We start from the raw sequence: 144,179 nt of genomic DNA on the forward strand, positions 1-144,179 counted from the left end.
AAAGGCAAAATTGTATTATTAATATAAGGTCTGAAATCGAATAACCCCTTCTATGACGGCTGCCTCTGCCCCAGGCGTATTACCACGATCATCATGGGCCTGTCTCAATAAGTCCCATTGGACCCCTATGTTGCGTTGTACAACTGGGGTGATGATTAGCGAATTTGATGTAACAATAAGAGATGATTCTAATTCGCTGCACCGTCTCTGTAGCTGACGAATAACCGCGCCGATCGACAAGTCACTTTTCATTTGCTTGACTAACGGGTCTCTGGTTGTTCTGGATCCGCCGAGGTACTTTTTGAGGTCCGCTTGCTGACGCCATATTGTCATTGAATACTTGCTGATATTTAACTACCAGCTTAACTCCAGTGGGTAATGCTGATTGCTGGAATTCTTCATCTAGGTCACAAAACTGCTACCAGAGATCTAGAATAGTTTACTAGAATAATAACCGCCTCTGTGGCATCGTTTGGCAGAATCCTTGCCATAGTTCTGTATGAGCTGTTTGATCTGTCCTTGTAGCTCGTTTTGGTTGTCTAGTATTTGATTGTGTAAGTCGATTATTGTGAGACTTGTTTCCCCAAGGAATGAAGTTGACTTAGTGCGTGAAGCTAACACTCGTGGGTGTGAATCGAAAAATCCTGTGAAGCCGGATGACACTGTGAGTCCTGAAAAACTGGACGAAGCTTGGAATCCTGTTGGATAAAACTGCGTATCCTGTGAAGCTGGATCAAGCTGCGTATCCTGTGAGCTGGATTAAGCTGTCTATCCTGTGAAGCTGGAGTAAGCTGCGTATCCAGTGGAGGTGGATTACGCTTGAGTTCCAGGGAGGGTGGATATAGTGTGAACTTACCGGTATTTTCCACCAGTTAGAGGTCCTTTGTTGGTAAAGAATCACGTCACCAATGTTTATGCCTAACCGAGGTATGCACTTCTAGGTCACGCCGCGGGACAAGGGCGTTATAGTGAGAGCCTTGTCGCTGGCACGGGTTGATGGCAGGACGATCGCGTCACGACGATTGACGGAGAGGCGATGCGTGCACTGCGTTGAGGGTTAGGCTAACGGGGGTAAGCTGCGAGGCCCATTACTACGAGGCTACTGCCTGATTTATTGGGTTCTGGTCATGTTAAGCGCCCTGAGTACGAACGTTAATTATAACAAAAAAGTTCCAAGAATATCCAAGAGAACGGGAGCAAAGAGTTATATATATTGCTAGCTAAATAATTAAAATGCGGGGGAAGAGAGATTGGAGAGTAAGACGAAAGAGAGTGTGGTTAGAAGAAGCAGAGAGACATAAGAGATAATGGTAGATGGACGCACTTTGGACCCTAGTGTGGGGCCGTGGGCAGAGGGCGTGGTGCGTACGCAGAGAGGGAGAAACGGAGGATTAACGGTACCGTGAGAAGGGGGTCCGGCGCTGGAAGCTGGATGAGTCAATCAGTCAATGTACCAGTGTACCTTTTGGTTGATAAATTTGTAGTTTAAAGTGCTTTGTTATGGAGAGCCCTGCGATTAGCGGCGAAGTCCCGAAACGGCAACTTCACGAAGCCCCGAGTGTTAAGTTAACTTCGGCAAGCCGATGTATGTATACCCTTGCATTTATAAGAAATAATCAACTTTTGTAAATTGAAATTGAAATTTTTAAGGATTGTTGCTGACCTTAGTGATATTAAAAAGAAAATATTTAATCTTATTTTCAAACCGTGTTTTGACATCGATATGTTAGAGTAGTCCGATTTTTATTAAATTGAATTCGAAATTCTTGAATAATTTGCCCAATAATATAAGACAAGATGTCAAAAAGCACCAAACCTATAATTTGTTTCACATTTTTTTCCCACCACTTTTCCGATCGTTCGTATGGCAGCTATGTGATATAGTCGTCCGACTTTGACAAAATTAAAATACAAAATTAAGAACTAATAAAAAAATGCTATTTCCAAAAGTAGGAGGTTATATGTCAAAAAACACCATTGCTGTACTTTGTTTCATATTATTTTCCGACCAATTTTCTGATCGTTCCTATGGCAGCTTTATGATATAGTCGTCCGATTTTGATCAAATTGTATTCAAAATTCAGAACTAATTCAAAAATTTTATTTCCAAAAGTAGAAGGTTACATGTTAAAATATTTTAAATTTTTTTCCCCGATAGTTCCTATGGGAGCTATAAGATATAGTTGTCCGATCCGGCTGGCTCCGACTTATATACTACCTGCAATAGAAATAAGACTTTTTAGAAAGTTTCAGCCCGATAGCTGTAAAACTGAGGGACTAGTTTGCGTAGAAACGGACAGACAGACGGACAGATGGACATGGCTAGATCGACTCGTCTAGTGACGCTGATCAAGAATATATATACTTTATGGGGCTGGAAACGTCTCCTTCATTGCGTTGCAAAGTTCTGACTGAAATCATTGCCACATAGCCGCAGTGATATCTTGCCACCACAACATCGCCCGCCTAGCCGCAGGGAAAAGTTGCTAAAGACAACCTCTCCCTATAGCCATAAAAAACTAGCCAACTAAACTAGCAATAATTACCACGGAATTTTTCCCATCAAGGCCTTCCCTATATTTTTAATTTCCACATTCGAACAATATTTCTGTTTATTATTGTTTTCCTGACCACTCGCACTTCTTTTCCCAATGCCCTTTATTCATCTCCTTCTGTATCTTCCAGCCAGGTTGCTAAATGGAATCGTTCGTGTGTTAATCCTTATGATCCTTTGGCTGGTGCAGATCGATGTCCCTTACGTTCCCCTCTTCCAATATGACCGTCTTCCTAGTTCCTGAAATTCCTCCATTTAAGATCGTGGTGAGTTTCTTGCTGCGATCGAGCTGTGTCTTGGCTAGATTTTCATCGATTGGGTAGTATGGTTGAGCGGTTTCCGTACCTAGGATTTGGCAAAGCTTTATCTAGCTGATTGTTTTCTTAGGAAGCTATTAAAAAATAAGTTTTCGGCTAATTTATAAGTTGTGAGGCAAAAATTTAAAATCTAATCAATGTCGGCGTTACCCTTTCCTTTCCCGTTACTTGGACTCCGAATTCCTCTACGATGACTACGGCTGCACCTCAGCGGACTTTATCTTGTCATCGTCGGATGGCTGTGGCCTTTGTTTGTGGGTTTGGGTACGGACCGGTTCCAAACACCGACTCGTAGCTTGAAGGTGGCGTTCTGAGCAGTTTCGTCCTAGTTTCAGAGCCATTTAATTCAGTATCGGAGATGGGCTCGTAGATAGAAGAGCGTCTCCTCCTGCCGCCGATCTTTAAATCTTAGTGGGTTGTGCCCGAACCGGTAGTCACAGGGCTCCTCGATCACATGTCCCTGGTTGCTACGACGGGTGGTGAGCTCGAGTGGCTCCTGTGGGTTATCGTCTTGTTTCACTCCATGGCAGGGCTCAGAATAGACCTCGAGACTCTGCGGACTTCCCACAGCTCGACTATATCCTGATTTTCCAGATCGTCATGAATCGAGGAGTTGGGTTCGTCCCACGGGTCAACCGGGAGCCCATACGTGGAGGGTTCCGAAAGGTTGACGGAAGCGGCGTCGGTCGTTGCCTGATCTGGGAAGGGCTGCTGGTGCATATTGTTTTTCGTGGTGTTGTAAACAAATGAGACTTAGAATATTCTTAAATACTCTACAAGTGCGGCCATTTTGTTCCCTATCCTTTCGAGCGAGTGGCTTATAGGATAGTCTAAGGTTAACAATGTTCTTCTGAATTCCATTACTTAAAATATTTTAGATCGTTAGTTTACGTGTAGTCTCGTCTCCGGAGGGTAGGGTCATGTTTTTGAGGGTCGGAGGTCTGATATGCCCGTTCCTTTGAAAGGATGTGCCGGCGCTATAGTACCCGGCGGCGGTAGTTATAATAGCAGCTTTGTTCGACCGCTCGCGCAGTGTTATTCGTTCTGCTTTCCTCTACGGGGTCGAGTAATTTGTGGCTTGACCCCGAGTGAACTGATCAATTAAGGTATTTGTCAGTCTAGGTTTTCAACACGAACAGTTTAGGTATCCCGAAGCGGATGATGATTCTATTCATAAATGCTCTCTCCAGAAGTGCTGTGATGACTGTTCGAATTGGGACCAGTTCCACCCATTTCGTGAAAGCGTCCAGAAACACGAAAAGGACGCTGTTCCCATTACAGCTGCCTCTGTAAGTCTGGATTTTAAATTGTCGAAAGCCTGATCCTGTTCCTCATCCCAACTTAACCTACTGCCTTTCCTGAGAAGCGTGGACATAAGTTCCACGATGGTCGAGAAGTTTGGCACGAATCGCCTACACAATGACGCGACGCCGAGGCAATAATCCACGCTCATTCGGATATCGCCAGTATTTTTTTCCCAACGAGCACTCTTGGAAGGCTCGATACGATCATCGCGCAGCAGCTCGTCGACTTGTTCATAAATGACGGCTTTTGCAATGCGGGGTTTTAAAGGAAGTACCGCTGTTTTATAGGCTTATCGTCTCCCATGACGATGTGGTGCCCCGCGATACTGGATACCCCTTTGAGGTTGTCAAATGTACTCAACTCAAACTCGATGAATCTCGTGGATCTCGTGTTCCCGCACTACTTCCAATCTGTCTTGTTTTTCCTGCCTCGGTGTATCCGGTCAATGTCGTCGGCTGAAGGAGTTTCGTTCCACGGCCTGTTCTTCGTTGTGGAGCAGCACGGTGCTGTAACTTGCATGGGGCTCCTCCCTTGGAATTCTGCCCAAGCTTCTGGCCCTTGTTTGTTGTGTAAGGAAAACTGTCCAGGACTACTACGCCCACGTAGCCGTAGGAAAAACTAGCTATGTATAACAACATCGCCCGAGTAGCCACAGGAAAAACTAACCGGAATAGAAAATTAACTAAAATAAAAAACAATATCGCCCGCGTAGCGTGTTAATCCTCTTGATCCTTTGGCTGGTAGAGACCAATTTACCTTTACCTCGTAGAAATGCGAGACACTTGATACCGGCGCGAACTCCGAACGTCGTCGTTACTGGTTTCTCAGCAAAAGCCACATATCTTCGTCGCGGGGAGATTCGTTCCTCTCTTCCAGTGTGATCGCCTCCCTATTTTCCAAAAGTCCTCCATTTTTAATAGTGGTTAGTTTCTTGCTGCGATCGAGCTGTGGTTTGGCTAGATTTTCATCGGTTGGGTAGCATGGTTGTGCGGTTGCCGTACCTAGGATTCGGCAAAGCTTTTTTTTTTAGCTTTTTACTGGATTTTTTGCTCTGAATATTTTCATAGTAAGCTATTTACAGATAAGTTCGCGGTTATTTTATAAGTTGTAAGGCAAAAATTTAAAATCTATTTTGTTCCCTTCAGTGGGTTCTTACATAAGTTATAATATTATTGTCAAAAATGTCATTCTTACTTCGGGCGGGGGCGCAAAGTAATGGTAACGATTTCGCCTCCGATTTCCTCCAACCGGCGAAGGTCTCGTTATCGGGGCTGATTCAGCCAAGGCAACACATGAGCCCGTAGTTTCTGTGGAACAAATCCTGTCGGGGTCCTGGGTAGGCTGTTCACTACGGTCTGGGAGGTTTGGTTGGAAACCTGGTTCTGGCGGACCCTTGCGACGTGTCGGATGATTCGTCGGCTACGTAGTCGCATCGGCTAGAGCTGCTTAGCGGCAACGGCCTGCCGGGAGGTGCTGGGGCACGACGCGCCGTTGGGGTTGATGACTACGTCTGCACCTCAGCGGACTTCATCTTGACATCGTCGGACGGCGGCGCCCATTCTTCGTGGGCTCAGGTACCGACAGGGTCCGAACACCGACTCGTAGCTCGGAGTTGGCGCTCTGAGCAGTGTCGTCCTGGTCTCAGAGCCGTTCGGTACAGTATCCCAAATGGGCTATTAGATCGCTTGTAAGCAGCCTCCTCCTGCCGACTCTCTTAGTGGTTTGGGGTTTCGGTAGTGCCCGTACTGGTAGTCACAGGGCTCCTCGATCACATGTCCCTGGCGCGTGTCCCTTCTTTGCGGCCCCGTGATCATTCAATGAGCGTGTCCCTCGGACTTGCGGTCCCTTTTATTGCGGTCATGCAATAGACAAGGGCCCTTGTTCGGGTCTCTGACTCTGGCTGATATCTTTATGACCCTCAATAACTTGTGAGATTCATTTTAGGATACATGAGGATACATGATCAATATTGTCCCATGGGGATGTGGTGGCAATCAAGTATACTCTTTATGTATATTGTGACATTTTTATGACCTCGAAACCCATTAATATAAGTTAATTTATCGATTATGGTAATTGTACTACAACCCGCATATGCTAATGAGTGGGGACGGGGGACATTAATATGCTTAATTCGCCAAAATCCGCGTTGTCTAGCTACTTGTATCCCTGCTACGCTTCTAACATGTCCCAGATATATTATGCTCTGCTGGAAAAATACTGCATTTCTCTCTGTTGAGTCTTAGATTAGCCCAATAGAGTCGTTGAAAAAGATTCTCTAAGATTCTCGAAGTGTTGCTCGAGAGTAGTACCGATGAGTATGATATCATTTAAATACGCTAACGCATGTGGTTCCATGTCGGGACCGGTGACGCTGTCGAGATCCCTTTGAAACGTAGGGACGACTAGATTTTTCAATATTCCCTTTTGAGATCGAGGGTTAAGATAAACCGTGCACAATCGCTCCAAAATTTGGTGAATTCTTGGTAAAGGAAAGGCGTCGGCTTTTGAACGCGCATTATGTTGGCGATAATCCACGCACACTGGGATATCGCCAGTTTTTTCCTAACGATACTATAAAAGCACTATGTGAACCCGTGGAAAGCATCACACGGCGATTAATGACGGCTTGCAAAGTTTTTGGGGTAGTACCGACGTTTTTTAGGTTTATCGTCTCGCATGACGATGTGGTGCTCTGCGATACTGGATACCCCTTTGATGTTGTCAAATCTGCTGTTCCCACACTACTTCCAGAATCCTTCGTGGTACTACGGTGGGCTGGGCCTCTTTAGAATGGGTTTAGAAATCTAACTTGTTCTTCCTGCGTCGATGTATCCGGTCGATGTAGTCGGTGGAAAGTGTTTTGGTCCACGGCCAGTTCTTCGATGTGGGGAAGCTCGGTGCTGTGACTTGAATGGGGCTCCTCACTTGGATTTTACCCCAAGCTCCTGGCCATTTGTTGTGGGCACCGTCGTCGTCTAGATCTTCCTGGGGAGGGCCGAATCCGAGTTCGGTGCGCCGTGCCTTGCTGGGAAACCTAGGATAGGGTAGGCGGTCTGATTGCTCTACCTCCTAATATTAAATTATCGACGCCTACTTGAGCCCCAAGGCCTTTCCGTAGCTCGTCGTCGATCATCGTTATAGATGATTACTCATTCAGGAGTGCGTACGTATCATAAGGGTGGACGTGAAAATAAGTACTTAAGGATGGTGCCTATTTTATAAGGCTTATTATAAGTGTTATATTATCACTTTTTATTTATTTTATTATTTTTGTTAACTATTGTTATCACTTATTATTTGTTGTATTATTTTTGTTAGATATTGTTAACTCCGCCCTCTTAAAAATGAAGGACGCCCTCGGACTCCTTGAGCATGATTTTCTTGCCAAGATGACCCGCTGACGTGTGAGCAAGATGCAAGTCAACGCGCAGAATACTACTATAATGGATAGCACTATCTGTTGTATTAGAGTGCGATTAACTTCCTTTCAAGTTTTCCGGATGAGCCTCCGGCTACGTTCATTCAAGCGGTGAAGATAATGGAGACTCAAAACTTCGGGGCTGATGGTTATATTCAGCAATGGTGAACCCGCCACACCTTTTTTTTATTTTGATTGACATATTTGATTTATTGATTACAGCACGCTCGTTGAATGTTATGAGGTACGTTCAGTAAATCAGGACTTCTGAGCCGTTGTCAAAATGACTCTAAATCTGAGTGATCTAATATATTTGGGCTGACGATATTGATTTTAGCTAAGGCTAAGTCAAATAGTTTAAATTGGCTAAGTTTAGAATCTGATTGACTTTAGTTCTTAGTAAGTTGTATTTATTTTTGTCTATTGTTTGAATTTATTAGCTTAGCTTCTTTGAACCTTGTTTTCTCAAAATTTTCTGCATCTGGACAACTTTTAAAACAGAACCCAGGAAGTCTAAACATCTGCCTTTCTGGTAGTGCCCTTTCCATCGAATCCAGCAGGTCTCAAAGGTGGTCAGTGTATACCCTCAGAAGCTTTCTTATGTAAGACTGCAGAAATTTGTCACCCATACCGACTTGCCTGTATTCCCAATAGGTTCGCCGTGTGTGTTACATGAGCAAACTCTTCCCATACTAGGATGCGGCTATCAGTTCGAACCTGTAAACTTAAAATCTATTTAAACTGTGCTTATGCTGAGACTTCCTACCACCAGAATGAAATATTTCAAATAACTTGACATTATAACTAATGCCAAGTGGCTAAAAACTTTAACTATTTAAAACAAAACTATAATGCTATGTACCATAAACGGTGTACAGCCTAATGGTGTTACTTAAGCTGGTCTTGGTGTACCACCATTCCATTAAAGAGGGTCATGGTCTCCCTTAGCACCGCTTCAAAGGTTATTTGCATACCCAACGGCGAGAACTTCTTACCGATTCTTCGGTTTAATTTTACCAGGACTTTGTCGCCTACTTCAAAAACCCTGTTTTAGCGAGAGGCATTTTTCCTGGCGCTGAGTGCAGCCTGGGCGCTCCTGATCCGGTATGGGATGTCTGTATGTTTTTCTACATCTGGCTATTTGTAAAAGAGTGCTATTTAAGCGATTGACTTGACCACTCAAGTAACTGTGCAGGGGTGGCGCATTTGAAATGCCAACACAAAATATGGTCGATATTTTATGCGAGTTTAAAAAGGGTTCGTTGTCGCAATGTTTTTGGTTAACTCCCTTGAGGACGACTGTTTCTCATCGAGCTAGTCAAGTAATGTCTCTTTGCAGATAAAGTTAATTATACATCGCCTTATGTACGAAGTTTCCGCAAAAAGCACAAATCTTCTAGAATGATTTGATTCTGGAAGCAATTAGGTGGCTTGTCGGTTATTTCAATAGTTTCAGTTAGCGAACGCTCTCTGTGCGTTGTGGCAGAGCAGGAATTTGCTACTTGATCCCCTACTGCATTGAGCTGTTGTCTGGAAAGGGCATCAGTAACTTAATTCTCTTACACGCTTGTGTCTTCCACTCGCTGCCCTACCAGTTGCGAAACAATAATTATTTGCTTCACAACAGGATGAATTATTTCCCCAAGCTTAAAAAAACAAATATATAATTGGGGAATTTAGCAAGGAGAAAACAAATTTAAGAAAAGAAACATCACTGAAACAATTATTTAACAATAACTGTAAGCCATTTCACATTTTATTAGCACAAAAAATATGTCTGAAAGTAATATAGCTCAAAATATAATTTAACGTTAAAAAGTTTTAAATTGTACTACTTACTTCCGCAAATTGTCTCTTGACTTCGCAACAACTTGTTCACACTAACGGCTGTTAAAGAGGATTGTCTGAAATGGAAAACATATGTGCTTTACGTAACAAAGAAACATCTGTGAAAGCTGCGAAGCTGCGCTCCGAAATTTTTGACCAACCATGTCGGGAAGTATGACCTCCTAATAAATGCCCTGGCAGGAGCATCGCATACAATTGCCCTAATTTTCACATTTATATAATTCTTCAATCAGCGGACTTAAATAATCGTCACAGTTGTACAGTTTTGTGTATCTCAGAAAAACTCCTACACAAATAACTGCTTTATTTACAAAATTATTATATCTTATCAAAATGGCCCAGAGCTGAGCTGACAGTCGTTCTTTATTAATGTCTAACACTAACTGATTTTCACTCTGTTAGTAGTCTATTAACTTCAAAGTTAATTTTTATCTCATACATGTAAATATTGGCCACCTGATACCCGCAAAATAATTGGCTTGGAGAGACAAGAAGACTTAGAAGACTTCTTAGTTCAAAATTTTAATTAAGTCTATGGCGCATTCGCGGCTAATTGTGTTATTGGCAAAGCTTGTTATTTAAAATACCACTATTTTGCAAAACTGGGGGTTCGTCATTAGTTCATACACCTAACTCCTTTGAATTAAAAAATCCAAAACTTGTATATCATTATTAAAATCTGCAGTATTGAATGCCCAACAATTAGACACTAATAATTTCCTAAATTTTGTTTGTAATCTCTTTTTGCCCTTTTAACTAATCGACGTAGCCGGCACTGCTGTTCATGGCCTAATATCTCGAGCGTTGGATACTGGTGGCAAACTGTTACTATTGACATTGCGCCCATCAATATCGAATATTCGATTGCAATAAAACCTTTCGCTAATAATATTTTATTTTATTTAAATTTATATGTAATTAGATACTTATATATTTTTTTAAAAATTTAAGCACCAAAAAAATTCGCTTGTTATGAAATGAAAGAAAACTTTTTGCTGCTGAACCGCAGCTGAATTGCACATTATAAACAAAACTGCTATAAAAAATAATACATTTCTTTCCTTTATTATTTTATTTTATCGGAACATTACTCTTTAATATTTTAACTTTTGTTTTACATGAATTTATATTTCACTTTATTAATTTGTTCCCTCTCCTATAACTCTTTTTCACTTGTAAAAAATACAAAAGCCGCTTATTGACCCTTAAGGGACCACTCGGTGGTCGATCCTTTTTCTACCCTGAAATGGTCACCGGCCCCGTGGAGAACTACAGTGCGGCGTAAAGCGATATCGCTAGTTGGTCCAGTCCCACCAAACTACAGGGTAAATAAATTAAGTGCAAGAAATGACTGGCTACGTATTTTATTTTCCCCCCTACTTTAACTCTCTCTTCCCCATTCTTCCTCAGGTAACTATTTTATGCGTTCAATAATATATTGATTTTTTACTCATTAGTCCACACTTTCTGGAATTATGAATTCGGGTGACATAAACTCTCTGAATAACTCAACCGTAGTCTTCCGTAGTCTTTAGTACAACTCAAAAAAAAAAAACAAGAAAGGAAGTTAACTTCGGCAAGCCGAAGTTTGTATACCCTTGCAGCTATAAAAAATATTCAATAATTTTATTAAATTAATTTGTTTCACATTATTTCCCACCAATTATCCGATCGTCACTGTGACAGCTATATGATATAGTCCGATTTTAATAAAAAGACTTATTAAAAAATGTTATTTTCAAGCTCAAAAGGTTATATGATAAAAAACACGAAAGATATCATTTTTAGTTCATGTTTTCCTATTTATTTTCCGATCGTTCCTGTGGCAGCTATATGATATAGTCGTCCGATTTTGATAAAATTTAATACGAAATTCAAAGCCAAATAAAAAATGTTATTTCCAAGCATAGGAGGTTAAAAGTTGAAAAACACCGAAGATATAATTTTTCAATATTATTTTACCACGAATTTTTCGAATGTTCCTATGGGAGCTATATGATATAGTCGTCTGATTTTATACAAGCTTAGAAAGGTATATGTTAGAAAACACAAAAGATATAATTTTTTTTAATTTTTTTTCCCGATAGTTCCTATGGGAGCTATAAGATATAGTTTTCCGATCCGGCTGGCTCCGACTTATATACTACCTGAAATAGAAATAAGACTTTTGGGAAAGTTTCAGCCCGATAGCTATAAAACTGAGAGACTAGTTTGCGTAGAAACGGACGGACAGACGGACGGACGGACGGACGGACAGACGGACGGACAGACGGACGGACAAACGGATATGGCAAGATCGACTCGTCTAGTGACGCTGATCAAGAATATATATACTTTATGGGGTCGGAAAAATCTCCTTCCCTGCGTTGCAAACTTCTGACTGAAATCAATATACCCTCTGCAAGGGTATAAAATGTCCGGTATATTATCTCTCTGCGGCTATGATTGCGCATTTCCCGCCTTCTGGCAGCATTCGACGCTCCTGACACCTACTTTCCCGCACACCCAGCACAATAACAGCCTGGACCTCTTTAGAATGGATTTAGAATTCTGACTTGCTCTTCCTGCGTCGATGTATCCGGTCGATGTCGTCGGTAGAAAGCGTTTCGTTCCACGGCCTGTTCCCCGATGTGGGGCAGCACGGTGCTGTGACTTGAATGGTTTGTTATGAGCGCCGTCGTCGTCTAAATCTTCCTGGGGAAGGCCGAATCCGAGTTCTGTGGGCCGTGCCTTGCTGGGAAACCGTCTGTTCCGGGTGGACCAGGAGGAACTGCCGCGCACAACTCGTTCAGTGTGCCGTGCCTTGCTGGGAAACCTAGGATAGGGTAGGCGGTCTGGTTGCTCTACCTCCTAAGCACTGAATATTAAATTATCGACGCTCACCTTCAGCCCCAAGGTCTCTCCGTAGCTCGTCGTCGATCATCGTTATGGATGATCACTCATCCAGAAGTCCGTACGTATTATAAGGGTGGACTTGAAAATAAGTACTTTAAAATGGTGCCTATTTTATAAGGCTTATTATAGGTGTTATAGTATCACTTATTATTTATTTTATTATTTTTGTTAACTATTGTTATTACTTATTATTTGTTGTATTATTTTTGTTAGATATTGTTAACTCCGCCCTCTTAAAAATGAAGGCCGTCCTCGGACTCCTTGAGCTTGATTTTCTTGCCAAGATGACCCGCTGACATGTGAGCAAGATGCAAGTCAACGCGCAGAATACTAATATAATGGATAGCACTATCGGTCGCTGAATGTTATGAGGTACGTTCAGTAAATCAGGACTTCCGAGCCGTTGTCAACTCAAACGCGCGCCGAACAGTCATTAATAATAATGGTACTCTCATCTACGTGGATGATCGGAAGCCAGTTACATGGCTTCGCAGTGTGCAATCCCTTCTGCGTGTAGATCACTGGCGCAAGAACTAATTGCTGCATGCCATCATAACGTGGCACCGGGTGATGTGGCGCAATCCCTGTTTTGACGACGTCGTCCTTTAACTGAAGGATTACAATATCTTGGGCGACTGGGAAGCTTTTTAACATGCATATTTTTAACTAAGAAACTTGATTAAAAAGTATAAAACGTTAGCGAACTGAAATATTTTTAAGCACAAGACGTTGTCAACTCAAACGCGCGCCGAACAGTCATTAATAATAATGGTACTCTCATCTACGTGGATGATCGGAAGCCAGTTACATGGCTTCGCAGTGTGCAATCCCTTCTGCGTGTAGATCACTGGCGCAAGAACTAATTGCTGCATGCCATCATAACGTGGCACCGGGTGATGTGGCGCAATCCCTGTTTTGACGACGTCGTCCTTTAACTGAAGGATTACATTATCTTGGGCGACTGGGAAGCTTTTTAACATGCATATTTTTAACTAAGAAACTTGATTAAAAAGTATAAAACGTTAGCGAACTGAAATATTTTTACGCACAAGACGGCCGAAAGATCCTTTATGGGAGTGCTGGTAGGCTCCTCCAGCCAAAATGACTCTAAATCTGTGTGATCTAATATATTTGGGCTGACGATATTGATTTTAGATAAGGCTAAGTCGAATAGTTTAATTTTGGCTACGTTTAGAATCTGATTGACTTTAGTTCTTAGTAAGTTGATTTTATTTTTGTCTATTGCTTGAATTTATTAGCTGAGCTTCCTTGAACCTTGTTTTCTCAAAATGTCTGCATCTGGACAACTTTTAAAACAGAACCCAGGAAGTCTAAACATCTGACTTTCCTGTAGTGCCCTTTCCAACGAATCCAGCAGGTCTCAAAGGTGGTCAGTGTATACCCTCAGAAGCTCTCTCATGTAAAACTGCAGAAATTTGTCACCCATACCGACTTGCCTGTAGCTCTTCTCATACTAGGATGCAGCTATCAGTTCGAACCTGTAAATTTAAAATCTTTTTAGACTGTGCTTATGTTGAGACTTCCCACCACCAGAATGAAATACTTCAAATATCTTGACATTATAACTAATGCCAAGTGGCTAAAAACTATAACTATTCAAAACAAAACTATAATACTATATACTATAAACGGTGTACAGCCTAATGGTGTTACTTAAGGTGGTCTTGGTGTACCATCATTCCATTAAAGAGGGTCATGGTCCCCCTTAGCACCGCTTCAAAGGTTATTTGCATACCCAACGGCGAGAACTTCTTACCGATTCTTCGGTTTCATTTTACCAGGACTTTGTCGCCTACTTCAAAAACCCTGTTTTAGCGAGAGGCATTTTTCCTGGCGCTGAGTGCAGCCTGGGCGCTCCTGATCCAGTATGGGATGTCTGTATGTTTTTCTACATTTGGCTATTTTTAAAAAAGCGATCTACTTTACCACTCGAGTGACTGTGCACGGATGACGCATTTGAAATGCCAACACCAAAGTGATCGGTCAGGATGGTCGATATTGTATGAGAGTTAAAAAAGGGTTCGTTGTCGTAATGTGTTGGGTTTACTCCCTTGGGGACGACTGTTTCTCATCGAGCTCGTCAAGTCATGTCTCTTTGCAGATAAAGTTAAATATACATCGCCTTATGTTCCAAAAAAGTAAGAAGTTTCCGCAAAAAGCACGTTTCTTCCAGAATGATTTGATTCTGGAAGCAATTAGGTGGCTTGTCGGTTATTTCAATAGTCTAAGTTAGCGAACGCTCTCTGTGCGTTGTGGCAGAGCAGAAGAATTTGCTACTTGATCCCCTCCTGCATTGAGCAGTTGTCTGGAAAGGGCATCAGTTACTTAATTCTCTTTTACGCTTGTCTCTTCCACTCGCTGCCCTACGAGTTGCGAAACAATAATTTTTTGCTCCACAGGAGCATCACATACAATTGCCCTAATTTTCTCATTTATATAATTCTTCAAGCAACGGACTTAAATAATCATCACAGTTGTATAGTTTTGTGTATCTCAGAAAAACTCCTATACAAATAACTGTCTTATTTACAAAATTATTATATCTTATCAAAATGGCCCAGAGCTGAGCTGACAGTCGGTCTTTATTAATGTCTAACACTAATTGATTTCCACTCGAATAGCAGTCTATTAACTTCAAAGTTAAGTTTTATCTCATACATGTAAGTATTGGCCACCACTTAAGTCAAATTTTTCTTAGTTCGAAATTTTAAATAAATCTATGGCGCATTCGCGGCTAATTGTGTTATTGGCAAAGCTTGTCATTTAACATACCACTATTTCGCAAAACTGGGGGTTCGGCATTAGTTCATACACCTAACTCCTCTGAATTAAAAAATCCAAAACTTGTACATGATTATTAAAATCTGCGGTATTGAATGCCCAACAATTATACACTAATAATTTCCTAAATTTTGTTTGTAATCTCACTCTTCACTATTTAACTAATCGACGTAGCCGGCACTGCTGTTCATGGCCTCTCGAGCGTTGGATAGTAGTGGCAAACTGTTACTATTAACATTGCACCCATCGATATCGAATTTTCGATTGCAATAAAACCTTTTGCTAATAATATTTTAGTTTTTTTAAATTTATATGTAATTAGGTACTCACATTTTTTTTAAATATTTAAGCACCAACAAAATCCGCTTATTATGAAATGAAAGGAAACTTTTTGTTGCTGAACCGCAGCTAAATTGCACATTATAAACAAAAATACTATAAAAAATAATACATTTCTTTCTTTTATTATTTTATTTTATCGGAATATAAATTTTTTTTATTTTAACTTTTGTTTTACATAAATTTATGTCACTTTATGAATTTGTTTGATTAATATAGCTTTGCTCCCTCTCCTATAACTCTTTTTCACTTGTAAAAAATACACAAGCCACTCATTGACCCTTAAGGGACCACTCAGTGGTCGATCCCTTTCCTACACTGAAATGGTCACCGGCCCCGTGGAGAACTACAGTGCGGTGTAAGGCGATTTCGCTGGTTCAGTCCCACCAAACTTCAGGGTAAATAGATTAAGTGCAAGAAATGACCGGCTACGTATTTCATTTCCTCCCTACTTTAACTCTCTCTTTCCCATTCTTCCTCAGGTAACTATTTCATGCGTTCAATAATATATTGATTTTTTACACATTAGTCCACACTTTCATTATAAAATCGGGTGACATAAACTCTTTGAATAACTCAACAATGAGTGCTAGGCAAATTTTGTTGAAAATGTTCCGTAGTCTTTAGTACAACTCAAAAAAAAAGAAGTCCGGTATATTATCGCTCTGCGGCTATGATTGCGCATTTCCCGCCTTCTGGCAGCACTCGACGATCCTGACACCTACTCTCCCGCACACCCAGCAGAATAACAGGCGTTGGAGTCGACCGCCGTAGTACCGCTGTTTTATAGATTTATCGTCTCGCATGACAATGTGGTGCTCCGCGATACTGGATACCTCTCTAAGATTGTCAAATCTACTCAACTCAAACTCGAGATAGGCTTGCGCCCGTGGATCTGCTGTTCCCACACTACTTCCAGAATCCTTGGTGGTACTACGGTGGCCTGGACCTCTTTAGAATGGGTTTAGAAATCTAACTTATTCTTCCTGCGTCGATGTATCCGGTCGATGTCGTCGGTGGAAAGCGTTTCGTTCCACGGCCTGTTCCTCGATGTGGGGCAACACGGTGCTGTGACTTGAATGGGGCTTCTCACTTGCATTTCACCCAAAGCTCCTGGCCATCGTTTCTTGTGGGCGCCGTCGTCGTCTAAATCTTCCTGGGGAGGGCCGAATCTGAGTCCGGTGCGCCGTGCCTTGCTGGGAGGCCGTCTGTTGCGGGTGGACCAGGAGGAACTGCCGCGCACAACTTGTTCAGTGTGCCGTGCCTTGATGGGAACCTAGGATAGGGTAGGCGGTCTGGTTGCTCTACCTCCTAACCACTGAATATTAAATTATCGACGCTCACCTTGAGCCCCAAGGTCTCTCCGTAGCTCGTCGTCGATCATCGTGATGGATGATCACTCATCCAGGAGTGGGTACGTATCATAAGGGTGGACTTGAAAATAAGTACTTTAGGATGGTGCCTATTTTATAAGGCTTATTATAAGTCTTATATTATCTCTTATTATTTATTTTATTATTTTTTTTAACTATTGTTATCACTTATTATTGTTGTATTATTTTTGTTAACTATTGTAAACTACGACCTTTTAAAAATGAAGGCCGCTCTTGGCCTCCTTGAGCTTGATTTTCTTGCCAAGATGACCCGCTGACATAGGAGCAAGATGCAAGTCAACGCGCAGAATACTACTATAATGAATAGCACTATCTCTTGTATTAGAGTGTGATTAACTTACTTTCAAACTTTCCGGATGAGCCTCCGGCTACGTTCATTCAAGCGGTGAAGATAATGGAGACTCAAAACTTCGTGGCTGATGGGTATATTCAGCAAATATGATTGACATATTTGGTTTTATTGGTTACAGCCCGCTCGCTGAATGTTATAAGGTACGTTCAGTAAATCAGGACTTCTGAGCCGTTGTCAACTCAAAAATGCGCTAAACAGTCATTAATAATAATGGTACTCTTATCTACATGGATGATCGGAAGCCAGTTACTTGGCTTCGCAGTGTAGATCACTGGCGCATGAACTAATTGCTGCAAGCCATCATAACGTGGCACCGGGTGATGTGGCGCAATCCCTGTTTTGATGACGTCGACCTTTAACTGAAGGATTACATTATCTTGGGCAACTGGGTAGCTTTCTTACATGCAAATTTTGACTTAAGAATCTTTATTAAAAAGTATAAAACGTTTCCGGACTGAAATATTTTTACGGACCAGACGGCCGAAAGATCCCTTATGGGGGTGCTGGTGGGCTCCTCCATCCAAAATGACTCTAAATCTGAGTGATCTAATATATTTGGGCTGACGATATTGATTTTAGATAAGGCTAAGTCGAGTAGGTTAATTTTGGCTAAGTTTAGAATCTGATTGACTTTAGTTCTTAGTAAGTTGATTTTATTTTTGTCTATTGTTTGAATTTATTAGCTTAGCTTCTTTGAACCTTGTTTTCTCAAAATTTTCTGCATCTGGACAATTTTTAAAACAGAACCCAGGAAGTCTAAACATCTGACTTTCCTGTAGTGCCCTTTCCAACGAATCCAGCAGGTCTCAAAGATTGTCGGTTTCTCATGTAAGACTGCAGAAATTTGTCACCCATACCGACTTGCCTGTATTCCCAAAAGGTTCGCCGTGTGTGTTACATGAGCAAACTCTTCCCATACTACGATGCGGCTATCAGTTCGAACCTGTAAATTTAAAGTCTGTTTAGACTGTGCTTATGTTGAGACTCCCCACCACCAGAATGATATACTTCAAATAACTTGACATTATAACTAATGCCAAGTGGCTAAAAACTATAACTTTTAAATCAAAACTATAATACTATGTACTATAAAAGTTGTACAGCCTAATGGTGTTACTTAAGGTGGTTTTGGTGTACCACCATTCCATTAATGAGTGTTATGGTCACCCTCAGCACTGCTTCAATGGTTATCTGCATACCCAACAGAGTGAACTTCTTACCGATTTTCTACATCTGGCCATTTGTAAAAGAGTGCATTTAAGGGATTTACTTGACCACTCGAGTGACTTTGCAGGGGTGGCGCATTTGAAATGCCAACACCAAAGTTATCGGTCAGCATGGTCGATATTGTATGCGAGTTTAAAGAGGGTTCGTTGTCGCAATGTGTTGGGTTTACTCCCTTGGCGACGACTGTTTCTCATCGAGTTCGTCAAGTCATGTCTCTTTGCAGATAAAGTTAATTATACGTCGCCTTATGTTCCAAAAAAGTACGAAGTTTCCGCAAAAAGCACGTTTCTTCCAGAATGATATGATTCTGGTTCAATAGTTGAAGCTAGTGAACGCTCTCTGTGCGTTGTGGCAGAGCAAAAGAATTTGCTACTTGATGCCCTACTGCATTAAGCTGTTGTCTGGAAAAGGCATCAGTAACTTAATTCTCTTTCACGCTTGTGTCTTCCACTCGCTGCCCTACCAGTTGCGAAACAATAATTATTTGCTTCACAACAGGATGAATTATTTCCCAAATCTTTACGTAACAAATTCGACCGTACATACCAAAGGAAACATCTGTGAAGCTGTGAGGCTGCGCTCCGAGATTTTTGACCAACCATGTCGAGAAGTATGACCTGGTGTTCCTCTAATAAAAGCTCCGGCAGAAGCATCGCTTACAATGGCAATTATTTTCACATTTATATAATTCTAAAAACAACGGACTTAAATAATCAGCACAGTTCAATTTCTATCTAAATTATTATATCTTATCAAAATGGACCAGAGCTGAGCTGACAGTCGGTCTTTATTAATGTCTAACAATAAGTGATTTTCACTCTGATAGCAGTCTATTAACTTCAAAGTTAATTTTTATATCATACATGTAAATATTGGCCACCTGATACCTGCGAAATAATTATCTTGGCCCAACAATTAGACACTAATAATTTCCTAAATTTTGTTTGTAATCTCTCTTTTCACTATTTAACTAATCGACGTAGCCGACACTGCTGTTCATGGCCTAATATCTCGAGCGTTGGATAGTGGTGGCAAACCGTGACTATTAACATTGCACCCATCGATATCGAATATTCGATTGCAATAAAACCTTTCGCTAATAATATTTTATTTTATTTAAATTTATATGTTATAGGTACTTATATATTTTCTTTTAATATTTAAGCACCAAAAAAATCCCTTTGTTATGAAATGAAAGAAAACTTTTTGCTGCTGAACCGCAGCTAAATTGCACATTATAAACAAAAATACTATAAAAAATAATACATTTCTTTCTTTTATTATTTTATGTTATCGGAATATTAATTTTTTTTCTTTAACTTTTGTTTTACATGAATTTATATGTCAATTTATGAATTTGTTTGATTCATATAGCTTTGTTCCCTCTCCTATAACTGTTTTTCACTTGTAAAAAATACACAAGCCACTTATTGATCCTTAAGGGATCACTCAGTGGTCGATCCCTTTTCTACACTAAAATGGTCACCGGCCCCGTGGAGAACTACAGTGCGGTGTAGGTCGATTTTGCTAGTTGGTCCAGTCCCACCAAACTACAGGGTAAATAGTACAAGAATGACCGGCTACGTGCAAGAAATGACCGGCTACGTATTTCATTTTCCCCCCTTCTTTAACTCTCTCGTCCCCATTCTTCCTCAGGTAACTATTTCATGCGTTCAATAATATATTGATTTTTTACACATTAGTCCACACCTTCTGGAATTATAAAATAGGGTGACATAAACTCTCTGAATAACTCAACAATGAGTGCTCGGCAAATTTTGTTGAAAATGTTCCGTAGTCTTTAGTACAACTCAAAAAAATGTTGTCCGGTATATTATCTCTCTGCGGCTATGATAGCGCATTTCCTGCCTTCTGGCAGCATTTGACGCTCCTGACACCTACTCTCCCGCACACCCAGCAGAATAACAGGCGTTGGAGTCGACCGCCGTAGTACCGCTGTTTTATAGGTTTATCGTCTCGCATGACAATGTAATGCTCCGCGATACTGGATACCCCTCTAAGGTTGTCAAATCTACTCAACTCAAACTCGAGATAGGCTTGCGCCCGTGGATCTGCTGTTCCCACACTACTTCCAGAATCCTTGGTGGTACTACGGTGCCCTGCACCTCTTTAGAATGGGTTTAGAAATCTAACTTGTTCTTCCTGCATCGATGTATCCGGTCGATGTCGTCAGTGGAAAGTGTTTCGTTCCACCGCCTGTTCCTCCATGTGGGGCAACACGGTGCCAAGCTCCTGGCCCTCGTTTGTTGTGGGCGCCGTCGTCGTCTAAATCTTCCTGGGGAAGGCCGAATCCGAGTTCGTCGTCGATCATCGTTATGGATGATCACTCATCCAGGAGTGCGTACGTATCACAAGGGTGGACTTGAAAATAAGTACTTTAGGATGGTGCCTATTTTATAAGGCTTATTGTAAGTGTATCACTTATTAGTATCACTTATTATTTATTTTATTATTTTTGTTAACTATTGTTATCACTTATTAATTGTTTTATTATTTTTGTTAACTATTGTTAACTACGCCGTCTTAAAAATGAAGGCCGCCCTCGGCCTCCTTGAGCTTGATTTTCTTGCCAAGATGACCCGCTGACATGTGAGCAAGATGCAAGTCAACGCGCAGAATACTACTATAATGAATAGCACTATCTGTTGTATTAGAGTGTGATTAACTTCCTTTTAAACTTTCCGGATGAACTTCCTACGTTCTACGTTCACTCAAGGGGTGAAGATAATGGAGACTCAAAACTTCGTGGCTAATGTTTATATTCAGCAATGGTGAACCCGCCACACCTTTTTTTTTATTTTGATTGACATATTTGGTTTTATTGATTACAGCACGCTCGCTGAATGTTATGAGGTACGTTCAGTAAATCAGGACTTCGGAGCCGTTGACAACTAAGACGTGCGCTGAACAGTCATTAATAATAATGGTACTCTCATCTACGTGGATGATCGGAAGCCAGTTACTTGGCTTCGCAGTATGGCGCATGAACTAATTGCTGCAAGCCATCATAACGTGGCACCGGGTGATGTGGCGCAATCCCTGTTTTGATGACGTCGTCCTTTAAGTGAAGGATCACATTATCTTGGGCGACTGGGTAGCTTTCTTACACGCAAATTTCGACCTAAGAAACTTTATTAAAAATTATAAATCGTTAGCGGACTGAAATATTTTTATGGACAAGAAGGCCAAAATATCCCTTATAGGGGTGCTGGTGGGCTCCTCCAGCCAAAATGACTCTAAATCTGAGTGATCTAATATATTTGGGCTGACGATATTGATTTTAGATGAGGCTTAGTCGAGTAGGTTAATTTTGGCTAAGTTTAGAATCTGATTGACTTTAGTTCTTAGTAAGTTGATTTTATTTTTGTCTATTGTTTGAATTTATTAGATAAGCTTCTTTGAACCTTGTTTTCTCAAATTTTTCTGCATCTTGACAACTTTGAAAAAAGGGCCCAGGAAGTCTAAACATCTACCTTTCATGAAGTGCCCTTTCCAACGAATCCAGCAGGTCTCAGAGGTGGTCAAATTCTCATGTAAGACTGCAGAAATTTGTCACCCATACCGACTTGCCTGTATTCCCAAAAGGTTCGTCGTGTGTGTTACATGAGCAAACTCTTCCCATACTACGATGCGGCTATCAGTTCGAACCTGTAAATTTAAAATCTGTTTAGACTGTGCTTATGTTGGGACTCCCCACCACCAGAATGATATACTTCAAATAACTTGACATTATAACTAATGCCAAGGGGCTTTTTAGCCTATAACTGTTAAATCAAAACTATAATACTATGTACTATAAAAGTTGTACAGCCTAATGGTGTTACTTAAGGTGGTCTTGGTGTACCACCATTCCATTAATGAGTGTCATGGTCACCCTCAGCACCTCTTCAATGGTTATCTGCATACCCAACAGCGTGAACTTCTTACCGATTCTTCGGTTTAAATTTACTAGGACTTTGTCGCCTACTTCAAAAACCCTGTTTTGGCGAGAGGCATTTTTGGTGGCGCTGAGCGCAGCCTGGGCTGCCTGATTCAGTCTGGGATGTCTATATGTTTTTCTACATCTGGCTATTTGTAAAAGAGTGGTATTTAAGCGATTTACTTCACCACTCTAGTATCTGTGCAGGGATGGCGCATTTGAAATGCCAACACCAAAGTGATCGTTCAGCATGGTCGATATTTTAAAAGGTTTAAAAAGGGTTCGTTGTCGCAATGTTTTTGGTTAACTCCCTTGGGGACGACTGTTTCTCATCGAGCTCGTCAAGTAATGTCTTTTTGCAGATAAAGTTAATAATACATCGCCTTATGTACGAAGTTTCCGCAAAAAGCACGTTTCTTCCAGAATGATTTGATTCTGGAAGCAATTAGGTGGCTTTTCAGTTATTTCAATAGTTAAGTTAGCGAACGCTCTCTCTGCGTTGTGGCAGAGCAGGACTTTGCTACTTGATCCCCTACTGCATTGAGCTGTTGTCTGGAAAGGGCATCAGTAACTTAATTCTCTTTCACGCTTCTGTCTTCCCTTCGCTGCCCTACCAGTTGCGAAACAATAAATAGTTGCTCCACAATAGGATGAATTATTTCCCAAATCTTAAAAAAAAAATTAATTTTAAGGCATTTAGCAAGGAAAATAAATTTAAGAAAAGAAACATCACTGAAAAAAATGATTTAACAATTATGGTAAGCCATTTCACATTTTATTAACCCAAAAAACACGTCTGAAAGTAATATAACTCAATATACAATTTTACGTTAAAAAGTTTTAAATTGTACTACTTACTTCCGCATTTTGTCTCTGGACTTCGCAACAACTTGTTCACACTAACGGCTGTTGAAGAGGATTGTCTGAAATAGAAAACATACGAGTATGTGCTTTACGTAACAAATTCGACCGTACATACCAAAGGAAACATCTGTGAAGCTGCGCTCCGACATTATTGACCAACCATGTCGGGAAGTATGACCTGGTGTTCCACTATTAAAAGCCCTGGCAGGAGCATCGCATACAATTGCCCTAATTTTCACATTTATATAATTCTTCAAACAACGGACCTAAGTAATCAGCGCAGTTCTATGGTTTTGTGTAGCTCAGAAAAACTCCTACACAAATAACTGTTTTGTTTACAAAATTATTATACTTATCAAAATGGACCAGAGCTGAGCTGACAGTCGGTCTTTATTAATGTCTAACACTAACTGATTTTCACTCTGATAGCAGTCTATTAACTTCAAAGTTAATTTTTATCTCATACATGTAAATATTGGCCACCACTTAAGCCAAATTTTTTTTTAGTTCAAAATTTTAAATAAATCTATGGCGCATTCGCGGCTAATTGTGTTATTGGCAAAGCTTGTCTTTTAACATAACACTATTTTGCAAAACTGGGGGTTAGTTAGTTCATACACCTAACTCCTCTGAATTAAAATATCTAAAACTTCTATATGATTATTAAAATCTGCGGTATTGAATGCCCAACAATAAGACACTAATAATTTCCTAAATTTTGTTTGTAATCTCTCTTTTCACTATTTAACTAATCGACGTAGCCGGCACTGCTGTTCATGGCCTAATATCTCGAGCGTTGGATAGTGGTGGCAAACCGTGACTATTAACATTGCACCCATCGATATCGAATATTCGATTGCAATAAAACCTTTCGCTAATAATATTTTATTTTATTTAAATTTATATGTTATTAGGTACTTATATATTTTTTTTTAATATTTAAGCACCAAACAAATCCCTTTGTTATGAAATGAAAGAAAACTTTTTGCTGCTGAACCGCAGCTAAATTGCACATTATAAACAAAAATACTATAAAAAATAATACATTTCTTTCTTTTATTATTGTATGTTATCGGAATATTAATTTTTTTTCTTTAACTTTTGTTTGACATGAATTTATATATCAATTTATGAATTTGTTTGATTCATACAGCTTTGTTCCCTCTCCTATAACTGTTTTTCACTTGTAAAAAATACACAAGCCACTTATTGATCCTTAAGGGATCACTCAGAGGTCGATCCCTTTTCTACACTAAAATGGTCACCGGCCCCGTGGAGAACTACAGTGCGGTGTAGGTCGACTTTGCTAGTTGGTCCAGTCCCACCAAACTACAGGGTAAATAGTACAAGAATGACCGGCTACGTGCAAGAAATGACCGGCTACGTATTTCATTTTCCCCCCTTCTTTAACTCTCTCGTCCCCATTCTTCCTCAGGTAACTATTTCATGCGTTCAATAATATATTGATTTTTTACACATAAGTCCACACCTTCTGGAATTATAAAATAGGGTGACATAAACTCTCTAAATAACTCAACAATGAGTGCTCGGCAAATTTTGTTGAAAATGTTCCATGGTTCTTTAGTACAACTCAAAAAAATGTTGTCCGGTATATTATCTCTCTGCGGCTATGATTGCGCATTTCCTGCCTTCTGGCAGCATTCGACGCTCCTGACACCTACTCTCCCGCACACCCAGCAGAATAACAGGCGTTGAAGTCGACCGCCGTAGTACCGCTGTTTTATAGGTTTATCGTCTCGCATGACAATGTAATGCTCCGCGATACTGGATACCCCTCTAAGGTTGTCAAATCTACTCAACTCAAACTCGAGATAGGCTTGCGCCCGTGGATCTGCTGTTCCACACTACTTCCAGAATCCTTGGTGGTACTACGGTGCCCTGGACCTCTTTAGAATGGGTTTAGAAATCTAACTTGTTCTTCCTGCATCGATGTATCCGGTCGATGTCGTCAGTGGAAAGTGTTTCGTTCCACCGCCTGTTCCTCCATGTGGGGCAACACGGTGCCAAGCTCCTGGCCCTCGTTTGTTGTGGGCGCCGTCGTCGTCTAAATCTTCCTGGGGAAGGCCGAATCCGAGTTCGTCGTCGATCATCGTTATGGATGATCACTCATCCAGGAGTGCGTACGTATCACAAGGGTGGACTTGAAAATAAGTACTTTAGGATGGTGCCTATTTTATAAGGCTTATTGTAAGTGTATCACTTATTAGTATCACTTATTATTTATTTTATTATTTTTGTTAACTATTGTTATCACTTATTAATTGTTTTATTATTTTTGTTAACTATTGTTAACTACGCCGTCTTAAAAATGAAGGCCGCCCTCGGCCTCCTTGAGCTTGATTTTCTTGCCAAGATGACCCGCTGACATGTGAGCAAGATGCAAGTCAACGCGCAGAATACTACTATAATGAATAGCACTATCTGTTGTATTAGAGTGTGATTAACTTCCTTTTAAACTTTCCGGATGAACTTCCTACGTTCTACGTTCACTCAAGGGGTGAAGATAATGGAGACTCAAAACTTCGTGGCTAATGTTTATATTCAGCAATGGTGAACCCGCCACACCTTTTTTTTTATTTTGATTGACATATTTGGTTTTATTGATTACAGCACGCTCGCTGAATGTTATGAGGTACGTTCAGTAAATCAGGACTTCGGAGCCGTTGACAACTAAGACGTGCGCTGAACAGTCATTAATAATAATGGTACTCTCATCTACGTGGATGATCGGAAGCCAGTTACTTGGCTTCGCAGTATAGATCACTGGTGCATGAACTAATTGCTGCAAGCCATCATAACGTGGCACCGGGTGATGTGGCGCAATCCCTGTTTTGATGACGTCGTCCTTTAACTGAAGGATTACATTATCTTGGGCAACTGGGTAGCTTTCTTACATGCAAATTTTGACTTAAGAATCTTTATTAAAAAGTATAAAACGTTTCCGGACTGAAATATTTTTACGGACCAGACGGCCGAAAGATCCCTTATGGGGGTGCTGGTGGGCTCCTCCAGCCAAAATGACTCTAAATATGAGTGATCTAATATATTTGAGCTGACGATATTGATTTTAGCTAAGGATAAGTCGAGTAGGTTAATTTTGGCTAAGTTTAGAATCTGATTGACTTTAGTTCTTAGTAAGTTGATTTTATTTTTGTCTATTGTTTGAATTTATTAGATAAGCTTCTTTGAACCTTGTTTTCTCAAATTTTTCTGCATCTTGACAACTTTGAAAAAAGGGCCCAGGAAGTCTAAACATCTACCTTTCATGAAGTGCCCTTTTCCAACGAATCCAGCAGGTCTCAGAGGCGGTCAAATTCTCATGTAAGACTGCAGAAATTTGTCACCCATACAGACTTGCCTGTATTCCCAAAAGGTTCGCCGTGTGTGTTACATGAGCAAACTCTTCCCATACTACGATGCGGCTATCAGTTCGAACCTGTAAATTTAAAATCTGTTTAGACTGTGCTTATGTTGAGACTCCCCACCCATATACTTCAAATAACTTGACATTATAAATAATGCCAAGGGGCTTTTTAGCCGATAACTATTAAATCAAAACTATAATACTATGTACTATAAAAGTTGTACAGCCTAATGGTGTTACTTAAGGTGGTCTTGGTGTACCACCATTCCATTAATGAGTGTCATGGTCACCCTCAGCACCGCTTCAATGGTTATCTGCATACCCAACAGCGTGAACTTCTTACCGATTCTTCGGTTTAATTTTACTAGGACTTTGTCGCCTACTTCAAAAACCCTGTTTTGGCGAGAGGCATTTTTGCTGGCGCTGAGCGCAGCCTGGGCTGCCTGATTCAGTCTGGGATGTCTTTATGTTTTTCTACATCTGGCTATTTGTAAAAGAGTGGTATTTAAGCGATTTACTTCACCACTCTAGTATCTGTGCAGGGATGGCGCATTTGAAATGCCAACACCAAAGTGATCGGTCAGCATGGTCGATATTTTATGCGAGTTTAAAAAGGGTTCGTTGTCGCAATGTTTTTGGTTAACTCCCTTGGGGACGACTGTTTCTCATCGAGCTCGTCAAGTAATGTCTTTTTGCAGATAAAGTTAATAATACATCGCCTTATGTACGAAGTTTCCGCAAAAACCACGTTTCTTCCAGAATGATTTGATTTTGGAAGCAATTAGGTGGCTTTTCAGTTATTTCAATAGTTAAGTTAGCGAACGCTCTCTCTGCGTTGTGGCAGAGCAGGACTTTGCTACTTGATCCCCTACTGCATTGAGCTGTTGTCTGGAACTTAATTCTCTTTCACGCTTCTGTCTTCCCTTCGCTGCCCTACCAGTTGCGAAACAATAAATATTTGCTCCACAACAGGATGAATTATTTCCCAAATCTTAAAAAAAAAATTAATTTTAAGGCATTTAGCAAGGAAAATAAATTTAAGAAAAGAAACATCACTGAAAAAAATGATTTAACAATTATGGTAAGCCATTTCACATTTTATTAACACAAAAAACACGTCTGAAAGTAATATAGCTCAATATACAATTTTACGTTAAAAAGTTTTAAATTGTACTACTTACTTCCGCATTTTGTCTCTGGACTTCGCAAAAACTTGTTCACACTACAGCTGTTGAAGAGGATTGTCTGAAATAGAAAACATACGAGTATGTGCTTTACGTAACAAATTCGACCGTACATACCAAAGGAAACATCTGTGAAGCTGCGCTGCGACATTTTTGACCCACCATGTCGGGAAGCATGACCTGGTGTTCCACTAATAAAAGCCCTGGCAGGAGCATCGCATACAATTGCCCTAATTTTCACATTTATATAATTCTTCAAACAACGGACCTAAGTAATCAGCGCAGTTCTATGGTTTTGTGTAGCTCAGAAAAACTCCTACACAAATAACTGTTTTGTTTACATAATTATTATACTTATTAAAATGGACCAGAGCTGAGCTGACAGTCAGTCTTTATTAATGTCTAACACTAACTGATTTTCACTCTGATAGCAGTCTATTAACTTCAAAGCTAATTTTTATCTCATACATGTAAATATTGGCCACCACTTAAGCCAAATTTTTTTTTAGTTCAAAATTTTAAATAAATCTATGGCGCATTCGCGGCTAATTGTGTTATTGGCAAAGCTTGTCTTTTAACATAACACTATTTTGCAAAACTGGGGGTTAGTTAGTTCATACACCTAACTCCTCTGAATTAAAAAATCTAAAACTTCTATATGATTATTAAAATCTGCGGTATTGAATGCCCAACAACTAGACACTAATAATTTCCTAAATTTTGTTTGTAATCTCTCTTTTAACTAATGCACGGCACTGCTCTTCATATATCTAATATCTCGAGCGTTGGATAGTGGTGGCAAACTGTTACTATTAACATTGCGCACATCAATATCGAATATTCGATTGCTATTGCTTTTGCTAATAATATTTTAGTTTATTTAAATTTAAATGTAATTAGGTACTTACATTTTTCTTTAATATTTAAGCACCAACAAAATCCGCTTATTATGAAATGAAAGGAAACTTTTTGCTGCTGAACCGCAGCTTAATTGCACATTATAAACAAAAATACTATAAAAAATAATACATTTCTTTCTTTTATTATTGTATGTTATCGGAATATTACTTTTTTTTATTTTAACTTTTGTTTTACATGAATTTATATTTCATTTTATGAATTTGTTTTATTCATATAGCTTTGTTCCCTCTCCTATAACTCCTTTTCAATTGTAAAAAATACACAAGCCACTCATTGACCCTTAAGGGACCACTCAGTGGTCGATCCCTTTTCTACACTGAAATGGTCACCGGCCCCGTTGAGAAGTACTACTAGTCTTTAGTACAACTCAAAAAAATGTTGTCCGGTATATTATCTTTCTGCGGCTATGATTGCGCATTTCCCGCCTTCTTGCAGCATTCGACGCTCCCGACACCTACTCTCCCGCACACGCAGCAGAATAAGAATTAGTTTGTCAAATCTACTCAACTCAAACTCGAGTTAGGCTTGCACTCATGGATCTGCTGTTCCCACACTACTTCCAGAATCCTTGGTGGTACTACGGTGGCCTGGACCTCTTTAGAATGGGTTTAGAAATCTAACTTATTCTTCCTGCGTCGATGTATCCGGTTGATGTCGTCAGTGGAAAGCGTTTCGTTCCACGGCCTGTTTCTTCATGTGGGGCAACACGGTGCCAAGCTCCTGGCCCTCGTTTGTTGTGGGCGCCGTCGTCGTCTAAATCTTCCTGGGGAGGCCCGAATCCGAGTTCGGTGGGCCGTGCCTTGCTGGGAAACCTAGGATAGGGTAGGCGGTCTGGTTGCTCTACCTCCTAACCACTGAATATTAAATTATCGACGCTCACCTTCAGCCCCAAGGTCTTTCCGTAGCTCGTCGTCGATCACCGTTATGAATGATCACTCATCCAGGAGTGCGTACGTATCATAAGGGTGGACTTGAAAATAAGGACTTTAGGATGGTGCCTATTTTATACGGCTTATTATAAGTGTTATAGTATCACTTATTATTTATTTTATTATTTTTGTTAACTATTGTTCGCACCTATTATTTGTTTTATTATTTTTGTTAGCTCAGTATCATCTCAAACCTCGCAGAGAAAAGACGTGTTACTATTGAGCTCCTGTAGTGTACCTGCCAACAACCAAAAACAACAACTAACAACTGCTTATCAGAAAAAAACAAACAAGTGCGTAAAACAAAATAGTAAAAAACAAAAACAAAAACAACTAACTCAAAATCCATGTGCCGGGCGCCAGCCCGAAAACAACTACAACAATGGACAAACCACCGGACATTAGAAGTGGTACATCAATGTACAACAAAAACCCAGGTGAACCAAAATTCATGATCATTAAAGGAACAGACAACAAATCACTCGAGAATCTTAACCCTTTCATACTTAAAAAAACGATTGACTTTACATGCGATGGTGAGATGGAATCTTGCAAAAACACCCGTGCCGGATACATTTTGATAAAAGCTAAAAACACCTTACAAGCAAGCAAATTACTTAAATTAAACAAACATTGAAGTAACTTTCTCTAAACACAAAACAATTTTTCTAAAGGAGTCATATATTGCAACTTACTTCGTAACCGAAGCAGAAATCTTAGACGAACTAAAACCACAATAAGTCGCCGAAATGCGAAAAATATTGAAAAAAAAAAATCAATCCACGACTGAAATCGTCTAATCATCATTACATTTGCTTCGCTTACCCTCCCAGAATACCTTAACATTGAATACGAAAAAATACGCAAACGCCCATATATCTCGATGCCTCTGAGGTCTATGAGACGCTTAAGTTTTGGACCCCCCATCCTGTAAGAACCCTAAAGAACTTTGTAGGAACTGCTCTGATAAAGTTCACACAGAGACAAATGAGACATGCCACTACGAAAAAAACGGCATAAACTGCAAAAACATCCCCGATACCGACTCCAAACACAACCCACTAGACCGCAACTGTCCAACATTTAAGAACTAACAAACATTAAAATTACAGAAAAAGTCGATCACAAAACAGCACTTACAATATACCACACTCGCCACAACCATCCACTTCCCATAAGCTTCGCCTTAATTGTATCAAAAAATCTAACCAACACTACAACCTCAACAATCAACAACTCTAATAAAAACGCACTACAAACCCGCCAAAGCAAACCACCTACATCCTACGACGACATCTTATCCAACACAAGACCTTCACTACCTCTATTAACAACCCAATCACCACCCCAACACATGGACACAGACACATTCAACATGGATTTCGACACTCCTACCACCTCAAAACATATGACAAGCGTAAAAACACAGGACCTTAAACTCCGAATTTTTTCTAGCGACAAAAACAAAACACTATCTCCAAACCTAAAACCCACAAAAGCTAATCAAACAAAAATAAAAAAGTCAGATCCAGCAGTAGACAACAAATAGGCACAAAATCACCCACCTCCTCCACCAAATCCAATCAACCTTTAAAGTGACCATGAAATTTGTACAATGGAATATGAACGGATACCTTAACAATTACTGCGAACTTCAATTAATCATTAAAAAACACTTACCTCTTTTAATAGCATTACAAGAAACACATATAAAACACCCCAATATACCAATACCTGTTAATTACCTCATCGTCACACGGAGGCGTAGCCATCCTGGCTCATAAATCTCTGCAAACCAAAGAAATAACCCTAAACGATGACTTTGACGCAGTATGCTTAGAAGTAACCTCGAAAATCAAATTTAGACTCATCTCGGCATACATCGCTCCAAATAAAGCTTTCTCATTACAAAACCTTCAGGCTGTATTAGACAACTCTCCCACATCCACAATTGTCACTGGTGACTTCAACGGCTGGCACAAAAACTGGGGCTCAGCAAAACAGTCCTAGGGGAAAAATACTAGAGAAATATATAACACAATCTAAATACATTCTTCTAAACGATATGTCTCCTACACATTTCAGCACACATAGCTCACTAACAAATGTCGATCCTACTTTCGGTAGCCAACTCCTTAAAATTGACAGTACCTGGCGCACAGAGGATAACCTTTTTGGAAGCGATCACTTCCCCATCATAATTAACCTCTTCACATCAAATACTGCCAACTTGCAATCAGCCACACGCAAACCCACTTTCATTATTGATAAGGCAGATTGGCATAAATTTGCCAAGCTAACAGAAAACTTCTCTGCACAACGACCACCGAGCACAAACATAAACAAAGAAGCTGCAACAATACAAAAAATTATCCTTTCGAGCGCTCACAAGGCTATACCACAAACACACCCAACGGGTAAGCCTCATAATTTACCATGGTGGAACAACAATCTCAAAAAACTACGAGACGATAAAATGAAAAAATGGTACGTACTTAAAAGAAAAATATCTACATCAAACATTGTACAGTACAAAAGGGCAAATGCCCTATTTAAACTAACACTCAAACAAGCTAAAAAAGCAAACATTAATAAATTCACATCGCAAATCTCACCTGACAGCCAACGCAAATCGATCTGGAGCAACCTCCGTCGCTTTTGCGGCATTAACCCCCAAAAACACATACACTGTATATTCAACCCATCCACAAAACAAAACACTAATAAAAAATTTTAAATTGCTCAACTCTTTTGCCAACATTTCTCAGAAACCTCCTCCGACAGCAATTTTTTAAGTACCTTTATCAATCACAAACAAACGTCACTTAGCAATACCATTCACCTTCCACATATTCCTAGCAAAAGAGCAACCGAAATAGAAAAACCCATAACTGCAATAGAATTTTCAGCAGCATTAACTACATTAAAAGGAAACACACCAGTATTTGACAGAATCAACTACACAATGCTAAAAAACCTGGATAAAACAACAAAAAAAAGATTTATTAACCTCCAAAACGCCATTCCAAACAACTACATCCCACAAACATACAAAAATAGCTTAATAATACTGATCCTAAAACCAAATTCAGACAAAACCTTGCTTAACTCGTACCGCCCGATCGCACTAAACTCATGCCTAGCAAAACTGCTTGACAAAATAATAGCAAAACGGCCGTGGTGGTTTGTAATACACGACAAACTAATCCATAACAGTCAAACTGGCTTTAGAAAGGGGAAATCGGTTATAGACAGTCTACTACTCATAGACCATCTTTTAGCACGAGCTCTCTCAAGAAGAAACCATGCATCCATTATATCACTAGACTTTGCAAAGGCCTTTGATAGAATTGGTATCCACTCAATATTTGACCAACTTATAATCTGGAAAACTGGCCCAAAAATTCCTCAAGGCTCCCCACTCTCCGTGGTCCTGCTTGTGATCGCATTTAACTCACTAACAGAAAAGCTCACACTTCATCCGAACATCAGCCTAAGCGCATACGCAGATGACTTCAACATCATCCTAAAACTAAAAAACAAAAAATAACTAAATATAAACCTAAATCCGATAATATCCACTATTATAGACTGGGCAGAATACTCAGGAGCCATGTTATCTACCACAAAATGCAAACACCTCCACGTTTGCAGAAAACATAACTGTAACTGCACCATAACAACAGGAAACACGCAAATGCAAGAAGTAACATCATTAAAAATCCTTGGTCTCCACTTCAATAACAAATACAGAAGGAATACTCTCACAGAACCACTAAACAACAACCTCAAACAGTATATTAACGTAATAAAATATCTCTCAAACGCAAAGTTTAACTGCAACACCTCTACACTCCTAAATATAACAAAAGCAAAAGCGGCCTTCCAATCTACGGCTACTGCCCGTACACAACACTGCGCAAAGTAAAGACAACAATCAACACAGCCTTTAGAACTGCCCTCGGAGCCTTCAGAACCACCCCCGAAAATAACATACTATGCGAAGCAAATGCAGACGCTTTAGAAGACAGACGAGAATTAGTGTTTTCCGCAGAGCTACTGGCAATAATAGAAGCACTGCAATTACATAAAACTAAAAGAGGCAAATTTTGCATATGCTCAGGCTCGCTCTCTGCCATCGACGCAAAAAACACTAACAACAGCGAACACTATATCTCAAAGGCTCGTAATCTTCTACAAGAAAACAATAATAAATTTAAACTGCTTTGGATCCCCGGTCACGTAGGAATACCTGGAAACGAACTTTCAGATGCCCTAGCAAAAAACGCTACAAGACAACCACTCGCAACCATGGAAAACTTAAACACGCAGGACATATTTAGATATATTTAAAAAATACAATCAAACATATCCAAAACTTCACGCTGGTACCAAGCAATTAATCATCCACAACTCAACTGCCACCAAATTACCAAAAACATTCAGTCATCGATCTCACGTAGAGACCAGATAATAATAACAAGGATCACATACACATACACACTATATGGACCCAACTGTAACCAGGACTTGTCCGTTCTGCAATGATACCAACGATGCCTTATCAATTATTCACTTACTGACTAACTGCAGGTCACTAAACTACCAAAGGCAACTAATATTTAATAACACCAATCCACTAGAATCCATCTCAAAACACATTACCACATTACCAAACATTACAAAACTAATAATATTCCTAAAGAATACAAACTTATATTACCTCATTTAGGATAATTCTAATTGAGCCAAAATGTACATATAAAATAACACTCATGTAATTGTTGTAAAAAACCGAGCTGAAGGCCTCAACCTTACCTCTACCTACTAATTTTAAATTACTTAGTAGATCTTCAAAAATAAATAAATAAATTGTTGTTAACTATTGTTAACTACGCTCTCTTAAAAATGAAGTCCGGCCTCGGCCTCCTTGAGCTTGATTTTCTTGCCAAGATGACCCGCTGACATGTCAGCAAGATGCAAGTCCACGCGCAGAATACTACTATAATGGATAGCACTATCGGTTGTATTAGAGTGTGCATAACTTCCTTTCAAACTTTCCGGATGAACCTCCTACGTTCTACGTTCATTCAAGAGGTGAAGATAATGGAGACTCAAAGCTTCGTGGCTGACGGTTATATTCAGCAATGGTGAACCCGCCACACCTTTTTTTTTTATTTTGATTGACATATTTGGTTTTATTGATTACAGCACGCTCGCTGAATGTTATGAGGTACGTTCAGCAAATCATGACTTCGGAGCCGTTACTTGGCTTCGCAGTGTAGATCACTGCCGCATGAACTAATTGCTGCAAGCCATCATAACGTGGTACCGGGTGATGTGGCGTAATCCATGTTTTGATGACGTCGACCTTTAACTGAAGGATCACATTATCTTGGGCGACTGGGTAGCTTTCTTACATGCAAATTTCGACCTAAGAAACTTTATTAAAAAGTATAAAACGTTAGCGGACTGAAATATTTTTACGGACAAAACGGCCGAAAGATCCCTTATAGGGGTGCTGGTGGGCTCCTCCAGCCAAAATGACTTTAAATCTGTGTGATCTAATATATTTGGGCTGACGATATTGATTTTAGCTAAGGCTAAGTCAAATAGTTTAATTTTGGCTAAGTCTAGAATCTGATTGACTTTAATTCTTACTAAGTTGATTTTATTTTTGTCTATTGTTTGAATTTATTAGCTTAGCTTCTTTGAACCTTGTTTTCTCAAAATTTTCTGCATCTGGACAACTTTTAAAACAGAACCCAGGAAGTCTAAACATCTGACTTTCCTGTAGTGCCCTTTCCAACGAATCCAGCAGGTCTCAAAGATGATCAGTGTATACCCTCAGAAGCTTTCTCATGTAAGACTGCAGAAATTTGTCACCCATACCGACTTGCCTGTATTCCCAAAAGGTTCGTCGTGTGTGTTACATGAGCAAATTCTTCCCATACTAGGATGCGGCTATCAGTTCGAACCTGTAAATTTAAAATCTGTTTAGACTGTGCTTATGTTGGGACTTCCCACCACCAGAATGAAATACTTCAAATAGCTTGACATTATAACTTATGCCAAGGGGCTAAAAAATATATCAATGGTTATCTGCATACCCAACAGAGTGAACTTCTTACCGATTCTTAGGTTTGATTTTACTAGGACTTTGTCGCCTACTTCAAAAACCCTGTTTTGGCGAGAGGCATTTTTGCTGGCGCTAAGCGCAGCCTGGGCTGCCTGATCCTGTTGTCTGTTTGTTTTTCTACATCTGGCTATTTGTAAAAGCGTGGTATTTAAGCCATTTACTTGACCACTCGAGTGACTTAGCAGGGATGACGCATTTGAAATGCCAACACCAAAGTGATCGGTCAGCATGGTCGATATTGTATGCGAGTTTAAAGAGGGTTCGTTGTCGCAATGTGTTGGGTTTACTCCCTTGGGGACGACTGTTTCTCATCGAGCTAGTCAAGTAATGCCTCTTTGCAGATAATGTTAATTATACATCGCCTTATGTTCCAAAAAAGTACGAAGTTTCCGCAAAAAGCACGTTTCTTCCAGAATGATTTGATTCTGGTTCAATAGTTGAAGTTAGCGATCGCTCTCTGTGCGTTGTGGCAGAGCAGGTCTTTGCTACTTGATCCCCTACTGCATTGAGCTGTTGTCTGGAAAGGGCATCATTAACTTAATTCTTTTTCACGGTTGTGTCTTCCACTCGCTGCCCTACCAGTTGCGAAATAATAATTATTTGCTCCACAACAGGATGAATTATTTCCCCAAGCTTAAAAAACAAATTTATTATTAGCGCATTAAGCAAGGAGAAAATAAATTTAAGAAAAGAAGCATCACTGAAACAATTATTTAACAATAATGGTAAACCATTTCATTTTATTAACACAAAAACATGTCTGAAAGTAATATAGCTCAAAATTCCATTTAACGTTAAAAAGTTTTAAATTGTACTACTTACTTCCGCAATTTGTCTCTTGACTTCGCAACAACTTGTTCACACTAACGGCTGTTGAAGAGGATTGTCTGAAATAGAAAACATACGAGTATGTGCTTTACGTAACAAATTCGACCGTACATACCAAAGGAAACATCTGTGAAGCTGCGAAGCTGCGCTCCGAGATTTTTGACCAACCATGTCGGGAAGTATGACCTGGTGTTCCACTATTAAAAGTCCTGGCAGGAGCATCGCATGCAATTGCCCTAATTTTCACATTTATATAATTCTTCAAACAACGGACCTAAGTAATTATCACAGTTCTATGGTTTTGTGTAGCTCGGAAAAACTCCTACACAAATTACTGTTTTGTTTACAAAATTATTATACTTATCAAAATGGACCAGAGCTGAGCTGACAATCGGTCTTTATTAATGTCTAACACTAACTCTCTTTTCACTCTGATAGCAGTCTATTAACTTCAAAGTTAATTTTTATCTCATACATGTAAATATTGGCCACCTGATACCCGCGAAATAATTGGCTTGGAGAGACAAGAAGACTTATAAAAGGAACTTAAGTCAAATTTTTCTAAGTTCGAAATTTTAAATAAGTCTATGGCGCATTCGCGACTAATTGTGTTATTGGCAAAGCTTGTCATTTAACATACCACTATTTTGCAAAACTGGGGGTTTGTTTTTTGTTCATACACCTAACTCCTCTGAATTAAAAAATCTAAAACTTTTATATGATTTTTAAAATCTGCGGTATTGAATGCCCAACAATTAGACTCTAATAATTTCCTAAATTTTCTTTGTAATCTCTCTTTTCACTATTTAACTAATCGACGTAGCCGGCACTGCTGTTCATGGCCTAATATCTCGAACGTTGGATAGTGGTGGCAAACTGTTACTATTAACATTGCACCCATCGATATCGAATATTCGATTGCAATAAAACCTTTTGCTAATAATATTTTAGTTTATTTAAATTTATATGTAATTAGGTACTTATATATTTTTTTTAAATATTTAAGCACTAAAAAAATCCGCTTGTTATGAATGAAAGAAAACTTTTTCCTGCTGCACCGCAGCTGAATTTCACATTATAAACAAAAAACCTATAAAAAATAATACATTTCTTTCTTTTATTATTTTATTTTATCGGAATACATTTTTTTTTATTTTAACTTTTGTTTTATATGAATTTATATTTATGAATTTGTTTGATTCATATAGCTTTGTTCCCTCTCCTATAAATCTTTTTCACTTGTAAAAAATACACAAGCCACTCATTGACCCTTAAGGGACCACTCAGTGGTCGATCCCTTTTCTACACTGAAATGGTCACGGGCCCAATGGAGAACTACAGTGCGGTGTAAGGCGATTTCGCTAGTTGGTCCAGTCCCACCAAACTATAGGGTTAATAGATTAAGTGCAAGAAGTGACCTGCTGCGTATTTCATTTCCCCTCTACTTTAATTCTCTCTTCCTCATTCTTGCTCAGGTAACTATTTCATGCGTTCAATAATATATTGATTTTGTACACATTAGTCCACACTTTCTGGAATTATAAAATCGGGTGACATAAACTCTCTGAAAAACTCAACAACTCAAAAAAATGTTTTCCGGTATGTTATCTCTTTGCGGCTATGATTGCGCATTTCCCGCCTTCTGGCAGCATTCGACGCTCCTGACACCTACTCTCCCGCGCACCCAGCAGAATAACAGGCGTTGGAGTCGACATTCCCGCGCCCAGAACTATAGAAGCACCGCCGTTGTATCGCTGTTTTATAGGTTTATCGTCTCCCATGACGATGTGGTGCTCCGCGATACTGAATACCCCTCTAAGGTTGTCAAATCTACTCAACTGAAACTCGAGATAGGCTAGCGCCCGTGGATCTGCTGTTCCCACACTACTTCCAGAATCCTTCGTGGCACTACGGTGGCCTGGACCTATTTAGAATGGGTTTAGAAATCTAACTTGTTCTTCCTGCGTCGATGTATCCGGTCGATGTCGTCGGTGGAAAGCGTTTCGTTCCACGGCATGTTCCTCCATTTGGGGCAACACGGTGCCAAGCTCCTGGCCCTCGTTTGTTGTGGGCGCGGTCGTCTAAATCTTCCTGGGGAGGGCCGAATCCGAGTTCGGTGGGCCGTGCCATGCTGGGAAACCGTCTGTTCCGGGTGGACCAGGAGGAACTGCCGCGCACAACTTGTTCAGTGTGCCGTGCCTTGCTGGGAAACCTAGGATAGGGTAGGCGGTCTGGTTGCTCTACCTCCTAACCACTGAATATTAAATTATCGACGCTCACCTTCAGCCCCGAGGTCTTTCCGTAGCTCGTCGTCGATCACCGTTATGAATGATCACTCATCCAGGAGTGCGTACGTATCATAAGGGTGGACTTGAAAATAGGGACTTTAGGATGGTGCCTATTTTTATTATAAGTGTTACAGTATCACTTATTATTTATTTTATTATTTTTGTTAACTATTGTTCTCACTTATTATTTGTTTTATTATTTTTGTTAACTCAGTATCATCTCAAACCTCGCAGAGAAAAGACGTGTTACTATTGAGCTCCTGTAGTCTACCTGCCAACAACCAAAAACAACAACTAACAACTGCTTATCAGAAAAAAACAAACAAGTGCGTAAAACAAAATAGTAAAAAACAAAAACAAAAACAACTAACTCAAAATCCATGTGCCGGGCGCCAGCCCGAAAACAACTACAACAATGGACAAACCACCGGACATTAGAAGTGGTACATCAATGTACAACAAAAACCCAGGTGAACCAAAATTCATGATCATTAAAGGAACAGACAACTAATCACTCGAGAATCTTAACCCTTTCATACTTAAAAAAACGATTGACTTTTCATGCGATGGTGAGGTGGAATCTTGCAAAAACACCCGTGCCGGATACATTTTGATAAAAACTAAAAACACCTTACAAGCAAGCAAATTACTTAAATTAAACAAAATTGCAAGCATTGAAGTAACTGTCTCTGAACACAAAACCCTAAATTTTTCTAAAGGAGTCATATATTGCAACTTACTTCGCAACATAAGCGAAGCAGAAATCTTAGACGAACTGAAACCACAATAAGTCGCCGAAATGCGAAAAATATTGAAAAAAAAAAAGATCAATCCACGACTGAAATCGTCTAATCATCATTACATTTGCTTCGCTTACCCTCCCAGAATACCTTAACATTGAATACGAAAAAATACGCATACGCCCATATATCTCGATGCCTCTGAGGTGTATGAGACGCTTACGTTTTGGACACCCAACCCCATCCTGTAAGAACCCTAATGAACTTTGTAGGAACTGCTCTGATAAAGTTCACACAGAGACAAATGAGACATGCCAATACGAAAAAAACTGCATAAACTGCAAAAACATCCCCGATACCGACTCCAAACACAACCCACTAGACCGCAACTGTCCAACATTCAAGAACTAACAAACATTAAAATTACAGAAAAAGTCGATCACAACACAGCACTTACAATATACCACACTCGCCACAACCATCCACTTCCCATAAGCTTCGCCTCAATTGTATCAAAAAATCTAACCAACACTACAACCTCAACACTCAGCAACTCTAATAAAAATGCACTACAAACCCGCCAAAGCAAACCACCTACATCCTACGACGACATCTCATCCAACACAAGACCTTCACTACCTTTATTAACAACCCAATCACCACCCTAACACATGGACACAGACACATTCAACATGGATTTCGACACTCCCACCACCTCAAAACATATGACAAGCGTAAAAACACAGGACCTTAAACTCCGAATTTTTTCTAGCGACAAAAACAAAACACTATCTTCAAACCTAAAACCCACAAAAGCTAATCAAACAAAAATAAAAAAGTCAGATCCAGCAGTAGACAACAAATAGGCACAAAATCACCCACCTCCTCCACCAAATCCAATCAACCTTTAAAATGACCATGAAATTTGTACAATGGAATATGAAAGAATACCTTAACAATTACTGCGAACTTCAATTAATCATTAAAAAACACTTACCTCTTTTAATAGCATTACAAGAAACACATATAAAACACCCCAATATACCAATACCTGTTAATTACGCCCTAATAGGAAAAAGCACCTCATCGTCACACGGAGGCGTAGCCATCCTGGCTCATAAATCTCTGCAAACCAAAGAAATAACCCTAAACGATGACTTTGACGCAGTATGCTTAGAAGTAACCTCGAAAATCAAATTTAGACTCATCTCGGCATACATCGCTCCAAATAAAGCTTTCTCATTACAAAACCTTCAGGCTGTATTAGACAACTCTCCCACATCCACAATTGTCACTGGTGACTTCAACGGCTGGCACAAAAACTGGGGCTCAAAGCAAAACAATCCTAGGGGAAAAATACTAGAGAAATATATAACACAATCTAACTACATTCTTCTAAACGATTTGTCTCCTACACATTTCAGCACACATAGCTCACTAACAAATGTCGATCTTACTTTCGGTAGCCAACTCCTTAAAATTGACAGTACCTGGCGCACAGAGGATAACTTTTTTGGAAGCGATCACTTCCCCATCATAATTAACCTCTTCACATCAAATACTGCCAACTTGCAATCAACCACACGCAAACCCACTTTCATTATTGATAAGGCAGAAAACTTCTCTGCACAACGACCACCGAGCACAAACATAAACAAAGAAGCTGCAACAATACAAAAAATTATCCTTTCGAGCGCCCACAAGGCTATACCACAAACAAACCCAACGGGTAAGCCTCATAATTTGCCATGGTGGAACAACAATCTCAAAAAACTACGAGACGATAAAATGAAAAAATGGTACGTACTTAAAAGAAAAATATCTACATCAAACATTGTACAGTACAAAAGGGCAAATGCCCTAACTAAACTAACACTCAAACAAGCTAAAAAAGCAAACATTAATAAATTCACATCGCAAATCTCACCTGACAGTCAACCCAAATCGATCTGGAGCAACCTCCGTCGCTTTTGCGGCATTAACCCTCAAAAACACATACACTGTATATTCAACCCATCCACAAAACAAAACACTAATAAAAAATTTTAAATTGCTCAACTCTTTTGCCAACATTTCTCAGAAACCTCCTCCGACAGCAATTTTTTAAGTACCTTTATCAATCACAAACAAACGTCACTTAGCAATACCATTCACCTTCCACATATTCCTAGCAAAAGAGCAACCGAAATAGAAAAACCCATAACTGCAACAGAATTTTCAGCAGCATTAACTACATTAAAAGGAAACACACCAGTATTTGACAGAATCAACTACACAATGCTAAAAAACCTGGATAAAACAACAAAAAACAGATTTATTAACCTCCAAAACGCCATTCCAATCAACTACATCCCACAAACATACAAAAATAGCTTAATAATACTGATCCTAAAACCAAATTCAGACAAAACCTTGCTTAACTCGTACCGCCCGATCGCACTAAACTCATGCCTAGCAAAACAGCTTGACAAAATAATAGCAAAACGGCCGTGGTGGTTTGTAATACACGACAAACTAATCCATAACAGTCAAACTGGCTTTAGAAAGGGGAAATCGGTTATAGACAGTCTACTACTCATAGACCATCTTTTAGCACGAGCTCTCTCAAGAAGAAACCATGCATCCATTATATCACTAGACTTTGCAAAGGCCTTTGATAGAATTGGTATCGACTCAATATTTGACCAACTTATAATCTGGAAAACTGGCCCAAAAATTCCTCAAGGCTCCCCACTCTCCGTGGTCCTGCTTGTGATCGCATATAACTCACTAACAGAAAAGCTCACACTTCATCCGAACATCAGCCTAAGCGCATACGCAGATGACTTCAACATCATCCTAAAACTAAAAAACAAAAAATAACTAAATATAAACCTAAATCCGATAATATCCACTATTATAGACTGGGCAGAATACTCAGGAGCCATGTTATCTACCACAAAATGCAAACACCTCCACGTTTGCAGAAAACATAACTGTAACTGCACCATAACAACAGAAAACACGCAAATGCAAGAAGTAACATCATTAAAAATTCTTGGTCTCCACTTCAATAACAAATACAGATGGAATACTCTCACAGAACTACTAAACAACAACCTCAAACAGTATATTAACGTAATAAAATATCTCTCAAACGCAAAGCTTAACTGCAACACCTCTACACTCCTAAATATAACAAAGGCAAAAGCGGCCTTCCAATCTACGGCTCCTGCCCGTACACAACACTGCGCAAAGTAAAGACAACAATCAATACAGCCTTTAGAACTGCCCTCGGAGCCTTCAGAACCACCCCCAAAAAAATACATACTATGTGAAGCAAATGCAGACGCTTTAGAAGACATACGAGAATTAGTGTTTTTCGCAGAGCTACTGGCAATAATAGAAGCACTGCAATTACATAAAACTAAAAGAAGCAAATTTTGCATATGCTCAGGCTCGCTCTCTGCCATCGACGCAATTAAAAACACTAACAACAGCGAACACTATATCTCAAAGGCTCGTAATCTTCTACAAGAAAACAATAATAAATTTAAACTGCTTTGGATCCCCGGTCACGTGGGAATACCTGGAAACGAACTTGCAGATGCCCTAGCAAAAAACGCTACAAGACAACCACTCGTAACCATGGAAAACTTAAACACGCAGGACATATTTAGATATATTAAAAATACATATCTCTTGAAAATACAATCAAACATATCCAAAACTTCACGCTGGTACCAAGCAATTAATCATCCACAACTCAACTGCCACCAAATTACCAAAAACATTCAGTCATCGATCTCGCGTAGAGACCAGATAATAATAAAAAGGATCACATATACATACACACTATATGGACCCAACTGTAACCAGGACCTTTCCGTTCTGCAATGATACCAACGATGCCTTATCAATTATTCACTTACTGACTAACTGCAGGTCACTAAACTACCAAAGGCAACTGATATTTAGAAACACCAATCCACTAGAATCCATCTCAAAACACATTACCACATTACCAAACGTTTCAAAACTAATACTATTCCTAAAGAATACAAACTTATATTACCTCATTTAGGATAATTCTAATTTAGCCAAAATGTACATATAAAATAACACTCATGTAATTGTTGTAAAAAACCGAGCTGAAGGCCTCAACCTTACCTCTACCTACTAATTTTAAATTACTTACCTCTACCTACTAATTTTAAATTACTTAGTAGATCTTCATAAATAAATAAATAAATTGTTGTTAACTATTGTTAACTACGCCCTCTTAAAAATGAAGTCCGGCCTCGGCCTCCTTGAGCTTGATTTTCTTGCCAAGATGACCCGCTGACACGTAAGCAAGATGCAAGTCCACATTACATTTTTTTTTAAATATTTAAGCACCAACAAAATCCGCTTATTATGAAATGAAAGGAAACTTTTTGCTGCTGAACCGCAGCTAAATTGCACATTATAAACAAAGATACTATACAAAATAATACATTTCTTTTTTTTTACTTTTTAATTTTATCGGAATATTACTTTTTTTATTTTAACTTTTGTTTTACATGAGTTTATATTTCATTTTATGAATTTCACTCTTTTTCACTTGTAAAAAATACACAAGTCACTTATTGATCCTTAAGGGACCACTCAGTGGTCGATCCCTTTTCTACACTGAAAAAGGTCACCGGCCCCGTTGAGAAGTACTACTAGTATTTAGTACAACTCAAAAAAATGTTGTCCGGTATATTATCTTTCTGCGGCTATGATTTCGCATTTCCCGCAGTATTCATTGCAGCATTCGACGCTCCTGACACCTACTCTCCCGCACACCCAGCAGAATAACAGGCGTTGCAGTCGACATTCGCGCGCCCAGAACTATAGAAGCACCGCCGTAGTATCGCTGTTTTATAGGTTTATCGTCTCGCATGACGATGTGGTGCTCCGCGATACTGGATACCCCTCTAAGTTTGTCAAATCTACTCAACTCAAACTCGAGTTAGGCTTGTACCCATGGATCTGCTGTTCCCATACTACTTCCAGAATCCTTCGTGGTACTACGGTGGCCTGGACCTCTTTGTAATGGGCTTAGAAATCTAATTTGTTCTTCCTGCGTCGATGTATCCGGTCGATGTCGTCAGTGGAAAGCGTTTCGTTCCACGGCCTGTTTCTTCATGTGGGGCAACACGGTGCCAAGCTCCTGGCCCTCGTTTGTTGTTTGGCCGAATCCGAGTTCGGTGGGCCGTGCCTTGCTGGGAAACCGTCTGTTCCGGGTGGACCAGGAGGAACTGCCGCGCACAACTTGTTCAGTGTGCCGTGCCTTGCTGGGAAACCTAGGATAGGGTAGTCGGTCTGGTTGCTCTACCTCCTAACCACTGAATATTAAATTATCGACGCTCACCTTCAGCCCCAAGGTATTTCCGCAGCTCGTCGTCGATTACCGTTATGAATGATCACTCATCCAGGAGTGCGTACGTATCATAAGGGTGGACTTGAAAATAAGGACTTTAGGATGGTGCCCATTTTATAAGGCTTATTATAAGTGTTACAGTATCACTTATTATTTATTTTATTATTTTTGTTAACTATTGTTTTCACTTATTATTTGTTTTATTATTTTTGTTAACTCAGTATCATCTCAAACCTCGCAGAGAAAAGACGTGTTACTATTGAGCTCCTGTAGTCTACCTGCCAACAACCAAAAACAACAACTAACAACTGCTTATAAGAAAAAAACAAATAAGTGCGTAAAACAAAATAGTAAAAAACAAAAACAAAAACAACTAACTCAAAATCCATGTGCCGGGCGCCAGCCCGAAAACAACTACAACAATGGACAAACCACCGGACATTAGAAGTGGTACATCAATGTACAACAAAAACCCAGGTGAACCAATATTCATGATCATTAAAGGAACAGACAACAAATCACTCGAGAATTTTAACCCTTTCATACTTAAAAAAACGATTGACTTTACATGCGATGGTGAGGTGGAATCTTGCAAAAACACCCGTGCCGGATACATTTTGATAAAAACTAAAAACACCTTACAAGCAAGCAAATTACTTAAATTAAACAAAATTGCAAACATTGAACACAAAACCGTAAATTTTTCTAAAGGAGTCATATATTGCAACTTACTTCGCAACATAAGCGAAGCAGAAATCTTAGACGAACTGAAACCACAATAAGTCGCCGAAATGCGAAAAATATTGAAAAAAAAAAGATCAATCCACGACTAAAACTGGTCTAATCATCATTACATTTGCTTCGCTTACCCTCCCAGAATACCTTAACATTGAATACGAAAAAATACGCATACGCCCATATATCTCGATGCATCTGAGGTGTATGAGACGCTTACGTTTTGGACACCCAACCCCATCCTGTAAGAACCCTAATGAACTTTGTAGGAACTGCTCTGATAAAGTTCACACAGAGATAAATGAGACATGCCACTACGAAAAAACTGCATAAACTGCAAAAACATCCCCGATACCGACTCCAAACACAACCTACTAGACCGCAACTGTCCAACATTCAAGAACTAACAAACATTAAAATTACAGAAAAAGTCGATCACAACACAGCACTTACAATATACCACACTCGCCACAACCATCCACTTCCCATAAGCTTCGCCTCAATTGTATCAAAAAATCTAACCAACACTACAACCTCAACAATCAGCAACTCTAATAAAAACGCACTACAAACCCGCCAAAGCAAACCAACTACATCCTACGATGACATCTTATCCAACACAAGACCTTCACTACCTCTATTAACAACCCAATCACCACCCCAACACATGGACACAGACACATTCAACATGGATTTCGACACTCCCACCACCTCAAAACATATGACTAGCGTAAAAATACAGGACCTTAAACTCCGAATTTTTTCTAGCGACAAAAACAAAACACTATCTTCAAACCTAAAACCCACAAAAGCTAATCAAACAAAAATAAAAAAGTCAGATCCAGCAGTAGACAACAAATAGGCACAAAATCACCCACCTCCTCCACCAAATCCAATCAACCTTTAAAATGACCATGAAATTTGTACAATGGAATATGAAAGAATACCTTAACAATTACTGCGAACTTCAATTAATCATTAAAAAACACTTACGATGACTTTGACGCAGTATGCTTAGAAGTAACCTCGAAAATCAAATTTAGACTCATCTCGGCATACATCGCTCCAAATAAAGCTTTCTCATTACAAAACCTTCAGGCTGTATTAGACAACTCTCCCACATCCACAATTGTCACTGGTGACTGCAACGGCTGCCACAAAAACTGGGGCTCAAAGCAAAACAATCCTAGGGGAAAAATACTAGAGAAATATATAACACAATCTAACTACATTCTTCTAAACGATATGTCTCCTACACATTTCAGCACACATAGCTCACTAACAAATGTCGATCTTACTTTCGGTAGCCAACTCCTTAAAATTGACAGTACCTGGCGCACAGAGGATAACCTTTTTGGAAGCGATCACTTTCCCATCATAATTAACCTCTTCACATCAAATACTGCCAACTTGCAATCAACCACACGCATGGCATTAATTTGCCAAGCTAACAGAAAACTTCTCTGCACAACGACCACCGAGCACAAACATAAACAAAGAAGCTGCAACAATACAAAAAATTATCCTTTCGAGCGCTCACAAGGCTATACCACAAACACACCCAACGGGTAAGCCTCATAATTTACCATGGTGGGACAACAATCTCAAAAAACTACGAGACGATAAAATGAAAAAATGGTACGTACTTAAAAGAAAAATATCTACATCAAACATTGTACAGTACAAAAGGGCAAATGCCCTATTTAAACTAACACTCAAACAAGCTAAAATGCAAACATTAATAAGTTCACATCGCAAATCTCACCTGACAGCCAACCCAAATCGATCTGGAGCAACCTCCGTCGCTTTTGCGGCATTAACCCTCAAAAACACATACACTGTATATTCAACCCATCCACAAAACAAAACACTAATAAAAAATTTTAAATTGCTCAACTCTTTTGCCAAAATTTCTCAGAAACCTCCTCCGACAGCAATTTTTCAAGTACCTTTATCAATCACAAACAAACGTCACTTAGCAATACCATTCACCTTCCACATATTCCTAGCAAAAGAGCAACCGAAATAGAAAAACCCATAACTGCAATAGAATTTTCAGCAGCATTAACTTCATTAAAAGGAAACACACCAGGATTTGACAGAATCAACTACACAATGCTAAAAAACCTGGATAAAACAACAAAAAACAGAATTATTAACCTCCTAAACGCCATACCAAACAGCTACATCCCACAAACATACAAAAATAGCTTAATAATACTGATCCTAAAACCAAATTCAGACAAAACCTTGCTTAACTCGTACCGCCCGATCGCACTAAACTCATGCCTAGCAAAACTGCTTGACAAAATAATAGCAAAACGGCCGTGGTGGTTTGTAATACACGACAAACTAATCCATAACAGTCAAACTGGCTTTAGAAAGGGGAAATCGGTTATAGACAGTCTACTACTCATAGACCATCTTTTAGCACGAGCTCTCTCAAGAAGAAACCATGCATCCATTATATCACTAGACTTTGCAAAGGCCTTTGATAGAATTGGTATCGACTCAATATTTGACCAACTTATAATCTGGAAAACTGGCCCAAAAATTATTAACTACGTAAGAAACTACATGACAAATAGAAAACTACTCGTGGGCATTGACTCTGAAACCTCCTCCTTTCATCCAATGCAAAATGGCATTCCTCAAGGCTCCCCACTCTCCGTGGTCCTGCTTGTGATCGCATATAACTCACTAACAGAAAAGCTCACACTTCACCCGAACATCAGCCTAAGCGCATACGCAGATGACTTCAACATCATCCTAAAACTAAAAAACAAAAAATAACTAAATATAAACCTAAATCCGATAATATCCACTATTATAGACTGGGCAGAATACTCAGGAGCCATGTTATCTACCACAAAATGCAAACACCTCCACGTTTGCAGAAAACATAACTGTAACTGCACCATAACAACAGGAAACACGCAAATGCAAGAAGTAACATCATTAAAAATTCTTGGTCTCCACTTCAATAACAAATACAGATGGAATACTCTCACAGAACTACTAAACAACAACCTCAAACAGTATATTAACGTAATAAAATATCTCTCAAACGCAAAGCTTAACTGCAACACCTCTACACTCCTAAATATAACAAAGGCAAAAGCGGCCTTCCAATCTACGGCTCCTGCCCGTACACAACACTGCGCAATAGAACAATCAATACAGCCTTTAGAACTGCCCTCGGAGCCTTCAGAACCACCCCCAAAAAAATACATACTATGTGAAGCAAATGCAGACGCTTTAGAAGACATACGAGAATTAGTGTTTTTCGCAGAGCTACTGGCAATAATAGAAGCACTGCAATTACATAAAACTAAAAGAAGCAAATTTTGCATATGCTCAGGCTCGCTCTCTGCCATCGACGCAATTAAAAACACTAACAACAGCGAACACTATATCTCAAAGGCTCGTAATCTTCTACAAGAAAACAATAATAAATTTAAACTGCTTTGGATCCCCGGTCACGTGGGAATACCTGGAAACGAACTTGCAGATGCCCTAGCAAAAAACGCTACAAGACAACCACTCGTAACCATGGAAAACTTAAACACGCAGGACATATTTAGATATATTAAAAATACATATCTCTTGAAAATACAATCAAACATATCCAAAACTTCACGCTGGTACCAAGCAATTAATCATCCACAACTCAACTGCCACCAAATTACCAAAAACATTCAGTCATCGATCTCGCGTAGAGACCAGATAATAATAAAAAGGATCACATATACATACACACTATATGGACCCAACTGTAACCAGGACCTTTCCGTTCTGCAATGATACCAACGATGCCTTATCAATTATTCACTTACTGACTAACTGCAGGTCACTAAACTACCAAAGGCAACTGATATTTAGAAACACCAATCCACTAGAATCCATCTCAAAACACATTACCACATTACCAAACGTTTCAAAACTAATACTATTCCTAAAGAATACAAACTTATATTACCTCATTTAGGATAATTCTAATTTAGCCAAAATGTACATATAAAATAACACTCATGTAATTGTTGTAAAAAACCGAGCTGAAGGCCTCAACCTTACCTCTACCTACTAATTTTAAATTACTTACCTCTACCTACTAATTTTAAATTACTTAGTAGATCTTCATAAATAAATAAATAAATTGTTGTTAACTATTGTTAACTACGCCCTCTTAAAAATGAAGTCCGGCCTCGGCCTCCTTGAGCTTGATTTTCTTGCCAAGATGACCCGCTGACACGTAAGCAAGATGCAAGTCCACATTACATTTTTTTTTAAATATTTAAGCACCAACAAAATCCGCTTACTATGAAATGAAAGGAAACTTTTTGCTGCTGAACCGCAGCTAAATTGCACATTATAAACAAAGATACTATACAAAATAATACATTTCTTTTTTTTTACTTTTTAATTTTATCGGAATATTACTTTTTTTATTTTAACTTTTGTTTTACATGAGTTTATATTTCATTTTATGAATTTCACTCTTTTTCACTTGTAAAAAATACACAAGTCACTTATTGATCCTTAAGGGACCACTCAGTGGTCGATCCCTTTTCTACACTGAAAAAGGTCACCGGCCCCGTTGAGAAGTACTACTAGTATTTAGTACAACTCAAAAAAATGTTGTCCGGTATATTATCTTTCTGCGGCTATGATTTCGCATTTCCCGCAGTATTCATTGCAGCATTCGACGCTCCTGACACCTACTCTCCCGCACACCCAGCAGAATAACAGGCGTTGCAGTCGACATTCGCGCGCCCAGAACTATAGAAGCACCGCCGTAGTATCGCTGTTTTATAGGTTTATCGTCTCGCATGACGATGTGGTGCTCCGCGATACTGGATACCCCTCTAAGTTTGTCAAATCTACTCAACTCAAACTCGAGTTAGGCTTGTACCCATGGATCTGCTGTTCCCATACTACTTCCAGAATCCTTCGTGGTACTACGGTGGCCTGGACCTCTTTGTAATGGGCTTAGAAATCTAATTTGTTCTTCCTGCGTCGATGTATCCGGTCGATGTCGTCAGTGGAAAGCGTTTCGTTCCACGGCCTGTTTCTTCATGTGGGGCAACACGGTGCCAAGCTCCTGGCCCTCGTTTGTTGTTTGGCCGAATCCGAGTTCGGTGGGCCGTGCCTTGCTGGGAAACCGTCTGTTCCGGGTGGACCAGGAGGAACTGCCGCGCACAACTTGTTCAGTGTGCCGTGCCTTGCTGGGAAACCTAGGATAGGGTAGTCGGTCTGGTTGCTCTACCTCCTAACCACTGAATATTAAATTATCGACGCTCACCTTCAGCCCCAAGGTATTTCCGCAGCTCGTCGTCGATTACCGTTATGAATGATCACTCATCCAGGAGTGCGTACGTATCATAAGGGTGGACTTGAAAATAAGGACTTTAGGATGGTGCCCATTTTATAAGGCTTATTATAAGTGTTACAGTATCACTTATTATTTATTTTATTATTTTTGTTAACTATTGTTCTCACTTATTATTTGTTTTATTATTTTTGTTAACTCAGTATCATCTCAAACCTCGCAGAGAAAAGACGTGTTACTATTGAGCTCCTGTAGTCTACCTGCCAACAACCAAAAACAACAACTAACAACTGCTTATCAGAAAAAAACAAATAAGTGCGTAAAACAAAATAGTAAAAAACAAAAACAAAAACAACTAACTCAAAATCCATGTGCCGGGCGCCAGCCCGAAAACAACTACAACAATGGACAAACCACCGGACATTAGAAGTGGTACATCAATGTACAACAAAAACCCAGGTGAACCAAAATTCATGATCATTAAAGGAACAGACAACAAATCACTCGAGAATTTTAACCCTTTCATACTTAAAAAAACGATTGACTTTACATGCGATGGTGAGGTGGAATCTTGCAAAAACACCCGTGCCGGATACATTTTGATAAAAACTAAAAACACCTTACAAGCAAGCAAATTACTTAAATTAAACAAAATTGCAAACATTGAACACAAAACCGTAAATTTTTCTAAAGGAGTCATATATTGCAACTTACTTCGCAACATAAGCGAAGCAGAAATCTTAGACGAACTGAAACCACAATAAGTCGCCGAAATGCGAAAAATATTGAAAAAAAAAAGATCAATCCACGACTAAAACTGGTCTAATCATCATTACATTTGCTTCGCTTACCCTCCCAGAATACCTTAACATTGAATACGAAAAAATACGCATACGCCCATATATCTCGATGCATCTGAGGTGTATGAGACGCTTACGTTTTGGACACCCAACCCCATCCTGTAAGAACCCTAATGAACTTTGTAGGAACTGCTCTGATAAAGTTCACACAGAGATAAATGAGACATGCCACTACGAAAAAACTGCATAAACTGCAAAAACATCCCCGATACCGACTCCAAACACAACCTACTAGACCGCAACTGTCCAACATTCAAGAACTAACAAACATTAAAATTACAGAAAAAGTCGATCACAACACAGCACTTACAATATACCACACTCGCCACAACCATCCACTTCCCATAAGCTTCGCCTCAATTGTATCAAAAAATCTAACCAACACTACAACCTCAACAATCAGCAACTCTAATAAAAACGCACTACAAACCCGCCAAAGCAAACCAACTACATCCTACGATGACATCTTATCCAACACAAGACCTTCACTACCTCTATTAACAACCCAATCACCACCCCAACACATGGACACAGACACATTCAACATGGATTTCGACACTCCCACCACCTCAAAACATATGACTAGCGTAAAAATACAGGACCTTAAACTCCGAATTTTTTCTAGCGACAAAAACAAAACACTATCTTCAAACCTAAAACCCACAAAAGCTAATCAAACAAAAATAAAAAAGTCAGATCCAGCAGTAGACAACAAATAGGCACAAAATCACCCACCTCCTCCACCAAATCCAATCAACCTTTAAAATGACCATGAAATTTGTACAATGGAATATGAAAGAATACCTTAACAATTACTGCGAACTTCAATTAATCATTAAAAAACACTTACGATGACTTTGACGCAGTATGCTTAGAAGTAACCTCGAAAATCAAATTTAGACTCATCTCGGCATACATCGCTCCAAATAAAGCTTTCTCATTACAAAACCTTCAGGCTGTATTAGACAACTCTCCCACATCCACAATTGTCACTGGTGACTTCAACGGCTGGCTCAAAAACTGGGGCTCAAAGCAAAACAATCCTAGGGGAAAAATACTAGAGAAATATATAACACAATCTAACTACATTCTTCTAAACGATATGTCTCCTACACATTTCAGCACACATAGCTCACTAACAAATGTCGATCTTACTTTCGGTAGCCAACTCCTTAAAATTGACAGTACCTGGCGCACAGAGGATAACCTTTTTGGAAGCGATCACTTCCCCATCATAATTAACCTCTTCACATCAAATACTGCCAACTTGCAATCAACCACACGCAAACCCACTTTCATTATTGATAAGGCAGATTGGCATTAATTTGCCAAGCTAACAGAAAACTTCTCTGCACAACGACCACCGAGCACAAACATAAACAAAGAAGCTGCAACAATACAAAAAATTATCCTTTCGAGCGCTCACAAGGCTATACCACAAACACACCCAACGGGTAAGCCTCATAATTTACCATGGTGGGACAACAATCTCAAAAAACTACGAGACGATAAAATGAAAAAATGGTACGTACTTAAAAGAAAAATATCTACATCAAACATTGTACAGTACAAAAGGGCAAATGCCCTATTTAAACTAACACTCAAACAAGCTAAAATGCAAACATTAATAAGTTCACATCGCAAATCTCACCTGACAGCCAACCCAAATCGATCTGGAGCAACCTCCGTCGCTTTTGCGGCATTAACCCTCAAAAACACATACACTGTATATTCAACCCATCCACAAAACAAAACACTAATAAAAAATTTTAAATTGCTCAACTCTTTTGCCAAAATTTCTCAGAAACCTCCTCCGACAGCAATTTTTCAAGTACCTTTATCAATCACAAACAAACGTCACTTAGCAATACCATTCACCTTCCACATATTCCTAGCAAAAGAGCAACCGAAATAGAAAAACCCATAACTGCAATAGAATTTTCAGCAGCATTAACTTCATTAAAAGGAAACACACCAGGATTTGACAGAATCAACTACACAATGCTAAAAAACCTGGATAAAACAACAAAAAACAGAATTATTAACCTCCTAAAAGCCATACCAAACAACTACATCCCACAAACATACAAAAATAGCTTAATAATACTGATCCTAAAACCAAATTCAGACAAAACCTTGCTTAACTCGTACCGCCCGAACGCACTAAACTCATGCCTAGCAAAACTGCTTGACAAAATAATAGCAAAACGGCCGTGGCGGTTTGTAATACACGACAAACTAATCCATAACAGTCAAACTGGCTTTAGAAAGGGGAAATCGGTTATAGACAGTCTACTACTCATAGACCATGTTTTAGCACGAGCTCTCTCAAGAAGAAACCATGCATCCATTATATCACTAGACTTTGCAAAGGCCTTTGATAGAATTGGCATCCACTCAATACTTGACCAACTTATAATCTGGAAAACTGGCCCAAAAATTATTAACTACGTAAGAAACTACATGACAAATAGAAAACTACTCGTGGGCATTGACTCTGAAACCTCCTCCTTTCATCCAATGCAAAATGGCATTCCTCAAGGCTCCCCACTCTCCGTGGTCCTGCTTGTGATCGCATATAACTCACTAACAGAAAAGCTCACACTTCATCCGAACATCGGCCTAAGCGCATACGCAGATGACTTCAACATCATCCTAAAACTAAAAAATAAAAAATAACTAAATATAAACCTAAATCCGATAATATCCACTATTATAGACTGGGCAGAATACTCAGGAGCCATGTTATCTACCACAAAATGCAAACAGCTCCACGTTTGCAGAAAACATAACTGTAACTGCACCATAACAACAGGAAACACGCAAATGCAAGAAGTAACATCATTAAAAATCCTTGGTCTCCACTTCAATAACAAATACAGATGGAATACTCTCACAGGACTACTAAACAACAACCTCAAACAGTATATTAACGTAATAAAATATCTCTCAAACGCAAAGTTTAACTGCAACACCTCTACACTCCTATATATAACAAAAGCAAAAGCGGCCTTCCAATCTACGGCTACTGCACGTACACAACACTGCGCAAAGTAAAGACAACAATCAACACAGCCTTTAGAACTGCCCTCGGAGCCTTCAGAACCACCCCCGAAAATAATATACTATGCGAAGCAAATGCAGACGCTTTAGAAGACAGACGAGAATTAGTGTTTTCCGCAGAGCTACTGGCAATAATAGAAGCACTGCAATTACATAAAACTAAAAGAGGCAAATTTTGCATATGCTCAGGCTCGCTCTCTGCCATCGACGCAAAAAACACTAACAACAGCGAACACTATATCTCAAAGGCTCGTAATCTTCTACAAGAAAACAATAATAAATTTAAACTGCTTTGGATCCCCGGTCACGTAGGAATACCTGGAAACGAACTTTCAGATGCCCTAGCAAAAAACGCTACAAGACAACCACTCGCAACCATGGAAAACTTAAACACGCAGGACATATTTAGATATATTAAAAAAATACAATCAAACATATCCAAAACTTCACGCTGGTACCAAGCAATTAATCATCCACAACTCAACTGCCACCAAATTACCAAAAACATTCAGTCATCGATCTCACGTAGAGACCAGATAATAATAACAAGGATCACATACACATACACACTATATGGACCCAACTGTAACCAGTACCTGTCCGTTCTGCAATGATACCAACGATGCCTTATCAATTATTCACTTACTGACTAACTGCAGGTCACTAAACTACCAAAGGCAACTGATATTTAAAAACACCAATCCACTAGAATCCATCTCAAAACAAATTACCACATTACCAAACGTTTCAAAAGCAAGTCCACATTACATTTTTTTTTAAATATTTAAGCACCAAAAAATCCGCTTATTATGAAATGAAAGGAAACTTTTTGCTGCTGAACCGCAGCTAAATTGCACATTATAAACAAAAATACTATAAAAAATAATACATTTCTTTCTTTTATTATTTCATTTTATCGGAATATAACTTTTTTTTATTTTAACTTTTGTTTTACATGAATTTATATTTCATTTTATGAATTTGTTTGAATCATATAGCTTTGTTCCCTCTCCTATAACCACTCAGTGGTCAATCCCTTTTCTACACTGAAATGGTCACCGGCCCCGTTGAGAAGTACTACTAGTATTTAGTACAACTCAAAAAAATGTAGTCCGGTATATTATCTTTCTGCGGCTATAATTGCGCATTTCCCGCAGTATTCCTTGCAGCATTCGACGCTCCTGACACCTACTCTTCCGCACACCCAGCAGAATAACAGGCGTTGGAGTCGACATTCCCGCGCCCAGAACTATAGAAGCACCGCCGTAGTATCGCTGTTTTATAGGTTTATCGTCTCGCATGACGATGTGGTGCTCCGCGATACTGGATACCCCTCTAAGTTTGTCAAATCTACTCAACTCAAACTCGAGTTAGGCTTGCATACTACTTCCAGAATCCTTCGTGGTACTACGGTGGCCTGGACCTCTTTGTAATGGGCTTAGAAATCTAATTTGTTCTTCCTGCGTCGATGTATCCGGTCGATGTCGTCAGTGGAAAGCGTTTCGTTCCACGGCCTGTTTCTTCATGTGGGGCTACACGGTGCCAAGCTCCTGGCCCTCGTTTGTTGTGGGCGCCGTCATCGTCTAAATCTTCCTGGGGAGGCCCGAATCCGAGTTCGGTGGGCCGTGCCTTGCTGGGAAACCGTCTGTTCCAGGTGGACCAGGAGGAACTGTCGCGCACAACTTGTTCAGTGTGCCGTGCCTTGCTGGGAAACCTAGGATAGGGTAGGCGGTCTGGTTGCTCTACCTCCTCACCACTGAATATTAAATTATGGACGCTCATCTTCAGCCCCAAGGTCTTTCCGTAGCTCGTCGTCGATCACCGTTATGAATGATCACTCATCCAGGAGTGCGTACGTATCATAAGGGTGGACTTGAAAATAAGGACTTTAGGATGGTGCCTATTTTATAAGGCTTATTATAAGTGTTATAGTATCACTTATTATTTATTTTATTATTTTTGTTAACTATTGTTCAAACTTATTATTTGTTTTATTATTTTTGTTAGCTCAGTATCATCTCAAGCCTCGCAGAAAAAACACGTGTTACTATTGAGCTCCTGTAGTGTACCTGCCAACAACCAATAACAACAACTAACAACTGCTTATCAGAAAAAAACAAACAAGTGCGTAAAACAAAATAGTAAAAAACAAAAACAACTAACTCAAAATCCATGTGCCGGGCGCCAGCCCGAAAACAACTACAACAATGGACAAACCACCGGACATTAGAAGTGGTACATCAATGTACAACAAAAACCCAGGTGAACCAAAATTCATGATCATTAAAGGAACAGTCAACAAATCACTCGAGAATCTTAACCCTTTCATACTTAAAAAAACGATTGACTTTACATGCGAGGTGAGGTGGAATCTTGCAAAAAACACCTTACAAGCAAGCAAATTAGTTAAATTAAACAAAATTGCAAACATTGAAGTAAGTGTCTCTGAACACAAAACGCTAAATTTTTCTAAAGGAGTCATATATTGCAACTTACTTCGCAACATAAGCGAAGCAGAAATCTTAGACGAACTAAAACCACAATAAGTCGCCGAAATGCGAAAAATATTGAAAAAAAAAGATCACCACGACTAAAACTGGTCTAATCATCATTACATTTGCTTCGCTTACCCTCCCAGAATACCTTAACATTGAATACGATAAAATACGCATACGCCCATATATCTCGATGCCTCTGAGGTGTATGAGACGCTTACGTTTTGGACACCCAACCCCATCCTGTAAGAACCCTAATGAACTTTGTAGGAACTGCTCTGATAAAGTTCACACAGAGACAAATGAGACATGCCACTACGAAAAAAACTGCATAAACTGCAAAAACATCCCCGATACCGACTCCAAACACAACCCACTAGACCGCAACTGTCTAACATTCAAGAACTAACAAACATTAAAATTACAGAAAATGTCGATCACAACACAGCACTTACAATATACCACACTCGCCACAACCATCCACTTCCCATAAGCTTCGCCTCAATTGTATCAAAAAATCTAACCAACACTACAACCTCAACACTCAGCAACTCTAATAAAAATGCACTACAAACCCGCCAAAGCAAACCACCTACATCCTACGACGACATCTCATCCAACACAAGACCTTCACTACCCAATTAACAACCCAATCACCACCCTAACACATGGACACAGACACATTCAACATGGATTTCGACACTCCCACCACCTCAAAACATATGACAAGCGTAAAAACACAGGACCTTAAACTCCGAATTTTTTCTAGCGACAAAAACAAAACACTATCTTCAAACCTAAAACCCACAAAAGCTAATGAAACAAAAATAAAAAAGTCAGATCCAGCAGTAGACAACAAATAGGCACAAAATCAACCACCTCCTCCACCAAATCCTATCAACCTTAAAATGACCATGAAATTTGTACAATGGAATATGAACGGATACCTTAACAATTACTGCGAACTTCAATTAATCATTAAAAAACACTTACCTCTTTTAATAGCATTACAAGAAACACATATAAAACACCCCAATATACCAATACCTGTTAATTACTCCCTAATAGGAAAAAGCACCTCATCGTCCAAATAAAGCTTTCTCATTACAAAACCTTCAGGCTGTATTAGACAACTCTCCCACATCCACAATTGTCACTGGTGACTTCAACGGCTGGCACAAAAACTGGGGCTCAAAGCAAAACAATCCTAGGGGAAAAATACTAGAGAAATATATAACACAATCTAACTACATTCTTCTAAACGATATGTCTCCTACACATTTCAGCACACATAGCTCACTAACAAATGTCGATCTTACTTTCGGTAGCCAACTCCTTAAAAGTGACAGCACCTGGCGCACAGAGGATAACCTTTTTGGAAGCGATCACTTCCCCATCATAATTAACCTCTTCACATCAAATACTGCCAACTTGCAATCAACCACACGCAAACCCACTTTCATTATTGATAAGCCAGATTGGCATAAATTTTCCAAGCTAACAGACAACTTCTCTGCACAACGACCACCGAGCACAAACATAAACAAAGAAGCTGCAACAATACAAAAAATTATCCTTTCGAGCGCCCACAAGGCTATACCACAAACAAACCCAACGGGTAAGCCTCATAATTTACCATGGTGGAACAACAATCTCAAAAAACTACGAGACGATAAAATGAAAAAATGGTACGTACTTAAAAGAAAAATATCTACATCAAACATTGTACAGTACAAAAGGGCAAATGCCCTATTTAAACTAACACTCAAACAAGCTAAAAAAGCAAACATTCACATCGCAAATCTCACCTGACAGCCAACCCAAATCGATCTGGAGCAACCTCCGTCGCTTTTGCGGCATTAACCCTCAAAAACACATACATTGTATATTCAACCCATCCACAAAACAAAACACTAATAAAAAATTTGAAATTGCTCAACTCTTTTGCCAAAATTTCTCAGAAACCTCCTCCGACAGCAATTTTTCAAGTACCTTTATCAATCACAAACAAACGTCACTTAGCAATACCATTCACCTTCCACATATTCCTAGCAAAAGAGCAACCGAAATAGAAAAACCCATAACTGCAATAGAATTTTCAGCAGCATTAACTACATTAAAAGGAAACACACCAGGATTTGACAGAATCAACTACACAATGCTAAAAAAACCTGGATAAAACAACAAAAAACAGAATTATTAACCTCCAAAACGCCATACCAAACAACTGCATCCCACAAACATACAAAAATAGCTTAATAATACTGATCCTAAAACCAAATTCAGACAAAACCTTGCTTAACTCGTACCGCCCGATCGCACTAAGCTCATGCCTAGCAAAACTGCTTGACAAAATAATAGCAAAACGGCCGTGGTGGTTTGTAATACACGACAAACTAATCCATAACAGTCAAACTGGCTTTAGAAAGGGGAAATCGGTTATAGACAGTCTACTACTCATAGACCATCTTTTAGCACGAGCTCTCTCAAGAAGAAACCATGCATCCATTATATCACTAGACTTTGCAAAGGCCTTTGATAGAATTGGTATCCACTCAATACTTGACCAACTTATAATCTGGAAAACTGGCCCAAAAATTCCTCAAGCCTCCCCACTCTCCGTGGTCCTGCTTGTGATCGCATATAACTCACTAACAGAAAAGCTCACACTTCATCCGAACATCAGCCTAAGCGCATACGTAGATGACTTCAACATCATCCTAAAACTAAAAAACAAAAAATAACTAAATATAAACCTAAATCCGATAATATCCACTATTATAGACTGGGCAGAATACTCAGGAGCCATGTTATCTACCACAAAATGCAAACACCTCCACGTTTGCAGAAAACATAACTGTAACTGCACCATAACAACAGGAAACACGCAAATGCAAGAAGTAACATCATTAAAAATCCTTGGTCTCCACTTCAATAACAAATACAGATGGAATACTCTCACAGAACTACTAAACAACAACCTCAAACAGTATATTAACGTAATAAAATATCTCTCAAACGCAAAGTTTAACTGCAACACCTCTACACTCCTATATATAACAAAAGCAAAAGCGGCCTTCCAATCTACGGCTACTGCACGTACACAACACTGCGCAAAGTAAAGACAACAATCAACACAGCCTTTAGAACTGCCCTCGGAGCCTTCAGAACCACCCCCGAAAATAATATACTATGCGAAGCAAATGCAGACGCTTTAGAAGACAGACGAGAATTAGTGTTTTCCGCAGAGCTACTGGCAATAATAGAAGCACTGCAATTACATAAAACTAAAAGAGGCAAATTTTGCATATGCTCAGGCTCGCTCTCTGCCATCGACGCAATTAAAAACACTAACAACAGCGAACACTATATCTCAAAGGCTCGTAATCTTCTACAAGAAAACAATAATAAATTTAAACTGCTTTGGATCCCCGGTCACGTGGGAAAACCTGGAAACGAACTTGCAGATGCCCTAGCAAAAAACGCTACAAGACAACCACTCGCAACCATGGAAAACTTAAACACGCAGGACATATTTAGATATATTAAAAATACATATCTCTTGAAAATACAATCAAACATATCCAAAACTTCACGCTGGAACCAAGCAATTAATCATCCACAACTCAACTGCCACCAAATTACCAAAAACATTCAGTCATCGATCTCACGTAGAGACCAGATAATAATAACAAGGATCACATACACATACACACTATATGGACCTGTCCGTTCTGCAATGATACCAACGATGCCTTATCAATTATTCACTTACTGACTAACTGCAGGTCACTAAACTACCAAAGGCAACTGATATTTAGAAACACCAATCCACTAGAATCCATCTCAAAACACATTACCACATTACCAAACGTTTCAAAACTAATACTATTCCTAAAAACTACAAACTTATATTACCTCATTTAGGATAATTCTAATTTAGCCAAAATGTACATATAAAATAACACTCATGTAATTGTTGTAAAAAACCGAGCTGAAGGCCTCAACCTTACCTCTACCTACTAATTTTAAATTACTTAGTAGATCTTCATAAATAAATAAATAAATTGTTGTTAACTATTGTTAACTACGCCTTCTTAAAAATGAAGTCCGGCCCTGGTTGCTCTACCTCCTAACCACTGAATATTAAATTATCGACGCTCACCTTCAGCCCCAAGGTCTTTCCGTAGCTCGTCGTCGATCACCGTTATGAATGATCACTCATCCAGTAGAGCGTACGTATCATAAGGGTGGACTTGAAAATAAGGACTTTAGGATGGTGCCTATTTTATAAGGCTTATTATAAGTGTTATAGTATCACTTATTATTTATTTTATTATTTTTGTTAACTATAGTTCTCACTTATTATTTGTTTTATTTTTTGTTAGCTCAGTATCATCTCAAACCCCGCAGAGAAAACACGTGTTACTATTGAGCTCCTGTAGTCTACCTGCCAACAACCAAAAACAACAACTAACAACTGCTTATCAGAAAAAAACAAACAAGTGCGTAAAACAAAATAGTAAAAAACAAAAACAAAAACAACTAACTCAAAATCCATGTGCCGGGCGCCAGCCCGAAAACAACTACAACAATGGACAAACCACCGGACATTAGAAGTGGTACATCAATGTACAACAAAAACCCAGGTGAACCAAAATTCATGATCATTAAAGGAACAGACAACAAATCACTCGAGAATTTTAACATTGAATACGAAAAAATACGCATACGCCCATATATCTCGATGCCTCTGAGGTGTATGAGACGCTTACGTTTTGGACACCCAACCCCATCCTGTAAGAACCCTAATGAACTTTGTAGGAACTGCTCTGATAAAGTTCACACAGAGACAAATGAGACATGCCACTACGAAAAAAACTGCATAAACTGCAAAAACATCCCCGATACCGACTCCAAACACAACCCACTAGACCGCAACTGTCCAACATTCAAGAACTAACAAACATTAAAATTACAGAAAAAGTCGATCACAACACAGCACTTACAATATACCACACTCGCCACAACCATCCACTTCCCATAAGCTTCGCCTCAATTGTATCAAAAAATCTAACCAACACTACAACCTCAACACTCAGCAACTCTAATAAAAATGCACTACAAACCCGCCAAAGCAAACCACCTACATCCTACGACGACATCTCATCCAACACAAGACCTTCACTACCTCTATTAACAACCCAATCACCACCCTAACACATGGACACAGACACATTCAACATGGATTTCGACACTCCCACCACCTCAAAACATATGCCAAGCGTAAAAACACAGGACCTTAAACTCCGAATTTTTTCTAGCGACAAAAACAAAACACTATCTTCAAACCTAAAACCCACAAAAGCTAATGAAACAAAAATAAAAAAGTCAGATCCAGCAGTAGACAACAAATAGGCAGAAAATCACCCACCTCCTCCACCAAATCCAATCAACCTTTAAAATGACCATGAAATTTGTACAATGGAATATGAACGGATACCTTAACAATTACTGCGAACTTCAATTAATCATTAAAAAACACTTACCTCTTTTAATAGCATTACAAGAAACACATATAAAACACCCCAATATACCAATACCTGTTAATTACTCCCTAATAGGAAAAAGCACCTCATCGTCACACGGAGGCGTAGCCATCCTGGCCTGTCGATCTTACTTACAACTCCTTAAAATTGACAGTACCTGGCACACAGAGGATAACCTATTTGGAAGCGATAATTATTGATAAGGCAGATTGGCATAAATTTGCCAAGCTAACAGAAAACTTCTCTGCACAACGACCACCGAGCACAAACATAAGCAAAGAAGCTGTAACAATACAAAAAATTATCCTTTCGAGCGCTCACAAGGCTATACCACAAACACACCCAACGGGTAAGCCTCATAATTTACCATGGTGGAACAACAATCTCAAAAAACTACGAGACGATAAAATGAAAAAATGGTACGTACTTAAAAGAAAAATATCTACATCAAACATTGTACAGTACAAAAGGGCAAATGCCCTATTTAAACTAACACTCAAACAAGCTAAAAAAGCAAACATTAATAAATTCACATCGCAAATCTCACCTGACAGCCAACGCAAATCGATCTGGAGCAACCTCCGTCGCTTTTGCGGCATTAACCCCCAAAAACACATACACTGTATATTCAACCCATCCACAAAACAAAACACTAATAAAAAATTTGAAATTGCTCAACTCTTTTGCCAAAATTTCTCAGAAACCTCCTCCGACAGCAATTTTTCAATTACCTTTATCAATCACAAACAAACGTCACTTAGCAATACCATTCATATTCCACATATTCCTAGCAAAAGAGCACCCGAAATAGAAAAACCCATAACTGCAATAGAATTTTCAGCAGCATTAACTACATTAAAAGGAAACACACCAGTATTTGACAGAATCAACTACACAATGCTAAAAAACCTGGATAAAACAACAAAAAACAGATTTATTAACCTCCAAAACGCCATTCCAAACAACTACATCCCACAAACATACAAAAATAGCTTAATAATACTGATCCTAAAACCAAATTCAGACAAAACCTTGCTTAACTCGTACCGCCCGATCGCACTAAACTCATGCCTAGCAAAACTGCTTGACAAAATAATAGCAAAACGGCCGTGGTGGTTTGTAATACACGACAAACTAATCCATAACAGTCAAACTGGCTTTAGAAAGGGGAAATCGGTTATAGACAGTCTACTACTCAAAGACCATGTTTTAGCACGAGCTCTCTCAAGAAGAAACCATGCATCCATTATATCACTAGACTTTGCAAAGGCCTTTGATAGAATTGGCATCCACTCAATACTTGACCAACTTATAATCTGGAAAACTGGCCCAAAAATTATTAACTACGTAAGAAACTACATGACAAATAGAAAACTACTCGTGCGCATTGACTCTGAAACCTCCTCCTTTTATCCAATGCAAAACGGCATTCCTCAAGGCTCCCCACTCTCCTTGGTCCTGCTTGTGATCGCATATAACTCACTAACAGAAAAGCTCACACTTCATCCGAACATCAGCCTAAGCGCATACGCAGATGACTTCAACATCATCCTAAAACTAAAAAACAAAAAATAACTAAATATAAACCTAAATCCGATAATATCCACTATTATAGACTGGGCAGAATACTCAGGAGCCATGTTATCTACCACAAAATGCAAACACCTCCACGTTTGCAGAAAACATAACTGTAACTGCACCATAACAACAGGAAACACGCAAATGCCAGAAGTAACATCATTAAAAATCCTTGGTCTCCACTTCAATAACAAATACAGATGGAATACTCTCACAGAACTACTAAACAACAACCTCAAACAGTATATTAACGTAATAAAATATCTCTCAAACGCAAAGTTTAACTGCAACACCTCTACACTCCTAAATATAACAAAAGCAAAAGCGGCCTTCCAATCTACGGCTACTGCCCGTACACAACACTGCGCAAAGTAAAGACAACAATCAACACAGCCTTTAGAACTGCCCTCGGAGCCTTCAGAACCACCCCCAAAAATAACATACTATGCGAAGCAAATGCAGACGCTTTAGAAGACATACGAGAATTAGTGTTTTCCGCAGAGCTACTGGCAATAATAGAAGCACTGCAATTACATAAAACTAAAAGAAGCAAATTTTGCATATGCTCAGGCTCGCTCTCTGCCATCGACGCAATTAAAAACACTAACAACAGCGAACACTATATCTCAAAGGCTCGTAATCTTCTACAAGAAAACAATAATAAATTTAAACTGCTTTGGATCCCCGGTCACGTGGGAATACCTGGAAACGAACTTGCAGATGCCCTAGCAAAAAACGCTACAAGACAACCACTCGTAACCATGGAAAACTTAAACACGCAGGACATATTTAGATATATTAAAAATACATATCTCTTGAAAATACAATCAAACATATCCAAAACTTCACGCTGGAACCAAGCAATTAATCATCCACAACTCAACTGCCACCAAATTACCAAAAACATTCAGTCATCGATCTCACGTAGAGACCAGATAATAATAACAAGGATCACATACACATACACACTATATGGACCTGTCCGTTCTGCAATGATACCAACGATGCCTTATCAATTATTCACTTACTGACTAACTGCAGGTCACTAAACTACCAAAGGCAACTGATATTTAGAAACACCAATCCACTAGAATCCATCTCAAAACACATTACCACATTACCAAACGTTTCAAAACTAATACTATTCCTAAAAAATACAAACTTATATTACCTCATTTAGGATAATTCTAATTTAGCCAAAATGTACATATAAAATAACACTCATGTAATCGTTGTAAAAAACCGAGCTGAAGGCCTCAACCTTACCTCTACCTACTAATTTTAAATTACTTAGTAGATCTTCATAAATAAATAAATAAATTGTTGTTAACTATTGTTAACTACGCCCTCTTAAAAATGAAGTCCGGCCCTGGTTGCTCTACCTCCTAACCACTGAATATTAAATTATCGACGCTCACCTTCAGCCCCAAGGTCTTTCCGTAGCTCGTCGTCGATCACCGTTATGAATGATCACTCATCCAGTAGAGCGTACGTATCATAAGGGTGGACTTGAAAATAAGGACTTTAGGATGGTGCCTATTTTATAAGGCTTATTATAAGTGTTATAGTATCACTTATTATTTATTTTATTATTTTTGTTAACTATTGTTCTCACTTATTATTTGTTTTATTTTTTGTTAGCTCAGTATCATCTCAAACCCCGCAGAGAAAACACGTGTTACTATTGAGCTCCTGTAGTCTACCTGCCAACAACCAAAAACAACAACTAACAACTGCTTATCAGAAAAAAACAAACAAGTGCGTAAAACAAAATAGTAAAAAACAAAAACAAAAACAACTAACTCAAAATCCATGTGCCGGGCGCCAGCCCGAAAACAACTACAACAATGGACAAACCACCGGACATTAGAAGTGGTACATCAATGTACAACAAAAACCCAGGTGAACCAAAATTCATGATCATTAAAGGAACAGACAACAAATCACTCGAGAATTTTAACATTGAATACGAAAAAATACGCATACGCCCATATATCTCGATGCCTCTGAGGTGTATGAGACGCTTACGTTTTGGACACCCAACCCCATCCTGTAAGAACCCTAATGAACTTTGTAGGAACTGCTCTGATAAAGTTCACACAGAGACAAATGAGACATGCCACTACGAAAAAAACTGCATAAACTGCAAAAACATCCCCGATACCGACTCCAAACACAACCCACTAGACCGCAACTGTCCAACATTCAAGAACTAACAAACATTAAAATTACAGAAAAAGTCGATCACAACACAGCACTTACAATATACCACACTCGCCACAACCATCCACTTCCCATAAGCTTCGCCTCAATTGTATCAAAAAATCTAACCAACACTACAACCTCAACACTCAGCAACTCTAATAAAAATGCACTACAAACCCGCCAAAGCAAACCACCTACATCCTACGACGACATCTCATCCAACACAAGACCTTCACTACCTCTATTAACAACCCAATCACCACCCTAACACATGGACACAGACACATTCAACATGGATTTCGACACTCCCACCACCTCAAAACATATGACAAGCGTAAAAACACAGGACCTTAAACTCCGAATTTTTTCTAGCGACAAAAACAAAACACTATCTTCAAACCTAAAACCCACAAAAGCTAATCAAACAAAAATAAAAAAGTCAGATCCAGCAGTAGACAACAAATAGGCACAAAATCACCCACCTCTTCCACCAAATCCAATCAACCTTTAAAATGACCATGAAATTTGTACAATGGAATATGAAAGAATACCTTAACAATTACTGCGAACTTCAATTAATCATTAAAAAACACTTACCTCTTTTAATAGCATTACAAGAAACACATATAAAACACCCCAATATACCAATACCTGTTAATTACGCCCTAATAGGAAAAAGCACCTCATCGTCACACGGAGGCGTAGCCATCCTGGCTCATAAATCTCTGCAAACCAAAGAAATAACCCTAAACGATGACTTTGACGCAGTATGCTTAGAAGTAACCTCGAAAATCAAATTTAGACTCATCTCGGCATACATCGCTCCAAATAAAGCTTTCTCATTACAAAACCTTCAGGCTGTATTAGACAACTCTCCCACATCCACAATTGTCACTGGTGACTTCAACGGCTGGCACAAAAACTGGGGCTCAAAGCAAAACAATCCTAGGGGAAAAATACTAGAGAAATATATAACACAATCTAACTACATTCTTCTAAACGATATGTCTCCTACACATTTCAGCACACATAGCTCACTAACAAATGTCGATCTTACTTTCGGTAGCCAACTCCTTAAAAGTGACAGCACCTGGCGCACAGAGGATAACCTTTTTGGAAGCGATCACTTCCCCATCATAATTAACCTCTTCACATCAAATACTGCCAACTTGCAATCAACCACACGCAAACCCACTTTCATTATTGATAAGCCAGATTGGCATAAATTTTCCAAGCTAACAGACAACTTCTCTGCACAACGACCACCGAGCACAAACATAAACAAAGAAGCTGCAACAATACAAAAAATTATCCTTTCGAGCGCCCACAAGGCTATACCACAAACAAACCCAACGGGTAAGCCTCATAATTTACCATGGTGGAACAACAATCTCAAAAAACTACGAGACGATAAAATGAAAAAATGGTACGTACTTAAAAGAAAAATATCTACATCAAACATTGTACAGTACAAAAGGGCAAATGCCCTATTTAAACTAACACTCAAACAAGCTAAAATGCAAACATTAATAAGTTCACATCGCAAATCTCACCTGACAGCCAACCCAAATCGATCTGGAGCAACCTCCGTCGCTTTTGCGGCATTAACCCTCAAAAACACATACATTGTATATTCAACCCATCCACAAAACAAAACACTAATAAAAAATTTGAAATTGCTCAACTCTTTTGCCAAAAATTTCTCAGAAACCTCCTCCGACAGCAATTTTTCAAGTACCTTTATCAATCACAAACAAACGTCACTTAGCAATACCATTCACCTTCCACATATTCCTAGCAAAAGAGCAACCGAAATAGAAAAACCCATAACTGCAATAGAATTTTCAGCAGCATTAACTACATTAAAAGGAAACACACCAGGATTTGACAGAATCAACTACACAATGCTAAAAAACCTGAATAAAACAACAAAAAACAGAATTATTAACCTCCAAAACGCCATATCAAACAACTACATCCCACAAACATACAAAAATAGCTTAATAATACTGATCCTAAAACCAAATTCAGACAAAACCTTGCTTAAGTCGTACCGCCCGATCGCACTAAGCTCATGCCTAGCAAAACTGCTTGACAAAATAATAGCAAAACGGCCGTGGTGGCTTGTAATACACGACAAACTAATCCATAACAGTCAAACTGGCTTTAGAAAGGGGAAATCGGTTATAGACAGTCTACTACTCATAGACCATCTTTTAGCACGAGCTCTCTCAAGAAGAAACCATGCATCCATTATATCACTAGACTTTGCAAAGGCCTTTGATAGAATTGGCATCCACTCAATACTTGACCAACTTATAATCTGGAAAACTGGCCCAAAAATTATTAACTACGTAAGAAACTACCTGACAAATAGAAAACTACTCGTGCGCATTGACTCTGAAACCTCCTCCTTTTATCCAATGCAAAACGGCATTCCTCAAGGCTCCCCACTCTCCGTGGTCCTGTTTGTGATCGCATATAACTCACTAACAGAAGCGCTCACACTTCATCCGAACATCAGCCTAAGCGCATACGTAGATGACTTCAACATCATCCTAAGACTAAAAAACAAAAAAAACCTAAATATAAACCTAAATCTGATAATATCCACTATTATAAACTGGGCAGAATTCTCAGGAGCCATGTTATCTACCACAAAATGCAAACACCTCCACGTTTGCAGAAAACATAACTGTAACTGCACCATAACAACAGGAAACACGCAAATGCAAGAAGTAACATCATTAAAAATCCTTGGTCTCCACTTCAATAACAAATACAGATGGAATACTCTCACAGGACTACTAAACAACAACCTCAAACAGTATATTAACGTAATAAAATATCTCTCAAACGCAAAGTTTAACTGGAACACCTCTACACTCCTAAATATAACAAAAGCAAAAGCGGCCTTCCAATCTACGGCTACTGCACGTACACAACACTGCGCAAAGTAAAGACAACAATCAACACAGCCTTTAGAACTGCCCTCGGAGCCTTCAGAACCACCCCCAAAAATAACATACTATGCGAAGCAAATGCAGACGCTTTAGAAGACAGACGAGAATTAGTGTTTTCCGCAGAGCTACTGGCAATAATAGAAGCACTGCAATTACATAAAACTAAAAGAGGCAAATTTTGCATATGCTCAGGCTCGCTCTCTGCCATCGACGCAAAAAACACTAACAACAGCGAACACTATATCTCAAAGGCTCGTAATCTTCTACAAGAAAACAATAATAAATTTAAACTGCTTTGGATCCCCGGTCACGTAGGAATACCTGGAAACGAACTTTCAGATGCCCTAGCAAAAAACGCTACAAGACAACCACTCGCAACCATGGAAAACTTAAACACGCAGGACATATTTAGATATATTAAAAAAATACAATCAAACATATCCAAAACTTCACGCATGTACCAAGCAATTAATCATCCACAACTCAACTGCCACCAAATTACCAAAAACATTCAGTCATCGATCTCACGTAGAGACCAGATAATAATAACAAGGATCACATACACATACACACTATATGGACCCAACTGTAACCAGGACCTGTCCGTTCTGCAATGATACCAACGATGCCTTATCAATTATTCACTTACTGACTAACTGCAGGTCACTAAACTACCAAAGGCAACTGATATTTAGAAACACCAATCCACTAGAATCCATCTCAAAACACATTACCACATTACCAAACGTTTCAAAACTAATACTATTCCTAAAGAATACAAACTTATATTACCTCATTTAGGATAATTCTAATTTAGCCAAAATGTACATATAAAATAACACTCATGTAATTGTTGTAAAAATCCGAGCTGAAGGCCTCAACCTTACCTCTACCTACTAATTTTAAATTACTTAGTAGATCTTCATAAATAAATAAATAAATTGTTGTTAGCTATTGTTAACTACGCCCTCTTAAAAATGAAGTCCGGCCTCGGCCTCCTTGAGCTTGATTTTCTTGCCAAGATGACCCGCTGACATGTAAGCAAGATGCAAGTCCACATTACATTTTTTTTTTAATATTTAAGCACCAACAAAATCCGCTTATTATGAAATGAAAGGAAACTTTTTGCTGCTGAACCGCAGCTTAATTTCACATTATAAACAAAAATACTATAAAAAATAATACATTTCTTTCTTTTATTATTTCATTTTATCGGAATATTACTTTTTTTTATTTTAACTTTTGTTTTACATGAATTTATATTTCATTTTATGAATTTGTTTGATTCATATAGCTTTGTTCCCTCTCCTATAACCACTCAGTGGTCAATCCCTTTTCTACACTGAAATGGTCACCGGCCCCGTTGAGAAGTACTACTAGTATTTAGTACAACTCAAAAAAATGTTGTCCGGTATATTATCTTTCTGCGGCTATGATTGCGCATTTCCCGCCTTCTTGCAGCATTCGACGCTCCTGACACCTACTCTCCCGCACACCCAGCAGAATAACAGGCGTTGCAGTCGACATTCGCGCGCCCAGAACTATAGAAGCACCGCCGTAGTATCGCTGTTTTATAGGTTTATCGTCTCGCATGACGATGTGGTGCTCCGCGATACTGGATACCCCTCTAAGTTTGTCAAATCTACTCAACTCAAACTCGAGTTAGGCTTGTACCCATGGATCTGCTGTTCCCATACTACTTCCAGAATCCTTCGTGGTACTACGGTGGCCTGGACCTCTTTGTAATGGGCTTAGAAATCTAATTTGTTCTTCCTGCGTCGATGTATCCGGTCGATGTCGTCAGTGGAAAGCGTTTCGTTCCACGGCCTGTTTCTTCATGTGGGGCAACACGATGTCAAGCTCCTGGCCCTCGTTTGATGTTTGGCCGAATCCGAGTTCGGTGGGCCGTGCCTTGCTGGGAAACCGTCTGTTCCGGGTGGACCAGGAGGAACTGCCGCGCACAACTTGTTCAGTGTGCCGTGCCTTGCTGGGAAACCTAGGATAGGGTAGGCGGTCTGGTTGCTCTACCTCCTAACCACTGAATATTAAATTATCGACGCTCACCTTCAGCCCCAAGGTATTTCCGTAGCTCGTCGTCGATCACCGTTATGAATCACTCATCCAGGAGTGCGTACGTATCATAAGGGTGGACTTGAAAATAAGGACTTTAGGATGGTGCCCATTTTATAAGGCTTATTATAAGTGTTATAGTATCACTTATTATTTATTTTATTATTTTTGTTAACTATTGTTCCCACTTATTATTTGTTTTATTATTTTTGTTAACTCAGTATCATCTCAAACCTCGCAGAGAAAAGACGTGTTACTATTGAGCTCCTGTAGTCTACCTGCCAACAACCAAAAACAACAACTAACAACTGCTTATCAGAAAAAAACAAACAAGTGGGTAAAACAAAATAGTAAAAAACAAAAACAAAAACAACTAACTCAAAATCCATGTGCCGGGCGCCAGCCCGAAAACAACTACAACAATGGACAAACCACCGGACATTAGAAGTGGTACATCAATGTACAACAAAAACCCAGGTGAACCAAAATTCATGATCATTAAAGGAACAGACAACAAATCACTCGAGAATCTTAACCCTTTCATACTTAAAAAAACGATTGACTTTACATGCGATGCTGAGGTGGAATCTTGCAAAAACACCCGTGCCGGATACATTTTGATAAAAACTAAAAACACCTTACAAGCAAGCAAATTACTTAAATTAAACAAAATTGCAAACATTGAAGTAACTGTCTCTGAACACAAAACCCTAAATTTTTCTAAAGGAGTCATATATTGCAACTTACTTCGCAACATAAGCGAAGCAGAAATCTTAGACGAACTAAAACCACAATAAGTCGCCGAAATGCGAAAAATATTGAAAAAAAAAGATCAATCCACGACTGAAATCGTCTAATCATCATTACATTTGCTTCGCTTACCCTCCCAGAATACCTTAACATTAAATACGAAAAAATACGCATACGCCCATATATCTCGATGCCTCTGAGGTGTATGAGACGCTTACGTTTTGGACACCCAACCCCATCCTGTAAGAACCCTAATGAACTTTGTAGGAACTGCTCTGATAATGTTCACACAGAGACAAATGAGACATGCCACTACGAAAAAAACTGCATAAACTGCAAAAACATCCCCGATACCGACTCCAAACACAACCCACTAGACCGCAACTGTCCAACATTCAAGAACTAATAAACATTAAAATTACAGAAAAAGTCGATCACAAAACAGCACTTACAATATACCACACTCGCCACAACCATCCACTTCCCATAAGCTTCGCCTCAATTGTATCAAAAAATCTAACCAACACTACAACCTCAACACTCAGCAACTCTAATAAAAATGCACTACAAACCCGCCAAAGCAAACCACCTACATCCTACGACGACATCTCATCCAACACAAGACCTTCACTACCTCTATTAACAACCCAATCACCACCCTAACACATGGACACATACACATTCAACATGGATTTCGACACTCCCACCACCTCAAATCATATGACAAGCGTAAAAACACAGGACCTTAAACTCCGAATTTTTTCTAGCGACAAAAACAAAACACTATCTTCAAACCTAAAACCCACAAAAGCTAATCAAACAAAAATAAAAAAGTCAGATCCAGCAGTAGACAACAAATAGGCACAAAATCACCCACCTCCTCCACCCCAATCAACCTTTAAAATGACCATGAAATTTGTACAATGGATACCTTAACAATTACTGCGAACTTCCATTAATCATTAAAAAACACTTACCTCTTTTAATAGCATTACAAGAAGCACATATAAAACACCCCAATATACCAATACCTGTTAATTACTCCCTAATAGGAAAAAGCACCTCATCGTCACACGGAGGCATAGCCATCCTGGCTCATAAATCTCTGCAAACCAAAGAAATAACCCTAAACGATGACTTTGACGCAGTATGCTTAGAAGTAACCTCGAAAATCAAATTTAGACTCATCTCGGCATACATCGCTCCAAATAAAGCTTTCTCATTACAAAACCTTCAGGCTGTATTAGACAACTCTCCCACATCCACAATTGTCACTGGTGACTTCAACGGCTGGCACAAAAACTGGGGCTCAAAGCAAAACAATCCTAGGGGAAAAATACTAGAGAAATATATAACACAATCTAACTACATTCTTCTAAACGATATGTCTCCTACACATTTCAGCACACATAGCTCACTAACAAATGTCGATCTTACTTTCGGTAGCCAACTCCTTAAAAGTGACAGCACCTGGCGCACAGAGGATAACCTTTTTGGAAGCGATCACTTCCCCATCATAATTAACCTCTTCACATCAAATACTGCAATCAACCACACGCAAACCCACTTTCATTATTGATTAGGCAGATTGGCATAAATTTGCCAAGCTAACAGAAAACTTCTCTGCACAACGACCACCGAGCACAAACATAAACAAAGAAGCTGCAACAATACAAAAAATTATCCTTTCGAGCAAACTACGAGACGATAAAATGAAAAAATGGTACGTACTTAAAAGAAAAATATCTACATCAAACATTGTACAGTACAAAAGGGCAAATGCCCTATTTAAACTAACACTCAAACAAGCTAAAAAAGCAAACATTAATAAATTCACATCGCAAATCTCACCTGACAGCCAACCCAAATCGATCTGGAGCAACCTCCGTCGCTTTTGCGGCATTAACCCTCAAAAACACATACACTGTATATTCAACCCATCCACAAAACAAAACACTAATAAAAAATTTGAAATTGCTCAACTCTTTTGCCAAAATTTCTCAGAAACCTCCTCCGACAGCAATTTTTCAAGTACCTTTATCAATCACAAACAAACGTCACTTAGCAATACCATTCACCTTCCACATATTCCTAGCAAAAGAGCAACCGAAATAGAAAAACCCATAACTGCAATAGAATTTTCAGCAGCATTAACTACATTAAAAGGAAACACACCAGGATTTGACAGAATCAACTACACAATGCTAAAAAACCTGAATAAAACAACAAAAAACAGAATTATTAACCTCCAAAACGCCATATCAAACAACTACATCCCACAAACATACAAAAATAGCTTAATAATACTGATCCTAAAACCAAATTCAGACAAAACCTTGCTTAAGTCGTACCGCCCGATCGCACTAAGCTCATGCCTAGCAAAACTGCTTGACAAAATAATAGCAAAACGGCCGTGGTGGCTTGTAATACACGACAAACTAATCCATAACAGTCAAACTGGCTTTAGAAAGGGGAAATCGGTTATAGACAGTCTACTACTCATAGACCATCTTTTAGCAAGAGCTCTCTCAAGAAGAAACCATGCATCCATTATATCACTAGACTTTGCAAAGGCCTTTGATAGAATTGGCATCCACTCAATACTTGACCAACTTATAATCTGGAAAACTGGCCCAAAAATTATTAACTACGTAAGAAACTACCTGACAAATAGAAAACTACTCGTGCGCATTGACTCTGAAACCTCCTCCTTTTATCCAATGCAAAACGGCATTCCTCAAGGCTCCCCACTCTCCGTGGTCCTGTTTGTGATCGCATATAACTCACTAACAGAAGCGCTCACACTTCATCCGAACATCAGCCTAAGCGCATACGTAGATGACTTCAACATCATCCTAAGACTAAAAAACAAAAAAAACCTAAATATAAACCTAAATCTGATAATATCCACTATTATAAACTGGGCAGAATTCTCAGGAGCCATGTTATCTACCACAAAATGCAAACACCTCCACGTTTGCAGAAAACATAACTGTAACTGCACCATAACAACAGGAAACACGCAAATGCAAGAAGTAACATCATTAAAAATCCTTGGTCTCCACTTCAATAACAAATACAGATGGAATACTCTCACAGGACTACTAAACAACAACCTCAAACAGTATATTAACGTAATAAAATATCTCTCAAACGCAAAGTTTAACTGCAACACCTCTACACTCCTAAATATAACAAAAGCAAAAGCGGCCTTCCAATCTACGGCTACTGCACGTACACAACACTGCGCAAAGTAAAGACAACAATCAACACAGCCTTTAGAACTGCCCTCGGAGCCTTCAGAACCACCCCCAAAAATAACATACTATGCGAAGCAAATGCAGACGCTTTAGAAGACAGACGAGAATTAGTGTTTTCCGCAGAGCTACTGGCAATAATAGAAGCACTGCAATTACATAAAACTAAAAGAGGCAAATTTTGCATATGCTCAGGCTCGCTCTCTGCCATCGACGCAAAAAACACTAACAACAGCGAACACTATATCTCAAAGGCTCGTAATCTTCTACAAGAAAACAATAATAAATTTAAACTGCTTTGGATCCCCGGTCACGTAGGAATACCTGGAAACGAACTTTCAGATGCCCTAGCAAAAAACGCTACAAGACAACCACTCGCAACCATGGAAAACTTAAACACGCAGGACATATTAAGATATATTAAAAAAATACAATCAAACATATCCAAAACTTCACGCTGGTACCAAGCAATTAATCATCCACAACTCAACTGCCACCAAATTACCAAAAACATTCAGTCATCGATCTCACGTAGAGACCAGATAATAATAACAAGGATCACATACACATACACACTATATGGACCTGTCCGTTCTGCAATGATACCAACGATGCCTTATCAATTATTCACTTACTGACTAACTGCAGGTCACTAAACTACCAAAGGCAACTGATATTTAGAAACACCAATCCACTAGAATCCATCTCAAAACACATTACCACATTACCAAACGTTTCAAAACTAATACTATTCCTAAAGAATACAAACTTATATTACCTCATTTAGGATAATTCTAATTTAGCCAAAATGTACATATAAAATAACACTCATGTAATTGTTGTAAAAATCCGAGCTGAAGGCCTCAACCTTACCTCTACCTACTAATTTTAAATTACTTAGTAGATCTTCATAAATAAATAAATAAATTGTTGTTAGCTATTGTTAACTACGCCCTCTTAAAAATGAAGTCCGGCCTCGGCCTCCTTGAGCTTGATTTTCTTGCCAAGATGACCCGCTGACATGTAAGCAAGATGCAAGTCCACATTACATTTTTTTTTTAATATTTAAGCACCAACAAAATCCGCTTATTATGAAATGAAAGGAAACTTTTTGCTGCTGAACCGCAGCTTAATTTCACATTATAAACAAAAATACTATAAAAAATAATACATTTCTTTCTTTTATTATTTCATTTTATCGGAATATTACTTTTTTTTATTTTAACTTTTGTTTTACATGAATTTATATTTCATTTTATGAATTTGTTTGATTCATATAGCTTTGTTCCCTCTCCTATAACCACTCAGTGGTCAATCCCTTTTCTACACTGAAATGGTCACCGGCCCCGTTGAGAAGTACTACTAGTATTTAGTACAACTCAAAAAAATGTTGTCCGGTATATTATCTTTCTGCGGCTATGATTGCGCATTTCCCGCCTTCTTGCAGCATTCGACGCTCCTGACACCTACTCTCCCGCACACCCAGCAGAATAACAGGCGTTGCAGTCGACATTCGCGCGCCCAGAACTATAGAAGCACCGCCGTAGTATCGCTGTTTTATAGGTTTATCGTCTCGCATGACGATGTGGTGCTCCGCGATACTGGATACCCCTCTAAGTTTGTCAAATCTACTCAACTCAAACTCGAGTTAGGCTTGTACCCATGGATCTGCTGTTCCCATACTACTTCCAGAATCCTTCGTGGTACTACGGTGGCCTGGACCTCTTTGTAATGGGCTTAGAAATCTAATTTGTTCTTCCTGCGTCGATGTATCCGGTCGATGTCGTCAGTGGAAAGCGTTTCGTTCCACGGCCTGTTTCTTCATGTGGGGCAACACGATGTCAAGCTCCTGGCCCTCGTTTGATGTTTGGCCGAATCCGAGTTCGGTGGGCCGTGCCTTGCTGGGAAACCGTCTGTTCCGGGTGGACCAGGAGGAACTGCCGCGCACAACTTGTTCAGTGTGCCGTGCCTTGCTGGGAAACCTAGGATAGGGTAGGCGGTCTGGTTGCTCTACCTCCTAACCACTGAATATTAAATTATCGACGCTCACCTTCAGCCCCAAGGTATTTCCGTAGCTCGTCGTCGATCACCGTTATGAATCACTCATCCAGGAGTGCGTACGTATCATAAGGGTGGACTTGAAAATAAGGACTTTAGGATGGTGCCCATTTTATAAGGCTTATTATAAGTGTTATAGTATCACTTATTATTTATTTTATTATTTTTGTTAACTATTGTTCCCACTTATTATTTGTTTTATTATTTTTGTTAACTCAGTATCATCTCAAACCTCGCAGAGAAAAGACGTGTTACTATTGAGCTCCTGTAGTCTACCTGCCAACAACCAAAAACAACAACTAACAACTGCTTATCAGAAAAAAACAAACAAGTGGGTAAAACAAAATAGTAAAAAACAAAAACAAAAACAACTAACTCAAAATCCATGTGCCGGGCGCCAGCCCGAAAACAACTACAACAATGGACAAACCACCGGACATTAGAAGTGGTACATCAATGTACAACAAAAACCCAGGTGAACCAAAATTCATGATCATTAAAGGAACAGACAACAAATCACTCGAGAATCTTAACCCTTTCATACTTAAAAAAACGATTGACTTTACATGCGATGCTGAGGTGGAATCTTGCAAAAACACCCGTGCCGGATACATTTTGATAAAAACTAAAAACACCTTACAAGCAAGCAAATTACTTAAATTAAACAAAATTGCAAACATTGAAGTAACTGTCTCTGAACACAAAACCCTACATTTTTCTAAAGGAGTCATATATTGCAACTTACTTCGCAACATAAGCGAAGCAGAAATCTTAGACGAACTAAAACCACAATAAGTCGCCGAAATGCGAAAAATATTGAAAAAAAAAGATCAATCCACGACTGAAATCGTCTAATCATCATTACATTTGCTTCGCTTACCCTCCCAGAATACCTTAACATTAAATACGAAAAAATACGCATACGCCCATATATCTCGATGCCTCTGAGGTGTATGAGACGCTTACGTTTTGGACACCCAACCCCATCCTGTAAGAACCCTAATGAACTTTGTAGGAACTGCTCTGATAATGTTCACACAGAGACAAATGAGACATGCCACTACGAAAAAAACTGCATAAACTGCAAAAACATCCCCGATACCGACTCCAAACACAACCCACTAGACCGCAACTGTCCAACATTCAAGAACTAATAAACATTAAAATGACAGAAAAAGTCGATCACAAAACAGCACTTACAATATACCACACTCGCCACAACCATCCACTTCCCATAAGCTTCGCCTCAATTGTATCAAAAAATCTAACCAACACTACAACCTCAACACTCAGCAACTCTAATAAAAATGCACTACAAACCCGCCAAAGCAAACCACCTACATCCTACGACGACATCTCATCCAACACAAGACCTTCACTACCTCTATTAACAACCCAATCACCACCCTAACACATGGACACATACACATTCAACATGGATTTCGACACTCCCACCACCTCAAATCATATGACAAGCGTAAAAACACAGGACCTTAAACTCCGAATTTTTTCTAGCGACAAAAACAAAACACTATCTTCAAACCTAAAACCCACAAAAGCTAATCAAACAAAAATAAAAAAGTCAGATCCAGCAGTAGACAACAAATAGGCACAAAATCACCCACCTCCTCCACCCAATCCAATCAACCTTTAAAATGACCATGAAATTTGGTACAATGGATACCTTAACAATTACTGCGAACTTCCATTAATCATTAAAAAACACTTACCTCTTTTAATAGCATTACAAGAAGCACATATAAAACACCCCAATATACCAATACCTGTTAATTACTCCCTAATAGGAAAAAGCACCTCATCGTCACACGGAGGCATAGCCATCCTGGCTCATAAATCTCTGCAAACCAAAGAAATAACCCTAAACGATGACTTTGACGCAGTATGCTTAGAAGTAACCTCGAAAATCAAATTTAGACTCATCTCGGCATACATCGCTCCAAATAAAGCTTTCTCATTACAAAACCTTCAGGCTGTATTAGACAACTCTCCCACATCCACAATTGTCACTGGTGACTTCAACGGCTGGCACAAAAACTGGGGCTCAAAGCAAAACAATCCTAGGGGAAAAATACTAGAGAAATATATAACACAATCTAACTACATTCTTCTAAACGATATGTCTCCTACACATTTCAGCACACATAGCTCACTAACAAATGTCGATCTTACTTTCGGTAGCCAACTCCTTAAAAGTGACAGCACCTGGCGCACAGAGGATAACCTTTTTGGAAGCGATCACTTCCCCATCATAATTAACCTCTTCACATCAAATACTGCAATCAACCACACGCAAACCCACTTTCATTATTGATAAGGCAGATTGGCATAAATTTGCCAAGCTAACAGAAAACTTCTCTGCACAACGACCACGAGCACAAACATAAACAAAGAAGCTGCAACAATACAAAAAAATTTTCCTTTCGAGCGCTTACAAGGCTATACCACAAACACACCCAACGGGTAAGCCTCATAATTTACCATGGTGGAACAACAATCTCAAAAAACTACGAGACGATAAAATGAAAAAATGGTACGTACTTAAAAGAAAAATATCTACATCAAACATTGTACAGTACAAAAGGGCAAATGCCCTATTTAAACTAACACTCAAACAAGCTAAAAAAGCAAACATTAATAAATTCACATCGCAAATCTCACCTGACAGTCAACCCAAATCGATCTGGAGCAACCTCCGTCGCTTTTGCGGCATTAACCCTCAAAAACACATACACTGTATATTCAACCCATCCACAAAACAAAACAATAATAAAAAATTTTAAATTGCTCAACTCTTTTGCCAAAATTTCTCAGAAACCTCCTCCGACAGCAATTTTTCAAGTACCTTTATCAATCACAAACAAACGTCACTTAGCAATACCATTCACCTTCCACATATTCCTAGCAAAAGAGCAACCGAAATAGAAAAACCCATAACTGCAATAGAATTTTCAGCAGCATTAACTACATTAAAAGAAAACACACCAGGATTTGACAGAATCAACTACACAATGCTAAAAAACCTGAATAAAACAACAAAAAACAGAATTATTAACCTCCAAAACGCCATATCAAACAACTACATCCCACAAACATACAAAAATAGCTTAATAATACTGATCCTAAAACCAAATTCAGACAAAACCTTGCTTAAGTCGTACCGCCCGATCGCACTAAGCTCATGCCTAGCAAAACTGCTTGACAAAATAATAGCAAAACGGCCGTGGTGGCTTGTAATACACGACAAACTAATCCATAACAGTCAAACTGGCTTTAGAAAGGGGAAATCGGTTATAGACAGTCTACTACTCATAGACCATCTTTTAGCACGAGCTCTCTCAAGAAGAAACCATGCATCCATTATATCACTAGACTTTGCAAAGGCCTTTGATAGAATTGGCATCCACTCAATACTTGACCAACTTATAATCTGGAAAACTGGCCCAAAAATTATTAACTACGTAAGAAACTACCTGACAAATAGAAAACTACTCGTGCGCATTGACTCTGAAACCTCCTCCTTTTATCCAATGCAAAACGGCATTCCTCAAGGCTCCCCACTCTCCGTGGTCCTGTTTGTGATCGCATATAACTCACTAACAGAAGCGCTCACACTTCATCCGAACATCAGCCTAAGCGCATACGTAGATGACTTCAACATCATCCTAAGACTAAAAAACAAAAAAAACCTAAATATAAACCTAAATCTGATAATATCCACTATTATAAACTGGGCAGAATTCTCAGGAGCCATGTTATCTACCACAAAATGCAAACACCTCCACGTTTGCAGAAAACATAACTGTAACTGCACCATAACAACAGGAAACACGCAAATGCAAGAAGTAACATCATTAAAAATCCTTGGTCTCCACTTCAATAACAAATACAGATGGAATACTCTCACAGGACTACTAAACAACAACCTCAAACAGTATATTAACGTAATAAAATATCTCTCGAACGCAAAGTTTAACTGCAACACCTCTACACTCCTAAATATAACAAAAGCAAAAGCGGCCTTCCAATCTACGGCTACTGCACGTACACAACACTGCGCAAAGTAAAGACAACAATCAACACAGCCTTTAGAACTGCCCTCGGAGCCTTCAGAACCACCCCCAAAAATAACATACTATGCGAAGCAAATGCAGACGCTTTAGAAGACAGACGAGAATTAGTGTTTTCCGCAGAGCTACTGGCAATAATAGAAGCACTGCAATTACATAAAACTAAAAGAGGCAAATTTTGCATATGCTCAGGCTCGCTCTCTGCCATCGACGCAAAAAACACTAACAACAGCGAACACTATATCTCAAAGGCTCGTAATCTTCTACAAGAAAACAATAATAAATTTAAACTGCTTTGGATCCCCGGTCACGTAGGAATACCTGGAAACGAACTTTCAGATGCCCTAGCAAAAAACGCTACAAGACAACCACTCGCAACCATGGAAAACTTAAACACGCAGGACATATTTAGATATATTAAAAAAATACAATCAAACATATCCAAAACTTCACGCTGGTACCAAGCAATTAATCATCCACAACTCAACTGCCACCAAATTACCAAAAACATTCAGTCATCGATCTCACGTAGAGACCAGATAATAATAACAAGGATCACATACACATACACACTATATGGACCCAACTGTAACCAGGACCTGTCCGTTCTACAATGATGCCAACGATGCCTTATCAATTATTCACTTACTGACTAACTGCAGGTCACTAAACTACCAAAGGCAACTGATATTTAAAAACACCAATCCACTAGAATCCATCTCAAAACAAATTACCACATTACCAAACGTTTCAAAACTAATACTATTCCTAAAGAATACAAACTTATATTACCTCATTTAGGTTAATTCTAATTGAGGCAAAATGTACATATAAAATAACACTCATGTAATTGTTGTAAAAAACCGAGCTGAAGGCGTCAACCTTACCTCTACCTACTAATTTTAAATTACTTAGTAGATCTTCATAAATAAATAAATAAATTGTTGTTAGCTATTGTTAACTACGCCCTCTTAAAAATGAAATCCGGCCTCGGCCTCCTTGAGCTTGATTTTCTTGCCAAGATGACCCGCTGACATGTAAGCAAGATGCAAGTCCACATTATATTTTTTTTTAAATATTTAAGCACCAAAAAAATCCGCTTATTATGAAATGAAAGGAAACTTTTTGCTGCTGAACCGCAGCTAAATTGCACATTATAAACAAAAATACTATAAAAAATAATACATTTCTTTCTTTTATTATTTCATTTTATCGGAATATTACTTTTTTTTATTTTAACTTTTGTTTTACATGAATTTATATTTCATTTTATGAATTTGTTTGATTCATATAGCTTTGTTCCCTCTCCTATAACCACTCAGTGGTCAATCCCTTTTCTACACTGAAATGGTCACCGGCCCCGTTGAGAAGTACTACTAGTATTTAGTACAACTCAAAAAAATGTAGTCCGGTATATTATCTTTCTGCGGCTATAATTGCGCATTTCCCGCAGTATTCCTTGCAGCATTCGACGCTCCTGACACCTACTCTTCCGCGCACCCACCAGAATAACAGGCGTTGGAGTTGACATTCCCGCGCCCAGAACTATAGAAGCACCGCCGTAGTATCGCTGTTTTATAGGTTTATCGTCTCGCATGACGATGTGGTGCTCCGCGATACTGGATACCCCTCTAAGTTTGTCAAATCTACTCAACTCAAACTCGAGTTAGGCTTGCATACTACTTCCAGAATCCTTCGTGGTACTACGGTGGCCTGGACCTCTTTGTAATGGGCTTAGAAATCTAATTTGTTCTTCCTGCGTCGATGTATCCGGTCGATGTCGTCAGTGGAAAGCGTTTCGTTCCACGGCCTGTTTCTTCATGTGGGGCTACACGGTGCCAAGCTCCTGGCCCTCGTTTGTTGTGGGCGCCGTCATCGTCTAAATCTTCCTGGGGAGGCCCGAATCCGAGTTCGGTGGGCCGTGCCTTGCTGGGAAACCGTCTGTTCCAGGTGGACCAGGAGGAACTGTCGCGCACAACTTGTTCAGTGTGCCGTGCCTTGCTGGGAAACCTAGGATAGGGTAGGCGGTCTGGTTGCTCTACCTCCTCACCACTGAATATTAAATTATGGACGCTCATCTTCAGCCCCAAGGTCTTTCCGTAGCTCGTCGTCGATCACCGTTATGAATGATCACTCATCCAGGAGTGCGTACGTATCATAAGGGTGGACTTGAAAATAAGGACTTTAGGATGGTGCCTATTTTATAAGGCTTATTATAAGTGTTATAGTATCACTTATTATTTATTTTATTATTTTTGTTAACTATTGTTCAAACTTATTATTTGTTTTATTATTTTTGTTAGCTCAGTATCATCTCAAACCTCGCAGAAAAAACACGTGTTACTATTGAGCTCCTGTAGTGTACCTGCCAACAACCAATAACAACAACTAACAACTGCTTATCAGAAAAAAACAAACAAGTGCGTAAAACAAAATAGTAAAAAACAAAAACAAAAACAACTAACTCAAAATCCATGTGCCGGGCGCCAGCCCGAAAACAACTACAACAATGGACAAACCACCGGACATTAGAAGTGGTACATCAATGTACAACAAAAACCCAGGTGAACCAAAATTCATGATAATTAAAGGAACAGTCAACAAATCACTCGAGAATCTTAACCCTTTCATACTTAAAAAAACGATTGACTTTACATGCGAGGTGAGGTGGAATCTTGCAAAAAACACCTTACAAGCAAGCAAATTACTTAAATTAAACAAAATTGCAAACATTGAAGTAAGTGTCTCTGAGGAGACTTCTAAAGGAGTCATATATTGCAACTTACTTCGCAACATAAGCGAAGCAGAAATCTTAGACGAACTAAAACCACAATAAGTCGCCGAAATGCGAAAAATATTGAAAAAAAAAATCAATCCACGACTGAAATCGTCTAATCATCATTACATTTGCTTCGCTTACCCTCCCAGAATACCTTAACATTAAATACGAAAATATACGCATACGCCCATATATCTCGATGCCTCTGAGGTGTATGAGACGCTTACGTTTTGGACACCCAACCCCATCCTGTAAGAACCCTAATGAACTTTGTAGGAACTGCTCTGATAAAGTTCACACAGAGACAAATGAGACATGCCACTACGAAAAAAACTGCATAAACTGCAAAAACATCCCCGATACCGACTCCAAACACAACCCACTAGACCGCAACTGTCCAACATTCAAGAACTAACAAACATTAAAATTACAGAAAAAGTCGATCACAACACAGCACTTACAATATACCACACTCGCCACAACCATCCACTTCCCATAAGCTTCGCCTCAATTGTATCAAAAAATCTAACCAACACTACAACCTCAACACTCAGCAACTCTAATAAAAATGCACTACAAACCCGCCAAAGCAAACCACCTACATCCTACGACGACATCTCATCCAACACAAGACCTTCACTACCCAATTAACAACCCAATCACCACCCTAACACATGGACACAGACACATTCAACATGGATTTCGACACTCCCACCACCTCAAAACATATGACAAGCGTAAAAACACAGGACCTTAAACTCCGAATTTTTTCTAGCGACAAAAACAAAACACTATCTTCAAACCTAAAACCCACAAAAGCTAATGAAACAAAAATAAAAAAGTCAGATCCAGCAGTAGACAATAAAAAGGCACAAAATCATGAACGGATACCTTAACAATTACTGCGAACTTCAATTAATCATTAAAAAACACTTACCTCTTTTAATAGCATTACAAGAAACACATATAAAACACCCCAATATACCAATACCTGTTAATTACTCCCTAATAGGAAAAAGCACCTCATCGTCCAAATAAAGCTTTCTCATTACAAAACCTTCAGGCTGTATTAGACAACTCTCCCACATCCACAATTGTCACTGGTGACTTCAACGGCTGCCACAAAAACTGGGGCTCAAAGCAAAACAATCCTAGGGGAAAAATACTAGAGAAATATATAACACAATCTAACTACATTCTTCTAAACGATATGTCTCCTACACATTTCAGCACACATAGCTCACTAACAAATGTCGATCTTACTTTCGGTAGCCAACTCCTTAAAATTGATAGAACCTGGCGCACAGAGGATAACCTTTTTGGAAGCGATCACTTCCCCATCATAATTAACCTCTTCACATCAAATACTGCCAACTTGCAATCAACCACACGCAAACCCACTTTCATTATTGATAAGCCAGATTGGCATAAATTTTCCAAGCTAACAGACAACTTCTCTGCACAACGACCACCGAGCACAAACATAAACAAAGAAGCTGCAACAATACAAAAAATTATCCTTTCGAGCGCCCACAAGGCTATACCACAAACAAACCCAACGGGTAAGCCTCATAATTTACCATGGTGGAACAACAATCTCAAAAAACTACGAGACGATAAAATGAAAAAATGGTACGTACTTAAAAGAAAAATATCTACATCAAACATTGTACAGTACAAAAGGGCAAATGCCCTATTTAAACTAACACTCAAACAAGCTAAAAAAGCAAACATTAATAAATTCACATCGCAAATCTCACCTGACAGCCAACCCAAATCGATCTGGAGCAACCTCCGTCGCTTTTGCGGCATTAACCCTCAAAAACACATACATTGTATATTCAACCCATCCACAAAACAAAACACTAATAAAAAATTTGAAATTGCTCAACTCTTTTGCCAAAATTTCTCAGAAACCTCCTCCGACAGCAATTTTTCAAGTACCTTTATCAATCACAAACAAACGACACTTAGCAATACCATTCACCTTCCACATATTCCTAGCAAAAGAGCAACCGAAATAGAATAACCCATAACTGCAATAGAATTTTCAGCAGCATTAACTACATTAAAAGGAAACACACCAGGATTTGACAGAATCAACTACACAATGCTAAAAAAACCTGGATAAAACAACAAAAAACAGAATTATTAACCTCCAAAACGCCATACCAAACAACTGCATCCCACAAACATACAAAAATAGCTTAATAATACTGATCCTAAAACCAAATTCAGACAAAACCTTGCTTAACTCGTACCGCCCGATCGCACTAAGCTCATGCCTAGCAAAACTGCTTGACAAAATAATAGCAAAACGGCCGTGGTGGTTTGTAATACACGACAAACTAATCCATAACAGTCAAACTGGCTTTAGAAAGGGGAAATCGGTTATAGACAGTCTACTACTCATAGACCATCTTTTAGCACGAGCTCTCTCAAGAAGAAACCATGCATCCATTATATCACTAGACTTTGCAAAGGCCTTTGATAGAATTGGCATCCACTCAATACTTGACCAACTTATAATCTGGAAAACTGGCCCAAAAATTCCTCAAGGCTCCCCACTCTCCGTAGTCCTGCTTGTGATCGCATATAACTCACTAACAGAAAAGCTCACACTTCATCCGAACATCAGCCTAAGCGCATACGCAGATGACTTCAACATCATCCTAAAACTAAAAAACAAAAAATAACTAAATATAAACCTAAATCCGATAATATCCACTATTATAGACTGGGCAGAATACTCAGGAGCCATGTTATCTACCACAAAATGCAAACACCTCCACGTTTGCAGAAAACATAACTGTAACTGCACCATAACAACAGGAAACACGCAAATGCAAGAAGTAACATCATTAAAAATCCTTGGTCTCCACTTCAATAACAAATACAGATGGAATACTCTCACAGAACTACTAAACAACAACCTCAAACAGTATATTAACGTAATAAAATATCTCTCAAACGCAAAGTTTAACTGCAACACCTCTACACTCCTAAATATAACAAAAGCAAAAGCGGCCTTCCAATCTACGGCTACTGCACGTACACAACACTGCGCAAAGTAAAGACAACAATCAACACAGCCTTTAGAACTGCCCTCGGAGCCTTCAGAACCACCCCCAAAAATAACATACTATGCGAAACAAATGCAGACGCTTTAGAAGACAGACGAGAATTAGTGTTTTCCGCAGAGCTACTGGCAATAATAGAAGCACTGCAATTACATAAAACTAAAAGAGGCAAATTTTGCATATGCTCAGGCTCGCTATCTGCCATCGACGCAATTAAAAACACTAACAACAGCGAACACTATATCTCAAAGGCTCGTAATCTTCTACAAGAAAACAATAATAAATTTAAACTGCTTTGGATCCCCGGTCACGCGGGAAAACCTGGAAACGAACTTGCAGATGCCCTAGCAAAAAACGCTACAAGACAACCACTCGCAACCATGGAAAACTTAAACACGCAGGACATATTTAGATATATTAAAAATACATATCTCTTGAAAATACAATCAAACATATCCAAAACTTCACGCTGGAACCAAGCAATTAATCATCCACAACTGCCACCAAATTACCAAAAACATTCAGTCATCGATCTCACGTAGAGACCAGATAATAATAACAAGGATAACATACACATACACACTATATGGACCTGTCCGTTCTGCAATGATACCAACGATGCCTTATCAATTATTCACTTACTGACTAACTGCAGGTCACTAAACTACCAAAGGCAACTGATATTTAGAAACACCAATCCACTAGAATCCATCTCAAAACACATTACCACATTACCAAACGTTTCAAAACTAATACTATTCCTAAAAAATACAAACTTATATTACCTCATTTAGGATAATTCTAATTTAGCCAAAATGTACATATAAAATAACACTCATGTAATTGTTGTAAAAAACCGAGCTGAAGGCCTCACCTACTAATTTTAAATTACTTAGTAGATCTTCATAAATAAATAAATAAATTGTTGTTAACTATTGTTAACTACGCCCTCTTAAAAATGAAGTCCGGCCCTAGTTGCTCTACCTCCTAACCACTGAATATTAAATTATCGACGCTCACCTTCAGCCCCAAGGTCTTTCCGTAGCTCGTCGTCGGTCACCGTTATGAATGATCACTCATCCAGTAGAGCGTACGTATCATAAGGGTGGACTTGAAAATAAGGACTTTAGGATGGTGCCTATTTTATAAGGCTTATTATAAGTGTTATAGTATCACTTATTATTTATTTTATTATTTTTGTTAACTATTGTTCTCACTTATTATTTGTTTTATTTTTTGTTAGCTCAGTATCATCTCAAACCCCGCAGAGAAAACACGTGTTACTATTGAGCTCCTGTAGTCTACCTGCCAACAACCAAAAACAACAACTAACAACTGCTTATCAGAAAAAAACAAACAAGTGCGTAAAACAAAATAGTAAAAAACAAAAACAAAAACAACTAACTCAAAATCCATGTGCCGGGCGCCAGCCCGAAAACAACTACAACAATGGACAAACCACCGGACATTAGAAGTGGTACATCAATGTACAACAAAAACCCAGGTGAACCAAAATTCATGATCATTAAAGGAACAGACAACAAATCACTCGAGAATTTTAACATTGAATACGAAAAAATACGCATACGCCCATATATCTCGATGCCTCTGAGGTGTATGAGACGCTTACGTTTTGGACACCCAACCCCATCCTGTAAGAACCCTAATGAACTTTGTAGGAACTGCTCTGATAAAGTTCACACAGAGACAAATGAGACATGCCACTACGAAAAAAACTGCATAAACTGCAAAAACATCCCCGATACCGACTCCAAACACAACCTACTAGACCGCAACTGTCCAACATTCAAGAACTAACAAACATTAAAATTACAGAAAAAGTCGATCACAACACAGCACTTACAATATACCACACTCGCCACAACCATCCACTTCCCATAAGCTTCGCCTCAATTGTATCAAAAAATCTAACCAACACTACAACCTCAACACTCAGCAACTCTAATAAAAATGCACTACAAACCCGCCAAAGCAAACCACCTACATCCTACGACGACATCTCATCCAACACAAGACCTTCACTACCTCTATTAACAACCCAATCACCACCCTAACACATGGACACAGACACATTCAACATGGATTACGACACTCCCACCACCTCAAAACATATGCCAAGCGTAAAAACACAGGACCTTAAACTCCGAATTTTTTTTAGCGACAAAAACAAAACACTATCTTCAAACCTAAAACCCACAAAAGCTAATGAAACAAAAATAAAAAAGTCAGATCCAGCAGTAGACAACAAATAGGCACAAAATCACCCACCTCCTCCACCAAATCCAATCAACCTTTAAAATGACCATGAAATTTGTACAATGGAATATGAACGGATACCTTAACAATTACTGCGAACTTCAATTAATCATTAAAAAACACTTACCTCTTTTAATAGCATTACAAGAAACACATATAAAACACCCCAATATACCAATACCTGTTAATTACTCCCTAATAGGAAAAAGCACCTCATCGTCACACGGAGGCGTAGCCATCCTGGCCTGTCGATCTTACTTTCGGTAGCCAACTCCTTAAAATTGACAGTACCTGGCACACAGAGGATAACCTATTTGGAAGCGATCATTATTGATAAGGCAGATTGGCATAAATTTGCCAAGCTAACAGAAAACTTCTCTGCACAACGACCACCGAGCACAAACATAAGCAAAGAAGCTGTAACAATACAAAAAATTATCCTTTCGAGCGCTCACAAGGCTATACCACAAACACACCCAACGGGTAAGCCTCATAATTTACCATGGTGGAACAACAATCTCAAAAAACTACGAGACGATAAAATGAAAAAATGGTACGTACTTAAAAGAAATATATCTACATCAAACATTGTACAGTACAAAAGGGCAAATGCCCTATTTAAACTAACACTCAAACAAGCTAAAAAAGCAAACATTAATAAATTCACATCGCAAATCTCACCTGACAGCCAACGCAAATCGATCTGGAGCAACCTCCGTCGCTTTTGCGGCATTAACCCCCAAAAACACATACACTGTATATTCAACCCATCCACAAAACAAAACACTAATAAAAAATTTGAAATTGCTCAACTCTTTTGCCAAAATTTCTCAGAAACCTCCTCCGACAGCAATTTTTCAATTACCTTTATCAATCACAAACAAACGTCACTTAGCAATACCATTCATATTCCACATATTCCTAGCAAAAGAGCACCCGAAATAGAAAAACCCATAACTGCAATAGAATTTTCAGCAGCATTAACTACATTAAAAGGAAACACACCAGTATTTGACAGAATCAACTACACAATGCTAAAAAACCTGGATAAAACAACAAAAAACAGATTTATTAACCTCCAAAACGCCATTCCAAACAACTACATCCCACAAACATACAAAAATAGCTTAATAATACTGATCCTAAAACCAAATTCAGACAAAACCTTGCTTAACTCGTACCGCCCGATCGCACTAAACTCATGCCTAGCAAAACTGCTTGACAAAATAATAGCAAAACGGCCGTGGTGGTTTGTAATACACGACAAACTAATCCATAACAGTCAAACTGGCTTTAGAAAGGGGAAATCGGTTATAGACAGTCTACTACTCATAGACCATGTTTTAGCACGAGCTCTCTCAAGAAGAAACCATGCATCCATTATATCACTAGACTTTGCAAAGGCCTTTGATAGAATTGGCATCCACTCAATACTTGACCAACTTATAATCTGGAAAACTGGCCCAAAAATTATTAACTACGTAAGAAACTACATGATAAATAGAAAACTACTCGTGCGCATTGACTCTGAAACCTCCTCCTTTTATCCAATGCAAAACGGCATTCCTCAAGGCTCCCCACTCTCCGTGGTCCTGTTTGTGATCGCATATAACTCACTAACAGAAGCGCTCACACTTCATCCGAACATCAGCCTAAGCGCATACGCAGATGACTTCAACATCATCCTAAAACTAAAAAACAAAAAATAACTAAATATAAACCTAAATCCGATAATATCCACTATTATAGACTGGGCAGAATACTCAGGAGCCATGTTATCTACCACAAAATGCAAACACCTCCACGTTTGCAGAAAACATAACTGTAACTGCACCATAACAACAGGAAACACGCAAATGCAAGAAGTAACATCATTAAAAATCCTTGGTCTCCACTTCAATAACAAATACAGATGGAATACTCTCACAGAACTACTAAACAACAACCTCAAACAGTATATTAACGTAATAAAATATCTCTCAAACGCAAAGTTTAACTGCAACACCTCTACACTCCTAAATATAACAAAAGCAAAAGCGGCCTTCCAATCTACGGCTACTGCACGTACACAACACTGCGCAAAGTAAAGACAACAATCAACACAGCCTTTAGAACTGCCCTCGGAGCCTTCAGAACCACCCCCAAAAATAACATACTATGCGAAGCAAATGCAGACGCTTTAGAAGACAGACGAGAATTAGTGTTTTCCGCAGAGCTACTGGCAATAATAGAAGCACTGCAATTACATAAAACTAAAAGAGGCAAATTTTGCATATGCTCAGGCTCGCTCTCTGCCATCGACGCAAAAAACACTAACAACAGCGAACACTATATCTCAAAGGCTCGTAATCTTCTACAAGAAAACAATAATAAATTTAAACTGCTTTGGATCCCCGGTCACGTAGGAATACCTGGAAACGAACTTTCAGATGCCCTAGCAAAAAACGCTACAAGACAACCACTCGCAACCATGGAAAACTTAAACACGCAGGACATATTTAGATATATTAAAAAAATACAATCAAACATATCCAAAACTTCACGCTGGTACCAAGCAATTAATCATCCACAACTCAACTGCCACCAAATTACCAAAAACATTCAGTCATCGATCTCACGTAGAGACCAGATAATAATAACAAGGATCACATACACATACACACTATATGGACCCAACTGTAACCAGGACCTGTCCGTTCTGCAATGATACCAACGATGCCTTATCAATTATTCACTTACTGACTAACTGCAGGTCACTAAACTACCAAAGGCAACTGATATTTAGAAACACCAATCCACTAGAATCCATCTCAAAACACATTACCACATTACCAAACGTTTCAAAACTAATACTATTCCTAAAGAATACAAACTTATATTACCTCATTTAGGATAATTCTAATTTAGCCAAAATGTACATATAAAATAACACTCATGTAATTGTTGTAAAAATCCGAGCTGAAGGTCTCAACCTTACCTCTACCTACTAATTTTAAATTACTTAGTAGATCTTCATAAATAAATAAATAAATTGTTGTTAGCTATTGTTAACTACGCCCTCTTAAAAATGAAGTCCGGCCTCGGCCTCCTTGAGCTTGATTTTCTTGCCAAGATGACCCGCTGACATGTAAGCAAGATGCAAGTCCACATTACATTTTTTTTTTAATATTTAAGCAGAGACACATTCAACATGGATTTCGACACTCCCACCACCTCAAAACATATGCCAAGCGTAAAAACACAGGACCTTAAACTCCGAATTTTTTCTAGCGACAAAAACAAAACACTATCTTCAAACCTAAAACCCACAAAAGCTAATGAAACAAAAATAAAAAAGTCAGATCCAGCAGTAGACAACAAATAGGCACAAAATCACCCACCTCCTCCACCAAATCCAATCAACCTTTAAAATGACCATGAAATTTGTACAATGGAATATGAACGGATACCTTAACAATTACTGCGAACTTCAATTAATCATTAAAAAACACTTACCTCTTTTAATAGCATTACAAGAAACACATATAAAACACCCCAATATACCAATACCTGTTAATTACTCCCTAATAGGAAAAAGCACCTCATCGTCACACGGAGGCGTAGCCATCCTGGCCTGTCGATCTTACTTTCGGTAGCCAACTCCTTAAAATTGACAGTACCTGGCACACAGAGGATAACCTATTTGGAAGCGATCATTATTGATAAGGCAGATTGGCATAAATTTGCCAAGCTAACAGAAAACTTCTCTGCACAACGACCACCGAGCACAAACATAAGCAAAGAAGCTGTAACAATACAAAAAATTATCCTTTCGAGCGCTCACAAGGCTATACCACAAACACACCCAACGGGTAAGCCTCATAATTTACCATGGTGGAACAACAATCTCAAAAAACTACGAGACAATGAAAAAATGGTACGTACTTAAAAGAAAAATATCTACATCAAACATTGTACAGTACAAAAGGGCAAATGCCCTATTTAAACTAACACTCAAACAAGCTAAAAAAGCAAACATTAATAAATTCACATCGCAAATCTCACCTGACAGCCAACGCAAATCGATCTGGAGCAACCTCCGTCGCTTTTGCGGCATTAACCCCCAAAAACACATACACTGTATATTCAACCCATCCACAAAACAAAACACTAATAAAAAATTTGAAATTGCTCAACTCTTTTGCCAAAATTTCTCAGAAACCTCCTCCGACAGCAATTTTTCAATTACCTTTATCAATCACAAACAAACGTCACTTAGCAATACCATTCATATTCCACATATTCCTAGCAAAAGAGCACCCGAAATAGAAAAACCCATAACTGCAATAGAATTTTCAGCAGCATTAACTACATTAAAAGGAAACACACCAGTATTTGACAGAATCAACTACACAATGCTAAAAAACCTGGATAAAACAACAAAAAACAGATTTATTAACCTCCAAAACGCCATTCCAAACAACTACATCCCACAAACATACAAAAATAGCTTAATAATACTGATCCTAAAACCAAATTCAGACAAAACCTTGCTTAACTCGTACCGCCCGATCGCACTAAACTCATGCCTAGCAAAACTGCTTGACAAAATAATAGCAAAACGGCCGTGGTGGTTTGTAATACACGACAAACTAATCCATAACAGTCAAACTGGCTTTAGAAAGGGGAAATCGGTTATAGACAGTCTACTACTCATAGACCATGTTTTAGCACGAGCCCTCTCAAGAAGAAACCATGCATCCATTATATCACTAGACTTTGCAAAGGCCTTTGATAGAATTGGCATCCACTCAATACTTGACCAACTTATAATCTGGAAAACTGGCCCAAAAATTATTAACTACGTAAGAAACTACATGACAAATAGAAAACTACTCGTGCGCATTGACTCTGAAACCTCCTCCTTTTATCCAATGCAAAACGGCATTCCTCAAGGCTCCCCACTCTCCTTGGTCCTGCTTGTGATCGCATATAACTCACTAACAGAAAAGCTCACACTTCATCCGAACATCAGCCTAAGCGCATACGCAGATGACTTCAACATCATCCTAAAACTAAAAAACAAAAAATAACTAAATATAAACCTAAATCCGATAATATCCACTATTATAGACTGGGCAGAATACTCAGGAGCCATGTTATCTACCACAAAATGCAAACACCTCCACGTTTGCAGAAAACATAACTGTAACTGCACCATAACAACAGGAAACACGCAAATGCAAGAAGTAACATCATTAAAAATCCTTGGTCTCCACTTCAATAACAAATACAGATGGAATACTCTCACAGAACTACTAAACAACAACCTCAAACAGTATATTAACGTAATAAAATATCTCTCAAACGCAAAGTTTAACTGCAACACCTCTACACTCCTAAATATAACAAAAGCAAAAGCGGCCTTCCAATCTACGGCTACTGCACGTACACAACACTGCGCAAAGTAAAGACAACAATCAACACAGCCTTTAGAACTGCCCTCGGAGCCTTCAGAACCACCCCCCAAAATAACATACTATGCGAAGCAAATGCAGACGCTTTAGAAGACAGACGAGAATTAGTGTTTTCCGCAGAGCTACTGGCAATAATAGAAGCACTGCAATTACATAAAACTAAAAGAGGCAAATTTTGCATATGCTCAGGCTCGCTCTCTGCCATCGACGCAAAAAACACTAACAACAGCGAACACTATATCTCAAAGGCTCGTAATCTTCTACAAGAAAACAATAATAAATTTAAACTGCTTTGGATCCCCGGTCACGTAGGAATACCTGGAAACGAACTTTCAGATGCCCTAGCAAAAAACGCTACAAGACAACCACTCGCAACCATGGAAAACTTAAACACGCAGGACATATTTAGATATATTAAAAAAATACAATCAAACATATCCAAAACTTCACGCTGGTACCAAGCAATTAATCATCCACAACTCAACTGCCACCAAATTACCAAAAACATTCAGTCATCGATCTCACGTAGAGACCAGATAATAATAACAAGGATCACATACACATACACACTATATGGACCCAACTGTAACCAGGACCTGTCCGTTCTGCAATGATACCAACGATGCCTTATCAATTATTCACTTACTGACTAACTGCAGGTCACTAAACTACCAAAGGCAACTGATATTTAGAAACACCAATCCACTAGAATCCATCTCAAAACACATTACCACATTACCAAACGTTTCAAAACTAATACTATTCCTAAAGAATACAAACTTATATTACCTCATTTAGGATAATTCTAATTTAGCCAAAATGTACATATAAAATAACACTCATGTAATTGTTGTAAAAAACCGAGCTGAAGGCCTCAACCTTACCTCTACCTACTAATTTTAAATTACTTACCTCTACCTACTAATTTTAAATTACTTAGTAGATCTTCATAAATAAATAAATAAATTGTTGTTAGCTATTGTTAACTACGCCCTCTTAAAAATGAAGTCCGGCCTCGGCCTCCTTGAGCTTGATTTTCTTGCCAAGATGACCCGCTGACATGTAAGCAAGATGCAAGTCCACATTACATTTTTTTTTTAATATTTAAGCACCAACAAAATCCGCTTATTATGAAATGAAAGGAAACTTTTTGCTGCTGAACCGCAGCTTAATTTCACATTATAAACAAAAATACTATAAAAAATAATACATTTCTTTCTTTTATTATTTCATTTTATCGGAATATTACTTTTTTTTATTTTAACTTTTGTTTTACATGAATTTATATTTCATTTTATGAATTTGTTTGATGCATATAGCTTTGTTCCCTCTCCTATAACCACTCAGTGGTCAATCCCTTTTCTACACTGAAATGGTCACCGGCCCCGTTGAGAAGTACTACTAGTATTTAGTACAACTCAAAAAATGTTGTCCGGTATATTATCTTTCTGCGGCTATGATTGCGCATTTCCCGCCTTCTTGCAGCATTCGACGCTCCTGACACCTACTCTCCCGCACACCCAGCAGAATAACAGGCGTTGCAGTCGACATTCGCGCGCCCAGAACTATAGAAGCACCGCCGTAGTATCGCTGTTTTATAGGTTTATCGTCTCGCATGACGATGTGGTGCTCCGCGATACTGGATACCCCTCTAAGTTTGTCAAATCTACTCAACTCAAACTCGAGTTAGGCTTGCACCCATGGATCTGCTGTTCCCATACTACTTCCAGAATCCTTCGTGGTACTACGGTGGCCTGGACCTCTTTGTAATGGGCTTAGAAATCTAATTTGTTCTTCCTGCGTCGATGTATCCGGTCGATGTCGTCAGTGGAAAGCGTTTCGTCCCACGGCCTGTTTCTTCATGTGGGGCAACACGATGTCAAGCTCCTGGCCCTCGTTTGATGTTTGGCCGAATCCGAGTTCGGTGGGCCGTGCCTTGCTGGGAAACCGTCTGTTCCGGGTGGACCAGGAGGAACTGCCGCGCACAACTAGGATACCTAGGATAGGGTAGGCGGTCTGGTTGCTCTACCTCCTAACCACTGAATATTAAATTATCGACGCTCACCTTCAGCCCCAAGGTATTTCCGTAGCTCGTCGTCGATCACCGTTATGAATCACTCATCCAGGAGTGCGTACGTATCATAAGGGTGGACTTGAAAATAAGGACTTTAGGATGGTGCCCATTTTATAAGGCTTATTATAAGTGTTATAGTATCACTTATTATTTATTTTATTATTTTTGTTAACTATTGTTCCCACTTATTATTTGTTTTATTATTTTTGTTAACTCAGTATCATCTCAAACCTCGCAGAGAAAAGACGTGTTACTATTGAGCTCCTGTAGTCTACCTGCCAACAACCAAAAACAACAACTAACAACTGCTTATCAGAAAAAAACAAACAAGTGGGTAAAACAAAATAGTAAAAAACAAAAACAAAAACAACTAACTCAAAATCCATGTGCCGGGCGCCAGCCCGAAAACAACTACAACAATGGACAAACCACCGGACATTAGAAGTGGTACATCAATGTACAACAAAAACCCAGGTGAACCAAAATTCATGATCATTAAAGGAACAGACAACAAATCACTCGAGAATCTTAACCCTTTCATACTTAAAAAAACGATTGACTTTACATGCGATGCTGAGGTGGAATCTTGCAAAAACACCCGTGCCGGATACATTTTGATAAAAACTAAAAACACCTTACAAGCAAGCAAATTACTTAAATTAAACAAAATTGCAAACATTGAAGTAACTGTCTCTGAACACAAAACCCTACATTTTTCTAAAGGAGTCATATATTGCAACTTACTTCGCAACATAAGCGAAGCAGAAATCTTAGACGAACTAAAACCACAATAAGTCGCCGAAATGCGAAAAATATTGAAAAAAAAAGATCAATCCACGACTGAAATCGTCTAATCATCATTACATTTGCTTCGCTTACCCTCCCAGAATACCTTAACATTAAATACGAAAAAATACGCATACGCCCATATATCTCGATGCCTCTGAGGTGTATGAGACGCTTACGTTTTGGACACCCAACCCCATCCTGTAAGAACCCTAATGAACTTTGTAGGAACTGCTCTGATAATGTTCACACAGAGACAAATGAGACATGCCACTACGAAAAAAACTGCATAAACTGCAAAAACATCCCCGATACCGACTCCAAACACAACCCACTAGACCGCAACTGTCCAACATTCAAGAACTAATAAACATTAAAATGACAGAAAAAGTCGATCACAAAACAGCACTTACAATATACCACACTCGCCACAACCATCCACTTCCCATAAGCTTCGCCTCAATTGTATCAAAAAATCTAACCAACACTACAACCTCAACACTCAGCAACTCTAATAAAAATGCACTACAAACCCGCCAAAGCAAACCACCTACATCCTACGACGACATCTCATCCAACACAAGACCTTCACTACCTCTATTAACAACCCAATCACCACCCTAACACATGGACACATACACATTCAACATGGATTTCGACACTCCCACCACCTCAAATCATATGACAAGCGTAAAAACACAGGACCTTAAACTCCGAATTTTTTCTAGCGACAAAAACAAAACACTATCTTCAAACCTAAAACCCACAAAAGCTAATCAAACAAAAATAAAAAAGTCAGATCCAGCAGTAGACAACAAATAGGCACAAAATCACCCACCTCCTCCACCCAATCCAATCAACCTTTAAAATGACCATGAAATTTGTACAATGGATACCTTAACAATTACTGCGAACTTCCATTAATCATTAAAAAACACTTACCTCTTTTAATAGCATTACAAGAAGCACATATAAAACACCCCAATATACCAATACCTGTTAATTACGCCCTAATAGGAAAAAGCACCTCATCGTCACACGGAGGCGTAGCCATCCTGGCTCATAAATCTCTGCAAACCAAAGAAATAACCCTAAACGATGACTTTGACGCAGTATGCTTAGAAGTAACCTCGAAAATCAAATTTAGACTCATCTCGGCATACATCGCTCCAAATAAAGCTTTCTCATTACAAAACCTTCAGGCTGTATTAGACAACTCTCCCACATCCACAATTGTCACTGGTGACTTCAACGGCTGGCACAAAAACTGGGGCTCAAAGCAAAACAATCCTAGGGGAAAAATACTAGAGAAATATATAACACAATCTAACTACATTCTTCTAAACGATATGTCTCCTACACATTTCAGCACACATAGCTCACTAACAAATGTCGATCTTACTTTCGGTAGCCAACTCCTTAAAAGTGACAGCACCTGGCGCACAGAGGATAACCTTTTTGGAAGCGATCACTTCCCCATCATAATTAACCTCTTCACATCAAATACTGCAATCAACCACACGCAAACCCACTTTCATTATTGATAAGGCAGATTGGCATAAATTTGCCAAGCTAACAGAAAACTTCTCTGCACAACGACCACGAGCACAAACATAAACAAAGAAGCTGCAACAATACAAAAAAATTTTCCTTTCGAGCGCTCACAAGGCTATACCACAAACACACCCAACGGGTAAGCCTCATAATTTACCATGGTGGAACAACAATCTCAAAAAACTACGAGACGATAAAATGAAAAAATGGTACGTACTTAAAAGAAAAATATCTACATCAAACATTGTACAGTACAAAAGGGCAAATGCCCTATTTAAACTAACACTCAAACAAGCTAAAAAAGCAAACATTAATAAATTCACATCGCAAATCTCACCTGACAGTCAACCCAAATCGATCTGGAGCAACCTCCGTCGCTTTTGCGGCATTAACCCTCAAAAACACATACACTGTATATTCAACCCATCCACAAAACAAAACACTAATAAAAAATTTGAAATTGCTCAACTCTTTTGCCAAAATTTCTCAGAAACCTCCTCCGACAGCAATTTTTCAAGTACCTTTATCAATCACAAACAAACGTCACTTAGCAATACCATTCACCTTCCACATATTCCTAGCAAAAGAGCAACCGAAATTGAAAAACCCATAACTGCAATAGAATTTTCAGCAGCATTAACTACATTAAAAGGAAACACACCAGGATTTGACAGAATCAACTACACAATGCTAAAAAACCTGAATAAAACAACAAAAAACAGAATTATTAACCTCCAAAACGCCATATCAAACAACTACATCCCACAAACATACAAAAATAGCTTAATAATACTGATCCTAAAACCAAATTCAGACAAAACCTTGCTTAAGTCGTACCGCCCGATCGCACTAAGCTCATGCCTAGCAAAACTGCTTGACAAAATAATAGCAAAACGGCCGTGGTGGCTTGTAATACACGACAAACTAATCCATAACAGTCAAACTGGCTTTAGAAAGGGGAAATCGGTTATAGACAGTCTACTACTCATAGACCATCTTTTAGCACGAGCTCTCTCAAGAAGAAACCATGCATCCATTATATCACTAGACTTTGCAAAGGCCTTTGATAGAATTGGCATCCACTCAATACTTGACCAACTTATAATCTGGAAAACTGGCCCAAAAATTATTAACTACGTAAGAAACTACCTGACAAATAGAAAACTACTCGTGCACATTGACTCTGAAACCTCCTCCTTTTATCCAATGCAAAACGGCATTCCTCAAGGCTCCCCACTCTCCGTGGTCCTGTTTGTGATCGCATATAACTCACTAACAGAAGCGCTCACACTTCATCCGAACATCAGCCTAAGCGCATACGTAGATGACTTCAACATCATCCTAAGACTAAAAAACAAAAAAAACCTAAATATAAACCTAAATCTGATAATATCCACTATTATAAACTGGGCAGAATTCTCAGGAGCCATGTTATCTACCACAAAATGCAAACACCTCCACGTTTGCAGAAAACATAACTGTAACTGCACCATAACAACAGGAAACACGCAAATGCAAGAAGTAACATCATTAAAAATCCTTGATCTCCACTTCAATAACAAATACAGATGGAATACTCTCACAGGACTACTAAACAACAACCTCAAACAGTATATTAACGTAATAAAATATCTCTCAAACGCAAAGTTTAACTGCAACACCTCTACACTCCTAAATATAACAAAAGCAAAAGCGGCCTTCCAATCTACGGCTACTGCACGTACACAACACTGCGCAAAGTAAAGACAACAATCAACACAGCCTTTAGAACTGCCCTCGGAGCCTTCAGAACCACCCCCAAAAATAACATACTATGCGAAGCAAATGCAGACGCTTTAGAAGACATACGAGAATTAGTGTTTTCCGCAGAGCTACTGGCAATAATAGAAGCACTGCAATTACATAAAACTAAAAGAGGCAAATTTTGCATATGCTCAGGCTCGCTCTCTGCCATCGACGCAATTAAAAACACTAACAACAGCGAACACTATATCACAAAGGCTCGTAATCTTCTACAAGAAAACAATAATAAATTTAAACTGCTTTGGATCCCCGGTCACGTGGGAATACCTGGAAACGTGGGAATACCCTAGCAAAAAACGCTACAAGACAACCACTCGCAACCATGGAAAACTTAAACACGCAGGACATATTTAGATATATTAAAAATACATATCTCTTGAAAATACAATCACACATATCCAAAACTTCACGCTGGTACCAAGCAATTAATCATCCACAACTCAACTGCCACCAAATTACCAAAAACATTCACTCATCGATCTCACGTAGAGACCAGATAATAATAACAAGGATCACATACACATACACACTATATGGACCTGTTCGTTCTGCAATGATACCAACGATGCCTAATCAATTATTTACTTACTGACTAACTGCAGGTCACTAAACTACCAAAGGCAACTGATATTTAAAAACACCAATCCACTAGAATCCATCTCAAAACAAATTACCACATTACCAAACGTTTCAAAACTAATACTATTCCTAAAGAATACAAACTTATATTAGCTCATTTAGGTTAATTCTAATTGAGGCAAAATGTACATAAAAAATAACACTCATGTAATTGTTGTAAAAAACCGAGCTAAAGGCCTCAACCTTACCTCTACCTACTAATTTAAATTACTTAGTAGATCTTCATAAATAAATAAATAAATTGTTGTTAACTATTGTTAACTACGCCCTCTTAAAATGAAGTCCGGCTTCGGCCTCCTTGAGCTTGATTTTCTTGCCAAGATGACCCGCTTACATGTAAGCAAGATGCAAGTCCACGCGCAGAATACTACTATAATGGATAGCACTATCGGTTGTATTAGAGTGTGAATAACTTCCTTTCAAACTTTCCGGATGAACCTCCTACGTTCTACGTTCATTCAAGAGGTGAAGATAATGGAGACTCAAAACTTCGTGGCTGACGGTTATATTCAGCAATGGTGAACCCGCCACACCTTTTTTTTTTTATTTTGATTGACATATTTGGTTTTATTGATTACAGCACGCTCGCTGAATGTTATGAGGTACGTTCAGTAAATCAGGACTTCGGAGCCGTTACTTGGCTTCGCAGTGTAGATCACTGCCGCACGAAGTAATTGCTGCAAGCCATCAAAACGTGGTACCGGGTGATGTGGCGTAAACCATGTTTTGATGACGTCGACCTTTAACTGAAGGATCACATTATCTTGGGCGACTGGGTAGCTTTCTTACATGCAAATTTCGACCTAAGAAACTTTATTAAAAAGTATAAAACGTTAGCGGACTGAAATATTTTTACCGACAAGACGGCCGAAAGATCCCTTATAGGGGTGCTGGTGGGCTCCTCCAGCCAAAATGACTCTTAATCTGTGTGATCTAATATATTTGGGCTGACGATATTGATTTTAGCTAAGGCTAAGTCAAATAGTTTAATTTTGGCTAAGTTTAGAATCTGATTGACTTTAGTTCTTAGTAAGTTGATTTTATTTTTGTCTATTGTTTGAATTTATTAGCTTATCTTCTTTGAACCTTGTTTTCTCAAAATTTTCTGCATCTGGACAACTTTTAAAACAGAACCCAGGAAGTCTAAACATCTGACTTTCCTGTAGTGCCCTTTCCAACGAATCCAGCAGGTCTCAAAGATGGTCAGTGTATACCCTCAGAAGCTTTCTCATGTAAGACTGCAGAAATTTGTCACCCATACCGACTTGCCTGAATTCCCAAAATGTTCGCCGTGTGTGTTACATGAGCAAATTCTTCCCATACTAGGATGCGGCTATCAGTTCGAACCTGTAAATTTAAAATCTGTTTAGATGTTGGGACTTCCCACCACCAGAATGAAATACTTCAAATAGCTTGACATTATAACTTATGCCAAGGGGCTAAAAACTATAACTATTCAAAACAAAACTATAATACTATGTACTATAAAAGGTATGGAGCCTAATGGCGTTACTTAAGGTGGTCTTGGTGTACCACCATTCTATTAATGAGTGTCATGGTCACCCTCAGTATCGCTTCAATGGTTATCTGCATACCCAACAGCGTGAACTTCTTACCGATTCTTCGGTTTGATTTTACTAGGACTTTGTCGCCTACTTCAAAAACCCTGTTTTGGCGAGAGGCATTTTTGCTGGCGCTGAGCGCAGCCTGGGCTGCCTGATCCTGTTGTCTGTTTGTTTTTCTACATCTGGCTATTTTTAAAAGCGTGGTATTTAAGCCATTTACTTGACCACTCGAGTGACTTTGCAGGGATGACGCATTTGAAATGCCAACACCAAAGTGATCGGTCAGCATGGTCGATATTGTATGCGAGTTTAAAGAGGGTTCGTTGTCGCAATGTGTTGGGTTTACTCCCTTGGGGACGACTGTTTCTCATCGAGCTAGTCAAGTAATGTCTCTTTGCAGATAATGTTAATTATACATCGCCTTATGTTCCAAAAAAGTACGAAGTTTCCGCAAAAAGCACGTTTCTTCCAGAATGATTTGATTCTGTTTCAATAGTTGAAGTAAGCGATCGCTCTCTGTGCGTTGTGGCAGAGCAGGACTTTGCTACTTGATCCCCTACTGTATTGAGCTGTTGTCTGGAAAGGGCATCATTAACTTAATTCTCTTTCACGCTTGTGTCTTCCACTCGCTGCCCTACCAGTTGCGAAACAATAACTATTTGCTCCACAACAGGATGAATTATTTCCCCAAGCTTAAAAAACAAATTTATTATTAGCGCATTAAGCAAGGAGAAAATAAATTTAAGAAAAGAAACATAACTGAAACAATTATTTAACAATAATGGTAAGCCATTTCATTTTATTAACACAAAAACATGTCTGAAAGTAATATAGCTCAAAATTCCATTTAACGTTAAAAAGTTTTAAATTGTACTACTTACTTCCGCAATTTGTCTCTTGACTTCGCAACAACTTGTTCACACTAACGGCTGTTGAAGAGGATTGTCTGAAATAGAAAATATACGAGTATGTGCTTTACGTAACAAATTCAACCGTACATACCAAAGAAAACATCTGTGAAGCTGCGCTTCGAGATTTTTGACCAACCATGTCAGAAAGTATGACCTGGTGTTCCACTATTAAAAGCCCTGGCAGGAGCATCGCATACAATTGCCCTAATTTTCACATTTATATAATTCTTCAAACAACGGACCTAAGTAATTATCACAGTTCTATGGTTTTGTGTAGCTCAGAAAAACTCCTACACAAATAACTGTTTTGTTTACAAAATTATTATACTTATCAAAATGGACCAGAGCTGAGCTGACAGTCGGTCTTTATTAATGTCTAACACTAACTGATTTTCACTCTGATATCAGTCTATTAACTTCAAAGTTAATTTTTATCTCATACATGTAAATATTGGCCACCTGATACCCGCGAAATAATTGGCTTGGAGAGACAAGAAGACTTATAAAAGGAACTTAAGTCAAATTTTTCTAAGTTCGAAATTTTAAATAAGTCTATGGCGCATTCGCGACTAATTGTGTTATTGGCAAAGCTTGTCATTTAACATACCACTATTTTGCAAAACTGGGGGATTGTTTTTTGTTCATACACCTAACTCCTCTGAATTAAAATATCTAAAACTTTTATATGATTTTTAAAATCTGCGGTATTGAATGCCCAACAACTAGACACTAATAATTTCCTAAATATTGTTTGTAATCTCTCTTTTAACTAATGCACGTAGCCGGCACTGCTGTTCATGGCCTAATATCTCGAGCGTTGGATAGTGGTGGCAAACTGTTACTATTAACATTGCGCCCATCAATATCGAATATTCGATTGCTATTGCTTTCGCTAATAATATTTTAGTTTATTTAAATTTAAATGTAATTAGGTACTTACATTTTTTTTTTAATATTTAAGCACTAAAAAAATCCGCTTGTTATGAAATGAAAGAAAAGTTCTTGCTGCTGCACCGCAGCTGAATTTCACATTATAAACAAAAAAACCTATAAAAAATAATACATTTCTTTCTTTTATTATTTTATTTTATCGGAATACATTTTTTTTATTTTAACTTTTGTTTTATATGAATTTATATTTCACTTTATGAATTTGTTTTATTCATATAGCTTTGTTCCCTCTCCTATAACTCTTTTTCACTTGTAAAAAATACACAAGCCACATGACCTGCTGCGTATTTCATTTCCCCTCTACTTTAATTCTCTCTTCCTCATTCTTCTTCAGAAAACTATTTCATGCGTTCAATAATATATTGATTTTTTACACATTAGTCCACACTTTCTGGAATTATAAAATCGGGTGACATAAACTCTCTGAAAAACTAAACAACTCTGAAAAACTCAACTCAAAAAAATGTTTTCCGGTATGTTATCTCTCTGCGGCTATGATTGCGCATTTCCCGCCTTCTGGCAACATTCGACGCTCCTGACACCTACTCTCCCGCGCACCCAGCAGAATAACAGGCGTTGGAGTCGACATTCCCGCGCCCAGAACTATAGAAGCACCGCCGTTGTATCGCTGTTTTATAGGTTTATCGTGTCCCATGACGATGTGGTACTCCGCGATACTGAATACCCCTCTAAGGTTGTCAAATCTACTCAACTCAAACTCGAGATAGGCTTGCGCCAGTGGATCTGCTGTTCCCACACTACTACCATAATCCTTCTTGGCACTACGGTGGCCTGGACCTATTTAGAATGGGTTTAGAAATCTAACTTGTTCTTCCTGCGTCGATGTATCCGGTCGATGTCGTTGGTGGAAAGCGTTTCGTTCCACGGCCTGTTCCTCCATGTGGGGCAACACGGTGCCAAGCTCCTGGCCCTCGTTTGTTGTGGGCGCCGTCGTCTAAATCTTCCTGGGGAGGGCCGAATCCGAGTTCGGTGGGCCGTACCTTGCTGGGAAACCGTCTGTTCCGGGTGGACCAGGAGGAACTGCCGCGCACAACTTGTTCAGTGTGCCGTGCCTTGCTGGGAAACCTAGGATAGGGTAGGCGGTCTGGTTGCTCTACCTCCTAACCACTGAATATTAAATTATCGACGCTCACCTTCAGCCCCAAGGTCTTTCCGTAGCTCGTCGTCGATCACCGTTATGAGTGATCCAGGAGTGCGTACGTATCATAAGGGTGAACTTGAAAATAAGGACTTTAGGATGGTGCCCATTTTATAAGGCTTATTATAAGTGTTATAGTATCACATATTATTTATTTTATTATTTTTGTTAACTATTGTTCTCACTTATTATTTGTTTTATTATTTTTGTTAACTCAGTATCATCTCAAACCTCGCAGAGAAAAGACGTGTTACTATTGAGCTCCTGTAGTCTACCTGCCAACAACCAAAAATAACAACTAACAACTGCTTATCAGAAAAAAACAAACAAGTGCGTAAAACAAAATAGTAAAAAACAAAAACAAAAACAACTAACTCAAAATCCATGTGCCGGGCGCCAGCGATGGTGAGGTGGAATCTTTCAAAAACACCCGTGCCGGATACATTTTGATAAAAACTAAAAACACCTTACAAGCAAGCAAATTACTTAAATTAAACAAAATTGCAAACATTGAAGTAACTGTCTCTGAACACAAAACCCTAAATTTTTCTAAAGGAGTCATATATTGCAATTACTTCGCAACATAAGCGAAGCAGAAATCTTAGACGAACTAAAACCACAATAAGTCGCCGAAATGCGAAAAATATTGAAAAAAAAAGATCAATCCACGACTGAAATCGTCTAATCATCATTACATTTGCTTCGCTTACCCTCCCAGAATACCTTAACATTAAATACGAAAAAATACGCATACGCCCATATATCTCGATGCCTCTGAGGTGTATGAGACGCTTACGTTTTGGACACCCAACCCCATCCTGTAAGAACCCTAATGAACTTTGTAGGAACTGCTCTGATAATGTTCACACAGAGACAAATGAGACATGCCACTACGAAAAAAACTGCATAAACTGCAAAAACATCCCCGATACCGACTCCAAACACAACCCACTAGACCGCAACTGTCCAACATTCAAGAACTAATAAACATTAAAATTACAGAAAAAGTCGATCACAAAACAGCACTTACAATATACCACACTCGCCACAACCATCCACTTCCCATAAGCTTCGCCTCAATTGTATCAAAAAATCTAACCAACACTACAACCTCAACACTCAGCAACTCTAATAAAAATGCACTACAAACCCGCCAAAGCAAACCACCTACATCCTACGACGACATCTCATCCAACACAAGACCTTCACTACCTCTATTAACAACCCAATCACCACCCTAACACATGGACACATACACATTCAACATGGATTTCGACACTCCCACCACCTCAAATCATATGACAAGCGTAAAAACACAGGACCTTAAACTCCGAATTTTTTCTAGCGACAAAAACAAAACACTATCTTCAAACCTAAGACCCACAAAAGCTAATCAAACAAAAATAAAAAAGTCAGATCCAGCAGTAGACAACAAATAGGCACAAAATCACCCACCTCCTCCACCCAATCCAATCAACCTTTAAAATGACCATGAAATTTGTACAATGGATACCTTAACAATTACTGCGAACTTCCATTAATCATTAAAAAACACTTACCTCTTTTAATAGCATTACAAGAAGCACATATAAAACACCCCAATATACCAATACCTGTTAATTACTCCCTAATAGGAAAAAGCACCTCATCGTCACACGGAGGCATAGCCATCCTGGCTCATAAATCTCTGCAAACCAAAGAAATAACCCTAAACGATGACTTTGACGCAGTATGCTTAGAAGTAACCTCGAAAATCAAATTTAGACTCATCTCGGCATACATCGCTCCAAATAAAGCTTTCTCATTACAAAACCTTCAGGCTGTATTAGACAACTCTCCCACATCCACAATTGTCACTGGTGACTTCAACGGCTGGCACAAAAACTGGGGCTCAAAGCAAAACAATCCTAGGGGAAAAATACTAGAGAAATATATAACACAATCTAACTACATTCTTCTAAACGATATGTCTCCTACACATTTCAGCACACATAGCTCACTAACAAATGTCGATCTTACTTTCGGTAGCCAACTCCTTAAAAGTGACAGCACCTGGCGCACAGAGGATAACCTTTTTGGAAGCGATCACTTCCCCATCATAATTAACCTCTTCACATCAAATACTGCAATCAACCACACGCAAACCCACTTTCATTATTGATAAGGCAGATTGGCATAAATTTGCCAAGCTAACAGAAAACTTCTCTGCACAACGACCACGAGCACAAACATAAACAAAGAAGCTGCAACAATACAAAAAAATTTTCCTTTCGAGCGCTCACAAGGCTATACCACAAACACACCCAACGGGTAAGCCTCATAATTTACCATGGTGGAACAACAATCTCAAAAAACTACGAGACGATAAAATGAAAAAATGGTACGTACTTAAAAGAAAAATATCTACATCAAACATTGTACAGTACAAAAGGGCAAATTCCCTATTTAAACTAACACTCAAACAAGCTAAAAAAGCAAACATTAATAAATTCACATCGCAAATCTCACCTGACAGTCAACCCAAATCGATCTGGAGCAACCTCCGTCGCTTTTGCGGCATTAACCCTCAAAAACACATACACTGTATATTCAACCCATCCACAAAACAAAACACTAATAAAAAATTTGAAATTGCTCAACTCTTTTGCCAAAATTTCTCAGAAACCTCCTCCGACAGCAATTTTTCAAGTACCTTTATCAATCACAAACAAACGTCACTTAGCAATACCATTCACCTTCCACATATTCCTAGCAAAAGAGCAACCGAAATTGAAAAACCCATAACTGCAATAGAATTTTCAGCAGCATTAACTACATTAAAAGGAAACACACCAGGATTTGACAGAATCAACTACACAATGCTAAAAAACCTGAATAAAACAACAAAAAACAGAATTATTAACCTCCAAAACGCCATATCAAACAACTACATCCCACAAACATACAAAAATAGCTTAATAATACTGATCCTAAAACCAAATTCAGACAAAACCTTGCTTAAGTCGTACCGCCCGATCGCACTAAGCTCATGCCTAGCAAAACTGCTTGACAAAATAATAGCAAAACGGCCGTGGTGGCTTGTAATACACGACAAACTAATCCATAACAGTCAAACTGGCTTTAGAAAGGGGAAATCGGTTATAGACAGTCTACTACTCATAGACCATCTTTTAGCACGAGCTCTCTCAAGAAGAAACCATGCATCCATTATATCACTAGACTTTGCAAAGGCCTTTGATAGAATTGGCATCCACTCAATACTTGACCAACTTATAATCTGGAAAACTGGCCCAAAAATTATTAACTACGTAAGAAACTACCTGACAAATAGAAAACTACTCGTGCACATTGACTCTGAAACCTCCTCCTTTTATCCAATGCAAAACGGCATTCCTCAAGGCTCCCCACTCTCCGTGGTCCTGTTTGTGATCGCATATAACTCACTAACAGAAGCGCTCACACTTCATCCGAACATCAGCCTAAGCGCATACGTAGATGACTTCAACATCATCCTAAGACTAAAAAACAAAAAAAACCTAAATATAAACCTAAATCTGATAATATCCACTATTATAAACTGGGCAGAATTCTCAGGAGCCATGTTATCTACCACAAAATGCAAACACCTCCACGTTTGCAGAAAACATAACTGTAACTGCACCATAACAACAGGAAACACGCAAATGCAAGAAGTAACATCATTAAAAATCCTTGATCTCCACTTCAATAACAAATACAGATGGAATACTCTCACAGGACTACTAAACAACAACCTCAAACAGTATATTAACGTAATAAAATATCTCTCAAACGCAAAGTTTAACTGCAACACCTCTACACTCCTAAATATAACAAAAGCAAAAGCGGCCTTCCAATCTACGGCTACTGCACGTACACAACACTGCGCAAAGTAAAGACAACAATCAACACAGCCTTTAGAACTGCCCTCGGAGCCTTCAGAACCACCCCCAAAAATAACATACTATGCGAAGCAAATGCAGACGCTTTAGAAGACATACGAGAATTAGTGTTTTCCGCAGAGCTACTGGCAATAATAGAAGCACTGCAATTACATAAAACTAAAAGAGGCAAATTTTGCATATGCTCAGGCTCGCTCTCTGCCATCGACGCAATTAAAAACACTAACAACAGCGAACACTATATCACAAAGGCTCGTAATCTTCTACAAGAAAACAATAATAAATTTAAACTGCTTTGGATCCCCGGTCACGTGGGAATACCTGGAAACGTGGGAATACCCTAGCAAAAAACGCTACAAGACAACCACTCGCAACCATGGAAAACTTAAACACGCAGGACATATTTAGATATATTAAAAATACATATCTCTTGAAAATACAATCACACATATCCAAAACTTCACGCTGGTACCAAGCAATTAATCATCCACAACTCAACTGCCACCAAATTACCAAAAACATTCACTCATCGATCTCACGTAGAGACCAGATAATAATAACAAGGATCACATACACATACACACTATATGGACCTGTTCGTTCTGCAATGATACCAACGATGCCTAATCAATTATTTACTTACTGACTAACTGCAGGTCACTAAACTACCAAAGGCAACTGATATTTAAAAACACCAATCCACTAGAATCCATCTCAAAACAAATTACCACATTACCAAACGTTTCAAAACTAATACTATTCCTAAAGAATACAAACTTATATTAGCTCATTTAGGTTAATTCTAATTGAGGCAAAATGTACATAAAAAATAACACTCATGTAATTGTTGTAAAAAACCGAGCTAAAGGCCTCAACCTTACCTCTACCTACTAATTTTAAATTACTTAGTAGATCTTCATAAATAAATAAATAAATTGTTGTTAACTATTGTTAACTACGCCCTCTTAAAATGAAGTCCGGCTTCGGCCTCCTTGAGCTTGATTTTCTTGCCAAGATGACCCGCTTACATGTAAGCAAGATGCAAGTCCACGCGCAGAATACTACTATAATGGATAGCACTATCGGTTGTATTAGAGTGTGAATAACTTCCTTTCAAACTTTCCGGATGAACCTCCTACGTTCTACGTTCATTCAAGCGGTGAAGATAATGGAGACTCAAAACTTCGTGGCTGACGGTTATATTCAGCAATGGTGAACCCGCCACACCTTTTTTTTTTTATTTTGATTGACATATTTGGTTTTATTGATTACAGCACGCTCGCTGAATGTTATGAGGTACGTTCAGTAAATCAGGACTTCGGAGCCGTTACTTGGCTTCGCAGTGTAGATCACTGCCGCACGAAGTAATTGCTGCAAGCCATCAAAACGTGGTACCGGGTGATGTGGCGTAAACCATGTTTTGATGACGTCGACCTTTAACTGAAGGATCACATTATCTTGGGCGACTGGGTAGCTTTCTTACATGCAAATTTCGACCTAAGAAACTTTATTAAAAAGTATAAAACGTTAGCGGACTGAAATATTTTTACCGACAAGACGGCCGAAAGATCCCTTATAGGGGTGCTGGTGGGCTCCTCCAGCCAAAATGACTCTTAATCTGTGTGATCTAATATATTTGGGCTGACGATATTGATTTTAGCTAAGGCTAAGTCAAATAGTTTAATTTTGGCTAAGTTTAGAATCTGATTGACTTTAGTTCTTAGTAAGTTGATTTTATTTTTGTCTATTGTTTGAATTTATTAGCTTATCTTCTTTGAACCTTGTTTTCTCAAAATTTTCTGCATCTGGACAACTTTTAAAACAGAACCCAGGAAGTCTAAACATCTGACTTTCCTGTAGTGCCCTTTCCAACGAATCCAGCAGGTCTCAAAGATGGTCAGTGTATACCCTCAGAAGCTTTCTCATGTAAGACTGCAGAAATTTGTCACCCATACCGACTTGCCTGAATTCCCAAAATGTTCGCCGTGTGTGTTACATGAGCAAATTCTTCCCATACTAGGATGCGGCTATCAGTTCGAACCTGTAAATTTAAAATCTGTTTAGATGTTGGGACTTCCCACCACCAGAATGAAATACTTCAAATAGCTTGACATTATAACTTATGCCAAGGGGCTAAAAACTATAACTATTCAAAACAAAACTATAATACTATGTACTATAAAAGGTATGGAGCCTAATGGCGTTACTTAAGGTGGTCTTGGTGTACCACCATTCTATTAATGAGTGTCATGGTCACCCTCAGTATCGCTTCAATGGTTATCTGCATACCCAACAGCGTGAACTTCTTACCGATTCTTCGGTTTGATTTTACTAGGACTTTGTCGCCTACTTCAAAAACCCTGTTTTGGCGAGAGGCATTTTTGCTGGCGCTGAGCGCAGCCTGGGCTGCCTGATCCTGTTGTCTGTTTGTTTTTCTACATCTGGCTATTTTTAAAAGCGTGGTATTTAAGCCATTTACTTGACCACTCGAGTGACTTTGCAGGGATGACGCATTTGAAATGCCAACACCAAAGTGATCGGTCAGCATGGTCGATATTGTATGCGAGTTTAAAGAGGGTTCGTTGTCGCAATGTGTTGGGTTTACTCCCTTGGGGACGACTGTTTCTCATCGAGCTAGTCAAGTAATGTCTCTTTGCAGATAATGTTAATTATACATCGCCTTATGTTCCAAAAAAGTACGAAGTTTCCGCAAAAAGCACGTTTCTTCCAGAATGATTTGATTCTGTTTCAATAGTTGAAGTAAGCGATCGCTCTCTGTGCGTTGTGGCAGAGCAGGACTTTGCTACTTGATCCCCTACTGTATTGAGCTGTTGTCTGGAAAGGGCATCATTAACTTAATTCTCTTTCACGGTTGTGTCTTCCACTCGCTGCCCTACCAGTTGCGAAACAATAATTATTTGCTCCACAACAGGATGAATTATTTCCCCAAGCTTAAAAAACAAATTTATTATTAGCGCATTAAGCAAGGAGAAAATAAATTTAAGAAAAGAAACATAACTGAAACAATTATTTAACAATAATGGTAAGCCATTTCATTTTATTAACACAAAAACATGTCTGAAAGTAATATAGCTCAAAATTCCATTTAACGTTAAAAAGTTTTAAATTGTACTACTTACTTCCGCAATTTGTCTCTTGACTTCGCAACAACTTGTTCACACTAACGGCTGTTGAAGAGGATTGTCTGAAATAGAAAATATACGAGTATGTGCTTTACGTAACAAATTCAACCGTACATACCAAAGAAAACATCTGTGAAGCTGCGCTTCGAGATTTTTGACCAACCATGTCAGAAAGTATGACCTGGTGTTCCACTATTAAAAGCCCTGGCAGGAGCATCGCATACAATTGCCCTAATTTTCACATTTATATAATTTTTCAAACAACGGACCTAAGTAATTATCACAGTTCTATGGTTTTGTGTAGCTCAGAAAAACTCCTACACAAATAACTGTTTTGTTTACAAAATTATTATACTTATCAAAATGGACCAGAGCTGAGCTGACAGTCGGTCTTTATTAATGTCTAACACTAACTGATTTTCACTCTGATATCAGTCTATTAACTTCAAAGTTAATTTTTATCTCATACATGTAAATATTGGCCACCTGATACCCGCGAAATAATTGGCTTGGAGAGACAAGAAGACTTATAAAAGGAACTTAAGTCAAATTTTTCTAAGTTCGAAATTTTAAATAAGTCTATGGCGCATTCGCGACTAATTGTGTTATTGGCAAAGCTTGTCATTTAACATACCACTATTTTGCAAAACTGGGGGATTGTTTTTTGTTCATACACCTAACTCCTCTGAATTAAAATATCTAAAACTTTTATATGATTTTTAAAATCTGCGGTATTGAATGCCCAACAACTAGACACTAATAATTTCCTAAATATTGTTTGTAATCTCTCTTTTAACTAATGCACGTAGCCGGCACTGCTGTTCATGGCCTAATATCTCGAGCGTTGGATAGTGGTGGCAAACTGTTACTATTAACATTGCGCCCATCAATATCGAATATTCGATTGCTATTGCTTTCGCTAATAATATTTTAGTTTATTTAAATTTAAATGTAATTAGGTACTTACATTTTTTTTTTAATATTTAAGCACTAAAAAAATCCGCTTGTTATGAAATGAAAGAAAAGTTCTTGCTGCTGCACCGCAGCTGAATTTCACATTATAAACAAAAAAACCTATAAAAAATAATACATTTCTTTCTTTTATTATTTTATTTTATCGGAATACATTTTTTTTATTTTAACTTTTGTTTTATATGAATTTATATTTCACTTTATGAATTTGTTTTATTCATATAGCTTTGTTCCCTCTCCTATAACTCTTTTTCACTTGTAAAAAATACACAAGCCACATGACCTGCTGCGTATTTCATTTCCCCTCTACTTTAATTCTCTCTTCCTCATTCTTCTTCAGAAAACTATTTCATGCGTTCAATAATATATTGATTTTTTACACATTAGTCCACACTTTCTGGAATTATAAAATCGGGTGACATAAACTCTCTGAAAAACTAAACAACTCTGAAAAACTCAACTCAAAAAAATGTTTTCCGGTATGTTATCTCTCTGCGGCTATGATTGCGCATTTCCCGCCTTCTGGCAACATTCGACGCTCCTGACACCTACTCTCCCGCGCACCCAGCAGAATAACAGGCGTTGGAGTCGACATTCCCGCGCCCAGAACTATAGAAGCACCGCCGTTGTATCGCTGTTTTATAGGTTTATCGTGTCCCATGACGATGTGGTACTCCGCGATACTGAATACCCCTCTAAGGTTGTCAAATCTACTCAACTCAAACTCGAGATAGGCTTGCGCCAGTGGATCTGCTGTTCCCACACTACTACCATAATCCTTCTTGGCACTACGGTGGCCTGGACCTATTTAGAATGGGTTTAGAAATCTAACTTGTTCTTCCTGCGTCGATGTATCCGGTCGATGTCGTTGGTGGAAAGCGTTTCGTTCCACGGCCTGTTCCTCCATGTGGGGCAACACGGTGCCAAGCTCCTGGCCCTCGTTTGTTGTGGGCGCCGTCGTCTAAATCTTCCTGGGGAGGGCCGAATCCGAGTTCGGTGGGCCGTACCTTGCTGGGAAACCGTCTGTTCCGGGTGGACCAGGAGGAACTGCCGCGCACAACTTGTTCAGTGTGCCGTGCCTTGCTGGGAAACCTAGGATAGGGTAGGCGGTCTGGTTGCTCTACCTCCTAACCACTGAATATTAAATTATCGACGCTCACCTTCAGCCCCAAGGTCTTTCCGTAGCTCGTCGTCGATCACCGTTATGAGTGATCCAGGAGTGCGTACGTATCATAAGGGTGAACTTGAAAATAAGGACTTTAGGATGGTGCCCATTTTATAAGGCTTATTATAAGTGTTATAGTATCACTTATTATTTATTTTATTATTTTTGTTAACTATTGTTCTCACTTATTATTTGTTTTATTATTTTTGTTAACTCAGTATCATCTCAAACCTCGCAGAGAAAAGACGTGTTACTATTGAGCTCCTGTAGTCTACCTGCCAACAACCAAAAATAACAACTAACAACTGCTTATCAGAAAAAAACAAACAAGTGCGTAAAACAAAATAGTAAAAAACAAAAACAAAAACAACTAACTCAAAATCCATGTGCCGGGCGCCAGCGATGGTGAGGTGGAATCTTTCAAAAACACCCGTGCCGGATACATTTTGATAAAAACTAAAAACACCTTACAAGCAAGCAAATTACTTAAATTAAACAAAATTGCAAACATTGAAGTAACTGTCTCTGAACACAAAACCCTAAATTTTTCTAAAGGAGTCATATATTGCAATTACTTCGCAACATAAGCGAAGCAGAAATCTTAGTCGAACTAAAACCACAATAAGTCGCCGAAATGCGAAAAATATTGAAAAAAAAAATCAATCCACTACTAAAACTGGTCTAATCATCATTACATTTGCTTCGCTTACCCTCCCAGAATACCTTAACATTAAATACGAAAAAATTCGCATACGTCCATATATCTCGATGCCTCTGAGGTGTATGAGACGCTTACGTTTTGGACACCCAACCCCATCCTGTAAGAACCCTAATGAATTTTGTAGGAACTGCTCTGATAATGTTCACACAGAGACAAATGAGACATGCCACTACGAAAAAAACTGCATAAACTGCAAAAACATCCCCGATACCGACTCCAAACACAACCCACTAGACCGCAACTGTCCAACATTCAAGAACTAATAAACATTAAAATTACAGAAAAAGTCGATCACAAAACAGCACTTACAATATACCACACTCGCCACAACCATCCACTTCCCATAAGCTTCGCCTCAATTGTATCAAAAAATCTAACCAACACTACAACCTCAACACTCAGCAACTCTAATAAAAATGCACTACAAACCCGCCAAAGCAAACCACCTACATCCTACGACGACATCTCATCCAACACAAGACCTTCACTACCTCTATTAACAACCCAATCACCACCCTAACACATGGACACAGACACATTCAACATGGATTTCGACACTCCCACCACCTCAAAACATATGACAAGCGTAAAAACACAGGACCTTAAACTCCGAATTTTTTCTAGCGACAAAAACAAAACACTATCTTCAAACCTAAGACCCACAAAAGCTAATCAAACAAAAATAAAAAAGTCAGATCCAGCAGTAGACAACAAATAGGCACAAAATCACCCACCTCCTCCACCCAATCCAATCAACCTTTAAAATGACCATGAAATTTGTACAGTGGAATATGAAAGAATACCTTAACAATTACTGCGGACTTCAATTAATCATTAAAAAACACTTACCTCTTTTAATAGCATTACAAGAAACACATATAAAACACCCCAATATACCAATACCTGTTAATTACTCCCTAATAGGAAAAAGCACCTCATCGTCCAAATAAAGCTTTCTCATTACAAAACCTTCAGGCTGTATTAGACAACTCTCCCACATCCACAATTGTCACTGGTGACTTCAACGGCTGCCACAAAAACTGGGGCTCAAAGCAAAACAATCCTAGGGGAAAAATACTAGAGAAATATATAACACAATCTAACTACATTCTTCTAAACGATATGTCTCCTACACATTTCAGCACACATAGCTCACTAACAAATGTCGATCTTACTTTCGGTAGCCAACTCCTTAAAATTGACAGTACCTGGCGCACAGAGGATAACCTTTTTGGAAGCGATCACTTCCCCATCATAATTAACCTCTTTACATCAAATACTGCCAACTTGCAATCAACCACACGCAAACCCACTTTCATTATTGATAAGGCAGATTGGCATAAATTTGCCAAGCTAACAGAAAACTTCTCTGCACAACGACCACCGAGCACAAACATAAACAAAGAAGCTGCAACAATACAAAAAATTATCCTTTCGAGCAAACTACGAGACGATAAAATGAAAAAATGGTACGTACTTAAAAGAAAAATATCTACATCAAACATTGTACAGTACAAAAGGGCAAATGCCCTATTTAAACTAACACTCAAACAAGCTAAAAAAGCAAACATTAATAAATTCACATCGCAAATCTCACCTGACAGCCAACGCAAATCGATCTGGAGCAACCTCCGTCGCTTTTGCGGCATTAACCCTCAAAAACACATACACTGTATATTCAACCCATCCACAAAACAAAACACTTATAAAAAATTTGAAATTGCTCAACTCTTTTGCCAAAATTTCTCAGAAACCTCCTCCGACAGCAATTTTTCAAATACCTTTATCAATCACAAACAAACGTCACTTAGCAATACCATTCATATTCCACATATTCCTAGCAAAAGAGCAACCGAAATAGAAAAACCCATAACTGCAATAGAATTTTCAGCAGCATTAACTACATTAAAAGGAAACACACCAGGATTTGACAGAATCAACTACCCAATGCTAAAAAACCTGGATAAAACAACAAAAAACAGAATTATTAACCTCCAAAACGCCATACCAAACAACTACATCCCACAATCATACAAAAATAGCTTAATAATACTGATCCTAAAACCAAATTCAGACAAAACCTTGCTTAACTCGTACCGCCCGATCGCACTAAACTCATGCCTAGCAAAACTGCTTGACAAAATAATAGCAAAACGGCCGTGGTGGTTTGTAATACACGACAAACTAATCCATAACAGTCAAACTGGCTTTAGAAAGGAGAAATCAGTTATAGACAGTCTTCTACTCATAGACCATCTTTTAGCACGAGCTCTCTCAAGAAGAAACCATGCATCCATTATATCACTAGACTTTGCAAAGGCCTTTGATAGAATTGGCATCCACTCAATACTTGACCAACTTATAATCTGGAAAACTGGCCCAAAAATTATTAACTACGTAAGAAACTACATGACAAATAGAAAACTACTCGTGCGCATTGACTCTGAAACCTCCTCCTTTTATCCAATGCAAAACGGCATTCCTCAAGGCTCCCCACTCTCCGTGGTCCTGTTTGTGATCGCATATAACTCACTAACAGAAAAGCTCACACTTCATCCGAACATCAGCCTAAGCGCATACGTAGATGACTTCAACATCATCCTAAGACTAAAAAACAAAAAAAACCTAAATATAAACCTAAATCCGATAATATCCACTATTATAGACTGGGCAGAATACTCAGGAGCCATGTTATCTACCACAAAATGCAAACACCTCCACGTTTGCAGAAAACATAACTGTAACTGCACCATAACAACAGGAAACACGTAAATGCAAGAAGTAACATCATTAAAAATCCTTGGTCTCCACTTCAATAACAAATACAGATGGAATACTCTCACAGAACTACTAAACAACAACCTCAAACAGTATATTAACGTAATAAAATATCTCTCAAACGCAAAGTTTAACTGCAACACCTCTACACTTCTAAATATAACAAAAGCAAAAGCGGCCTTCCAATCTACGGCTACTGCACGTACACAACACTGCGCAAAGTAAAGACAACAATCAACACAGCCTTTAGAACTGCCCTCGGAGCCTTCAGAACCACCCCCAAAAATAACATACTATGCGAAGCAAATGCAGACGCTTTAGAAGACATACGAGAATTAGTGTTTTCCGCAGAGCTACTGGCAATAATAGAAGCACTGCAATTACATAAAACTAAAAGAGGCAAATTTTGCATATGCTCAGGCTCGCTCTCTGCCATCGACGCAATTAAAAACACTAACAACAGCGAACACTATATCACAAAGGCTCGTAATCTTCTACAAGAAAACAATAATAAATTTAAACTGCTTTGGATCCCCGGTCACGTGGGAATACCTGGAAACGTGTGAATACCCTAGCAAAAAACGCTACAAGACAACCACTCGCAACCATGGAAAACTTAAACACGCAGGACATATTTAGATATATTAAAAATACATATCTCTTGAAAATACAATCAAACATATCCAAAACTTCACGCTGGTACCAAGCAATTAATCATCCACAACTCAACTGCCACCAAATTACCAAAAACATTCAGTCATCGATCTCACGTAGAGACCAGATAATAATAACAAGGATCACATACACATACACACTATATGGACCTGTCCGTTCTGCAATGATACCAACGATGCCTTATCAATTATTCACTTACTGACTAACTGCAGGTCATTAAACTACCAAAGGCAACTGATATTTAAAAACACCAATCCACTAGAATCCATCTCAAAACACATTACCACATTACCAAACATTTCAAAACTAATACTATTCCTAAAAAATACAAACTTATATTACCTCATTTAGGATAATTCTAATTGAGCCAAAATGTACATATAAAATAACACTCATGTAATTGTTGTAAAAAACCGTGCTGAAGGCCTCAACCTTACCTCTACCTACTAATTTTAAATTACTTAGTAGATCTTCATAAATAAATAAATAAATTAGTGTTAACTATTGTTAACTACGCCCTCTTAAAAATGAAGTTCGGCCTCGGCCTCCTTGAGCTTGATTTTCTTGCCAAGATGACCCGCTGACATGTAAGCAAGATGCAAGTCCACGCGCAGAATACTACTATAATGGATAGCACTATCGGTTGTATTAGAGTGTGAATAACTTCCTTTCAAACTTTCCGGATGAACTTCCTACGTTCTACGTTCATTCAAGCGGTGAAGATAATGGAGACTCAAAACTTCGTGGCTGACGGTTATATACAGCAATGGTGAACCCGCCACACCTTTTTTTTTATTTTGATTGACATATTTGGTTTTATTGATTACAGCACGCTCGCTGAATGTTATGAGGTACGTTCAGTAAATCAGGACTTCGGAGCCGTTGACAACTAAAACGTGCGCTGAACAGTCATTAATAATAATGGTACTCTCATCTACGTGGATGATCGGAAGCCAGTTAGTTGGCTTCGCAGTGTGCAGTCCCTCCTGCGTGTAGATCACTGGCGCAAGAACTAATTGCTGCAAGCCATCATAACGTGGCACCGGGTGATGTGGCGCAATCCCTGTTTTGATGACGTCGTCCTTTAACTGTGGGTTACATAATAATAATTTGGGCTGACGATATTGATTTTAGCTAAGGCTAAGTCGAATAGTGTAATTTTGGCTAAGTTTAGAATGTGATTGACTTTAGTTCTTAGTAAGTTGATTTTATTTTTGTCTATTGTTTGAATTTATTAACTTGGCTTCTTTGAACCTTGTTTTCTTAAAATGTTCTGCATTTGGAGAACTTTTAAAACAGAACCCAGGAAGTCTAAGCATCTGACTTTCCTTTAGTGCCCTTCCCAACGAATCCAGCAGGTCTCAAAGATGGTCAGTGTGTACCCTCAGAAGCTTTCTCATGTAAGACTGCAGACATTTGTCACCCATACCGACTTGCCTGTATTCCCAAAAGGTTCGCCGTATGTGTTACATGAGCAAACTCTTCCCATACTAGGATGCGGCTATCAGTTCGAACCTGTAAATTTAAAATCTGTTTAGACTGTGCTTATGTTGGGACTCCCCACCACCAGAAGGAAATACTTCAAATAGCTTGACATCATAACTAATGGCAAGGGGCTAAAAACTATAACTATTCAAAACAAAACTATAATACTATGTACTATAAAAGGTGAAGAGCCTAATGGTGTTACTTAAGGTGGTCTTGGTGTACCACCATTCCATTAATGAGGGTCATGGGCACCCTCAGCACCGCTTCAAAGGATATTTGCAACCCAACGACGAGAACTTGTTACCGATTCTTCGGTTTGATTTTACTAGGACTTTGTCGCCTACTTCAAAAACCCTGTTTTGGCGAGAGGCATTTTTGCTGGCGCTGAGCGCAGCCTGGGCTGCCTGATCCTGTTGTCTGTTTGTTTTTCTACATCTGGCTATTTTTAAAAGCGTGGTATTTAAGCCATTTACTTGACCACTCGAGTGACTTTGCAGGGATGACGCATTTGAAATGCCAACACCAAAGTGATCGGTCAGCATGGTCGATATTGTATGCGAGTTTAAAGAGGGTTCGTTGTCGCAATGTGTTGGGTTTACACCCTTGGGGACGACTGTTTCTCATCGAGCCTTGACGAGCTTATCTGTTTGCAGATAAAGTTAATTACACATCGCCTTTTGTTTCAAAAAAGTACGAAGTTTCCGCAAAAAGCACGTTTCTTCCAGAATGATTTGATTCTGGAAGCAATTAGGCGGCTTGTCAGTTATTTCAATAGTTAAGTTAGCGAACGCTCTCTGTGCGTTGTGGCAGAGCAGGACTTTGCTACTTGATCCCCAACTGCATCGAGCTGTTTTCTGTAAAGGGCATCAGTAACTTAATTCTCTTTCACGCTTCTGTCTTCCTTTCGCTGCCCTACCAGTTGCGAAACAATAATTATTTGCTCCACAACAGGATGAATTATTTCCCAAATCTTAAAAAAAAAAATTAATTTTAAGGCATTTAGCAAGGTAAATAAATTTAAGAAAAGAAACATCACTAAAAAAAATTATTTAACAATTGGTAAGCCATTTCACATTTTATTAACACAAAAAGCATGTCTGAAAGTAATATAGCTCAATATATAATTTAACGTTAAAAAGTTTTAAATTGTACTACTTACTTCCGCATTTTGTCTCTGGACTTCGCAAAAACTTGTTCACACTAACGGCTGTTGAAGAGGATTGTCTGAAATAGAAAACATACGAGATTTTTGACCAACCATGTCAGGAAGTATGACCTGGTGTTCCACTAATAAAAGCCCTGGCAGGAGCATCGCATACAATTGCCCTTATTTTCACATTTATATAATTCTTCAAGCAACGGACCTAAGTAATTATCACAGTTCTATGGTTTTGTGTATCTCAGAAAAACCCCTACACAAATAACTGTTTTATTTACAAAATTGTTATATCTTATGAAAATGGACCTGAGCTCAGCTGACAGTCAGTCTTTATTAATGTCTAACACTAACTGATTTTCACTCTGATAGCAGTCTATTAACTTCAAAGTTAATTTTTATCTCATACATGTAAATATTGGCCACCTGATACCCGCGAAATAATTGGCTTAGAGAGACAAGAAGACTTATAAAAGGAACTTAAGTCAAATATTTCTAAGTTCGAAATTTTAAATAAGTCTATGGCGCATTCGCGGCTAATTGTGTTATTGGCAAAGCTTGTCTATTAACATACCACTATTTTGTAATACTGGAGGTTCGTCATTAGTTCATACACCTAACTCCTCTGAATTAAAAAATCTAAAACTTTTATATGATTTTTAAAATCTGCGGTATTGAATGCCCAACAATTAGACACTAATAATTTCCTAAATTTTGTTTGTAATCTCTCTTTTCACTATTTAACTAATCGACGTAGCCGGCACTGCTGTTCATGGCCTAATATCTCGAGCGTTGGATAGTGGTGGCAAACTGTTACTATTAACATTGCACCCATCGATATCGAATATTCGATTGCAATAAAACCTTTTGCTAATAATATTTTAGTTTATTTAAATTTATATATTTTTTTTAAATATTTAAGCACTAAACAAATATGCTGGTTATGAAATAAAGAAAACTTTTTGCTGCTGCACCGCAGCTAAATTGCACATGATAAACAAAAATAATATAAAAAATAATACATTTCTTTCTTTTATTATCTTATTTTATCGGAAACACGTTCTGGAATTATAAAATCGGGTGACATAAACTCTCTGAATGACTCAACAGTGAGTGCTCGGCAAATTTTGTTGAAAATGTTCCGTAGTCTTTAGTACAACTCAAAAAAATTTTGTCCGGTATATTATCTTTCTGCGGCTATGATTGCGCATTTCCCGCCTTCTGGCAGCATTCGAAGCTCCTGACACCTACTCTCCCGCATACCCAGCAGAATAACAGGCGTTGGAGTCGACCGCCGTAGTACCGCTGTTTTATAGGTTTATCGTCTCGCATGACAATGTGGTGCTCCGCGATACTGGATACTCCTCTAAGGTTGTCAAATCTACTCAACTCAAACTCGAGATAGGCTTGCGCCCGTAGATCTGCTGTTCCCACACTACTTTCAGAATCCTTCGTAGTACTACGGTGGCCCGGACCTCTTTAGAATGGGTTTAGAAATCTAACTTGTTCTTCCTGCGTCGCTGTATCCGGTCGATGTCGTCGGTGGAAAATCGTTTCGTTCCACGGCCTGTTCCTCGATGTGGGGCAACACGGTGCTGTGACTTGAATGCGGCTCCTCACTTGCATTTCACCCAAAGCTCCTGGTCCTCGTTTCTTGTGGGCGCCGTCGTCGTCTAGATCTTCCTGGGGAGGGCCGAATCCGAGTTCGGTGCGCCGTGCCTTGCTGGGAAACCGTCTGTTCCGGGTGGACCAGCAGGAACTGCCGCTCACAACTCGTTCACTGTGCCGTGCCTTGCTGGGAAATCTGAATAGGGTAGGCGGTCTGGTTACTCTACCTCCTAACCACTGAATATTAAATTATCGAAGCTCGTCGTCGATCATCGTTATGGATGATCACTCATCCACGTATTTTATAAGGCTTATTATAAGTGTTATAGTATCACTTATTATTTATTTTATTATTTTTGTTAACTATTGTTATCACTTATTATTTGTTTTATTATTTTTGTTAACTATTGTTAACTACGCAATCTGAAAAATGAAGGCCGCCCTCGGCCTCCTTGAGCTTAATTTTCTTGCCAATATGACCCGCTGACATGTGAGCAAGATGCAAGTCAACGTGCAGAATACTACTATAATGGATAGCACTATCTGTTGTATTACAGTGTGATTAACTTCCTTTTAAACGTTCCGGATGAACCTCTTACGTTCTACGTTCATTCAAGCAGTAAAGATAATGAAGACTCAAAACTTCGTGGATGATGGTTATATTCAGCAATGGTGAACCCGCCACACCTTTTTTTTTATTTTGATTGACATATTTGGTTTTATTGATTACAGCACGCTCGCTGAATGTTATGAGGTAAGTTCAGTAAATCAGGACTTCGGAGCCGTTGACAACTAACATTCATTAATAATAATGGTACTCTCATCTACGTGGATGATCGGAAGCCAGTTACTTGGCTTCGCAGTATAGATCACTGGCGCATGAACTAAAAGCCATCATAACGTGGCACCGGGTGATGTGGCGCAATCCCTGTTTTGATGACGTCGTCCTTTAACTGAAGGATCACCTTCTCTTGGGCGACTGGGTAGCTTTCTTACATGCAAAAAAAAGTGATCGGTCAGCATGGTCGATATTGTATACGAGTTTAAATAGGGTTCGTTGTCGCAATGTGTTGGGTTTACTCCCTTGGGGACGACTGTTTCTCATCGAGCTCGTCAAGTAATGTCTCTTTGCAGATAAAGTTAACTATACATCGCCTTTTGTTCCAAAAAGTACGAAGTTTCCGCGTAAAGCACGTTTCATCCAGAATGATTTGATTGTGAAACCAATTAGGCGGCTTGTCGGTTATTTCAATAGTTAAAGTTAGCGAACGCTCTCTGTGCGTTGTGGCAGAGCAGAACTTTGCTACTTGATTCCCTACTGCATTGAGCTGTTGTCTGGAAAGGGCATCAGTAACTTAATTCTCTTTCACGCTTCTGTCTTCCACTCGCTGCCCTACCAGTTGCGAAACAAGCAAATAACTGCTTCACAACAGGATTAATTATTTCCCCAAGCTTAAACAAAAAATGTATTATTAGGGCATTAAGCAAGGAGAAAATAAATTTAAGAAAAGATACATCACTAAAAAATGATTTTACAATTATGGTAAGCCATTTCACATTTTATTAACACAAAAAACACGTCTGAAAGTAATATAGCTCAAAATACAATTTAACGTTAAAAAGTTTTAAATTGTACTACTTACTTCCGCATTTTGTCTCTGGACTTCGCAAAAACTTGTTCACGCTAACGGCTGTTGAAGAGGATTGTCTGAAATAGAAAACATACGAGATTTTTGACCAACCATGTCGGGAAGTATGACCTGGTGTTCCACTAATAAAAGTCCAGGCAGTAGCATCGCATACAAGCCCTAATTTTCACATTTATATAATTCTAAAAACAAGGGACTTAAATAATCATCACAGTTCTATGGTTTTGTGTATCTCAGAAAAAGTCCTACACAAATAACTGTTTTATTTACAAAATTATTATATCTTATCAAAATGGGCAAGAGCTGAGCTGACAGTCGGTCTTTATAAATGTCTAACACCAACTGATTTTCACACTGATAACAGTTTATTAACTTCAAAGTTAATTTTTATCTCATACATGTAAATATTGGCCACCTGATACCCGCGAAATAACTTAGACTTATAAAAGGAACTTAAGCCAAATTTTTTTTTAGTTCAAAATTTTAAATATATCTATGGCGCATTCGCGGCTAATTGTGTTATTGGCAAAGCTTGTCTTTTAACATACCACTATTTTGCAAAACTGGGGGTTCGTCATTAGTTCATACACCTAACTCCTCTGAATTAAAAAATCTAAAACTTCTATATGATTATTAAAATCTGCGGTATTGAATGCCCAACAATTAGACACTAATAATTTCCTAAATTTTGTTTGTAATCTCTCTTTTAACTAATGCACGTAGCCGGCACTGCTGTTCATGGCCTAATATCTCGAGCGTTGGATAGTGGTGGCAAACTGTTACTATTAACATTGCACCCATCGATATCGAATATTCGATTGCAATAAAACCTTTTGCTAATAATATTTTAGTTTATATAAATTAATATGTAATTGGGTACTTATATATATTTTTTTTAAATATTTAAGCACTAAAAAAATCCGCTTGTTATGAAATGAAAGAAAACTTTTTGCTGCTGCACCGCAGCTAAATTGCACATTATAAACAAAAATAATATAAAAAAATATAATATAACATTTCTTTCTTTTATTATTTTATTTTATCGGAAAATACATTTTTTTATTTTTAACTTTTGTTTTACATGAATTTATATTTCACTTTATGAATTGGTTTGATTCATATAGCTTTGTTCCCTCTCCTATAACTCTTTTTCACTTGTAAAAAATACACAAGCCACTTTTTGGCCCTTAAGGGACCACTCAGTGGTCGATCCCTTTTCTACACATTTTTTACACATTAGTCCACACGTTCTGGAATTATAACAGGCGTTGGAGTCGACCGCCGTAGTATCGCTGTTTTATAGGTTTATCGTCTCGCATGACGATGTGGTGCTCCGCGATACTGGATACCCCTCTAAGGTTGTCAAATCTACTCAACTCAAACTAGAGATAGGCTTGCGCCCGTGGATCTGCTGTTCCCACACTACTTCCAGAATCCTTCGTAGTACTTCGGTGGCCCGTACCTCTTTAGAATGGGTTTAGAAATCTAACTTGTTCTTCCTGCGTCGCTGTATCCGGTCGATGTCGTCGGTGGAAAATCGTTTCGTTCCACGGCCTGTTCCTCGATGTGGGGCAACACGGTGCTGTGACTTGAATGCGGCTCCTCACTTGCATTTCACCCAAAGCTCGTGGTCCTCGTTTCTTGTGGGCGCCGTCGTCGTCTAGATCTTCCTGGGGAGGGCCGAATCCGAGTTCGGTGCGCCGTGCCTTGCTGGGAAACCGTCTGTTCCGGGTGGACCAGGAGGAACTGCCGCTCACAACTCGTTCACTGTGCCGTGCCTTGCTGGGAAATCTGAATAGGGTAGGCGGTCTGGTTTCTCTACCTCCTAACCACTGAATATTAAATTATCGAAGCTCGTCGTCGATCATCGTTATGGATGATCACTCATCCACGTATTTTATAAGGCTTATTATAAGTGTTATAGTATCACTTATTATTTATTTTATTATTTTTGTTAACTATTGTTATCACTTATTATTTGTTTTATTATTTTTGTTAACTATTGTTAACTACGCAATCTTAAAAATGAAGGCCGCCCTCGGCCTCCTTGAGCTTGATTTTCTTGCCAAGATTACCCGCTAACATGTGGGCAAGATGCAAGTCAACGCGCAGAATACTACTATAATGGATAGCACTATCTGTTGTATTAGAGTGCGATTAACTTCCTTTTAAACTTTCCGGATGAACTTCCCACGTTCTACGTTCACTCAAGCGGTGAAGATAATAGAGACTTAAAACTTCGTGGCTAATGGTTATATTCAGCAATGGTGAACCCGCCACACCTTTTTTTTATTTTGATTGACATATTTGGTTTTATTGATTACAGCACGCTCGCTGAATGTTATGAGGTACGTTCAGTAAATCAGGACTTCTGAGCCGTTGTCAACTCAAAAGTGCGCTGAACAGTCATTAATAATAATGGTACTCTTATATTCGTGGATGATCGGAAGCCAGTTACTTGGCCTCGCAGTGTGCAATCCCTCCTGCGTGTAGATCACTGGCGCATGAACTAATTGCTGCAAGCCATCATAACGTGGCACTGGGTGATGTGGCGCAATCCCTTTTTTGATGACGTCGTCCTTTAACTGAAGGATCACATTATCTTGGGCGACTGGGTAGCTTTCTTACATGCAAATTTCGACCTAAGAAACTTTATTAAAAATTATAAAACGTTAGCGGACTGAAATATTTTTATGGACAAGAAGGCCAATATATCCCTTATAGGGGTGCTGGTGGGTTGCTCCAGCCAAAATGACTCTAAATCTGAGTGATCTAATATATTTGGGCTGACGATATTGATTTTAGCTAAGGCTAAGTCGAGTAGGTTAATTTTGGCTAAGTTAAGAATCTGATTGACTTTAGTTCTTAGTAAGCTGATTTTATTTTTGTCTATTGTTTGAATTTATTAGCTGAGCTTTTTTGAACCTTGTTTTCTCAAAATTTTCTGCATCTGGACAACTTTTAAAACAGAACCGAGGAGGTCTAAACATCTGACCTTCCCGTAGTGCCCTTTCTAACGAATCCAGCAGGTCTCAACGCTAGTCAGTGTATACCCCCAGAAGCTTTCTCATGTAAGACTGCAGAAATTTGTCACCCATACCGACTTGCCTGAATTCCCAATAGGTTCGCCGTGTGTGTTACATAAGCAAACTCATCCCATACTAGGATGCGGCTATCAGTTCGAACCTGTAAATTTAAAATCTATTTAGACTGCGCTTATGTTAAGACTTCCCACTACCAGAATAATATACTTCAAATATCTTTACATTATAACTAATTCCAAGTTGCTAAAAACTATAACTATTCAAAAAAAACTAAAATACTTTATACTATAAAAGGTGTACAGCCTAATGGTGTTACTTAAGGTGGTCTTGGTGTACCATCATTCCATTAATGAGGGTCATGGTCACCCTTCAACGGTCATTTGCATACCCAACGACGAGAACTTGTTACCGATTCTTCGGTTTCATTTTACCAGGACTTCGTCGCTTACTTCAAAAACCCTGTTTTGTCGAGAGGCATTTTTCCTACCGCTGAGTGCAGCCTGGGCGCTCCTGATCCAGTCTGGGATGTCTGTATGTTTTTCTACATCTGGCTATTTGTAAAAAAGTGGTATTTAAGCGATTTACTTGACCACTCGAGTGACTGTGCAGGGGTGGCGCATTTGAAATTCCAACACCAAAGTGATCGGTCAGCATGGTCGATATTGTATGCGAGTTAAAAGAGGGTTCGTTGTCGCAATGTGTTGGGTTTACTCCCTTGGGGACGACTGTTTCTCATCGAGCTCGTCAAGTAATGTCTCTTTGCAGATAAAGTTAATTATACATCGCCTTTTGTTCCAAAAAGTAAGACGTTTCCGCGAAAAGCACGTTTCTTCCAGAATGATTTGATTCTGGAAGCAATTAGGCGGCTTGTCGGTTATTTCAATAGTTGAAGTTAGCGAACGCTCTCTGTGCGTTGTGGCAGAGCAGGACTTTGCTACTTGATCCCCTACTGCATTGAGCTGTTGTCTGGAAAGGGCATCAGTAACTTAATTCTAAAATTAATTTAACGTTAAAAAGTTTTAAATTGTACTACTTACTTCCGCTATTTGTCTCTTGACTTCGCAACAACTTGTTCACACTAACGGCTGTTAAAGAGGATTGTCTCAAATAGAAAGCACATGCTTTACGTAACAAATTCGATCGTACATACCAAAGGAAACATCTGTGAAGCTGCGAAGCTGCGCTCCGAGATTTTTGACCAACCATGTCGGGAAGTATGACCTGGTGTTCACTAATAAAAGTCCTGGCAGTAGCATCGCATACAAGCCCTAATTTTCACATTTATATAATTCTTCAAACAACGGACTTAAATAATCATCACAGTTCTATGGTTTTGTGTATCTCAGAAAAACTCCTACACAAATAACTGTTTTATTTACAAAATTATTATATCTTATCAAAATGGGCCAGAGCAGTCTATTAACTTCAAAGTTAATTTTTATCTCATACATGTAAATATTGGCCACCACTTAAGTCAAATTTTTCTTAGCTCGAAATTTTAAATAAGTCTATGGCGCATTCACGGCTAATTGTGTTATTGGCAAAGCTTGTCTTTTAACATACCACTATTTTGTAATACTGGGGGTTCGTCATTAGTTCATACACCTAACTCCTCTGAATTTAAAAATCTAAAACTTCTATATGATTTTTAAATCTGCGGTATTGAATGCCCAACAATTAGACACTAATAATTTTCCAAATTTTGTTTGTAATTTAACTAATCGACGTAGCCGGCACTGCTGTTCATGGCCTAATATCTCGAGCGTTGTATAGTGGTGGCAAACTGTTACTATTAACATTGCTCCCATCGATATCGAATATTCGATTGCAATAAAACCTTTCGCTAATAATATTTTATTTTATTTAAATTTATATGTAATTAGGTACTTATATATTTTTTTTAAATATTTAAGCACTAAAAAAATCCGTTTGTTATGAAATGAAAGAAAACTTTTTGCTGCTGAACCGCAGCTAAATTTCACATTATAAACAAAAATACCATAAAAAATAATACATTTCTTTCTTTTATTATTTTATTTTATCGGAAAATTCATTTTTTTTATTTTAACTTTTGTTTTACATGAATTTATATTTCACTTTATGAATTTGTTTGATTCATATAGCTTTGTTCCCTCTCCTATAACTCTTTTTCACTTGTAAAAAATACACAAGCCACTTATTGACCCTTAAGGGACCACTCAGTGGTCGATCCCTTTTCTACACATTAGTCTACACGTTCTGGAATTATAAAATCGGGTGACATAAACTCTCTGAATGACTCAACAGTGAGTGCTCGGCAAATTTTGTTGAAAATGTTCCGTAGTCTTTAGTACAACTCAAAAAAATTTTGTCCGGTATATTATCTTTCTGCGGCTATGATTGCGCATTTCCCGCCTTCTGGCAGCATTCGAAGCTCCTGACACCTACTCTCCCGCATACCCAGCAGAATAACAGGCGTTGGAATCGACCGCCGTAGTACCGCTGTTTTATAGGTTTATCGTCTCGCATGACAATGTGGTGCTCCGCGATACTGGATACCCCTCTAAGGTTGTCAAATCTACTCAACTCAAACTCGAGATAGGCTTGCGCCCGTGGATCTGCTGTTCCCACACTACTTCCAGAATCCTTCGTAGTACTTCGGTGGCCCGTACCTCTTTAGAATGGGTTTAGAAATCTAACTTGTTCTTCCTGCGTCGCTGTATCCGGTCGATGTCGTCGGTGGAAAATCGTTTCGTTCCACGGCCTGTTCCTCGATGTGGGGCAACACGGTGCTGTGACTTGAATGCGGCTCCTCACTTGCATTTCACCCAAAGCTCCTGGTCCTCGTTTCTTGTGGGCGCCGTCGTCGTCTAGATCTTCCTGGGGAGGGCCGAATCCGAGTTCGGTGCGCCGTGCCTTGCTGGGAAACCGTCTGTTCCGGGTGGACCAGCAGGAACTGCCGCTCACAACTCGTTCACTGTGCCGTGCCTTGCTGGGAAATCTGAATAGGGTAGGCGGTCTGGTTTCTCTACCTCCTAACCACTGAATATTAAATTATCGAAGCTCGTCGTCGATCATCGTTATGGATGATCACTCATCCACGTATTTTATAAGGCTTATTATAAGTGTTATAGTATCACTTATTATTTATTTTATTATTTTTGTTAACTATTGTTATCAGTTATTATTTGTTTTATTATTTTTGTTAACTATTGTTAACTACGCAATCTGAAAAATGAAGGCCGCCCTCGGCCTCCTTGAGCTTAATTTTCTTGCCAATATGACCCGCTGACATGTGAGCAAGATGCAAGTCAACGTGCAGAATACTACTATAATGGATAGCACTATCTGTTGTATTAGAGTGTGATTAACTTCCTTTCAAACGTTCCGGATGAACCTCTTACGTTCTACGTTCATTCAAGCAGTAAAGATAATGGAGACTCAAAACTTCGTGGATGATGGTTATATTCAGCAATGGTGAACCCGCCACACTTTTTTTTTTATTTTGATTGACATATTTGGTTTTATTGATTACAGCACGCTCGCTGAATGTTATGAGGTAAGTTCAGTAAATCAGGACTTCGGAGCCGTTGACAACTAACAGTCATTAATAATAATGGTACTCTCATCTACGTGGATGATCGGAAGCCAGTTACTTGGCTTCGCAGTATAGATCACTGGCGCATGAACTAAAAGCCATCATAACGTGGCACCGGGTGATGTGGCGCAATCCCTGTTTTGATGACGTCGTCCTTTAACTGAAGGATCACCTTCTCTTGGGCGACTGGGTAGCTTTCTTACATGCAAAAAAAAGTGATCGGTCAGCATGGTCGATATTGTATACGAGTTTAAATAGGGTTCGTTGTCGCAATGTGTTGGGTTTACTCCCTTGGGGACAACTGTTTCTCATCGAGCTCTTCAAGTAATGTCTCTTTGCAGATAAAGTTAATTATACATCGCCTTTTGTTCCAAAAAGTACGAAGTTTCCGCGTAAAGCACGTTTCATCCAGAATGATTTGATTGTGAAACCAATTAGGCGGCTTGTCGGTTATTTCAATAGTTAAAGTTAGCGAACGCTCTCTGTGCGTTGTGGCAGAGCAGGACTTTGCTACTTGATCCCCTACTGCATTGAGCTGTTGTCTGGAAAGGGCATCAGTAACTTAATTCTCTTTCACGCTTCTGTCTTCCACTCGCTGCCCTACCAGTTGCGAAACAATAGTTATTTGCTTCACAACAGGATTAATTATTTCCCCAAGCTTAAACAAAAAATGTATTATTAGGGCATTAAGCAAGGAGAAAATAAATTTAAGAAAAGAAACATCACTAAAAAATGATTTTACAATTATGGTAAGCCATTTCACATTTTATTAACACAAAAAACACGTCTGAAAGTAATATAGCTCAAAATACAATTTAACGTTAAAAAGTTTTAAATTGTACTACTTACTTCCGCAATTTGTTTCTTGACTTCGCAATAACTTGTTCACACTAAAGGCTGTTGAAGAGGATTGTCTGAAATAGAAAACATATGTGCTTTACGTAACAAATATACCAACGGAAACATCAGTGAAGCTGCGAAGTTGCGCTCCGAGATTTTTGACCAACCATGTCGGGAAGTATGACCTGGTGTTCCACTAATAAAAGTCCAGGCAGTAGCATCGCATACAAGCCCTAATTTTCACATTTATATAATTCTAAAAACAAGGGACTTAAATAATCATCACAGTTCTATGGTTTTGTGTATCTCAGAAAAACTCCTACACAAATAACTGTTTTATTTACAAAATTATTATATCTTATCAAAATGGGCAAGAGCTGAGCTGACAGTCGGTCTTTATAAATGTCTAACACCAACTGATTTTCACTCTGATAACAGTTTATTAACTTCAAAGTTAATTTTTATCTCATACATGTAAATATTGGCCACCTGATACCCGCGAAATAACTTAGACTTATAAAAGGAACTTAAGCCAAATTTTTTTTAGTTCAAAATTTTAAATATATCTATGGCGCATTCGCGGCTAATTGTGTTATTGGCAAAGCTTGTCTATTAACATACCACTATTTTGCAAAACTGGGGGTTCGTCATTAGTTCATACACCTAACTCCTCTGAATTAAAAAATCTAAAACTTCTATATGATTATTAAAATCTGCGGTATTGAATGCCCAACAATTAGACACTAATAATTTCCTAAATTTTGTTTGTAATCTCTCTTTTAACTAATGCACGTAGCCGGCACTGCTGTTCATGGCCTAATATCTCGAGCGTTGGATAGTGGTGGCAAACTGTTACTATTAACATTGCACCCATCGATATCGAATATTCGATTGCAATAAAACCTTTTGCTAATAATATTTTAGTTTATATAAATTTATATGTAATTGGGTACTTATATATATTTTTTTAAATATTTAAGCACTAAAAAAATCCGTCGACCGCCGTAGTATCGCTGTTTTATAGGTTTATCGTCTCGCATGACGATGTGGTGCTCCGCGATACTGGATACCCCTCTAAGGTTGTCAAATCTACTCAACTCAAACTCGAGATAGGCTAGCGCCCGTGAATCTGCTGTTCCCACACTACTTCCAGAATCCTTCGTGGCACTACGGTGGCCTGGACCTATTTAGAATGGGTTTAGAAATCTAACTTGTTCTTCCTGCGTCGATGTATCCGGTCGATGTCGTCGGTGGAAAGCGTTTCGTTCCACGGCCTGTTCCTCCATGTGGGGCAACACGGTGCCAAGCTCCTGGCCCTCGTTTGTTGTGGGCGCCGTCGTCTAAATCTTCCTGGGGAGGGCAGAATCCGAGTTCGGTGCCTTGCTGGGAAACCGTCTGTTCCGGGTGGACCAGGAGGAACTGCCGCGTACAACTCGTTCAGTGTGCCGTGCCTTGCTGGGAAACCTAAGATAGGGTAGTCGGTCTGGTTGCTCTACCTCTAAGTATTAAATTATCGACGCTCACCTTCAGCGCCAAGGTCTTTCCGAAGCTCGCCGTAGATCATCGTTATGGATGATCACTCATCCAGGAGTGGTTACGTATCATAAGGGTGGACCTGAAAATTAGTACTTTAGGATGGTGCCTATTTTATAGGGCTTATTATAAGTGTTATAGTAACACTTATTATTTATTTTATTATTTTTGTTAACTATTGTTATCACTTATTTTTTGTTTTATTATTTTTGTTAACTATTGTTAACTACGCAATCTTAAAAATGAAGGCCGCCCTCGGCCTCCTTGAGCTTGATTTTCTTGCCAAGATTACCCGCTAACATGTGGGCAAGATGCAAGTCGACGCTCAGAATACTACTATAATGGATAGCACTATCTGTTGTATTAGAGTGCGATTAACTTCCTTTTAAACTTTCCGGATGAACTTCCCACGTTCTACGTTCACTCAAGCGGTGAAGATAATAGAGACTTAAAACTTCGTGGCTAATGGTTATATTCAGCAATGGTGAACCCGCCACACCTTTTTTTTATTTTGATTGACATATTTGGTTTTATTGATTACAGCATGCTCGCTGAATGTTATGAGGTACGTTCAGTAAATCAGGACTTCTGAGCCGTTGTCAACTCAAAAGTGCGCTGAAAATTCATTAATAATAATGGTACTCTTATATTCGTGGATGATCGGAAGCCAGTTACTTGGCCTCGCAGTGTGCAATCCCTCCTGCGTGTAGATCACTGGCGCATGAACTAATTGCTGCAAGCCATCATAACGTGGCACTGGGTGATGTGGCGCAATCCCTTTTTTGATGACGTCGTCCTTTAACTGAAGGATCACATTATCTTGGGCGACTGGGTAGCTTTCTTACATGCAAATTTCGACCTAAGAAACTTTATTAAAAATTATAAAACGTTAGCGGACTGAAATATTTTTATGGACAAGAAGGCCAAAATATCCCTTATAGGGGTGCTGGTGAGTTGTTCCAGCCAAAATGACTCTAAATCTGAGTGATCTAATATATTTGGCTGACGATATTGATTTTAGCTAAGGCTAAGTCGAGTAGGTTAATTTTTGATAAGTTAAGAATCTGATTGACTTTAGTTCTTAGTAAGCTGATTTTATTTTTGTCTATTGTTTGAATTTATTAGCTGAGCTTTTTTGAACCTTGTTTTCTCAAAATTTTCTGCATCTGGACAACTTTTAAAACAGAACCGAGGAAGTCTAAACATCTGACCTTCCCGTAGTGCCCTTTCTAACGAATCCAGCAGGTCTCAACGCTAGTCAGTGTATACCCCCAGAAGCTTTCTCATGTAAGACTGCAAAAATTTGTCATTCATACCGACTTGCCTGTATTCCCAATAGGTTCGCCGTATGTGTTACATGAGCAAACTCTTCCCATACTAGGATGCGGCTATCAGTTCGAACCTGTAAATGTAAAATCTGTTTAGATTGCGCTTATGTTAAGACTCCCCACTACCAGAATGAAATACTTCAAATAACTTGACATTATAACTAATGCCAAGTGGCTAAAAACTATAACTATTCAAAACAAAACTATAATACTATATACTATAAACGGTGTACAGCCTAATGGTGTTACTTAAGGTGGTCTTGGTGTACCACCATTCCATTAATGAGGGTCATGGTCACCCTCAGCACCGCTTCAACGGTTATTTGCATACCCAATGAAGAGAACTTGTTACCAATTCTTCGGTTCATTTTTACCAGGACTTTGTCGCCTACTTCAAAAACCCTGTTTCGGCGAGAGTCATTTTTCCTGGCGCTGAGTTCAGCCTGGGCGCTCCTGATCCAGTCTGGGATGCCTGTATGTTTTTCTACATCTGGCTATTTGTAAAAAAGTGGTATTTAAGCGATTTACTTGACCACTCGAGTGACTGTGCAGGGGTGGCGCATTTGAAATGCCAACACCAAAGTGATCGGTCAGCGTGGTCGATATTGTATGCGAGTTTAAAGAGGGTTCGTTGTCGCAATGTTTTGGGCTTACACCCTTGGGGACGACTGTTTCTCATCGAGCCTTGACGAGCTTATCTGTTTGCAGATAAAGTTAATTACACATCGCCTTTTGTTTCAAAAAAGTACGAAGTTTCTGCAAAAAGCACGTTTCTTCCAGAATGATTTGATTCTGGAAGCAATTAGGCGGCTTGTCAGTTATTTCAATAGTTGAAGTTAGCGAACGCTCTCTGTGCGTTGTGGCAGAGCAGGACTTTGCTACTTGATCCCCAACTGCATCGAGCTGTTTTCTGTAAAGGGCATCAGTAACTTAATTCTCTTTCACGCTTCTGTCTTCCTTTCGCTGCCCTACCAGTTGCGAAACAATAATTATTTGCTTCACAACAGGATGAATTATTTCCCAAATCTTAAAAAAAAAAATTAATTTTAAGGCATTTAGCAAGGTAAATAAATTTAAGAAAAGAAACATCACTAAAAAAAAATTATTTAACAATTATGGTAAGCCATTTCACATTTTATTAACACAAAAAGCATGAAAGTAATATAGCTCAATATATAATTTAACGTTAAAAAGTTTTAAATTGTACTACTTACTTCCGCATTTTGTCTCTGGACTTCGCAACAACTTGTTCACACTAACGGCTGTTGAAGAGGATTGTCTGAAATAGAAAACATACGAGTATGTGCTTTACGTAACAAATTCGACCGTACATACCAAAGGAAACATCTGTGAAGCTGCGCTCGGAGATTTTTGACCAACCATGTCAGGAAGTATGACCTGGTGTTCCACTAATAAAAGCCCTGGCAGGAGCATCGCATACAATTGCCCTAATTTTCATTTTCACATTTATATAATTCTTCAAACAACGGAGCTAAGTAATTATCACAGTTCTATGGTTTTGTGTATCTCAGAAAAACTCCTACACAAATAACTGTTTTATTAACAAAATTATTATACTTAACAAATAGGACCAGAGCTGAGCTGACAGTCAGTCTTTATTAATGTCTAACACTAACTGATTTTCACTCTGATAGCAGTCTATTAACTTCAAAGTTAATTTTTATCTCATACATGTAAATATTGGCCACCTGATACCCGCGAAATAATTGGCTTAGAGAGACAAGAAGACTTTTAAAAGGAACTTAAGTCAAATTTTTCTAAGTTCGAAATTTTAAATAAGTCTATGGCGCATTCGCGGCTAATTGTGTTATTGGCAAAGCTTGTCATTTAACATACCACTATTTTGTAATACTGGGTTCATACACCTAACTCCTCTGAATTAAAAAATCTAAAACTTCTATATGATTTTTAAAATCTGCGGTATTGAATGCCCAACAATTAGACACTAATAATTTCCTAAATTTTGTTTGTAATCTCTCTTTTCACTATTTAACTAATCGACGTAGCCGGCACTGCTGTTCATGGCCTAATATCTCGAGCGTTGGATAGTGGTGGCAAACTGTTACTATTAACATTGCACCCATCGATATCGAATATTCGATTGCAATAAAACCTTTTGCTAATAATATTTTAGTTTATTTAAATTTACATGTAATTAGGTACTTATATATTTTTTTTTAATATTTAAGCACTAAAAAAATCCGTTTGCTATGAAATGAAAGAAAACTTTTTGCTGCTGAACCGCAGCTAAATTGCACATTCTAAACAAAAATACTATAAAAAATTATACTTTTTTTTCTTTTATTATTTTATTTTATCGGAATATAAATTTTTTTTATTTTAACTTTTGTTTTACATGAATTTATGTCACTTTATGAATTTGTTTGATTAATATAGCTTTGCTCCCTCTCCTATAACTTTTTTTCACTTGTAAAAAATACAAAAGCCACTCATTGACCCTTAAGGGACCACTCAGTGGTCGATCCCTTTCCTACACTGAAATGGTCACCGGCCCCGTGGAGAACTACAGTGCGGTGTAAGGCGATTTTGCTAGTTGGTCCAGTCCCACCAAACTACAGGGTAAATAGATTAAGTGCAAGAAATGACAGGCTTCGCATTTCATTTCCGCACTACTTTAACTCTCTCTTCCCCATTCTTCCTCAGGTAACTATTTCATGCGTTCAATAATATATTGATTTTTTACACATTAGTCCACACTTTCTGGAATTATAAAATCGAATGACATTAACTCTCTGAATAACTCACCAAAAAGTGGTTTTTAAGCGATTTACTTGTCCACTCGAGTAACTGTGCAGGGGTGGTGGTTTAAAGCATCGAAAGCCAACTCGGAGCTGTGCTAGCTTACCGAAGTCTTTTACTCTAACCCAGTAAAAACTCCACCCCCTCCCCGCTTCCACGGCGGTACTGCCGTTAGGTATTTCTGCGATGCGCAGTTTTTTAAGAACTATTGTGGCCATGTTACATACAGCGGACCAATTTACTTCTGATTCAAACTTAGCTTCCACCAGGTTAGAAACGGCTGGCGTCCTCCCAACCCTTATGCTCAAATCTCGACGTTCATTTTCAAATCTCGGACAGACAAAAAATACGTGCTCTGCATCTTCATTATCCGACTCGCAGAGTGGGCAGTGCATATAACGTTCATGCTTAAACCTATTCAAGTAGTATTTAAAGCGTCCATGTCCTGTCAGCAGTTGCGTTAAATAAAATTCCACATGTCCATGCTTCCTTCCCAGCCATCTCTGCAGTTCTGGGATAAGCTTATGCGTCCATCGTCCTTTGCTGCTATTTGCCCACCTCTCCTGCCACTTATCAATGGTGAGTTGTCTGCACCTTTTTCGTAGGGATTCGACAGTTTCGACCCCTGTGCTACCTGCGCGGATACCCAGTGACTCCACTGCTAGCAGGTCCATCGGTATTACTCCTGAAATAACTAGTGCCGCGTCATGGGATACCGTGCGGAACGCACAGCAAACCCTCAGGGCACACAGTCTCTGTACGGAATCACCCTCCTGCAGATAACTCCCATTTTTTGTAGCTCGGGCCCATATGGGAGCAGCGTACATCAGCGTCGATGTGACAACTCTAACCAGTAATCTACGTCCTGGTTGCCTCGGTCTACGAGTGTTCGCCATATTTCGCGAAATTGCAGCCGTGGTTCTGCCTGCCTTGCCACTAGCATATGCTAGATGCTCTTTGAGAGAAAACCGGTGGTCGATCATGACCCCCAAGTATTTTAAGCTTGGGCGAGATTTTATGGTGGCTTCTCCAATTTTAATAGTGACCGTTTCCACTTTCTGCCTGCTACTTATCAGGACTGCTTCGGTCTTATGAGCTGCCAAGGCGATACCCTTAGAGTCGAGCCATGCGCTTGCTCGTTTCCCAGCTTCATTGCAGATTTTTTCCGCGTCTGAGAGTTTCTTGGCCGTAACTACTATGGCTACGTCATCCGCGAAACCAATGAGTCGTGCCCCATCGGGCATCGTGATCCTAAGGATCTCGTCGTACATGACATTCCACAACAAAGGGCCTAGGACTGATCCTTGGGGGACTCCCCCGGTGACCCTGTGAGTCGATTGCCCTGATTCTGTTTCATACAGGAGCAGGCGACCTTCGAAGTAGCTCGCTATTACTCGCTGTATGTACACTGCCCCTTTGGTATGAGTACCAACCGCTGAATTTCCAGCGACTAGGGAACACACCTTCTGTTAGTCATGCGTTATACATGTCAACATACTGTTTTGTGTTTGCTTTTATGGCTATTTTTAATACTTTATTCGGGATTCCATCAGGTCCCGGTGCCTTATCGTCCTTTATTGTCTTAAGAACCTCAAGGACTTTCTCAGGACTTGTGAGCTTAATGCTTCTCGTGTCTATGATCTGTGCTATACGCGCCATACCCTCTTGATCAGCGAATAGTGTTTCTACTACCCTTTTTAGGAAAACTGGGCATGTCGGCGACGGTCTACTAAATGCCCGAAGCCGTTTTGTGACGAGTTTATATGCGAAGCCCCAAGGGTTGGAGTCTATTTCTTCGCATATATTATTAAAACACCTGCGTTTGCTTTCTTTTATTAGTTTTTCCAGGGCTCGTCTTTTTTCCCTGTAATATATATGAAGTGCCCTAAATTCGAATCTTCCTCTTGCTCGTTGGTATGCGCGTCTTGCTCTATGGCATTCTTTCCTGGCCTCCGCAATGGATTGGTTCCACCAGTATGCCGGTATTTTCCTTGATGGAAGTTTCCCCTTCCTCTGCATAGATGCATCACAGGCTACCTTGGTGTAATCTGCGATGCGGTTTGCCCTTTCGTCTGCTGATCCGTTTGTAGAGAGGTCCTCGAACAACATCTGCACCATCTCCACGTCTAGCGTTTCTACTTTGTACCCTACCACGGTCTTTGGAACGCGTGGTGGGCCATTTGTGGACTTAATCGTGTAAATTATTGCCGCATGATCACTACCCATATAGGCGTCACTAACCTCCCAGCTGGAGCCCGAAGCCAGTCCAGCGCTCACAAATGTAAGGTCAATGATGGAACTGGTTCCGGCTCTAGAAAAAGTCGGGTTTGTTCCAGAGTTCAGCAGTACTAGCTCAAGTGCGGCGAAGCTCTCCAGTAGCGCCCTTCCCCTCGCATTTGTTTGGGGGGAGCCCCACTCCGTAGCCCAGGCGTTGAAGTCCCCGGCAATTACGGCAGGGCGATTTTCTTGGGCGTGTTCTGCAATCTCTTCGAGCACATTTATTGCCTGGAGAGGCTAAGTGCAGATCTGCAGTTTCCTGCTACATGGTTGAATTCCATACACTTAAAACCCCATTTGGGTGTTATCTTGGACCGGATTCTGCACCAGGTCCATCCCAACCTGAGTTTTCCCTTTTCCATGACACGCCTCCCTATGTCGGGCATAACTCTTAGTGTGGCGGTTTGGGTGCCCCCGTACGCCGCCCGTAGTCCTACCACCGCAGATTCTGGCAGTTCCACATCAAACTGTGACTTAACCGCACATATGACATCCGTTTTGTCCGTAGTCTCATCGATGTCCTTCACCTCGATTAGCGTTGTCTCAGTCAGCGCTCTGACGTCAACATTGTTGCCCAGGACCGCTTTCATTTTGCTCTGAAGCTCTGCGGTTTTTGGGTCAGAGACCTTGTTTAGGAGGATAAGCAGTTCCCCCTTTGCTGTTCGCCTGACGGCCTGTACAGCTTGACCTAGGTCTTCCAGCTGCAGATCTGCCTTTACCTTTTTAAGGATGTCCGCGTAGGACCCTCCATTAGATTTTGCGATAACTATCGCGTCATTTCGTGGCGGACGTACCTTGGGTTTACTCGCCTTCGGTTCTACTTTTTTCCACTCCTGTTGGGGGTTTTTGGGGATTACTGGTGCTCTCGGTCGCAGCATGTTTGCCCCTATTTCCCCCTTGGCTAGCTTCGCTTGCCGGCGCCTTATGCATCGCCTTTTTTGCTGGCATGGCTAGCGTTTTCCCAGTTTCATGTCCCCTGTGTCGCTTGCTATTGCCGCTCGCGAGCACTTCTGCGCAGGTTTTTTTAGCGGTCACCTTAGCTCTTTCCTGTTCTTCGAGTATGCCTTGCACAGCCGACAGAACTTCTCTCTGAAGATAGTCAATTTCATCGACTATGTCCCGCATAGGGTTTGTGATGGAGCGCTTTCCGTCCATTAGCTTTTTCAGATCCCTGGCCTTTGATCCAAGGTCAGTAAGCTGTTTCAGCACATCCCCTTGCTCTTCATCAGCAGCTTTTGGGCTGCTTTTCTCTACTATTGGGGAGGTGCCAGGCTGCTTGCCGATGCTCTCCGCCCTTTTTTCTGGCGATCTCGCCATCACGTTGCTTTTTTTGAATGGGTCAGCTCCCATGTTGGCCCAGTCGGGTAAACTGGACAGTGGCGTGTGGAATCCGTCCGCATTAGCCGGCGCCGCCAGTCCTTTGCTTGCCGGCGTACCACCGCCCACCACCAGTTTAACTCCTATGCTAGCTCCAGGGGGTTGTTTCTACGTGCTACGGCACGCACTTATGTGCTTGGCCTGCACCCTGTCCGAAGCTTGCTGCTATGGCACCCGCAGCCACTTTCTTACACTACGATCAGCTGGTCACGCAAGCGCTTTTCACCACTGATTTAGTGTTTACGAACAAAAAGCGCGAGTGGAAAATTTGGCAGCAACAAAACAAACAACGAGTGGAGATAAGGAAGAGGAAAAAGAAAAAGATGCCTCCCCTCCATCGCCTACGACCGGCCCCTGCCTGGCCGCCAAACCTTGGGATAAATTCCGGGTTGTTCCTGGATGCCGTCCACGACCTCCTGGCCACCAGCTGACGTCAAGGTATGTGTCCAGATGCTCCAGGCCGGATAGCCGGCTGTTTTTTGCTGAAAAGTTTGGAAAATAGACGGAGCGAATTAAAAACGCGTGCTTTCACAACTCTCTCTCTAACTGTGCAGAGGTGTCGCATTTGATATGCCAACACCAAAGTGATCGGTCAGCATGGTCGATATTGTATGCGAGTTTAAAGAGGGTTCGTTGTCGCAATGTGTTGGGTTTACACCCTTGGGGACGAATGTTCCTCATCGAGCTCGTCAAGTAATGTCTCTTTGCAGATAAAGTTAATTATACATCGCCTTTTGTTTCAAAAAAATACGAAGCTTCCGCAAAAAGCACGTTTCTTCCAGAATGATTTGATTCTGAAAGCAATTAGGCGGCTTGTCGGTTATTTCAATAGTTGAAGTTAGCGAACGCTCTCTGTGCGTTGTGGCAGAGCAGGACTTTGCTATTTGATCCCCAACTGCATCGAGCTGTTTTCTGGAAAGGGCATCAGTAACTTAATTCTCTTTCAAGCTTCTGTCTTCCTTTCGCTGCCCTACCAGTTGCGAAACAATAATTATTTGCTCCACAACAGGATGAATTATTTCCCAAATCTTAAAAAAAAAATTAATTTTAGGGCA

General features: G+C 39.1%; 1 long non-coding RNA gene across 5 annotated transcripts; it reads right to left on the reverse strand.

The window, feature by feature from the left end:
* Nucleotides 1-46,397: 46,397 nt before the first annotated feature.
* Nucleotides 46,398-93,743, reverse strand: LOC127011816 (uncharacterized). Of its 5 annotated transcripts, none has more exons than XR_007765192.1 (4): nucleotides 90,207-90,375; nucleotides 73,400-73,532; nucleotides 58,253-58,286; nucleotides 46,398-46,504 (listed from the first exon to the last, which is right to left on the reverse strand). It is a non-coding gene; the product is annotated as an uncharacterized LOC127011816 (long non-coding RNA). The 5 variants fall into 5 exon arrangements; XR_007765193.1 differs by lacking the exon at nucleotides 46,398-46,504 and adding an exon at nucleotides 52,444-52,550; XR_007765191.1 differs by lacking the exons at nucleotides 46,398-46,504; nucleotides 58,253-58,286; nucleotides 73,400-73,532 and adding exons at nucleotides 52,456-52,550; nucleotides 67,188-67,354.
* Nucleotides 93,744-144,179: the final 50,436 nt, after the last annotated feature.

Source organism: Drosophila biarmipes, unplaced genomic scaffold (genome assembly GCF_025231255.1).
Source record: "Drosophila biarmipes strain raj3 unplaced genomic scaffold, RU_DBia_V1.1 ptg000009l, whole genome shotgun sequence".
In the NCBI taxonomy this organism is placed as follows: Eukaryota; Metazoa; Arthropoda; class Insecta; order Diptera; family Drosophilidae; genus Drosophila; species Drosophila biarmipes.